Below are 127,002 nucleotides of genomic sequence, written 5' to 3' on the forward strand. Positions count from 1 at the left end.
CGTCAAACCGCCGCCCCTGTGCGCGGGAGGATGCAGAACTGAGCCGAAGTGTCTGTTATCGGGGGCAGCTCCGGAGGTTAAACGCATTTCAGCTCGTCTTTCCCTCCTGGTTTTCTATCTGATGGGATTTCTGTGGGTGGTGGTGATGGGGTGCAGCCAATAGGGCAGCAGGTAGCGACCCCGTGACCTTTCCCTGGTGATTATGCTGCTCGGGCCCGGTGGGTGCTTCCACAGTGTACACTATTGTGCCTGTGACAGAGGTGCGTGAACAGAAGCAACGTGTTATATATGACCAAACTGCACACACATGCACAGACATGCACACGCACACACATACACACAACACATACACACACTCTCACATGCACACACTCATAAATGTGCATGTGTTCATGCATCAGGAGCCGGTGGAGGGCAGCTTCTCCATCTCCTTCCCTGTAGGCCCGCTCCCTTGTTCCCACCAGACCCTGGTACAGTGGTAATTGAACCAACACTCTTCATGAGCTCTGCACCACTCGTTGAATGCTGATCTGAGGTCAGTAGGGAGGGATCAGAGGGACTGTGTAATGGGGCAGCCCATGACAGACCGAACCACTGCTCCCTGTCTGTGGCTTTCCCCTGCGCTTCCCTGGATGGCGGTTGGGCGTTCATTCCGTAACATAACTCCCCCATTCCCCCTTCGCAGTGACCGCAGTCGCCTTGCTGTGGGGCACCGTGCCCGTTTACCGGTGCCCGGGCGCGGTGCCTCCGAGCTGGGGCGTGTGCGGGTGTGGAGGCGGCGGAGGCTGTGCGGGAGGTCATTAAACTGGAGCGTGGGCGAGCGTGCCGCGTTCGCCGCTGGGCTCTCTCTCACGGATAACGCCTCTGAGATCTGGCGACCGGGCGGAAGAAAGGCGGGCCCCATACGTCTTATTAATGCGGAATTCAAATTTGCGGCCGTAGTCCTCGACAACCCACCGCAGGAGCTCGCCTAACTTTCCAAAGCTTTAAATCCACCTTGATCAATATGTTTTCTGTGACCCGCCCCTTCATAAAATATCACCCGTCGGGTTTATGTAGGGAAATGTAGTCATTTTTTTAACACCCTCCAAAATGGCAGCGTGCGCTGTACCTTAACCAGCGCGGGATTGGGTTGTGTTCATACGCTCCTCAGACAGCCGGCGGCTCCTTTCAGCTCTGCGCATCGGCGTGCCGCGCGGACGGCGTGCGAGCGCGATTAAGCGTTCTGCTCTGCTCCCTCGTGCTTTCACGCGCATCTGTTCGCTCTAATGAGAAGCCCCTGCTGGCGCCGCGCTGAAGCTGGCTCGTGTCTTCGGCAGGGAGGAGGAGGAAGGGCCGGGCTCTTAGCTTCGAGGACGCTGTTCATGATAGCTTCTGCGCGAGCGGTTCGCGTGCGTCGCGAAGCTAGCGGGGCTCCAGTGTTGGACGGGAGATTTTTTGTCGATGAAGGGAGGAGGGAGGGGAGGGAGGGAGGGAGGGTTACGGCGAGCCCGGTTCGAGACGACGGGGAACGTACCCGGCGCGGCCCAGCAGTGACCGGGGGTAGAGCTGGTGAGGGAGAAGGGCACTGGAGGACAGGCTCCTATTGGGTTTCGGCTAATCCGGAGAGAGCGCGGAGGTCAGTGCCGTGGCTGAGAGTGGAGTATTCCAGGAATCCTTTGAAGAGTAGGTTTCGTGGAATGCTTATTCAGAATTCTAAGTCGGTGTTCTAGAACTCCTTTCAATTACAGGTGCCAATTGTGACATCAGCAGTGGAATGTTCAGTCAAGAACGTTCTAATCGCGTAATTTTGCGGACTTACTTTAGAAGGATAAAGGATGGCGTTTTCCTCTCTCTCATGGAGAGCAGCGAGGGTGGAGCACGTGCGCCGTCTCACACTGAGATTTCCTTTGTACCGAGCCGACAAAGGGGCGCATTGGAGAACAGAAGAGTCTCAGGACCGGGCCGGCTTCAGTTCCTCGGCTCGGTGCCTTTCTCCACATTTCGACAGTCGTTCCCGGGGGGTTGGGGGGGGTAAGAGTAGCCGCGTGATTATGTCGTCAACGTATCGGAAAACGGCGCGAACCGTTGAGCGCGCCGGGCGGTGGAGCGGTGGACGGTGGAGCCCCTGACGCGTCATCTCCGCGCGGATTAATTAGGGCGCCGCGCCGCGTCGCGTTCCGCCCCGCGCGCCGACGTCCGCCGATGAGTAACTGCCCAAATTAAAAATGCATCCCGCACTCATTCCCGCGCCTTTCAGTGCGGCTGTTCATCATCCCCGACCTCGGATAAATATGCTGAGGGGTTTAGCATGAAATAAATGGCGCTTTAAAAAGAGTTAGCGGGTGCTTTGCACCCAGAGTGGAATGCTCTAATTAGTTATAATTTAAACCAAAGGTCAGGACGCAATCTTCTTCTTCCAGGCACTTTTAAATTGTTGTGGGGAGATGTGAAGGAAGGGGGGGGGGGGGGGAGTAGCCTTATTCGGAGGGATATTTTTAGATGTTATTGCCAGCTGCCTTAATTTCCTTGAAGAAATAAATAAATTGAGAGCAGGGCTATCAGGGCTGTTAACGATTCCTTAAGGGCGGCCAGGCCTTCTGACAGGCCCAGGGAGGCAACGTGGCTGAGAGCAGTCGGGTATCTCAGCTATTCTTCACTGTTTTTGGTACATGCGAAAGAACTACTTGTCCAACATAACATAGGCGTGTGCATGTAGTGTGAGAAGAGGGCATTCTGTGGTCCAAATAAGTGGAACACCCCCACCGCCCACACACACACACACACACACACACACAGAAACACACAGACACAAACACTCAGGCACACTCCCAGTGATTAATTAATTTTTGTACCTTAATATCATATTGTATAATATACAAATCTATAATTTAGAATATGTACATTAGTGTATTATGTTGGAAGAAAAAGTCATTCCAAATATCAGTCTTGTCTACGGTCAGGGACACAAATCAAATGAAGCTTCACCCAACACTTATGCAAAATCAGAAATCTAAACTCCATAATAATGCACTTCTTTCAAACGTGCCTGATCCATTTCTTTAGTCTATATGTCTCTGAAGAGATAAGCATGCTAATAGATAAGGATAGTCTAAAAATACCCTCAGGCCTTATGGGGGTAAGAACATTGATACATCTTAGGGTTTTTGATGTTGTGAGGGTTCTGCATACGCAGTTACTGTATACAGTCGGGTGTTGGTCTTCGTCCTCAGTATGTTTGCCTGGTTTTAATCCCTAAAAGCTGTGTGGATTAGGTTGCTCTCTCTAATGGCCCTCCTCTTGCAGCAGCAGAGATACGGCTGCCCGTGTGGAAGCTGTGCCCTTGGTGTTAATCACCACAGAGAGAAATAAACCGGCCACTTAGTGGGGGCTCCTGGCCCGACGTGGAAATGCTGTCTCTGCTCTGGAAGAAGCCATTTATCCGTCCTGAGGTCTGTAATGTGCCAGTAATGACAGGCCATAGGTTAGACTCTATCTCTGTGGGTTTGTGTGTGTGTGTGTGTATGTTTGTGTAGGTGTGTGTATGGATGTGGGTGTGTGTGTGTATGGATGTGTGTGTATGTGTGTGTGTGTGTGTGTGTGTATGTTTGTGCATGTGTGTGTGTGTTTGCGTGCGCGTGTGCGTGTGCATGTATGTTTGTGTGTGTGTGTGTGTGTGTGTGTGTATGTTTGTGTGTGTATGTTTGTGTGTGTGTGTGCATGTATGTTTGTGTCGGTGTGTGTATGTTTGTGCATGTTTGTGTGTGTGTGTGTATATGTGTGTGTGTGTGTGTGTATGGATGTGGGTGTGTGTGTGTATGTATGTGTGTGTGTATGTTTGTGGTGTTGTGTATGGATGTGTGTGTATGTGTGTATGTGTGTTTGTGTGCGTGTATGTTTGTGCGTGTGTGTATGTTTGTGTGCGCGTGCGCGTGTGTGTGTGTGTGTGTGTGTGTATGTTTGTGCATGTGTGTGTGTGTGTGTATGTTTGTGCATGTGTGTGTGTGTGTGTATGTTTGTGCATGTGTGTGTGTGTGTTTGCGTGCGCGTGTGCGTGTTGAGAGAATGATGTGTGAATGTGTCTGTACATTAACCTGCTGAAACCGTGCTGAGTGCAGCTCGTGTTCTTGCGCGGCGCCGCGGGGTGTCGGCCTAGCAGGCAGTTAGCGCTGACGCACGGTCGCGACGCCCGCGAGGGCTCTGTTTGGAAAGGATGATTTAGCGTTTAAGCGCCATTTTCTCTGTTTGGCGGATTAGCGGCGGCGGCGGCGGGGCAACCCCGCGTGTGGGTGGGCGGCGGGCTCTCGGTGCGCGTGTTACAGCGCGTCCCTGTACGCCCGGCCGTGCGGGGGAGAGAGAGCGCCACGCAGCGAATGCACATCCTCATGCCACCGCAGCGCTTCTCTGGTTGGGTGAGCTGTGGACGGCCAGAGCAAGGGTGACGCGAGCCTGATCTCAGATCAGTGCAGTTTGTGGAGATACTGTGAACACAAGCTAAGACACTGAGAAAGGCTGATCCCTGATCAGTGAAGTGTGTGTGACTTACTGAAGCCCAGATAAGGCACTGAGATCCCAGATCAGTTAAGCTCTTAAGATGGCGAAGGCCTACTTGTGTTCTAAAGTGAGTTAATCGGGTCAGTGAGCTGATTTCAGATCAGTGGAGTGTTAGAAGAGACGGTGAAGCCAAACTAATGAACTCATCCAGCTTCCTCGTGTGTGGTGAACCTGAGGGATCGCCCTGGACCGCGAGCTCGTTATGTCTTCAGCGCGGAGAAAATTAAAAAGCCGCGAAGTGCTGCCGCCTCAGTCTCCAGCCGCACGGGCTGTGACAGGAGGCTTTGATTTCCCACCCCGCTGCACCGCGCAGGTGATCACGCAGATGAATGGTTACTGCCAGAGTAGTAACGGGAAAAATGATCAAATTTGATAATGCCACGGTAGAGTAATGAGAGGCCCAGGCCCGCGTTTACGGACGCCATTAGGGCTCAATTCATTCCCCTTAATGACCTGCCCGGGAGCAGGAAAGATGCGCGCTGGCTGCCGCGGCTCGGAGGCGTCATCGTAAAAAGGTGGCGTGTTTAAGGAGCGCGTGGGAGCCGCAAACGTCCAGGTGCAGCCCGAGCGCGCCGTCCGGGGCTCTGATTGGCCCCGTAAACCTGTCAAACGAGCGGCGGGGCCCGCCTCACCGCTAACCGCGCTCAGCGCCCAGGGCTCGCCGTAAAAGCCCTGAAGGGAACGTCCTCGACGGGCGCGGGGAAGCACGCGAGCGGCTTCCCACGATGCCGTGCGGATATCCCCGACTCCCCGCGCGATGAAGGCTCATTACCGCGCCATGAAAGACCAACCAACATTTTTTAATAGGGGGCGACCGAGTTTGAATGACAGCCAAAATTACCGGGGGGAAAAGAGCGTGTCAGACTACACCAGCTAGCCAATGAGAGCGTGTGGGGGGAGGGGCCAGAGGCAGGGCAGAGCAGACCGACGGCATTGTGGCATTCTGAGAGCCCTGGTGTTGCGCTCTGGAGCTCTGTAACTGGGCTAGACAGTGAAATGGGAGTTGATGGATCCTCGCTGCCAGTCAGATTGTGTTGCCAGGCGTGCTCGCTCCCTAGGGAAGCCGCGGGCTGCTGGGAAACAGACAGCCTGTAGTGCCTTTGAGGGAGGGAGCTGGGAAGGGAGAGAGGGAGGAAGAACCATTTTGTGCTACGACTTCAGCAAAGTTTATCTGGCTTTCTCTTCCTCTTTTAATTTTGCTTTTCAATTTCTTTTGTTCCTCCCTGTAATATGTATTAATCGGCTGTGTCGCTTCATGACCTGTACAGATCCGTCACATGTAATGTGATCCATCCACCAGAAGCCTTCTCATCCGATCTCATCTCATCTAATCTCTGTCATCAGATAGCGCCAGGATTTATGAGCAGGAGTGAAATACAAACCTCGGTTGGTGTTGGTCTCTGGGAAGAGCAAATCAATTTAAGCAATGCCTTGTTTCTCATTTGCATAGTTCTGAATGCTTCATTAAGCATGTGCATCTGGTTTGCCCCCAGAACCTTACGCACCTGGGCATCTCACAGTGCTGCCACCCTCTGTGCCCGCTGCCCACGCCCGCCGTGTGGTTTTACCCGTCGCTGCAGGGCTTATGCTACAGCAGTCGCTGCGCGTTATGCTAATGCCAACCTCGCTGACTCAGTCTGGCTGGAGTGCACTTTGAGTTCGAGAGGCAAATTAGCCTAAAGTGTGTTGCATTTTATTTATTTTTTTCCCAAAACGTTTGAGTCCATTGCAGCAATCAGTCAAAGCTGATAATGGGTCTGCGTTGCGCCGTCGAGCACCGGCTGAACCCGCAGCGACGCCCGAGGCGCCTTGCGTTGCGTAGAACGCACTGCAGGGGACGCGCTCTCCTGTTTTTCATTGAGCCGAGCGGTGTTTCTAATGTAATCCAGAATGAAAATAACTGCGCGTTGCTGCCTTTCTGTGATGCGTGCTTCTTTTTCGTTTGTTTGCAAATGGAATTGGTTTCCAAAAATAATATTTTCAGATAAGCCACAGAGGGTCAATTTAAGAGAGAGAAAAAAAGAAAAACCGCTCTTGGACAGGGCCGGTCTCAGCCAGAGAGAAAAATCCTGTAGGAGGCAGGGCCATCAATCAGAAAAAGGTCCAGTAACTGAGAAAATATGAGGTGCCAATTTCAGCAATTATATCTGTGACATTGATCCTCATGTAGGCACTGCCCTCGTTTTCACCAGTATGTGTGTGAGATGTATCTGTGGACAGAGAGCACTAATAAGACATTTGAAGAGAAAATGGTGGAATCGTACAGTCTCAAATATGGGATGGTGGTCTGTTAGCAGGCACTATCCGTGAAATGCATCTGAGCATGTGATCTACCCTCCCCCTGACCCTGAAAAAACACCGTAATCACCATCACAATGTATCACCTGCGCTGTACTTTAAGCTGTACTTATCTGTATCTTATATGTAATTATCCACATTATGGAACCATCTACGTGGAGATTGTCGTCATCGAAACAGTCCACAGGGCGCCTTCTTCGCAACCTTTGTGTGAAAGCCGCCAAGCCTCACCTTTGCAGTTGCACTTTCTGGCGGGTGGAATCTGAGATGCTAGCATAGCTCTCTTCAGGAAGCCATCTTCTGAAATAGATTTATTGGTTAAAGATTGTAAACGTTGTGTGTCTGCGTCTGTTTGCAATTAAATAAGGTAAAGGAAAACAGTCTGTTTACCCCACGGTTGTTAGCCGGAAGACAGGGCCTCAGGAGCGGTCCACCAGCAGTCCTCAGTCTGAGGGAGTGAGAAGGGATGGAGAACGACAGGGACGGCGAGCACCGCTCTGGATGGCATTCAAGATTAAATACATCAATGCATAATGAGACATTTTCCATCTGTTTTTCAATTAGCTCTTCTAATTGGATTTTTTTTTTTCTTCTCCACCTCCCTGCCCGTTTTCTCCTTCCTGGAAGCTACATTTACCTCAGCTCCCCCCCCCCCACCCCCCCACCCCCCCCACCCCCCCCCTCTCAGGCTGGGCTCGCTAATCGCCCCCTTTTCATCGCGTTCGCTTCGGCTCCGCGCGAACGTCGGCGGTGTGGCCCCTGCTGACCCCCCCCCCCGGGGGCCTGGACCGGTCTCGGTCTCAGCCGTGCGGTCTCAGCTCACGTGTGGACTGGAGATAGGCGGGCTGGAGATAGGCCAGGCCCTGGCATTTCCCTGTGATCCGTTCCCCCCGATCAGTCCACAGGTTTCCTGCGACCGAGGCAGTCATGGAAGATGTCCAGGCCCCACTGGTGGCTCGGGGGGAGGTAGGGGGGGTTGGTAGCAGGATGCGGGCCCCTGATGGCGGTAATGGCGAGGTTGCGCTGCAGCTGTGCGCCCCTTTTCCTCCTCCGCCGGTCGCTGGCTTCCACAGTGGAATCTGTCGCATGCCGGTCACATGACGCTGCGCGCCGTCTCGCGGCTGCTTTCTGGCAGGGTTCGGACTGAGAGATGTTGACAGTCTGTGTTTGGTCACCCGTCAAGTGAGAAAAGGTAGAAAATACAAACCCATCCAATGGACACACGCTCAAGGCTGCAGGAAGTGGGAGTGCTGCAGCACCCATTAGCAAGCAGAAGAACTGCTTTGAGAGTGAACCTGTATGCACTGCCAGTTACAATTCGCTGTCTCGTTCCCTCTTCACTTCAAAAGGTTTAACCGCAAACTCTCACATAAACAAACTCACATGAACAGCGGTAAAGAATATGCAGCCTTATGCAGCGGCGTTAAAAACATCCTGTTTAAATGCTGCCACCTTTTCTGTTCTCTGCTGTCCAGAAAGTATTTTTTATTTCCTAAAAGAAAGGAAGATCACCAGGGAGATTTTCAGACAAAAGATGGACCGGGGCGGTCAGGCTAATGGCCCTGGGCCGTAACCCAAAAAAATGAAAACAGGAAGTCAATGGCTCATGATTCTGCGGGCCTGCGATTGATTCGTCGCGCGGCGCCATCATCTCGGTGTGCAGGCCCGTCGGGGTGTGAAGCCCGAGCGGGGCGGATCTCAACCCCCGCAAGAGAAATCCAATACGGGGCGGGGCTATCGACCAGATAATGGAGCTCAGCGACTGTGAAAATATGAGGTGCAGATACCAGTAATTACTCCTCTGGAAATAATTCTGATATAGACACAGTTATCTTTGTTAGACGTTTGAGTGGCCTGGAAAGAAGTATTAAGACATTTGAAAAGGAGGAAACTCTTTTGTAAGATGAAAAATGTATGGGGCCTTGTACAGGGTATGGATGTGGATACAAAGTAGGTGTGGATGTAAAATATGTGATTTTCTTGCACCAGCCTGAAATGTCCACCCTCGCCATTTGGGGTGAGGCAGACAGGCCACAGGAGGGCGCTGTGCTTCGGTCCGCTAGCTCGGGGGCGGAGGGATTGGGTCAGTCCTGGAGGAGCGCACAGGATCTGCAGTCTGTGCCTCCGGGATGCTGAAACGGCACCCACACGACTTGCCGCGGGCCTACGGATGCTCCCAACACTGCTGTAGCTATCCAGAGGAAGCAGCGACATCACTTCCTCTCCCCGCCTCCCCTCCTTTGCTCTCGTTGCTTGGGCGGGTCAGGTGTACTCTCTACGATCTTGGTCGACGGAGGCAACCAGTGGCGCTCGGGGGGGAAATCTCTTTCCGAAATTTCCGCCGTAGCGTGGGAGTACCCCCGAGGCCGCTGCCTGTGACCTCGCGCGCCCTCCCAGAGGCGAGGCGTCGTCCTCAGCCGTCCCTCGCGCGTACGGGGCGGAGCGCCGCGGAGACCCGCGCAGCCAGGCCAGGGGCCGCGAGTACACACAGGGTGACTCAGCGGGGACAGCCTCTCGGGCCCCTCGCACGCCCTCCGTCTCGGACTCCGCCTCGTATTTGCGCGCGTCGGGTCCGTTCGTCTCGTCACCTGGAGAAAATCTGAGGTGGAGAAAGTTTGCCGCAGGCGAGGAATTTGTCGCCGTCGAGCAAAATCCGGAGGGAGGCGGCCGGCGGGACGTTAAAGGCGCGCCGTAGAGGCACGTGAGCGGACGGTGACGGGGGAAGGCCTGTTTTTGTTTGGCCGCCGGTGTTTCTCGAGGCCTTGAATATTAACGAGGAGACGGGGAGGCGCGGCTCGTTAGCATTTTGAGCGCGCGGCTCGCGCGGGCGGCTCCGTGTCTGGAGTGGAGGATTAACATGCGAGCGCGTCTCAGGGACCGACGCGGGGTTAATGAGTTCACCCAGCGGGACGCCGCGGCACCGAGCACCTTGTTTTGTCGCTATGGGGACGGTAAAAAAAAAGCAATGCGGCGACCGGCTCTGATCCGTGCCGCTTGGTTCCAGTGCCCTGTGATCCACGCTTTCCCTGCAGCACGGGGTACGCACACATCATTATTCTCCCCTGGTGTTTCAGAGAGCATCAAGAGTGTTTATATCGAGGGGGGGAGGGTGAAATAGGCCTGTGTTAGTTCCAAAGCAAGACTGCCTACCCATATTCGTTTCATTTCCCTGGTTTCGTTTTCAGTCATCTTGTCAATAATTCCTCTGAGCATTGAACTGTGTTCCGGTCTGCGCGCGCGTGTGGAGAAAAATAAGAGTTGACCTGGACCTCAGAGACGCCGCTGTTTTCATAAAAACACGCGGATTATTTCAGGCGGTCCGTGCTGCGCCCGAGGGACTGGAGGAGGCAGGCGGAATCTGAAGGATGGTTTGGCCCGCGGGCCCGCGTCCTGGCGCGTCTTTGTCTGCGCGCGTCGCCGGAGCTGGCAGCGCTCGTGTTCGTGTCCGCTTTATCGCAGAAAGAACCGGAGAAAACACCGCGCGAGTCAGCAGGGCACCGAGCTCCACATCGTCCATCTCGGAACTGCACGGAACTTAAAGTTATCAAAAAGAAAATAGCCAAGACCGTTAATCTTCTCTATGGAGTGAAGAAAAGAAAAGGAAAGAGAAATGAAAAGGAAAGGAAAGGAGGTAGCGGAGTCTCTTATGAAGCGGTGGGTGGCTGAGAGGGAAGGAGACATCTTGCGGACCGCTGACAGGAAGACGATGGCAGCGACGGACTGCTCGTTCCCGTAGCAGCCTGGCAGGTTCGGTGCTGCCGACGGGAAGCGCGTCTCTCCAGACATAACAAACACTCCGCTTCCTTCGTTGGGCTCTCTGATTGGCTGCCCAGTGCACAGCTTCCCGCAGGAGGCCGGTGCAATGACCTGTTGGCTGTTTGCTGCCCTTTGGTATGCCTGGCTCAGGCCCCAAGGTTACGTCTGATGCCCCGCCCCCTTTCTTCCGCATTCTCTGACGAGCCTATCGGAAGCCGGCTCTTTTGTTGGAGGCAATTTTTTTATCCAAGATTTTCCTTTACCTCCCAGTAGAGAATGCTCCCAGTTTTTATCTGTAAGCCGGTTTCTTGCTCGCCACGTCGATTCACTTCAGTCGATTCGGGAGAGTGAAGAGAAGCACCCGCTGTCCTCTGAGACGTGAAACTTCTTTTCACTTCCCAGTCCTCCAGGTGTGACGGAGGGTTGCACTTCACCCTCCACAAGCAACCAGAAGGGGGTCACTGGTGGACGAGATGCAGCAAACTCTGAATTCCTGAATTCCTCCGTCCTTGGGCAACACCTCGGCCAGGCATGCGCCAGCCACAGCTGGCACTGGGGCGGTCAGGATTTATTACCAGCCTGGGAAGGGCATCCGTGCACTGGAGCGGTGCGTCGCCAGGATGATCCATCCAGCGGCCTGGAAGCCGGCCCTTTGATAACTTCACCGGTGCGGGCCAATCGGATTCATTCCGCTCACATCCCGCAGAAAGTGGACCGCGGTCTCGCCCGTCACGCCCGCGCCTCCTGCACGGGTCTGGCCCTCCCGCCGCGGCGCAGGGCTCCCGTGGCTAAAGCGGCGAAACGCGACGGTGAGCCGCGCACAATCTCGATAGGACAGAGGGGACGTGCGGGCGCTGGGCCGCGCTCCGCCGGGAGAAGCCGCGCGAAGGCGGCGTCCAGCAGGTTCGGTCGCGGTTTACCGGCTTTACCGGATCTCTGAAACCACGCCCCCCCCGTGACCCGCTTCCCTCAGGCAGCCGCAGAACGTGGCCCGAGGAGAGATGGTGGGCAGCGCTCACCTGGGAGTCTTTGACTTCCCTCCGAATTGCCTGAGGAACCTTACGGTGATGCGACAGGCTGTCGAACACGACTACAGTGTTCCAGTACAGAAACTCCTTCGGCGCGAAGCTGCAGTTGTGAATTACATAAGCCCCGAGGAAGCCGGGCCTTGCAGCGCTGGTGCCTGACTCTGGCTGACAGCAGCAGGCTGCTCTGCACAACTTTGCGCTGGTGCTCTCTTAACGACCTCCTCCGGTGCCTGAGTTTCTGCCTTCGCTCTGAATTAACCTGACCTGTTTACGACGCGGCTTCCGGGAAGTCGTCCTGACCATGTTTTTCAGAGGGTGTGAGTCACATGCTTTTCTTCCCCCTCTTTCTCTCGGGTATGCATATGATCCCCGAGCTGGAATGCCATCTTAGAAATCCCATTAAATTATTACGCAGCCGCATGCAGTGACAGAGATGAGGCTTGTGTGAGAGAGAAGACAGTCCTACTAACAAACAAAGTGGAGGTGTACACACACACACACACACACACACACACACACACATAAACAAAACATACCAGCACATACCCGCATGTGCGCAAACATGCAAATATCAATATGCATGCATTCACATTGACGCATGAACTTGCACAAACCAATGAGCAATGAGCACACAGTCATGCATCTTGCACAAACATGCCAGCACATACACACAAGCCAACAAATTTACAGGCCTATGGTGTGGTCTGAAAATCTACAGAAAAGTGGAGTCTGGGATTTATATTCTCAGGGATTGTATGTTTGTGTATATGTGAGTGTATTCATTTGTGCAGGAATGTGCACATATGCATGCATGCTTTTGTTTTTGTGTGCGTGTGCATTTGTGTGTTTGTGTGTGCGTGTGTGTGTGCCAGTGAAACAGCATTGGAGCCTTTGGTCTCTCCCCAAATCCTTTCCCGAGTTTCCAATTACCTGATACCAACAGCTGTCGTCTCCTGAATAAGGTTTTGATGAGTTTGGCTTGGACGCGTGACAGATGTATTAACTGTGCTTGGCTAGATGCTTCAGAAACGGGAAGGGGTGCGGCCCGTGACTGGGAAAAGTTCCTAGCGCAGATCGCCACGTCTCCTGACAGCCCGGCCAATGACGTCATGTCCACGACAGGAGTGAAGCCGTCATTGGGCAGCTGTTGCGTTGAACGGAGAGAGAGAGAGCGAGGCTCAAAGAAAGTAAAGGCCTCCCTCGGCTCAGACAGACTTAATTATCTTGTGGGGAGGGGGGCGAATGGACGGTTGAGCCTCCGAACCTTTGGACCGGTGCCGCGGGGCCGCCGATACCCAGGCACGAACATCATTAATCACTGGGAATGAGCTCTCCACTCTGGACCCGGCCAACCGCCCAGGGCAAGCAGGAGCCCCTCTCCTCCCTCGTTAGCCCGCTAGCGCTCGCAGTGAGAGCGGGTGCTGCCGTCGAGCGCACGCTCAGTCAGACCCCCTCTCCTCCCTCGTTAGCACGCTAGCGCTCGCAGGTAGCGCGGGTGCTGCCGTCGAGCGCACGCTCAGTCAGAGCCCGTCTCCTTCGTAGCACCAGGCCGCAGTGAACGGGTGCTGCGCACGCACGAGTGAGAGACCGTTCTCTGTGTCGCTGGTCGAGGTAGGCTTGCGCGGAGGCAGCAGTCAGAGCCCCCTCCTTTCGTAGCACTAGCGTCGGAGGTGTGCGCGGCCCTCGTCAGACCTACTCCTCTTTCTAGGTGGCTGGAGTGGTGTGCGCCAGCCACGCTCTGTCAGAGCCCCTCTTCCTTTCGTGTAGCACCTAGCCTCCAGGTAGCGTGGTGCTGCCGCCGAGCGCACGCTCAGTCAGAGCCCCTCTCCTCCTTCGTTAGATCGTTAGCGCTCGCAGTGAGAGCGGGTGCTGCCGTCGAGCGCACGCTCAGTCAGAGCCCCTCTCCTCCTTTCGTTAGCACGCTAGCGCTCGCAGTGAGAGCGGGTGCTGCCGTCGAGCGCACGCTCAGTCAGAGCCCTCTCCTCCTTTCGTTAGCACGCTAGCGCTCGCAGTGAGAGCGGGTGCTGCCGTCGAGCGCACGCTCAGTCAGAGCTCTTACGGAGAACGGTGCGAGAGAAACAGGTTGGATGGATGAAGAGATGGATGGAACGTGTCTGGGTCCGCTGGGGAAGGTTAGAGTTTGCGGAGGTGTGGTCAAGGCCCCACTCCTTACGTGATTGGTCTGCCGCCCCTGATACTCTGTTCATAGGGGTTGGAGTGTGGCAGCCAGTGTTCTCTCCTGCTGCTTTTTTGTCTGCACCAAAACCGTATTTTATTCGATGTTTAGCACTGCATCACAGGGTAAGATGTGTGAATGTAGATGCGTACAGTTGTACTTGACCTTTTGTGAGAGTCAGGATAATTTCCCATATTATTGTCACTTAGTCTTGAAGCCGTTATGCTTTTGTTTTGGAGAGTATTGTGCTACTGAATTTTATTGGTGTGGCTTGAGACTCTGCATGGTCAGATTTATCTTTGTTTGTTTGTCTGTATGTGTGTGTGTGTGTGCGAGTATGTGGGTCTGTGTGTGTTTGTGTGCGTGCGTGCGTGCGTGCGTGCCTGTGTGCGTGCGTGTGTGCGTGCATGCGTGTTCCAACTCTGAATCTTCAGTGAAAATACATTGGAATTTCTGGCAGTGAATTGCACGCTCTGGTTAATGGCTGTAGTGATGTAATGGATATTAATAGCAGGGAGGACCAGACCAATTGTTATTAGCCCTCCCTGTGGGCCACAGCTGAGAAGGTTTAAATGGAGGGAGCTGCAGAACTAAGGCTCTCCTAAATGAAGTCCTAAAAATACCTGGGAGTGCATGTGCTATCACCACAGAAATGAGAATCGATGTTTTCATCAGTGTAAGACAGCACTACTGAAGTAGTGGCTCCTGGGATAGCATGTGTGGGAAGCAGTGGCTCCTGGGAAAACGTGTCATAACGGCAATGGAACTCAACTGAAACATTTCCAAGTAGGAAACTGTCTGTAGCCTAGCTGTGCCAGCAGCCTATTAATGACAGTCCTGCTGCGTAATGGCTGCCTGACTCTTCTTATGCTTTATACACGTGTTACTGTATTCTTATGCGCTATACAGTACGCATGTTACTGTGTTCATATGCACTATAAACGTGTTACTGTATTCTTATGCGCTATACAGTACGCATGTTACTGTGTTCATATGCACTATAAACGTGTTACTGTATTCTTATGCGCTATACAGTACGCATGTTACGTGTTCATAGCACTTAGTTTACTGTATCTATCGTATACATACCATGTTACTGTGTCAATGTCCCATAAGTGTCATTCTTTAGTATCGTCTTGGTCAAGTGCTGATAAACGTTATGTATTCTTAGCGCTATCATTTGCATATTGTTACTGTGTTTCTTGCATTACGTTCACTTATTCTTGCACTCTACAGTTACTGATTTTATCTTCGTATTACTATGGTGTTCCATATCATTTGACTGTGTGTGCTTCTACCTTAGCAGTGCTGTCTGTTGCTACTCATGATACCCGTTTACCAAACTGTCGTGTCAAGTTCCAATTATTTTAAGTCGTCTGTGCAAAACAGTGTCCCTGATAATAGATATTACATCTGTAATAGCCGGTGCTTGTACCATACAGTACTTACGGTTCTGTATACATAACTCCTGTACCAGCTCAAACTAGGATGTCGCACCCCTAAGCTGTCCTAGCAGTGCGTGCAGTCAACGGACTCCTCTGCCGTCAAACAAGCTGCCGGACGAGCTGCCCCGCACCAGCGTGGTCATCGTCTTCCACAACGAGGCCTGGACCACCCTGCTGCGCACCGTCCGCAGCGTCATCAACCGCTCGCCGCGCCACCTGCTGGAGGAGGTGGTGCTGGTGGACGACGCCAGCGAGAGGGGTGAGAGAGAGACGGGACGAGAGAACGAGAGCAAAAGACACTTACAGGGAGAGAGAGGAAGAGAGGCGAAGAGATGTGGAAAGAGCGAGGAGGAGGGGAGAGAGACATTGAGAAGATGAAAGGAAAGAGAGAAGTACAGGGAGAGGAAAAGAGCAAAAGAGACTTACAGGGAGAGAGGGGAAGAGATGCAGAAAGAGGAATGAGGGAGGGAAAATGAGAGAGACATTGAGAAGATGAAGGAAAAGAGAGAAGTACAGGGAGAGGAGAAGCAGAAGAAGTCCTGAGTCTGTAATTGACATCTACTTCAGAGGACAGCTTTCATCCTAGCCATTCCACAAACAAAGACCACCACTCTTTCAGTCCCCATATAATCACCTCATTTCCCTACACCGATGTACCCACTAGATTGTCTGGCTTAATCTCTCAATGGCTCTTAGACAGAATAAGAGCACGGTCAAAGCATCCTAGAATGGAGGCAGTTGTGTAGATACCGCCTTTCGAGGACTTTTAATTTTCATAATCCACTGGTACCGAAAACCAGGAAATTGAATCACAGCCCATGCACGAATGTTCTCATGGCCAGGAAAGGGTGACATCATACCGTGTCTACAGCATGTCATTATGGTAATTACGTTGATTGGATTCGGGCCCACTGAATAACACTGTTTACTGTAAACAGTTCTGGCAAACAGCTCGGTTGCCATTTCCAAAATGGCGCTGTATCCAAACTACATGTGAGGGAAAGAAAATGGCCTTTAAAGCATGACCTTTGCAGGGTGCGTACTGCTGCGGGACTGTCAGCAGTATGCCCAAGCGTTTTTGTTTGTTTGTCGTTTGTTTGTTTTCGGGATGTGTTTTTGACGCAGCGGAAGCCCGGCGCGCAGGTTCGCGTTGAGGCGGCGCGGGCTCCGCCAGCTCTCTCTGATCTCATTACGGAAAATGAAGCTTCGGCGTCGGCCTAACGCTCCAGCCAGTCCCCGCACGGGGCGCCGCTCCAAACAGAACAGAGTGCCTTAGTTATGCATTCAGCGCTCGCCGCTTGAAGCGCTGTTTGTTTTATTAATAAATGAAGAAGGTGGGGTTTATTTTTCATGTTGTTTTCGTTCTTAGCTCCGGCCCTTTGGCTGTTTGGCGCACAGCGATTCACCTGCTCTCATTATTAACATTGCTCATTTTTATGTACACACTTTGCCGGAAGCAGCAACAGACAACCTCCTCATAACAACATGCCGATTCTGTGAAAGCATGTAGACCAGGCCAGAGTCTCAGTGTGCACTTAGAGAGTGGGGCCCAGAACAGAGTCTCAGTGTGCACATAGAGAGTGGGGCCCAGAGCGGAGTCTCAGTGTGCACATAGAGAGTGGGGCCCAGAGCAGAGTCTCAGTGTGATCATAGAGAGTGGGGCCCAGAGCTGAGTCTCAGTGTGCACTTAGAGAGTGGGGCCCAGAGCGGAGTCTCAGTGTGCACTTAGAGAGTGGGGCCCAGAGCGGAGTCTCAGTGTGCACTTAGAGAGTGGGGCCCAGAGCGGAGTCTCAGTGTGCACTTAGAGAGTGGGACCCAGAGCAGAGTCTCAGTGTGCACTTAGAGAGTGGGACCCAGAGCGGAGTCTCAGTGTGCACTTAGAGAGTGGGACCCAGAGCGGAGTCTCGGTGTGTACTTAGAGAGTGGGGCCCAGAGCGGAGTCTCAGTGTGCACTTAGAGAGTGGGACCCAGAGCGGAGTCTCGGTGTGTACTTAGAGAGTGGGACCCAGAGCGGAGTCTCGGTGTGTACTTAGAGAGTGGGACCCAGAGCGGAGTCTCAGTGTGCACTTAGAGAGTGGGACCCAGAGCGGAGTCTCGGTGTGTACTTAGAGAGTGGGACCCAGAGCGGAGTCTCGGTGTGTACTTAGAGAGTGGGGCCCAGAGCGGAGTCTCAGTGTGCACTTAGAGAGTGGGGCCCACAGCGGAGTCTCAGTATAGTGGTGAGAACATGGGTGTTCGGCTGTTGTGAGAGTTCGGGCCCAGGACGGAGCCTGCTTACAGTGTGGGAACCGAGCTGCGCCATTAAGGCCCTCCTACAGCGCGTGGTGACAGTAATAGATACTCCCAGCTGGAGCTGTCACTCAACAGCCTACAGCAATGTTAATATATGCACCTGAGTGATTAGGGGCTTTAAAGAGCCCCATCAGGCCGATTGCACCCTGTAATTATGCTGTCTGGTGGTGGTCTTCCCTCCCCCGTGAGCCAGGCCCAGGGGGCTGTTAAGAGAGGAAATTGGAACCCTCCAGAGCTTTCTAAAATGGTCATTATGTGCCCTTCAATTCACGTAATCACTGTCCTTCTGTGTAGCTACCATTAAATATAAAATGAGTGAAAAGAGAAAGATGGAAAACAGTGCATGCTCGTCGACACATGACTAGATTAAATTGTAGGGCGCTATTTTGCTGCTTGTCAGCATTCGGGGTCAGTCCGTTTGAAGATCATCGACCCTGGGGTTGGTATCATGGTTAGGTTTCAAGGTGCCCTCTGCTCTGAGTGAGGATGCCTGAGGCGAAAAGTAGGGGGCGCTGCAGAGTCCATTTATTGATTATGACTCTCTTTCCCCAGCTGGTGAGCTTTTAATCCTGTCCTCAGGACACCGTGTCTGTCACACGCTGTACCATCAACCCCCAAGAGTGTGACCAACTTTTTTTTAAACCCCACCCCCAGAACACCCCCCCCCCCCCTTTCAATTTGCTGGCCTTGCCGTGGCCTGCCTCTGTGTACGTGCCCACTGACTGGTGGACTCCCCCGGGGGTGTGAGGGCGAGAGCAGTCAGGGTGTCACCCTTCGTCTCACACCAGCTGGGGGACAGCAGGGTGTGGGCGGGTGGTGGGGTGGCGGGGGGGGGGGCATGACGTCCTCCAGCCAGCGGCGCCTGACCCACCCTCACCCCCACCCCCCCTCCTGGGGAAGGGGATTATGGGAGTGCACAGTGGGCCGGCTCTGCGGCCTGCCGGTGTTCTCATTCCTCCTGACCTTGGGTTCTCTCGCAGTGCAGGAGGTGGGAGACGGCCAGAAAGTGCTGAATTTTAATGACTTAGAACTCTCTCCTTTTATTTCTTCCTCTCGCTCTCATGTTTGGCATTGTACGGCGTGAGTCATGCACTGTAGACACCTACCAGGGCTATGAGCCTGTTCTTTTTTTTTTCTTCTTTTTTTAGAGGGCGGTGGTCATAACTGTGAAAGGGCTGATTCAAGATCTGACTAACCCAGCAAGGTCGTTTGAATAATTATTCATATCGCTTCATTTAATAGGAGTTGGCTGCTGGGACTTGGGTCATATTGGCCTGGCTTTTGTAATTTAGCCAGTCATCCATCAGGTTGTTTTCAGGTTCCTTTACTCAGGGTTTGACATACTCGCTGGAATCCTCATGCACTCCTGGCTGTAGCGCGAAGTGGTGGATGTTATTTGGCATCTAGATTTTTCTTTATGGTGCGCACAAGGTACAGTCTGCTTGAAATGAAGTGTCAACGTTGGGTTTCAGAACTAAAATCGACCAAAATAACACTCCCACTCACGCCAGAAATGAATTTCTCATTTTGAGTCATGTTTTCTTCAGTCTGGCTGTACATGGCAGCCTGTAAATTGTTTAGTCATCTCGCTGGCTGGTTAACCGTTGGCTACCAGCTAACTAAATGTTACTAAACAATACAGACATGATATGAGAGGCGCTAAATGAAAAACCTGCTAATGTATTAAATACATCTGTGTTACTCGGCTAAATCGTGGACACACAGCCATCTGCAAACGCAGGGCTACATTGTGTCTTCCCCAAATGTAAATATTGATTCGGATTTGTCTGCTGCTTTCTGTTTTCAGCAAATCAGATGGAGCAGAAGGATGAATACCTCTCATTCCACTGCATATCTTAATGTCGTAAAAATGTTCAAATGTCAAATGGAAATGTAAACATAATGAAACGGTACTGAGAAAAAACAGGTACTGTACGTTGAAGGAAAAAAACAGGACGGAAACAAACAGATCATCCTTTTCCAGATGAAGCAAGTATTTTACTCCTGAAAGTAGGTAGGTAGAACAAAAAAAATGAAATTTTGAATAACAGCCCAGGCCACAGGGCAATGCAGCTGGCCTGGCTCAAGGACTCTCCGTGTATGGTGGCCCATAAAGGTCAGTTGACAGCCACTGGACATTATTTCTGGTTCACCCTGTTTCTCGACCGCGTCATGCTCAGCAATCCCGCAGCGCAGAGGACGGTTAATTGGCTGTGAAGTAAAACCGCCCATTATCTGAATGGCTCTTGCCCTTTCACTCACTCACAGAACCGACAGGACCCAAGTGGAACTTACTTAGGAGTGATGTCACAAGAGATGGGTCAAGATTATCCAGTCTCAAGACCTCGAACAATCACTGCAGTCACAATTTTCAAGTGTTCTTTTAGCCAGAAGAAAAGTACTTACCTTTTCCAAATGTATAAACAGGACGATAATATATATGTCATTTTTATGGAAACCTAAGTATCTCTGAACTGGAAAGTTAGGGACTGGGGGTAGTTGTTCCTTTTTTAATGTATATTCACAAGTTCACTTTTAATAGACAGCCCACTAAACGAGCTTACATTAGCATTTAGCTAGCTTGCAGTACATGGAGAACTGTATGGAAAAAAATGCCCACTCACAGTCAGTAACAGAAACGCAACCGAATCGGGGGTCGGTTGGGACCAATTCAGTTTTACATATACGAGTCAGTAGTACTCTATCCCGGTGATATGGGCATCACTTCCATTGCCTACGGAGTGGGCTCTGAAGTTGTCGATTGGGTCAGTCAGACGGGTGATTAACTTGCGCTGTCTGGGGAGCTGGCTCTCTAGGTAAGCAAGCTATTCACATCTGGCTCAGTTTAACAAATGTCAAAAATCTCATTTGAAGTTTAACTGACAAGCAGGCACATTAACATTTTTGTATAATGAGCCGGTTTACCATCACCACTGACTGGTGGAAAAAAAACGTTTTATGTAAAATCGCTTGACATTAATGATATCAGTAACAAGGTCTTCAGTGACTAATATCTAAACTTCCAGCAGTGAGCTTTCAGTGCTTTCTCGGCACAAAAACTCAAAGTGAGAATCTCAAAGGAGCTCTTTTCTTTTAGGTGTATGTGCTGAAAAGAAAACCCTGAGAGACCCTTGCGCAGACTGAAAATGAACCTGCCACCGCGGGTTCTGCTTTTGACTGACACAAAGAACCTTCCAGGGACAGCTGAAATGCTCTCTATTGTCACCTGAGTTGATAGGTCTTGGCTTAGACCAGGCCCATTAAAATGGGTCTGGGATTCCAGGCCTTCACAATGGCCATGGCTGTACTCAGGATGGAGAGATCGCCCAGAAATGCATCCCTGTTATGTCCTTTGTACACCCACGGCATCCAGAGACGCTTAGATCCGTCTTCCCTGAGCAAGCCGGCACGGTCACATGATAGCGCAGCACGGAGAGGCTGGGCGCCTCGTTCGGCCCAACGCGAAAAGGCTTCCACGGAGGGAGTGGCAGGGGTGGAGCTCTCGTCCAATCCCGTTTGAAGGAGTGAAGGCCCCCCCGTGCCACCTGGCCAATTGACACGGAGGGGACTCCGTATCGCCCGCCCGCCCGCCCCTGTCTTATCTCAATTTCTGCGCGCCAGGGGAAGGTAAATATTGAAAGTGCAACACTACCCACTTCGTGCCTCGTTAGAAGGGCTGTCAGGAAAGATTAAAAGAGGAGAGGCCGCTTTTCCAGGCCCGGGCCTCGCTGCAGATCGGCTGTGTTTGTTTTCAGAGGGGCCGGCCGGCGGCACGGAGCACCAGTAGGGGTTCTGTACACACGACCCATGAGCCGTGGGTTCAAGGCCCGGGAGGAAAAGTATATTCCAGTACTTTTTTTATAGGAGGAAGAGTTTCACACCAGCGGAAGATTTTATGGAGGGCTGTCTGCTTCACAACAGCAACGGTGATTGGACGACCACCACCACGGAAGGGCCTGTCTGATGCTGGGAATGGCTGGCAATGGCGACCACCAGGGTGGTCAGTGCACGCATGGTGGTCCACACCACGCGTTCAAGATGGCTGCCGACACGCCCGGCTCCGCCCTGAAGTTCTTGGCTAACCGAGTGAGCGGTGGAGTACCCTTGTAAGGAGTTGTAGTGCGTGTATCCCATTACATCGCAGAGGCTCTAAATGTTATGGCACCACTGGGTGTCTCTTTGCTTCCAACTTAATGAGATAAGACAATATGATTGGCTGTGACATTCAGAGGCTGTGTTTCTATTAAAGCGCTGGAGCGTGTAATCAGAGGGGCTGTAAATCACTCGCTCTCATTATGTACAACAACACGGCAACATGGCCGCCTGTGTCGAGGCCTGGGAGCGGTGGGCTCTGCTTTCACTGTCGTTGACTCGCTCCCTTTCGACGGGAGGGGTTCTGCTTTTGCTTCGTGGTCCGACGTTCCTGTTTTTTATTTTATATTTCTTCCAGTTTTTATTCTCTCCTCATCTGGAATGTGCAGTCATATCTGTAAACCCGTTCCACCATCGCAGCATCGATGATGAGTGAATTCAGAGGAGCGCAGGCACGCGTGCATCTCCCCCCTCAGCGCATTCGGCCTGCCGCCATTTTGTTTCTTTCTCGCAGTCTATGGACCGCCGTGGCGTCCAAGGAGCAGTGTACTGAAGACTGCAGACCCCCCCGAGGAGTCGCTCACGGCAACTGGAATCTTCCCTCACTGGGCAGTGCTAAGCGTCTACCATCCACTGCCGTCACCCGGTCGCCGTAGAATTCCAGACCATGGGGCATATTGCTGCGCTGAAACAGTGTTTGAGCGGGATGAGCTTCCTGACAACCCCAGAACTGAGCTACTTCAGGGTCGCAGGAATCCACCAGCGGAGCGTATCTGTCGATCTGCGTTCACAGCAGACATTAGAAAAGATAAACACGGGGACAGTCGCTCGGGCGTTTGGCTGAGCTTCGCTGAGCACTGAGCGGACGGAGTCCCCATGCGGGAGTAAACGCGGTACTTTCCCACCCGCACGGTCTCGTACACTCCCTCCCTCGTCTCCCCCCTTGCCTCCTGTTTGGAATTTCTAATTTAATTGTAAACCGTTTTTCAAGGGGTGCCTGTGAATTCCTTCTAGACTGCTGAGCGCTTGGAACCGTGTGAGAAACAGGTGCTATAAATGCAGCTCTTTTTTGGGCGGTTATTCATGCCTACACAAGCGTGCGCACGTGTCTTTAGAGCCCCCTGGAGCACATGCACCCAGGCGCGCGGAGCTCCAGCCGAAGAGCGCGCTCCCCTCGCTCCCCTCGCTCCCCTCGCGCCCCGCGGTCCGCTGGAGGAGCTAGCGCCCGCCGCAGTGAACAAGCGTCGCTCAGCCGGAAACCTGCGGGCGCCTGGCCGGTCGCTAGGGGAAGCTTAGCGACGCGGCAGCAATCAGAGCGAGTCTGCGGCGGATCTGAGCCCGCCCGCCGCGGCGGGAGGGGGCGGGCCGCGCCCCCGCTAACGCGGGCTCCCGGTCGTCGCGGCGCAGCCTGCGCTTGAACCCGAGGCGTCTGAGCTCTCGGGCTCGGCCCGTGCTGTGGCCCTGTTCTGCGCCGGGAGAATGAAAGGGGAGGGGCTTCCGAGGGCGGGCGGTCCGAGCCCATTTGCGAGATAAGAATGCGTGTCAATCATCCAGAGTGGCTGAAGAGTTCCCCCTGGCTCTGAAGTGGGCCCGCCTTGTCCTTTTCGACAGGGGGGACAGCCGGACAATCCGGCTCCCTTATCTGCGCTCCGCAAGCGCAGGGGGCATGTGGGGGTGGGGGCGGGGGCGGAACAGAGAGACGCACGTCCAAAACCCCCCCCCGCCCCACCTTTGTGAGCACACAGAAAGAAAGGAAGCGGCGCGGGGTTGGATTGAGCGCTCCAGACGCCCCCACTCCTTTCTGCATCTGAATTATTTATTTCCCCTTCATCAGGGAAGACAATGGCCGCCACTGTCCCGCTGCACATTGTGAATGATTTTGTTTTTGTTTGCCGTTTGATGCCGGTACTCTCTCATCTCCTGTGAAGCATCTCATTAGCAAGAAGCTATGCTGCTCCAGCCTTTTACCACCAATCGCTCTGTGTGCTTCAAAGCCCATTTAAACACGAGGACGCAGCCAGCGTGCAGGTCCGTATCACTGGACTTCTCTGCTTGAGAGAGAGAGAGAGAGAGAGAGAGAGAGAGAGAGAATGAATGAATGAATGTGCATAACTGTATATTTGTTGCTTGTGTGCCTGCATATGAGTGTATTTTTTGCGTGTGTGTTGGTTGAGTTCCTCTGACTCCCCTGGGTTCAGACGGAGTGTGAGACTGTGCCTGTGTGTAGGCCGCAGGGCGGGGGGTCCCAGGGAAAGAGAACAGAACAAGAACAGAACATTCCACTGACACGTCTGTCCCTTTATCTGCATCCCATTTGGGCACGCGCAGCCTGGCGCTACAGGGCATCGTCCATGGCATGACAGCCAAGGTGCTGTAAGCTTTGGGTCTCCAGCCATTTGTGGACAGTACACGTTTTTTTACTTTAAAGTGTCAGCTTTTTAGACAGACGCACAGGGGTCTAGTCCAGGCTGGTGTCGTCCATGTCATAGCGTTCTCATTTAGTCATGGTTTCTGGTCTGGGACTGTGCTGGTGAGAAGGCGTATGAAGCCTTTGTTTGCTCGAGCCAGTGGAATCATGGGAAATGTGCATGTGGGGCCAGCGGGGACAGTGATGGAGTCATCGAGTTTGTTTTCCTGCCCCAGCTGTTTCTTAAAGAGCAGAGGGTGTTCTCTTCCTCCTCGCTGTTCCTGACAATGAGGCCCTGTCCCCACACCCCCTTATCCATGTTCCACGGGCCATCCTGCCATTTCGGCTCCAGAAACGAGCGACCGGTTGTGCAGTTTCTCGTTTTCTGAGGCCCCCCGCCTGCTCTGGGCGCGCATGCACGCCGCATAATTGAGCAGCATGGGAAACGCACTCTGCATCGTGCTGTCCGTGTCACAGCCTGGCAAGAGCTGGCCCTGAGAGCTCGGGATCCCTGGGATGATGCCATCAGCCTTCACTTTGGCTTGCCTCCATATTTACCTGTATGTACTTTTTTACCCAGCGGACCTGACTGCTGGGTCGGTACACGCCGCCGCTGCCGGCGCGCTTAGGGACGGAGGCGGTCCGCCGCGTGCCAGTTCCCCACTTTGCGGTTCCGTTGCCTCCGCTCGCCGCTTAGCTGTGCGAGACGCACTCCTCTATAATCACGTTTCCACATAAAGGAAGTGGCCGCTAAAACTGTGGAGCACCCCGCCAAGTTCTCTGCTATTATCACCTTTCACGCAAGCTTACTTTATACAGTATGTGCGCAAAAAAAAAACCCTCAGCACGAAACCCAGGTCTGAAAATCGCCTTTAACGTAGAAATCGCCCACGACTGTACCGTGTGGCGGAAGCTGAAAGCGAGCGTTCCGCGGACGCGTTTGGGCGGGGCGCTCGTGAAACGGGGGCTCTGCGGCTGGGGGCGGGGAGCAGATCGGGCTGCCGAGCGCCCCTCTCCCCGCGGTGTGAAGGTGAGCTTCCTGACCTGTGAAAAGCAGTGCCGGCAGGGACGCTGAGCAGATCTACAGCCGCGCTCTTAATTAGGCGTAATGAACCCGATAAATCTTTCTGGCGTGCCATTTTGTCATAACTATGACGAGTTGGAGGAGAGTAAGTGCAATGCGCCCAGTATTTGAGTTAGTACACATCCCTTTACGTGTATGAATATGTTTATATGTGCATAGGGGTCATTGACATGATGTGTATATTATGAATGTTGTTACATTTAAATGAATACGCACAAGTATTAAGTGTTATGTACGTAATTGTACTCCTTGATTGGAGCACAAAAGTGCGTATGGTGGCTCTTGGATAGATTGAGGGACTTTTTGGCATTTTAAAGTGCAAAAATGTCATTCAGTGTCACTGTCTGAATGGTGTTAATAAAATGCTAAATACGACAGCGAAGCTATGAAATAATTGCCGCTGTGGATTCTGATGGCTTCATTCTGCCTGGAATGTGGAGAGCCTGCCCCCTGCCTGAGGAAGACCTGGCCGCAATTTGGAGACCATTCATCCTGGTGATTACTTATTATCTGCATTAGCAATGAGATTTTAACATGATTTTTTTATTTGGTTTTTTTTAATGGGAATATGTCACCAAAAATCTGATTAGTAAACAGGGGGAAAACAGCGGGATCTCGTGTAAATGAAAAGACAGCGATGGCACGAATATAGAAACTTCCCTCGTTGCCGTAAGGATTAATGGTGTGTGTGCTGGACTAGTGAGCGTAGGCGTAATTCCAAAGCCTGTTGTTTTTGGGGATCCCTTCTGTTAGTGACCCAAAAAAAATAACAGAGATTTGATTTTCTGTTTAACAGACCCAAGGCAGGAGTGTTGGGAAGGAGCATTTACTGTAATGGAGCCTCTTGAGCAGCCCAGATTCAGTTCGTTGTGGGTCATTTTTTGTTTATCAAGTCAATGAAATTTTTGTGTGGTTTGAAGATACAGCATAAGAGATGCTATTGAGCGTGTGAAGAAAGTTTTCCTCTCACTGCTCACACTCCATTTTCAGGCTTACAGTTTTGCTGGAGGTTGTTTTGCCGTATGCTAGAATGTGAAGTGAATTTTCGAAACCTCTTCTTGTTTTGTTTTCCTGAGTGCACTGGACTACCTGCAAGGTGGAACCCTCCCCTCAGGGGGAAATCATCATTCTTATATGATCTTATGCAAGCTTTTCATTTTATTTTAGTTTTACTCACAAGCATTTAAGTGCACTATTTACACATTTAGGTTTGCACTGTGTGCACACAAACACACGTAGATACATACTATGTACTTTACATAGATGCCACATATTTTATAATGGGATTAAAGATTATCTCTAACGAAGCAATTAATTTCTCTTTTTTCTGTGTTAAATGGGATTTGCGCAGCTATTCGCGGTGCAGTAGATTAGGGAAGGGGGGAGAACGGAGTGGCGCTGGACGGAGTGGCGCTGGGTGTAATCTGGACGGAGTGGCGCTGGGTGTAATCTGGACGGAGTGGCGCTGGGTGTAATCTGGACGGAGTGGCGCTGGGTGTAATCTGGACGGAGTGGCGCTGGGTGTAATCTGGCATGTGAGGATTTCTCAGATCGCGGAGGATGAGCGTCGGGTGATTGACAGCTGGCCCGTGGCCCAGGGGGCCCGGGAGAGCCGGGGCTAGCGGAGGGCTCGGGGTGGGGGGTGGGAGGGGAGGCGCTAAGCCCCGGGCCTTTGTGATGAAACGCTGGGCTCCGTGGGAACCAAAACCGCCGTCCTGGTCCGGACCGCGCTGTCTCGGGACCGCTCTCCCTCGACCTCGAGGCCCGGCACCGCTAACATCCTCTTTGCCAGAGCAGGCGATAGCCGGAGCCTTAGAAGCGTGCGCCATCGGGAGTCTGAGGAGTTCGGCCTCGGAGTTTAGAGTTGATCGGACGGTTTGAAAGTGATTTCTGGGGTCTTTTTGTTTCCAGCACTGACGGTTTTTGTGTGAGGTCCTGACTTCACTGGAGGGATAGTTTAGTGGAGGGGGGGGGTGGTCGGGGGTTTCTCGATAACTGTTCCTTCCGTCGCTCTCGTGAAGTGATTTCAGGCACCGTTGCTGCCGCAAATAGGAAACCTTCGTCTTTCTGTTGTGCAAAGCGTTCCATTACCGTCAAACTACAGAGGCTCTCCGTGGAGCTCGCTCCACCGTCCCTCTCCCCGCGCGCGGAGAGAGGCGTCGGCCGCCGTTTGAAGCCGCGCGGAGACGGGCCGGTTGCTGGCGCGGCTCCTCGCTCAATTTAACATTCTCTCCAAACGAGGCTGTTTCTGGGCTTCAGATGGAGCGCGGAGAGGGGAGCCGCTCGCTGGTCGATGAATATTAATGTGGTTTAATTTAAAAAATACACTGCTTTAATTCAGCACGGTAATTAGATGGAGATAGCTGTGACAGTGAGCGTGTGCGTGTACGCGGTCGCTTAGAATCCTCGGTCGCCATCGCAGACAGGAAGCTTGCTTCGGTTTGCTTCTCTGACCGAAGCTCCTGTGAAAGGTGCCAGTGGAGACTGTCGCACACCCAGCCAGACTGGAACCTCAGTGTGCGTCTCCATTGGCTCTCAGCACTGCCTCAGTCCCAGCTTGGCTCCGGTGCATGGGCACTGCACAGGCTCTCATCTTAATTCTGTTTGAGGGCAGCGCGTTGGGGAGAGCAGCGTCACCGCAGAGGACCGGCCGCCCGTACCCTCCCTTCATCCTTTTGGTTTTCCTTGATGTGTCGTCATTCGTGTTTCTCAGCCACGCCCCCCCCCCTCGATTCGTTAGCACGATGGCTTCTTCTTCAAGGCCTTGCGCGACCCCCCCCCCCCCCTCCCCTCGTCAGTCTCCATAGAGACATCACAGGTGGTTCAGCTGCGTGGCAGATTAAAGGGCGCCACGCTGATGGAGTATCTCTCGCTTCAGCGGCCGACCCCGTGGCAACAGGAACGGGGGGGGGGGCGGCGCCTGACATTTGGGCTGCCGTGCAACGGTGCGCCGGGGGTGGAGGAATGGGGGGGAGGGATCGCTTTCTTCTTCTGGAAAGCGACCTTTTCGCCGGTCCTCGGTCGCTGTGAGGAGCGTTGGGCCTCAACGTTTCGTCTCTCGCCCCGTGTGCTCGTGAGGAGGAAGGCACCTTCCCCAAACGGCGGAGAAGACCTGACCTCTGATGAGCTCTGCGTTTCACTGGCCGTGCGAGCAGGGCTGGAACAGGAGAGAGAGAGAGAGAGAGCGCCGGTAAGATGGCCGCTCCTCCCGCCCACGCCCGTTTCTCTGTGCGGGGGAAGCGTTCTCTGCGGCGGGGAGAGGGTGGGTTTTTAAATAACCCTCTTTACGCTCCCCCTGCCTGCGACGGCCTGTCTATCTCGCCGTTAAAGCAGAGCGCTTTCTGACACCGCCGCTTTTGACGGATTCCCGTCTCCGTCCCGCCCCGCTCTCCCCCGCGAGCCTTCGCCCGTATCTCCGTCGCCGTTAACCGCGTGTGCGCCGCCGGCTCCTGCGTCCGAGCGTCCAGAGCCGCGCCCCGGGGAGCTCTCCCGTCTCGGGCTGGGCCCCCGTTAAAACAGCGGCGGCGCGGGTCGGTCCGCTCGCCCCTCACGCTCGCCCCTCACGCTCGCCCCTCACGCTCGCCCGTCACGCGGCGGCCTCTGCGTCTCAGCTCCTGCCCGGAAACGGCCGCCCTTCTGTTCCAGACCGAGCCGTTCTTGGACGCTGTTCCCGGCGTGTTACTGAAAAATGTGTCACAACGTGGGCCTGACAGAAAAAGGCCTGGCCAAGCGTCAAGGTTATTCACCAGGAGGCTCGAGCCAGGAAATGCAGAGTTCGTCCATGTAAATATGCTCTGTGCCATTTATCATTCATAATTATTCCCCAATTCAAATCCATTCAATTAAATTTTATCTGCATGGCACTTTTTACTTTAATTCACTGAGTTCCTGTCCTCGTAACAGTAACATTTTAGAAAGTGCAATTGCATTAAGTGCCCTTCAAATTCCACTTTTGCAGTACTGGCAGTTACCACACAGGGAGATTACCTAGAGATTGCATGTTATTTTGGAGTTCTTTGACAACCTCAGGCAAGAATTCAGACGGGTATCGGTGGGGAACAGAATATTCTGTTCCCCCAACCTTCCAGTGTCCACATTTCTACATGCCGTGGGCACCCCTATCTCTGACCAATCCTTAATTCAGTCTCAGCAAGCCCAGGTTCAGAGCGTAAGGTGTAGTCCCTCAAAGTGAGCAAACCCTCTCAAACTCCTATTGAACCCTGAGTAGCCTTCCCGTTCATTCGGTTTTGATTGGTTTAGTCCAGATATGTGCACTCCTTTGTACGTCCATACCCTTGCGTAAGTAACTCACTGAAGACATGAAAGTACATTCCTTCAAAATTTCTCGAGAATAAAAACACAAAAAATCAAGACTTCTTTCTGTTGTGGTGCTCATCCATGCAAGACAGACATAACAATGCCATAAGCCAGACATGCATGCAGTATTTGATTAATAATCAGTTTTTACACGTGTATTCCAAGCTAAATGCTAAATGGCTCTCGTTTGGAAAAGTGTACGGTAAGCAGGCTATTGGCCGACAGCCCAAACGAAACCTGTTTTTACACACATAACACTTAATGCTTGTTTGTTGTTCATAATGAGTTTCTTCCCTTTTCTATTGTAAACCTAACCCAATGCTTGTTTGTAAAAATAACAAGCAGGCTAACGGGCCTCTCTTCCCCCGTGTGGCAGACTTCCTGAAGAGGCCGCTGGAGCAGTACGTGCGCAAGCTGGAGGTGCCGGTGCGGGTGGTGCGGATGGAGCAGCGGTCGGGGCTGATCCGGGCGCGGCTCAAAGGCGCCTCGCTCTCCACGGGCCAGGTCATCACCTTCCTGGACGCCCACTGCGAGTGCACCGTGGGCTGGCTGGAGCCCCTGCTGGCCCGGATCAAGCTGGACAGGTACGCCGCTCCCTCGAGCGTTAGCCACACCGCCCCGCGCACGGCGCACGCTCTGCTTTCACCTCGCGCGGGAAATGATGCGTCATAGATGGTTCTCAAGCATGAGTGTTGCACCTTGTCGAACCTGTGTTTTGTGGTTGTTCCAGTGACCTCGATATGCACTTTCGTACGTCGCTTTGGATAAAAGCATCTTTAAATAAATGTAATGCAATGTAATGTATTTGAAGTTAGGTCCCAGTAGTGCTTGTCCTGGAGCGACCCAGCCCAGCACCGACCTCAGACCCGGGAGTAAGAGTCAGCGGTTCCTTTTTGGCAGTGTTCAGCCTCGTCAGCCATTTTGGTTCTTGCGTGCTGCTGTAAAAGGAGGCACTGCTGTTAAATGCGGACTTCCAGTGGGTGACCAGCTCTGCCACACTGAATGAGCGGTTTGCTCTCTTTCCTCATTCGATTACTAAAGGCTGTGAGGAAGATGTAAGTGGTGTGGGTGGAGGTTGGCGTTAAGTAATACAGAGGGAGCTTGTTATCTCTACCCCTGTTGTTCTCCTTTCTTTTCTTTCTGTTGTCATACAGTGTTTCATCATCTCTCTCTCTCTCTCTCTCTGCTTTTCCGTCTGTACTTTACTCTCCCTCTCACTCACTGGAATTTCCCCCATTTTTGTCCTATTACTGTCATTTCTGTACTTAATTTTGATTGAATTCATCTCCCTTTCTCACCACTTTACCTCTGTCCCCCCTCCCCTCGTCTCTCGGGTGCTTTTGTGTAAGAATTACCCTTGCACCATAAGTCACTCTGCTCTCTTTATTCTCCCTTTCTCTCTCAGTCCTCCACCCTTTTCTCTATCTCTTCTCCGTTCTGTCCTGTCCTTATTTCAGTTACTTTTCTTATTTCTTTTTTTATTTTCAGTCTCTTTCAATTATTTCAAACCCACTGTCTCTTTCTCCATCTCTCAAATCATCTCATTCTCTCTCTCCCCCGCTCTCCTGCTCTCTCTCTCCCCCTCTGTCCTGCTTTCCTTCACTCTCTCTCTCACATGCTCTCTCTCTCTCTCTCCCCCCCTCTCTCTCTCCTGCTCTCTCTCTCTCCCCCCTCTCTCTCCTGCTTTCTCTCCCTCTCCCCCTTTCTCTCCTGCTCCTCTCTCTCTCCCCCTCTCTCACTCTCTCTCTCTCCCCTCTCTCTCCTCTCTCTCCTCTCTCTCTCTCTCCTCTCCCTCTCTCTCTCTCCCTCCCCACCCCCCACGCCCCCCCATGCTGAGAGTGATGGGAGCCCATGGGAAATCCTGCAGTGTGTCAGCGGAGCGTTGTGTCCAAACCCTGGTATCCTGTTTCAGGCCGAGCCCACCAATCCGCCGGCTCCTCTTTCTCTGTTTTCCTATCCTATCAGGAGCGGGTCGCGCGGGAATGCCTTGACCCCGCCATCATTAGTCTCCCCTAACCAAAACACGCCCCACACCGCAGCTGTCAACGGCCCGCGCCGTGGGGCGGGGGGAAGGGTGGGGTGGGGGTTTGGGGGGCGGTTGTGCTGTCCGCAGGGTCAGTCCGTGAGAAATGACTGCAATCTGCACTGACATTTCCTTTTTTTTCCTCTCCCATAAACCTCTGTAAAAGGCTTTCTCAGGCCTCGGGCTCGGCTTCAGACTCCGCTGCCCACAATGCACTGCATAATTCTCTCCACCCACCGGTATTGAGTAGCTTCCCTCATGGGCTGAATTACTGACATTCTGAGAGAGAGAGAGAGAGAGGGAGAGGGGAAGGGAGCGAGGGAGAGAAAGGGAGAGATTGCTTTTGTCATTAAATTACCCTGATATAGACACCGAGGCCTTACCTGTACATTTTGAATGCTAAATCCTGGGCTACTGAAATGCACCATGGGAAGCCAATGCCCTGGCCAGAATACGTTTCGGCACAGTGCAGTAATTTACTATATATACTATACTATATACATTACTATATATATATATATATATGCATATATGTATGTACATAGTTTTTTATATGTGATTTTGTCCTTTGTACCTTTTCAGCTATTTTTTTTTTACAGGAAAAGGGGATCAGAACACATGTTAATTCGTTAGCTTGCCTTCATGGTGACAACAATCAGCGATTTGCTCTCAATTCACACGCCATTTTGATTTAATTTCCGCTATTTGACAGTGCTGACTTTACCTCTTAACAAGTCCACCGTTTGCACACTACAACAAAAGGGCGCAGCGTGTCACAGCTCCGCAGTAGTGTTGACGTCGTTGACAGCGTAGGCAGATTTACAGACGTTGTTTTATTTGGAACGAAAGCCTTCAGTGGAAAACGTTGTGCTCTAAGGTGCGCGGGAGGACTGGAAGGTGATTTACGCTCGAGCGAACTGCGTCGCCTGACGCTGACTGAAACGTGGCTACGGGCGAGCGTGCTCACGGACACCCAGGCTGCCGGTCGCCACGGTTTCCAGGGCAGATGGTCCTTATCAAACGCTGAGGGAGGCTTCAAACGCTTCGCCGGGGGGGGGGGGGGGGGGGGGGTGGAGCTTGGGCAGGTTGAATATCTGATCCACCTTCACGCCCTGCTGGAAAAAGAGCTATTGACACAGACTAATGAAATAATGAGAAGTGCCTTTGAACTCAAAGCAGCTCTAAAGGCATCAGCAGGCTAAATGGAGAAGTTGAGACGGCGAGGACAATGCGGTCATCACCGTCTGTTTGTTTCACTGTGAATTTACCGGAAATTTCGCACCGGATGATTTTAAGTTATAAAAAAAAAAAAATCTTGTGATTTCAGGGACCACACGCTTGTTTTTTCTCTCATTTATCCTAATAGATGTTACCTCTGTAGACCAATATGTTATCTGGAGTTGTAATCCTCTGTAATATATTCTGCACACGATCATGCCTAAGATGTCCGGTTCTCTACAGAGCGTTTGCCACCAGGTCCGTCAGCGGGACCGTCAGCAGCCGCAAGGTCGCTGAGCGAATCGCTCATACGTGTCCGCGGAGATTCAGCGCCTTTCGTCTTCTGTACGTATCATCACGCCATCGCGTGGGGCGAGCCCAGCCCTGGCCGCGCCTCGTAAAACACGCGGACGTCACAGCGCGCCTCTTCGCCAGCGCGAGGTGATCGGAAAGAGCGATTAATATTTGCGGCAGCGAGGGCCCCTCTTTAATTAGTTTCCAGCACGGAGCGCACCTCAGAAATTGCCATAGGAAGGTCGCTGTGAGTCACGTCCCCTCCCACGGATTCGGCGCCTGTTTGGAGCTTATCGAGCGGTGATTCTCTTACATGCGGTGTTTCTTATTACAGTAGCGTGTTGAGTCAGTCGTGGTTATTCTGCTGTGAGAGTTAAGAAACCTCGGTGTTTGGACAGAGGAAAAAATAGACACGGGGAAATGAGTTGGAAATGAGTTATCTGCAGACATTAGGACAAGTCTGTGTGTGTGTGTGTGTGTGTGTGTGTGTGTGTGTGTGAATACTGACTGTACGGCTGCACTTTTGGCATCTTTTTAATTCTCAATCAATGTAAAAACAGAGATGGAGAAGCATCTGGTTATTGGAGGGATGCACTTGACGTGCGCTAGAAATCAGACCAATCAGAAGCCAACTGGCAACTCCTGGGTTTAATTGACATGAGCTATGGAACGTGCCTCCTGATTCAGCATAGGCCTTAGCAACGCTCAGTAAAACACCAATGATTACTCTGCTGTCAGAGCACTGCCAGGGTAGTGCTGGAGCTGTAGATGAGATGCATCAAATTTCTGAAGTGAAGGATGGCCTCTGTATTTTTCACCAGTCGTTTTTTTCTTTCTTTTTTTAAGAACATTTGGTGCTGAACACAGGGCTGAGTGTATTCAATTCCCACCCCAATTTTAGTATGGCCAATCACATGCAGCCACATACATTTCGTGAACCCCACTGCCAATTTGGGAGAGCGTAGACATCCACGGTTCTCCTTGGAAGCGCATGGTGTCGCCAGGGGCTGCTTTTCCCACCTCAGCCCTTACCTGAGCGTCGAAAGACCTCGCGCTGAGAGCAGAGTCAGAGAGACACTCACCTGACCCACCACAGTCACTGCTAGACACTCCTGCTGATCGGATTCGATCGAAGGCCATGACGCTCATCCTCAGTGTGGTGCCTTAACTGGATGAGCCATCCAGCAAACCCCTCTTAGTCATTTTAATACTTCAGTCAATAACAGTAAATATTGTTGGAAATAATTTGTTTCAATTTATCTGTGTATTCAGTTAATGTGGTACGGGTGTATTTACTCCCATGATCCATCTTAGAAGTATACTTCTACTGAGGGGGAGAGCAGACAAAGAAATGGCCAGTGTTCATCATAATATCTATTTCATCACAAGTCATATCACAGTTGCAATATCTAGCAAAATGATATCTAGCAATATGTATTGTTCATGCCGTGTTGAAGCCATATTACCAAACTGTATACAAACTGTACCAAAAGCGTGTTTTTCTGAAAACTTTGCAGTTAAAAAGATGAGGAGAGATGGTTTTTGGGTTAGAGTCCATTTCCTCCTCTGGTTGCGTTTCATCAGCAGCGGGCACAGTAGGTGGGCGGGAGGAGGGCATTGGCAGCCCTAATCCTGTTTGGCTGCCAGCCTCCGAAACGCCATCAACGTCTGTGAGTCTCCCAGCCCAGGAGCCCAGGAATCAATAGCACTTTGTTTGGCCTCCAGGGTGGTTGTTCCTCCCCTCCTATTTATTTATTTTTATTGTTAATTACATTTTCGGCCATTTTGTCCTTCAGGCCCGTAGCGTGGAAGGCTGTCGTTAATTCGGTGCTTGTGGTGGACAGTGCACTTCCGCCCGGCCGGCTGGCTGTGTGCGGAATCCAAATGAAACCCCGCTGGTTTCTGTCTTTTTCGCTCCTGGGCGGGAGGTCTCAGTGCCGGCCAGGAGCTGAAAAGGGGGCCGTTTGCATTCATTTACTCTGCGGATGAGCATTCAGGTCTGGGCGCACACGTTCTTTCCTTCTTTCTTTTTCCTTCTTTACTTTTTTGTTTTTGAAGGGCATGGAGTAATGGGTTTGGGAAGGCTGACTGCGGCATTTTAAGGTCGTGCGAAAGGACGCCTTTGCTTCGGTGGCAGCGGGAGCCGCTCCTCGTTTCGTGGGAGAGAGAGAGCGCCCGTGCCGCGACGCCTGGGCTCCGGCGCTCCTCGTCCGTCGCCGCGGCCCCCAGGCCGAGCCGGAGAGTTTTCCGGAAGCAGCCGCGGTGATCGATGGTATTAGAGGACGCCCCGGGCTGCTGTGTGGAAGGAAATCAGCGGTTCACCTCGCGGTTATCATTTAACATGCACGGCTTAGCGCGCCGGCTAATTATTTTTCGCGAGTCTTCTGAGGTGAGGAGCGAGAGTCTACGGAGGCGATTGGAATTTCAGAATGGAGCCTTGAGGGAAGGTTGTCATGGACACCTGCCACCCATCCCCACCAAAACAGGCCTTTTATTCCAACAATGAGTTAAAATGTCTGTATTATGCATTAGGCTCTATTTCTCAGGAGACCTTGCCGTGTGGTCTGTTAACGAATACTGACCACGCCAGTGCTGACTGACCAGCGGCCCCTCACATGATTGGCCAGAGCGTCCCTCGGCAACGGTGTGTTGTCCCCGGCTGGTTGTACACCAGCAGCCCCTCTGGTGCTGCAGTGGGGCTACAGCAGCTGTGCGTGGAGCTTGTGTGCTGTGAAGTGAACAGAGTGTGTGGCTGGCTACAGGAACCCCAGAGAAGGCGTGTGCTTTCCACCTTCTCCAAGCCCAAGTTCCAGTCGGTGAGGGGTTTGAAATGAGCCGTGTGAGTCCAGGCATACAGGGCTGATAGCCCACCCTCAGCCTGTTTTTATCCACTCCTCCCCCCCTCCCTCCCTCCCTCACAGAACACTCTCTTTCTCTCCTGCCGTCTCCCCTTTCTCGCTTTCTCCCTCCCTCTCTCGCTCTCTTGCTCCCTTTCCCTCTCTCACTCTCATGCTCCCTTTCCCTCTTACCATCCTCTGTCTCTCTGTCTCCTCCTTCTCTCTGTCTCCTTCCCTCTATTGCTCTCTCTCTCTCTGGCTACCTTTCCCGCTTACTGCCCCCCCCTCCCTTTCTCCCCCTTCTCTCTTTCTCCCTCTCTCTCTCTCACTCACGCTCTCAATTCAAGTTAATGCATGTTTTACTGGCATGATATTCCCAAGCCTTAAAACATTGAACATATTAAAGCACAAAAGAGCACTAAAGATATCAGACATGGTATCTGTCTCGCTCTCGCTGTCCCTCGAGCCATCTTTCTCTCTCTGTCTCTCTCTCTCTATTGCCTCTCATTTTCTCTCACTCGCTGCCTCTCTCTCTCTCTATCTCGTCTCATTGCCTCTCTCTCGCTCGCTCTGAGGGCTGACTCTAGCTGATGTCGATCTCCGTGGCGTCCGTCGCACCTGCGCGCAGCCGATGACTCAGCGCCGCCGTTCCTAGAAAGCTCGAGGTCAGCTGTGGAGAGCGGGTCTGTGCCGCGGATACCTGGGAACAAACGGCGTCCTGGCCGTTCGGCGCTGAGGTCGCCGCAGCGCCCGAGTCAATGCCCGTGAGCGCTCGACGCAGGCGGGCCTCTCTCTTCAAATCGCCCGATCGCTTAGGTGGATTTCAAACGAAGGAGCGCCGCGTCTGTTGGGTCACCGCGGCAGGGCCGGGCTTCCAGCGCGGCTAGCTGAGCTGAATTCCACCCTGCTGGCTCTGACTCGTTCGAACCGTCCGCCTCTTTCCCACACAGCCCCTGTAAATACACACAGCTACGATGCTCACAGTGTTTGACCCAGGATTCATTTAGAGGGGGCCAAGGGCACGGCCTAGGTCAAACACTGCTTTCCTGTAGATTTATTAATGCTATTACCTGCTAATTACTGCTGGTACCTGTCTGTTGCTGCTATAGGAATGCTCTCTGTGTGTGCAAACGATGTTGGGGACTACAGAAGTCCCAGTGTACAGCAGTTTGAGCAATCTTTGATGAACTAAAAGTGGATTTAGCTCAAGCGTGGACACGCTGCTCTCCTTTAGGGCGTGTAGTTTCCAGAAGGATGAAGACATTCGGGTGTACATGTAGACGTTAGCGCCAGATGCCTGGCTGGACAGGAACCTCAGAGAAGGAGATTGATTATGTGGGCTGGGCTTCTCATCTCCTGTCTCCTGTGCATGTTCTTCCCCCGCAGGCGGACGGTGGTGTGCCCCATCATCGACGTGATCAGCGACGACACCTTCGAGTACATGGCCGGCTCCGACATGACCTACGGGGGGTTCAACTGGAAGCTGAACTTCCGCTGGTACCCCGTCCCGCAGAGGGAGATGGACCGGAGGAAAGGCGACCGCACGCTTCCTGTCAGGTGAGCCGGCGAGCCCCGCCCAGTCGGAGCTGCAGCTGTTTGGACCCCTGCTGAGGAGGACCCCTCATATCACAGTCCCTCTGCAGGGGAGATCTACTGTTTATTATTTCTGTGGGAACAGTTGATGCACAGCATCCTGTACACATGAAAAAGTGTTGGAAGGAGCCAAAACTATGCATACAATACAATGTAAGATGGGCAGTAGTGATGTAAATACAACGCACTGTGGACGAAATGTCTTACTGATATGAGATAAGATGCTGTATATGATGAATGCTAAAGGGTTCATTTCCCCCAGCCATTTAAGAGATACAGTGAGGGGGTAGGGCAAAAGATTATAGACAGGCAGAGAGGAATGATGGAAGGAAGGAGGGAAAGCGAAAGGGAAGAGAGATGGGGGTGGGAGCTGAGGGACGAAAGCAAAGGGCGCTCTGTTTCTGTCCCGCAGCTTCGCAGTCTCGTTTCGTTATGTGTGTTCCGCACCCCCGTTAAGTCAGCCTTCGGGGCGGAAAGCCAGCCGTCCCGCAGAAGCCGCGAGCCGTCTGTTTCAGCCTCGGCCCACGTCCGCGCTAGCCCTGCGTCCTGCCTTCCGCCAGCGCGCGAATGTCTGGCATAACCCCGCCCACTCGCGCAGTCTGGTATTTCCTGGTGTTTCGCAGCGTCTGTGCGGCTGGTCCCGAGCCCGCGCGCCCGGCCCGTTTGAGTCTGAGGCCTCTGAGGGCCTCTTTATCGCGCTGCTTTCACTCTGAAGCCCTTCCCGTGTAGCTCTCTCTCTCTCTCAGCTCTCAGCTCTCTCTCTCTCTCTCTCTCTCTCTCTCTCTCTCTCAGCTCTCAGCTCTCTCTCTCTCTCAGCTCTCTCTCTGTCGCAGGGCTCCCTGTGGTACGCTGCTCTTGCAAGCGATCTTGCTTCAGTCGGTTTTACATCCATCCCCAAATCTTGAGCTGTGGAGAAAAAAAGAAGTACTGGCATTCCGCGGAGAGAAAGAACAGTCCCCTCTGCGTAGTTTGATCCTTGGCAGAGGATTTGGGAAGCAGTTTTACTAAATTGCGTTACATTTGTTTAGCTGACACAACATCCACAGCACTTCATTTATCCAGAGCGACTTGCAATACACAATACTAATGACTAATATTAATTACTGATAATCGCCAATGCTAATTACACAAATCAACGCTAAATGAAAGAGGACACGGAGAACTCGGTAATATGACTCGGGTTCATTTGCTTTTTCGCTTTTTAGATTCAAATCTGAAACTGACCTGTATTTGCTAGAATAATAAACAGAAGTTAGCTTTTTTCCCACTACAAGCAGTTGGGTGCAGCCATTTTGGAACAAGCTCGGTTTGTCTTGGCTGCTCAATCTAGTCCTATTACTGTACTAGAGCGCTGACTTTCAGTGAGCTCAACGATGAATCATAAGAAAAAACAAAAAAGCTGGCTGACTGCTCAGAAATGGCAGTCCACCTGTGGTCCGAAGGACAAATCCTGTTCATCGATGACCCGCTCCTCCACGTGGTCTGTCTTTGTAATAAAGTGGTCCCTGTAGTCCCATCGCCACTGTCCCACAGGTGGACTCTGCCATTTCAGAGCACACAGCCAGTTGCAGACTTCTGGCAGTTTCTGAATATAAATTTTTTGTTTGTTTGTTTGTTTTGTTCAGTAATACTCATTTGAACATCCTTGGGCAAAAAAGGACCCTCCTTGGGTTCTTCATTTTGTTTTTTCTCATGATTCATTGCTGAGCTCATTGAAAGTCAGTGCTGTAGTACAGTAATAGGAAAAGCTTGAGCAGCCAAGACAAACCAACCTAGTCATGTCACAACCGAGCCTGTTCCAATATAGCTGCGCCTCTTAGTAGGGGCAAAAAAAGCAAACTTCAGTTTATTTTTCTAGCAAATATGGGTTATTTTTCCAATTGAACGCAGGGTTATATCTTATCAAAGGAGAGAAGCAAATGAACCAGAGTCATATTGCTAAGTGCTTGTCTCATTTCAGTTTTAAATGAATGGGTCTCTGTGTGCCTTTAAAACATGGCTACCTATCATTAGGCAACACTTTCACCGTCATACATCAGAGCTCATGATTAAAGGGGACATAGTGCAGCTCTGTGAAAAAAGTACAACCCAGGAAAGATGCATGGTTGAATGTACAGTACCAAGCATTTTTAATTCAGCCCGGTGCTGTGAAGGCAGTCCCAGATTCACTAGACTCACCAAATACTGAGCTCTTTGTTCTTAACATTAGATGGTCTGTCTCCCTTAAAAATTACTTGCCAATTTGACACCTCTTATGAATATCAATGAAGGGGCGTGGTCAAGCACAACGCTGTGGCATTGGGAGGTCTGTTACTGTAATATAGCACCGGATACATCTGTTAGCACCCAGAACCTGCTGTAGTTATGAAGAGAGCATACGAGCAACTTCCTCATCTTCAACTCATAGGAGGGTAGCATGTACAATCAGTGGGGCTGATGACTACAGTGTGTTCAGCTTAACATTTTCCCTTGGATTCATTTCTGAAGGAAAAAGATGAGCACATACTCAGATTCAGCTTGAATGTGTAGCTATAAACTAGAAAAATATGAAATACAAATCTTGCATCAGTACAGCAGCTCTGCTAAGAAATTGTTGTGTTGTTCCAGGAGGTATTGTATTTATTTCATTTAAAATTTGAAATGCAGTCTTAATTAAATATAGATTCCCATTTAATGACAGCTGCATGGCAAAGTACCCTTGATTTGGCTGGAGATATAGTATCTGTGCATCTGGGTTATTTCACAAATATGCCTTAACAATGATTAATCTGTAAGCTGATATAATATCTGATCGGTGCGTTGTTTAGCTATTCAAATGAAATTCTCCCAGTGCTTGAATTGAATGTTTGTTATTTACCGGGGGATGTGATGGGAATAAATGCATAAGCTTTAGTCAGATTCTGTTAGTTTCTGGCAGTGGAGAGGTTTGGGGGGAGGTTTAGGAGGAGGGAGAGTTAGGGAATGGGGAGGAGAAAGTTTTCTTCCAGTGAATGAATTGGCCTGAGTCCTTCCTGGAGAATCTGCACCCCTGGCCGGGGAGCTCAGCGGACACCCCCAGAAGTGTTTGTGCGATTTCATAACTTGCATGCACACTAAACAGCAGCCCCCAGAGGCTGTGAATCCCCCCCCCCCACATTTGAGCTGTCCATCACTTCTCTGCGTCCTGTTTCTTGCCCTGCTCCCTCTCCCTCTCTCTGAATGCAGCGCTTAATCCACGTTTGTAATCCATCTTTAGTGAAGATTAAAACGGCGCGTAGCAAACGGGCGGCAGTTCGCTGCTCGCCCGCCTGGCCCGCATGTGCACACCTCGGGGGCTGGGGAGAGAGCGAGAGAGGCTGAGAAGAGAGAGAGAGAGAGAGAGAGAGAGAGAGCGACAGAGGCCGAGGAGTGACGAGCGAGGCGAGAGAGAGAGAGGGGAGCGAGAGGAGGAGAGGGAGAGAGAGGGAAGAGCGACAGAGGCCGAGAGCAGAGGAGAGAGAGAGAGGAGAGAGGCGACAGAGGCCGAGAGCAGAGGGAGAGAGAGAGGAGAGAGAGCGACAGAGGCCGAGAGAGAGGAGAGAGAGAGAGGAGAGAGCGACAGAGGCCGAGAGCAGAGGAGAGAGAGAGAGGGAGAGCGACAGAGGCCGAGAGCAGAGAGGAGAGAGAGAGAGAGGGCGAGAGAGGGACAGAGGCCGAGAGCAGAGGGGAGAGAGAGAGAGAGGAGAGAGCGACAGAGGCCGAGAGCAGAGAGAGAGGGAGAGAGGGAGAAAGCGACAGAGGCCGAGAGCAGAGGAGAGAGAGAGAGGAGAGAGCGACAGAGGCCGAGAGCAGAGGGAGAGAGAGAGGGAGAGCGACAGAGGCCGAGAGCAGAGAGAGAGGAGAGGGAGAGCGACAGAGGCCGAGAGCAGAGGAGAGAGAGAGAGAGGGAAGCGACAGAGGCCGAGAGCAGAGGAGAGAGAGAGAGGAGAGAGCGACAGAGGCCGAGAGCAGAGAGAGAGGAGAGAGGGAGAAGCGACAGAGGCCGAGAGCAGAGGAGAGAGAGAGAGGGAGAGAGCGACAGAGGCCGAGAGCAGAGGGAGAGAGAGAGAGGGAGAGAGCGACAGAGGCCGAGAGCAGAGGGAGAGAGAGAGAGGGAGAGAGCGACAGAGGCCGAGAGCAGAGGGAGAGAGAGAGAGGGAGAGAGCGACAGAGGCCGAGAGCAGAGGGAGGAGAGAGAGGAGAGGGAGAGGCGACAGAGGCCGAGAGCAGAGGAGAGAGAGAGAGAGGGAGAGAGCGACAGAGGCCGAGAGCAGAGGGAGAGAGAGAGAGGGAGAGAGCGACAGAGGCCGAGAGCAGAGAGAGAGAGAGAGGGAGAGAGCGACAGAGGCCGGAGCAGAGGGAGAGAGGGTTGAAAGGAAATGGAGTCAGGAGGGCGAGAGAGGGAAGACAAGACGAAGAGACAGATGGAGAGGCCGTGAGCGAAAGAGGAAGGAAGGAAGGAGTGGGGAAAGGGTAGATTACAGCTGGAGGACACTCAGCGCAGCTCTGGCTAATCACAGGGAGAGGGGGGAGGGAGATCTGGAAGTGAAGAGTTAGGGGGCGGGGCTACAGCACAGAACCCTCCCCCAGCTCCGCCCTGCTATGGAGTTAGCCCCGAGCCACACTGGAAGGCCTTTCAGTGCGGACCTCCTGAATATGAAATGAGGAGGCTCGCTTTACCTCTTCACGGGCGCTGAGCTGAGAGGCTCTCGTATTTCCACCAAACGGACAGAAAGGGATCCTTTTCCCTCCAAAGCAGCTCGGTTGCGCAAATCAGTATTTCCGGAAATCAATGGAAGATTTCCATTTCCTCAAGTATGTGTGCTGGCAGGTTTTATTTTGGATGCGCTGGATGTTTTGCTAATTGTTTCCATGGCTCTTTTAGTTCTGTCTCAGGGGAACCAGCAGAGTTTTCTGTCCAAGTGTGTGGGATTTAATATGCCCGTTTAGACAGAGTGTAGCTTTATGACTGTCCTTGTTTAAAATCTCTAGAATCTGTCTGTTGTTTTCTTTAAATTTACATTCTTAGTCTGTTACCTCCCCCCCACACACACACATACATGCACACACACACACACACACACACACACACACATTCGCTGAGATCAACCACACACTTGCCCCTTAGTAACAGCCGCATGCTAGGCGTTTGGTAGCATGCGTGACGCTAGCTTGCGCTGAGGCTCTTCCTGAGCGCTCCTGTAAAGGGAGACCCAGCGCGCCCCGCCCTCCTGAAACAGAGTCAGGCCTCGTCGCATTAGTCACCTTTCCTCTGCAGATGGCGCTTCTGGCAGCGTTTCCCGTCGCTCTCTGGTCCTGCTCAGATAGTATTCCTGAGAAAAACAAACATATCAAAAGGTCCCAGTGTTGCACTTTATCAATGCTGTAAAATGAGTAATGTTTTAATCAACCATGCCAGTTAACTTATCAACCCATAGGTCACCTATAGGTTCTGAGGTATATCAATACTGTTATATTGGAGCATGAGTGTGTTTCATTCTCGGTTGTCAGGTAGTTTGCTTCCCCAGTATTTTTGTGGAACCAGATCTGTTAAGAAAAAGGTTTTTGTTCTTTACTACATTGAAAGTAGAGAGTGAACAGCAATACTAATTACAGTAATAATTCATTGTATTTATATAGACCTTTTCTCGCACTCAAAGCACTTTACAATGATGAGAAACTCAACTACCACCAATGTGTAGCACCCACCTGGGTGATGCACGGCAGCCATTTTGTACCAGAATTCTCACCACACATAATCTGTGGTGAAGAGGGAGAGTTTTTAGCCAATTAAGTCAGGGGATGATTTGGGAAGGTTAGGAATTTATACAGGACACCGGGGAACTCCCTACCCTTTGCAAAGGGTGTTCTCTGTGTTCTCAACTTCTTACCCAAAAGAGGGCATCTCGTACAGCAAAGTGTCCCCATCACATCCCTGGGGCATTGGGCATTATTTCATCACAAGGTCGATCACCCCCTACTGGCCCAGTAACTGCACTTCCAGCTGCAACCTAGTTGTTCCAGGAGGTGTCCTATCCAGGTACTAACCAAGCCTTGCGTAGCTTCCACCGTTCGGCAGGAGCAGGGTGCGTGGTGGTATGGCTGCTGGCGCATGGCTCCAAATGCGCACAGATTACACCGGTTGGTCCTTCTCTCCTCACTCAGCCCAGAGGCCTTTGTGCTAACCTCCGTTTCTCCTCAGAGGTCCATTATGCCTGGACAAAGAAAGAGCGCCGTTCTGAAAGTGTGCGTCAAGCACTTTGGCCTCCGCACCGCCGCGCGCTGCTAGCCAGTCGTGTTGCCTAGTTGCGCTGGGTCCGTAATGGATTAAAGCACGGTAATGTAAGGCTGCGTCATCGCCTGTCAGTCAGTCTTGCCGTGACTCCCCCACCCCCCAGCAGAGGCCACATAGGAAGGCACTGTTCTTAGTCATTCAAGGTCACATGACAGTCTCTGGGAAATAACTCCGTACCCCGACACGCTCTTCATCCAGTAAAAGGTTGGGCAGACCACAAAAAATGGCCCCCAAAAAAAACAGCCAGCGAGACTGCCAAACCAAACCCCACAACGTGCCATAAAACTCAAAGATTGACTGTGCAGATAAGAGAGAACTATTTGACAGCAGCGATATTAAATAACATGCTTTCTGACCGTGTCCGCCGGTTCAAGATTAGCTTTTTATGACTTAAGGCCTGCTGGCCTTGGCTTTATGAGTCACTATTAGCCGGCCTTTCTGGTCAGTAATAGAATGTCTCTCGGAAGTCTGTGACATTCTGAGAACAGATCCATAATCCGCCGCGCCGACAGCTGCTTAAGTATTTGTAACTTTGGGATGTTTTTCCTCCGGCGCTGGGCATTGTAGTTCCTGACCCTGTTCTCCATGGCTAACGGCTCAGGCTTATAAATAACGCGGCGTAGAAAAACACAACAGCGGCAGCAGGGCAAATGGGAAAACAAGGCCCGAAATAGGACGCCGAAGAAGGGATAGATGTGAAAAACAGGAAAGTGCGGGAATGGAGGAAAACACGTCCTGTGCTCCAGGGCGGCAGCAGGGGGAAAGGGGACGTGCGCAATATTGTTGCGAGAAAAGAGGGAGAGGTGTCAGCGGCGCAGAAGATAGCATCTCCTGGTCCCTGACAGCAGCAAACACGGCGCCCAGCGCTGTCGCTCTCTTATCTCTCTCACTTTTTTCATCTCGGAGAGGAAGGCCTTTCGCTTGCGTAAGTCGCAACAGTCCTCGCGGGACGCCTTCGCTGTGTCAGAGCGGGCGTGGGGCAGCCCGGCTGACGAGGGGGGCCGGGGTAGGGGAGGGAGCTTTCGGGAGAAAAGACGCCGCTTGTGCAATCGTAGCAAAGGTCTTCTCAGAGTCGCGACACTCTTAGATGTACTTTTTGTTTGTTTGTTGGTTTTGAAGAGTGCTGCCTGGACGGGAGAATGGGGGTTTGCCAGAGCTGTGTGAGTTTAGGATGTTATTGCCCTGGCTGTTCCCCCCCACCCTTATGGGTAGGCCTGGCTTTTTGTACACCGGTGGGGCCTGTGTCCCTGCCACCTCTGCCAGGAACCAGTTCCAGAGAGGAAGCAGTTCTCCAACTGCGTGCGTCTGAGAGGGACGGCAACCGACTGCACATGTGCAGACCCCCTCCCCCCCCCCTCCCTATTCGCTGTGTCAAACGCTTTTGAGCTATTTCAGTATGTGACAGCTCCTCATATCCGCCTCCGGAATAATCCCCGCGCGGGACCTGCGTTGTGGAAACGCTGACGCGGGAGAGTGCGGCGCCGGGGTCAGAGGTCACGGGGAGGGCCTTGCATCGATCCACGCGGGCGCTTGCGTGGCTCGGCTGTGGCTGAGTGCCGGCGATCCATCATTAAAATGGATTCATGTCTTTTTTTTGTACTTTTACTGATGTAATTAATAAAGTCTGAGTTTATGTCCTTGTCAGCTCTTAACTGCCCGCAGATAAATCTGTGCCAGGAGCATCCAGTGATCTGCTAGTCATTAGAACCGCATCCATAAATGATCATAAAAATGCTTGAAGCATTTATGGACACTGCTGAATATGCATAGTGTTATATTAACCGTGTGTGTGTCCCTGCCCCGGAGAACTGTTTGCTTGGCAGGAGAGTGGGGTCAGGCTGATTTAAATCGTACTGTTTGGCTATGGAGAGTAAAGCCCTTTTGAACAGTTTGCACTCGTTCCAGTCGGCTTGAAGTAGTTACACTCATTTTTGGTCCCCCTGAATCCTCTCTCTCTCTCGTGTCGATCCGTCACTTGTCCCTGTTCATACCGCTCTCTCATCAGTCACTGCTCGGTCTCAGTCCAGTCACGTTTGGCAGCTGTCATCTGCAGGGAAAGGTGTAACGCGATCAGAAGATGGAGAAACACGAGCCCAGACGCAGTTTATTAAACTGGGTGGGGCTGTAATGAGAGACGCATTGAAGGAACACAACACGCTCCACCTCCTTCTGCATCACCGTCAGTCTGAGATATCAGTGTGGTGCCAAGCCACACTTTCCCACAGCAAAGCTGGGCAATTTGTTTGGACCTACAGTGTATAAAGGAGCTCAGGGACAGTGGAGGTGGCTTGTTCCCCTCACATATACTGTACACACACACATACACACAAACACACAAACACACGCGCACACACACACACAAACAAGAAAAAGCTCACACACACACATGCTCATTCAATTTAGCCCTCCAGGCACATGATTTTGAAACAGCCATACACTTTCCCCTTAGTAACACCCACATACTTTCCCCTTAGTAACAGCCGCACGCTAGGCGTTTGGTAGCATGCGTGACGCTAGCTGCGCTGCGGCTCTTCCTGAGCCCTCCTGTAAAGGGAGACCCAGCGCGCCCCGCCCTCCTGAAACAGAGTCAGGCCTCGTCGCATTAGTCACCTTTCCTCTGCAGATGGCGCTTCTGGCAGCGTTTCCCGCCACTCTCTGGTCCCGCTCAGATAGCATTCCTGAGAAAAACAAACACGCGCTCTCCAAAATATTCTTGGCGTACGGTTCGCTCCCCTGGGTTCCTCTCTTCCATCCTGCAGCTTCGCATCTTATCCACGAGCAGAAATGAATTGTAATGACAGAATGGGAGGTCCGGCACATGACGAGAACCCCAGACCGTGGTCCCCCCCATCAGCCAATCAGCATCATTCGCATCACAGAGCTGCTCCAGTTAAGACGCGGCAGTTCAGGCCCCCTCGCCTTCTTAATTAAGGAGGACCCAGCTGACTCCATGGCAGCCATTACCGGCCTGGCTTATTAGCAGGGGGATGAGTGTGGCTCCTCTGCAAATTGCTGTGTGAGTCATAGAGCGGCCTGGTAAATTTTGGAGATGTGGGCGTGGTGGGGTTTTGGGTTTTGATTGCTAAGCCTAACTGAAGGAGTTACCCAAGTGTTGGCTGTTGGCTAATGGCCAACTAAACACCTCTGTTTTGCTGGCTAATTTACATCACTGAATTCCTATAAACGGAAGGGGAAAAAGGCTACCTCGGCTATTGACTGAACACTGTGGTGAACATGTTGTTAGTCTGCATAATCCATTCAAGGTGCTTGATTTTTTTTTTCCTTTAACCCATAAGAATGATGTAATCAGAATAATTTGTCTCTCCACTGCCAGCGCCCCTAGCTGGCTACTTTTCTTATCTGGCTGGCCACCCAAACATTTGGGGAACCTCCTGCTGACTGGTTTGTGTCTCCTGTCAGGACTCCCACCATGGCCGGCGGGCTCTTCTCCATCGACCGGGACTACTTCCAGGAGATCGGCACCTACGACGCCGGCATGGACATCTGGGGAGGGGAGAACCTGGAGATCTCCTTCAGGGTATGGCTCAGACTTTTCTCTTCTCTTCTTTCCTCCCCTGTACCATTTTATTCCCATTTGCCTTTTCTTCTTAAACGGTGGAATATAATTCAGTCCAGACTGCAGGCCATTTTTTTCCCCTCCTTCTGGAATACGCCCTGGACAGGTTCATTATCCAGTCGAGCCCTACTGAAGTAATGCAGGGAAAATTAGAGAGATTTACTATGTCTTTCCCTCCTGCCCTTTAAGCTCATGTTTCTACCTACGGTCTCATCCATTGGGGTCAGGGGTCAGGGGTCAGAGTGACGGAAAGCCCTGTCAGTCATCAGCCTCCTTCCAGCTCCGACTCAAAAGCGTCGGCAGAAAGTAACATTGCCTTCCCATTGCGGGGTCCAATTAGATAGCTCCTGAAAAGCCCCGCCCTGAGGAAAAAAAAGCCCCACAGGAGCACAGCCCCACTCTAGACCCTCCTGGGCCACTCGGTGATCTCATCTCCCCATGCCCTCCTGGCCACTCCACTCTCCTGTATGTTAAATGCCAACCCGCCCCCCCACCCTCTCTGCCCCCCCCCTCCCGCCCCCCGCCCGCACACACACAAGCGCTCTGCGGCTCCCCGTGTCAGCGCAGCCGATGAATAAATCATCTCCCACTTACTCGCCGCCCCGCCCCGCCCCGGCGGCTCCTCCACGCGCGCCCTGCGCGAGGTCACCGCGGTCCCTCCCGCGGTCTCTCCAGCGCCCTCTCCACCGCCCCGCCGGCGTTCGGGTGGGAGGAGCGGCGCTCGTGCACTCGAGGAGCCGTTGGGAAATCTCTTAACCGCGTGCCCGGCCGTCTCCCCGGGGCCTCAGCTCCGGCTCCTCCCCTCCGCGCTGAGACGGGCGCGTGGCGGGTTGAGCCGCGCTCCGTATGCACGGGCATGCCTTATGACCCGCGCCGCATGCGAGCGCTGGGGAGGCATGCGCCTGCATCACTTCAGAGCATTGTGGAGGGGGAGGTCATTCGAGACGCGTAGGTCACTGAGATTGACAAAGTGGTGCAGTGACGAAGAGTATGTATGTGCTTCTCATTGTATCTCTTGTCTGGCCCTTTGACTGTTGTTGTGTAGGAGTGTGTTTCGGAAGGCAGGATGCATTTGTGTGTGTGTGTGTGTGTGGGTGTGTACATACATGTTTGTATGTTTTTGTGCGTATGTATGATTGTGTGCCAGCGTGTTTGTATTACAATGTGTGAGAATGTATATGAGTGTGATCCTCCACCCTCTCACTGTTTAGACCTCTCTCTCTCTGTCTCCCTCCCTCCCTCTCTCCTCTCTCTCTGTCTCTCTCTCCCTCCCTCCCTCTCTCCTCTCTCTCTCTCTCTGTCTCCCTCCCTCCCTCTCTCTCTCTCTCTCTCTCTCCCTCTCTCTCCCTCACACCTCCCTGGGTGCAGATCTGGCAGTGCGGAGGGACCCTGGAGATCGTCACCTGCTCCCACGTGGGTCACGTGTTCCGGAAGGCCACGCCCTACACCTTCCCCGGGGGCACGGGCCAGATCATCAACAAGAACAACCGCCGCCTGGCCGAGGTCTGGATGGACGAGTTCAAGAACTTCTTCTACATCATCAGCCCTGGTGAGTCCGCCCCCCGAGAGGGGCGGAGCCTCCTTCACACGGCCTTCTGTCCGCCTTCAGCGGCCAATGGTGGGACACCGCCACGAACGCCACAGAGCCACACAGTCTGTGAAATTAAATGAGCTTACTGCTATTAAGTGTAAAGACAAAACATGTTTACATTCTTCATATTTCATGCTAATTTCTGCACTCAATTAAAAATTTACCTTACAGGCATAACGTGGGGTGCAACACCATCAATAATAATAATAATCATCATCATAATATAGTAATACAATAAATAAATGTAAAAGTTTAAGGATACTTACTGTACTAATTACTGTGATAACAATAATATGAACATATTTTCAGGTCGACATGCTGCTGTAGAACTCTAGCCCATATATTATAAATAAATCTAAATATCTTTTCTTCATAATGTGGTATGCATCAGAAGTTACAGGAAGTGCATAAAATATTCAGATGCAGCGCCACAGCGCGTATTAAAATACCTCAGCTGGGCGGGGGGGGTGTTTTCTTTTCTCTCCCCGCTTCTTTCCCTTCCTCTTTTTAAATGTCAGAGCTGTCCCATCACTCAGCATTACAGCAGGTGCTGTGGACACCCCCGATCTCTCCGTCCTGCCCCTCTCCTGACAGGGGGGGGCCCTTCGTACGTTTAGAACCAGGGCCCGGCGCGTCTTTGGGGCGCTTTTTACGCCCCGCTTTGCCCAGACTGCATTCACGCGCCCCGTCCGTCCGCCATTTTCTATAAATGGGACGCCTCGATTTAGAATTCCAGGAGCTTCTGCCCGCGAGGGAAGTATTGACTCAGAGCGCGGTGCCGAGGATAATGGATATTAATATCTCTGCCAATAGCGCTTAGCGTAACCCTGAGCACAAACAGCCCGCCGCCCGCCAGGGGAATGGCTAATGCGCGGGACCGCTGGAGCCACCGCGTGCCCAGGGCGGTGATTCACCGTCCAGCGCCTGCTCATGACCCCCCCGCCCCCCCCCCTTCCCTCCTCCCAGAACGGTTAAGGGCAGCTGAACTTTATTTATCTCGCACTTTTAAGGTAGTGCTCTCAAAAGTGCTGTGCAGGGCCAATGCAGCACAGAGAATGCCATAAAGACAGGGGAAAAGTAGTAAAAGGAGGAAGAACAAAAACCTTAACAAGCAGGTAATGTTAGATATCACACAGGGGCATTTTATTTTTCTCCCTTCTCACCTGACCTTGTTCAAACTATAAACTAGAAGAGAGTAAATCACCATCTTCTGTGCACTGCGCACAGAGCCCGGCCTGGTGCTTTTAAATCAGCTTGATGAAAACCTACAGATGGAAGTGTTTGGCTTAGGAGGGGTTCCTGACTCTCTTACTGGTTAGATGGGGTGTCCTTAGAAGGCCTGGGACCGAGTTTAGGGCTCATAACAATCCTCCCCCTTCAGCTTACCTCTTAAAAATAGAAAATAAAAGTAACACAAAAAGCAGGCACAGAACAGAGCAAGGCAGTATTGCATAGTCAGTACTATGCCAGCTTTTGTATTTGTGCTTGTATTTGGGTTAATTCACAGGGTGCTTGTTTCATTTTTCTGGCAAGCTCGAGCGCAGACAGTGCCATAATGGGAGGAGGATGTCGTGGGATTTTGTTTCCGTGTCCGGTACGAGCCGTCTATTAGCTCTGTGACAGGCGGATGTTGCCGTGGTGACCTTAGCGAGCGGCGAGGGTCGCCGGGCGACGGCGGCTGCCCGGGCCGGTAGACTGATAGTAATTTCATGGTACAGAGCTTCTATTAACCTTGCCTGCTCGCAGGAGTCACTGCAGAGGCTGGAGCCCAGTGGCGCTCTCAGCATGGGTGGGGGGGGGTTTCACTGCCCCCCTCCCCACTGAATTCTTTATTCCCCTCCACCCCACAGCACCGCTCAGCTTACTGCCTCTGCGCTTGCTTTTACATCATTCTCTTACGTTGTGCTTTATCCACAGTGTAAATCGGAGGTGCAGTTCGTCTGTGCACTTTCTTGATTTTGTATAGTTTTTCCAGGGTTTTTTGGGTTTGTAGTTCACTCTGCCCCCTGCGTCTCTGGGATATTAAAGTGCTGGATTTTGCCCTGTTCCCCCCATGTTTCAGGGGGGGGTGTTAAGCACTTGAGTTGACAGAGCGCGGTTTAATTCACCCAGAGCGGGCGGGAGAGGACAGCAGTCTATGCGGCTGACTCAGCTCTGCTAGCGTGCAGTGCGATGGGGACAGTGGGCTGGCGTCACTCACTGCTAAAGACAAAACAAAATGGCAGGTGCTCCTTTTGGATCCTCGCTAAATTGCCCAGAAATTATTGATAAATATTGATTAATAAAAAAATTTAAAAACAACTATTGGTATAAAATAAAGTTGGAAACTTTATTTGCCTTCTTGGCTTTCTTTTTCAGAAAACCGCTGATTGCTTGTCAGCTCTGTTTCTTTCAGAAACGATATACAACAGCAGCTAGCTGAAACTCAAGCATATGACAGCATTGTGAATGAATCTGTGGCAATGGTACTATGGAAAGGTCATTGCTTTGTTTCACATTAAGTATAAGATCATATTTCTCTACCAAATGTTGGCTACAAGCTGTCAGACTGGTTAGTCAGTTTACATTTTTCTCCTACTACTCAAAGTTATTTTTCTGTAGATGAATTGGTTACTTGTTTACAGCAGTATTCCAGGTAATTTTGCAACTGGAGTGAAGTTATAGGCTATTCAATCTGAATTCAGAAACCTGACTGAACAGAACTGGACGTAATGAACCAATCAGCAGCACAATTGCTGTGATTGGTTCCGATAAGTAAGACTCCACCCCTTCTCAGGTGGAAGAAGCCTCTCTCTCCCAACATTACATCCTAACAGTGTGGCACCATTAGCAAAGGTCTCCTACACGACCCCCTTTATGTCTTTAAGTCATTAAGAGCCTTTTATTATCGGTCCTCACACATTAAACTCGGCGGTGTGTACAGAAGCTCGGTTTAAAACTCGTGACTGATGCGCTGAGTCACGATCCCATGTCTCCATATGCCGCCCCTCTCCCTTCGGATGAGAGCGAGTTAACGTCTCGAATCGCATCCGCAAACCGCTAACTTTTCGGGAGGCCTCTCCTCTCACACTTGTGATTTAAGGAGAGGCGAGGTTTCGCTCCTCGTCAGGATTCATTATCGGGCCCCTCGGGGCGAGAAGCCGCGCGCGCGCGAAAGTATTTACTGAGGCTAAACGCGGCGCCGGCTCGCCAGCCTTCCCAATTAGCTCCCCGAGAGGGCCTGCTGGGTGAGCTACGCCCCTCGCCCGGCGGGGGCTCATCCACGCGTTTTTTCGGGGGATGGGCGGGGGGCCCACGTGCCCGCGTGCGTTCTTGCGTGGGTGTGCGGTGTACGCGCGTCTGTGTGTGTGCGGGCAGGCGTGTGCGTTTGCGCGTATGTGAAAGCGAAATTGGCCGCGGTGAAACATATTTCTGCGTGCAGTGTCGCCGCCGGGCGGTCGAGCGGTCCGGGCCGCGTGCGCAGGGCTGATCTGGCCGCAGATGGGACCTCGCGAAAGGCAGCAGGCCTGAGAGCACACTGGGCACGGGAGGTTCCAGCCGCTGCGTTTTCATTACTGTAGGGCCCAGTCGTGCGTGGAAACCTGTTTGCTTTTTGGGGCCGGTCAAAATTGTCTCCAGAATCGATCGACAACCCACCCGTGTCCAAGCCAAGTGGTGCTGAGGGAATATAATTGGTCTTGTCTATATTTTGTGGTTGAATAATGCAGTCTTTAATACACTAATGCATAAGGGTTTTTTGACAGCTTTATCCTGAGCTGCCCAGAGGTGTCCTCACAGAGGTACTGAACTCTGTTTACTCTAAAATTCGGTCTCTGCCACCAAGCATTTCGTCACTAGCAACTCTAGCAGCTGAAAAGATTAAAAAGTTGTAGAATTGTTCTACAGTTATTCTAGATTCTTCTATTCAGCACCTTTGTCTGAAACCAGAATATCAGCTTGATTGCCAGTTGTGGTGTTGGTTGATTTATTCTTTATTATTTTGATGGGAAATGCAGTCTTATTGGATACTTTTGCCTTCTTTTTTGGTTGTTAATGTAGGCAGGTAATGTAGTCTTTATAGGGTGGTTGGGAAAGGCAGTCTGTCATGCTGCTGAGTAATGTAGTCTTTATTGGGTGGCTGGGTAATGCAGGATTTATTTTGCAGCTGGGCAGTGTAAAGATGCTGTGTAATGCAATTTTTATTGTGCAGCTGTCTAATGTCTTTGTGGGCAGTTAATGTTGTTTGGTACTGTGGTCTTTATTGGGTGGTTGGGAAACGTAGTCTTTTGAGTAGCTGCTAACTGTAGTCCTCATTAGATGGCTTGGTAATGTAGCCTTTATGGTCTAGCTGGGTGTTGTAGTTCGGAAACCTCAAAAGTGGTATGTGGTCCACCACCCTGGGCTGCCAAAGCCTCCCCTGGCCACAGAGGCACAGAGCCTGACAGGGCAGCGGGCGTTAGCCCTGTTGGAATCCCCTTCACAAGAGCCCAGGGAGGGAGGAGTCAGCCAGGCACCCGGAAGCTTGGCACTGGCGGCCAGCCTCTCGTCAGACGTCTGTGTCAGCAGTGGAGGAGGTGTGGGGGCACCCTATAAAAACACCCAAACACCCGTTCAGCCGTTTCACGGGCACACTTCCCCCATCGTCTCCCTCCTAATCCGGCCGTCTTCCCTGCGATGGCAGCCGTAAGATAGCGGCCTCGTCCCGGCCGGAGCGGGTGCCGTCCTGCGGCGGCGGTATCGATCGGCCGCGGTGCCGTGCTGCCGATGCTATCGGCCCCAGACGCGTTTGCTTCGCAGGCTCACCGAGAGGCCGCATCCTATTGGTCATCCTGGAGGATGGGGGGGGGATTTGCACTCCCCCCTCGATGTGCGCCTCACGCGTGGCTGCTGGGTGCAGGGCTGTGCCGCTAGCGCACCCCTGTTTGTTTTCGCTGGTCTTCGCGTGTTGGTTTAGGAAGCGTAGTGAAACAATGAGCGTGAAAGCTCAAAGTGATACCAACCCAGCGACCGCGTGGTCGAGGTGTTCCAGCAGCGCAAGCCAAGGAAAACAACCCAGCGAACGAGCGAAAAGCGCCACCGTGCTTCTGCCTGCTCAGACGTATTCTTCATTATTACCGCCTGTTGCTTCTCTTTACCTCATCTCATGCCCAAGTGCAGCTTTTCAAAAATCTTGCCCGCAGCCCTTTTTGTGATTGCCTCCCTGTGTTCTGTTACCATGGTTTCTGGTTTCTGAAAGGGCTCTCTTGTGTGGCAGGCGTGACCAAGGTGGACTACGGGGACATTGCGACTCGGACCGCCCTGAGACAGAAGCTGCAGTGCAAACCCTTCTCCTGGTACCTGGAGAACGTCTACCCGGACTCCCAGATCCCCCGCCATTACTACTCCCTGGGAGAGGTGAATTATTATTATTATTATTATTATTATTAGTAGTAGTAGTAGTAGTAGTAGTATTGTTGTTCTTATAATTATTATTATTATTAGTAATATTATCGTTGTTCTTATAATTATTATTATTATTAGTAGTAGTATTATTTAGCTTTTTTTCTGTTTCTCTAGTGTTCCATAGTTCCATGGTGACATTCAGAAGTTTGGAAATGACTGCAATTTAAATATTTAGAACGTTGAATACTTGTGTGCGGTTGTCATGGAAACGACATTTCAATCAAGCAGCTGTGACGTCCTGGGAGCGAATACCTCCGAAAACCTCTCGCATTTCCCCGCCCCGTGTCACCCCCCCCCCCCACCCCCCCATCAAAAAGCCCCGGCGATGCGAAGGGCCGCTGAAGAGCACGCGGAACGAGCCGCAGATGGCTCTCCAGATGAGTCATGACACTCGCCGTCCGCCAGATGTTTCTGGAACGACAGGGCGCCCACCTGAATAACGATGTGAAACCCGCCGCTGCTCTTCGCGGAAGCGCTGGCCTTGGCGCCGTGCGGGGAACGGAGAGAACCCCCGCCAGTGAATGCGCCCTTGATTAAACGCAGAGCGTCCAGGAAGCGCTCCAGCGTTCACCGAGCGGAGAAACTCAGAAACGCACCGGCCCGCTTCGCTGGGAACTTGGCACGCGCTTCGCTCCCTCCCTCGTATTTTATCGCCGAAGACGCGGCTTTGGAGCGATAGCGGCGTCGAGCTCGCACGCCACTCTCAGATGGCGGCTCGCACCCACGGCCCGCGCCAGACCGGCTTACGCACGTCACCGACGTGGCGCTAGGATCAGAGAGCGCGCTGTGTGAAATGGCGGCTCGCTCCAGCGGTGCGCGCGAACGCGCCGTCGTCAGGGGGGCGTTTGGGGTCAGAATGCACGGTGCTTCCCTGCTCCCTGTTTAAGTGGTTAAAGCCTGTCTGTTGGAGCAGTGGTCCTCAGTCCGTGCTTTGATATGCTGCCTCTGTGATTTGTCAGCAGTTTGGCTGTAGAGTTGCAGTAATTCTAAGTACTTGGAGCCGGGGCCCGTATTAGTTCTTTGATCTTGGACCAAACGGTCCTTCGCCAATGTGCTGACCGTGGAGCTGCGTTTCTGTGTTCGTTTTTTTGCAGTTCTTTTCCTGTTTTTGGGAGATACGGTTACTGTGGAGATGTGTTCCCTCGGTCGATATTTTTGACCGTGGCCGAGCTCTTTTGACCAGCTCTCCGGTCCATTTCAGCGGTCAGACCTGTGGGTCGGTCCTCCCTCTCTTCCTCTGGCCAGCCCTTCAGCTGGCTCAGACACGCGTCTTCCCTAAACTCATTTCTGTCAGGGACAGCAGTGAAAGCCTCAGGTATATCTGTTGTAATCTGATATATTTCTTTTCCTTCACCTTTTTTTTTGGAAGATCAACCATCTGAGTTGGCTTGAAATGTTTCCCGAGGCATATAAATCAACAAGTTGCGTAGATTGCCCCCCTCCCTCCCCCTCCCCGTTTCTCTCTGGGGCCCTCGCGCATTCTAATTGTATTCAGGCAATTGCAGAGGACGGCACATTGCTCATCCAGGCCTTTAACGGCCAGCATAAAGCATGCTGTGGAGCGCAGGCGGTGCTGCCTCCTCGTCGCTGTGAGATATGATTCCAGATATTGCTCTTTTTTTTAATTGCTGGAGTCAATAGATCAACCCGCTCTGGGCGCAGACGGGAGAAGTGGGGGGGTTTTTTTGTGCTGGAGGATTCGGGCCCGTTTGTTCGGCTTTCTGCTTTCGTTTCCTCCGCCACGGCGAAGGAACGGCGAGCTCACTGACGCGTGCGCTAACCGAACGAAGGACCCTGTCGTGAGACCATGTGACTTTGTTTTTTTGTGTGAGCTGTAGATGCTGGACAATGTTGCGCCAAAGATATTTCCTTTCACATGTTGACATTCTGGTGTTTTGTGGACACCGCCACTAAGAACTAGAACCAAACACAGTTGCCTTAGCCCGTGGTGTGACATTACATGGCATAATTATACGATTAACCAATCACAGCATCACAGTCCATAGGTCATGGCGTAATCACCTGATCACATTCTGCATACTGCATTCTCATACGCTACAGTTATTAAGCAAGTGATGAACATCCAAAATATACAAGCATAACCTTCAGGCTTTACATGTGGTGTAAGGATTAAAATGAACTGTACTTATTTCAAGAATTACATATGTTTACATGCACACACACACACGCACAGACAGACATATTCCTGAAGACATACACAGGTTAAGGTGCACCAAAAATCTTAAATATTTATGAAATGAAGAATCTGGGCAGCTGGTCAGATACCTTGTGGCTAATTTTTAAAAGATCTAATGCGGTAGTGTTTAACGGGTGAAAGGTGTAATGTGATAGCATTTAACGGGCGAAAAAAATCTAATAGGATAGATTTTAACGGGTGCAAAAACTTAAACGATAGCGTTTAACAGGTGAAAAATCCAATACGATAGCGTTTAACGGATTAAAAATCGAATGCGATAGCGTTTAACGGGCGAGAAATCAAATGCGATAGCGTTTAACGGGCGAGAAATCAAATGCGATAGCGTTTAACGGGCGAGAAATCAAATGCGATAGCGTTTAACGGGCGAGAAATCAAATGCGATAGCGTTTAACGGGCGAGAAATCAAATGCGATGGCGTTTAACGGGCGAGAAATCAAATGCGATAGCGTTTAACGGGCGAGAAATCAAACGCGATAGCGTTTAACGGGCGAGAAATCAAACGCGATAGCGTTTAACGGGCGAGAAATCAAATGCGATGGCGTTTAACGGGCGCTCAGTCTGCCGTCCGGGCGTGAGATTAATGGAAGGATGAAAGGCTAATGATGATGAAGTGATAAGAGGTTTAAAACAGGGCTCGGGCTGAATTAGAAATGTGCTAAATGGCGTTTGGCGTGTGCCGCTGACTTAAGTGAAATACAATAAAAAATGTTCTGAGGGTGCTGAGGGAAAAAAATTCAGTTAGTCAAATAATGAAAAGGCCAGAACTCGCCAAATATGCAAAACTCTTTTCACTTGCGAGATGCATTAGTCTTCTTAACGGCTCACTTTGGATACTGCCATCCTTAGTGTGTGCAGTATATACTTAAAGATGGAGCAGGTCTTTTCAACAGTCATTTTCTCATTATCAGTCAAACATCCTGTTTTAAGTTAGACATTACCAACATCAGTCATTCGTTCATAGGAGATTGACTTTGCACAGGACAATTCAATAAGCTGATAACAGGAGTACAGAAACCAAGATACAGTGAAATCTTTTCCACAAGAAGACAGATATGCAACCCATTTGCACAATACACAACTGTTATCTTGCATTGTGCAGCTCAGTGGCCCATTGCTTGAAAGCAGTGCCTATTCAGGAAATTAGGAGAGTAGTGACTGGGAAAATTACAGGCTGAACTAGCAAACAGATGTTTGAGTCTCACCAGACAAAAAAACTCTGGCTGAAAACAGCACTCCATGCCACAGAACAAGCTGTGCTTGATTTGGCCAGCAGGTTCTTTCACGTGCGCACAAACCGCCCGTGATTTCGGGCTGGTTTATATACAGCACTTTCACGTCTGTTCATGAAGATGTAACGAGATTAATATGGTAGCGTTCACCTGGCTGATTCCGCGGTGTGACAGTGAAGTTATACGGTAATTAAGGATTGTACTGTAATTAAAGGAAAACTCTTTTTTTTCTCCTGTTTGATTGGCGTGCGAGTCCTCCTGCAAGTCGATAATCTCGGCATCGTCGAGGCATGGAGCCTAATTAGCGGAGTTTGACGAGGTTACGGGGATGTGGATGTGTATTCACGCTGGGAGCTGTTTTTTCACACCCTGGCAGCCCTGCAGCGGAATCTTAGCCTCGTGAGCGATGTGCCCTGAGAGGCAGCAGTGGGTGGGGGGGGAGGGGGGAGGGGGGGGGTAGTTTTTCGGACGCTCAGCTATGGGTCTGATCAATGGGTTTCCCCTCCGGGGCGTCCGTCACCAGTGGGTGGGAGTAACCGCGGCAGCAAACTGGCGGAATGTTCCGGTTTGAGTGGAATCGCAGGTGGCGCGTGGCGTGGCCGGGGGGGTGGGGTGAGTAAGGGGGGGGGGGGGGGGGGTTTGGTGGCTCCCAGGGAGAGAGGAAATCAACGGGACGGGACAGACGAGCGGGAGCAGGCAGCGCGGTTAATGGTGACAAACCGCTCCCGTTTCACGGTTGTTATGGAAATGGCAGTGGTGGGCCGGTAGCGGGGTGGGGGGGTCCCAGGGGACAGCTCGGCCTCTCCAGAGCAGGTCTCGAGAGCACCGTTAATGTGCACGCATGCGATGGCCTTGACCTCAACCTCACACTCATATACGGAACCAAAATAACGATACAGTACTCACCCCAGTCAATGATGGACACACTAACTAACCAATGGAAACATCACAGATAATGGCATTCTATTGGTTGAAATAAAACCTGGGGAAGTCAGATAGTGAAAAGAGTTGTACGTTTGCGGTCTCTGCTCAGGATGTTAAAGGAGCGTTGTCTGCTGTTCCCTTCAGATCCGCAACGTGGAGACCAACCAGTGTCTGGACAACATGGCCAGGAAAGAGAACGAGAAAGTGGGGATATTCAACTGTCACGGCATGGGGGGAAACCAGGTGAGGACCGCCCTTCTCCGCTGGACTCCCCTCTCTCACATCCTCCTCTTCCTCTCATCCCTGTCCACTGTACTCCCCTCTCTCACACCCTCCTCTTCCTCTCATCCCTGTCCACTGGACTCCCCTCTCACCCTCCTCTTCCTCTCATCCCTGTCCGCTGGACTCCCCTCTCTCACACCCTCCTCTTCCTCTCATCCCTGTCCGCTGGACTCCCCTCTCTCACACCCTCCTCTTCCTCTCATCCCTGTCCGCTGGACTCCCCTCTCTCACACCCTCCTCTTCCTCTCATCCCTGTCCGCTGGACTCCCCTCTCTCACACCCTCCTCTTCCTCTCATCCCTGACGGCAGACCTGGCAGCCCATCATCCCCCCCCCCCCCCCCCCATGGGTTGTTTACATCACGTATTTGCAGACCCCTGCAGGGATAACTCCACTGGCCCGCAGCGTACACGCCCACAGTTCACACTGCTGGAGTTTTACCGGCAGGTTCCGGTCATCTGCTCCGCTGCACCGCAGCAGGGTTTGGGTTTGTAACTTTTGGCTGTGAGCAGGGTTGTTAAGGCGGGTTTGGGGCAGGCTGTCGCGTGGGCACACACTGGCGCTGGAGCGTAAGTGGCCTGCAGAATTTATTTACATGGCTGACTTGCTTTTAGTTTGGCACCGCTGTGTGGGTACATCACAGCCGGTCCGCTTCACCGCGGTTTCTTATCCCTGGTTCCTTACTGTTGAAATTAAATAGTTGTGTGGCCTGCTTCATTCAGCACGAACCTGGAGTAAGTGCCTTGTGGCAGAGCAGGAAATGGGTTCCCTCTCTTTATGAAAATTTTTTTAAATGTTTTTTGAAGGGTGGCACAGGCATATCTTAATTCCCTCACTCACCTTTGTAGCACAGGGTGAGGTGAACATCACTGCTAGCTCTTAGCCACACTTGTGTGTGTGTGGAGCAGCAGTGTGTGTGTGTGTGGAGTAGCGTGTGTGTGTGTGTGGAGCAGCGTGTGTGTAGAGCAGCAGCGTGTGCAGCAGTGTGTATAGTGTGCGTGTAGAGCAGTGTATAGTGTGCGTGTAGAGCAGTGTGTGTAGCGTGTGTGTGTGTGCAGCAGTGTGTATAGTGTGCGTGTAGAGCAGTGTGTGTAGTGTGCGTGTGTAGTGTGCATGTAGAGCAGTGTGTGTAGCGTAGTGTGTGTGTGTGTGTGTGTGTAGCGTGCGTGTAGAGCAGTGTGTGCAGCAGTACAGCAGCGGGCCTCTCAGACCCGGCCGCTCTGAGCCCTGCCGTTACTGCAGATAAATAATGAAGCAGCCGCTGGGCGGGCGGCTCAGCCTGGCGCTCAGACGCGGGCCCCGGGGTCTTTTTGTCTGACTGGCTTCTGAGGTGCTGCAGTCTGGCTTTTTCATCTCAACTCAGCTTATTTAACCGGGAAAAAAGGGGCTTCGATTCTTCTGCTTCAGTTTTTCACACACATTTGACAACTACTGCACTTTAGAACGGTTAAGACCTTAAGTGACTGAAAGAGATGAAGGGCTATTTTTTTTTTGAAGAAGAAGAACTTGTAAGCCTGCTGTTTGTTGAAAATGCCGGTGTTGTGACTTCATTTTGTGCACCTCTCTTTACCCCCCCCCCCACCCCCCTTCCCCGCAGGTGTTCTCCTACACGGCCAATAAGGAGATCCGCACGGATGACCTGTGCCTGGACGTGTCCAAGCTCAGCGGCCCGGTCATGATGCTCAAGTGTCACCACCTGAAGGGGAACCAGTTATGGGAGTACGACCCCATGGTGAGCGGGCGCGCACGCGAAGGCCGGGGCGGGGAACGGGCTCGCTTAGCGGCGCGGACGCAGGGCTCCCTGGGAAAAGCAGGCTCCTGCTGGGAGGGGGGATGGTCATGTGTTCGCTCCTGACATCGCTCCAGTAATCCCGTTTCTGAGCGTCGCTGTCGAGGCGGATTGCTTCGGTCTGAAGTGCGCTCGGTTAGCGGTGAAAGTAGCCCACAGAGGGGAGGGAGCGCTACTGTCGAATCGCAGGCGCTGATGGCGGATCTGGTGAGAGCGGTTCGCGGTGAATAAGGAAACAAGCCAGCTGGATGGAGGTGAGGGAGGAGCACAGGGGCCTTGGCGTCGGCCCTGTGCCACGAGCGGGGAACCCGGAGGGTGGAGCGTTCGCGGCGTTCGGGCTGAAACACGGCGGCGGCGGAGCTTCACCCCCGTTTGGCGCAGTACCCTCCCTCACACGCAGGAGAAAGGCCCTGTCCTGATTGGCCAGGATTGGCTTACTCACATGGCTTCTCTCCACGGATACAGGCTCCGGTTCGCCTCGGATGTCACGCAGCGTTTTATTCCCTCCTCCCCCCACCCCGCCCCCCAGACTGCAGGCCGGCTTTAGCTGACTCAGGGCGCCCTTGGTTCCCTCCACAGGGGCTGCTGGGAGGGGGGAGGGAGGGGGAGGGAGGAGGGGCAAAGGAGGCGGGGCGGGGGGGGGTGGGACACGGAGAGAATGACAGCCTCGAGCATCCAATCCAGTGGCTCGGAGAGCCGGATGCTGGGGTTTGTTGACATTGCCTTTCTGGGCAGCGAAAGGAAAGCAAGAACTCACGTGTCTCTGCTCCCCTTCCCCCCCGATTCATCCTGCTCCCTCTCCCTCACTGTGGTGAAATTCAGCATGTATTCCTTTCGTGAGGGCCTGTGCCCCCACACCCCGCACCCCGTCCCAGCCGTGCCGAGCGCCTCCACACTCTGTCACTGTCAGAGCGCAGCCCTGGCCAAACGCCAGGGTACGAAGCTCCTGCGTCAGAAAGATCGCACGGTCAAACGCGCCTCTGCCCGGTCAACAGGACCGCCGCACACTGCAGCTGCAGGGGCGGCTCTCTCCCCGGGCCGCTCTCATATTATTATTATTTTAGCGTGAGGTGAGCGCATGATTTCAGCTGGCCTGGAGTGTGCCTTCAGAGCACTGCTAAACCCACCGCGGGGTTGCCAGAGTGAGGTTCCGCAGGGTTGCCAGAATGAGATTTTTTTCCTGAATTGTGGGGGATTCAGGAAATGAAATGGGGCTAGGCTACGGAGCGGCGCTTTGGGTTCAGGAGCTCGTGCTGAGTGCAGTGGGGCTCGGTCCAGCCTGGTCCCCATCAGCGTGCGCTGTGTCACACGGGGCATGTTGTCACAGAGTCACCAGGGACGGGTGGGGGGGGGGTTTAGGCCGGAAATCTGCGGTTCCTCCAGCGCAGTCCCTGCAGCAGATCGGCTGGCCAGATCACAGTGTGGGAATGAGGCGGCTGCTGACACAAGTATTTTCAGTGAGTGGATGGGCTTACAGCTCTGATAAAGCATTCGAATGGTGAAGAATGGGGGAGTATCCTTGGGGTAAGAGAAAATGTATGCCAGTCAGTGTTAGATAGAGGGCTGTAAATAGAGGTAACAGTTAAGTCTTGAAAATGTAAACGGGAGTTCATTTAACATTTTTGTGTTTTGATAAATATTTGGGGAGCCAAAGAATCTCATCTGGCAGCACTACGGGGCCGAGGGGCCGGAACTCCCAGTTAATTTCACCAGGGCTCACCTGGCGACCCGGGGATGAAGCCAGCTTTAACGACCTTATATGGGGATCCTGATAAGCGGATGCTGTCAGTTATAACTGCCCGCCCTGCGCAGGAGGAGTCACCGGCGTTCACGCGGGGATGCCAGGTCACAGGCAATCCATCAATCCCTAAATGTCACGTCGCCAGCCGTCGCCAGCACTGCCTGACACGTATCTACTGCCTCTTAGTAGTTTTAATATGAATGTGTGTGTATGTCTGTGTGTGTGCTGTGTGTGTATGTGCGCGCGTGTGTCTGTGTGTGACTGTGCGCGTGTGTGTGTCTGTGTGTGACTGTGCGTGTGCACCTGTGTGTCTGTGTGTGCTTTTGTCTCTGTCTGTGCCCTGTGTCTGTGCATGCTTTTGTCTGTGTGTGTGTGTGTGTGTGACTGTGAGTGTGTGTGTCTGCATGCATTCGTGTGTGTGTGTGTGTGTGTGTGTGTGTGTGTGTGTGTACTCTATGTCTGTGTGTCTGTCTGTCTGTCTGTCTGTGTGTGTGTGTGTGTGTGTGTGTGTGTGTGTGTGTGTGTGTGTGCTGTTTGTGTGCACGTGTGTGTGTGTGTGTGTGTGTGTGTGTGTGTGTGTCTGCGTCTGCCTGTGCGTGCTTTTGACTCTGTGTGTCTGTGTGTGTGTGGATCTGCAGCAGAGGTCCATAAGGGAGGCTAACTTAATGCAAATGCACCCCATTCAAGTCAGTGATTGACAGAACGTTGGAGCTCCCACCCCATTACAAGGTTAATGAAGCCTTTCTTCCCCATCACTGCAAATCCCATAATTCAGTGCAGACAATGAAAAAGTAGGCCCCACGGCGAGGTAAAACATATCAGAGATAATTCAAACGGATTTCCCTGAGGGAGACTTGGCGTGTGGTGCAGTCTCCAGGGCGGCTGGCCCTCAGCCCGTACAGTATACGAATCCCCCTGCTGCTGGGAGTCCCCTCCCCTGATACCCCCCCCCCCCCCTCCGATACTCTGTCTGAATCAAGTGCAACAATAAGGAAGGCAGACTGTCTGCTGCCCTTTAAAAACAGGCCCTTTCCTTCATCTGCATGTGGGAGCGCCAGGATCAGAGATAGCAGGTCTCCAGCCTCAAAAACAGGCAGGCCTGCATTCCGTCTGGAGCGCCGCGTCTGATTACCAGCGCGAGAGCAGCACGCGGCTAACGGCTGCGTTTGAGCATCGAGAGACCCCCGGCAGTGAGTCCAGGCTCATTAGGTGAACATACGTTAATACGATGATGTCACAGCGCAAGCGGAAGTGGTAATCTGAAAGCTAACTGTTCGGCTAATAAATCAAAGCTGTTCACGCGGCTGCAAGGCTCAGTCAGAGCACTGGTGCTAAGCCTGGTCTGTCAGTGTGTTTCTGTGCTGGTAGTACAAGAAAGTACTATGTTCCTTATTAGGTGGCACTAAATCTTATGTTTTTCATTTGAATCAGACCTGGGTCAAATATGTATTTGTTTTGGATTCAAATGCTTTTCTACGCTTTACTGATCTTGTCTGGTGTTTTGAACCCAATGAAATACTCTCAAAAAGTGCAAACCCCGCCTTCTGGTCATATAGGCAGGCTCAATTACACCAGGCCAGAAAAGTATTTGAATCCAAAACAAACACGTATTTGACCCAGATCTGATTTGAATCGACCAAAATCGATCTCCACAGAACATTTTCCATGTACCTCCAGCATTGCTGTTCCGGCATCTTGTCAGTTATGACCTCCGTGCTGAACTTCAGCAGCTCACATTGGTTTTATGTAGCGACGTCTGCTCCGTGTCTCAGTTTAGCTGCTTGCGTTTCAGGCGGCGTTTTCGCTAGCGGCTGCGTTTGCGCACGCGCACGTCGGTTCGCCTCCTGCCCTCGAGTCGGCTCGTTTATTTTCCCTGTCAGATGTCGGCGTTCAGGCCGCGGGATATTTAGGCCGCTCCACTGTCTCCACATAATTTTAGGTTGGGTGAGTCATTCATTATTCAGTTTGTGGCGCTGAGCAGTTTGGAGGGGATGAGGCCGTTGAAGCTGCTTCGTCAGTTTTTGGCCCTTGGTGGTTATTCTCGAGTTCAAAGACTTGTGTGTTGTTCACAAAGACCCAGGGTCTTATTTGACTGGTATGTACACGATACTGTTATTTTAAAAAATGTAATTTCACATTTGGACAGCTGGAGGTTATTTGGCTGTTGCAAATGTTGCTTGAGGGTTTGAAGAGCTGCAGTCGGCCTCAGATTTGAACCTGAGCCCCCTCGTTCCTGGGGGGGGAGCGCTGCTCCACGCTGGCGCTTCATCTCCACAGATGAGGGGTGCCGAGCGAGATGATGACACGCGGGGAAAGGGCAGGCGAGAGGCAGACATTACTAGCCGACCAGGCGTCATTACCCTCTCCGCTCGGAGTGCAGGCGGGAGCCGAGCCAGAGCAGAAAAGCGGCTGCACTCTGATTAAAGAGGAGAAGACGCTACTCAGAAAGCCACCGCGTGTAATTAAAACTCGAAGGACTCCAAAAAAAAAAAAAAAAAAAAAAATGTTTGGAGTGCCGGCGTCTTTTCAGGGTCCCGTTTTTGCAGTTTCTCGCCACGCTCTACAGGACCGTCCATTTTGTTACTGCCATTCAAGGGGTTATCTTCTCCCAACACAACTCCCCTTCCCCCGCACCCTGCAGTTCACGTTCGTTTAGTCAGCAGAATAGCGGTTCGCGCACACGCCGGAGCGTGCGCTCTGATTACTGTCCTCCTAACCGTGATTCTCAGCTTCCCGGTGTGAGAACGTTCCACAGAACCGCGACCGCCGCGCTTTGCCTGAGGCTCTTCGGAGCGTTTGCCTTAGCCGCGGGTGCTGGGCCGCGCTCGGGGGGGTCCTCCGGGGGGGGTCCGGCTCGCCGTTAAGCGCTCTGTCTGAAGATCAGAGCGGGGAGCCGAGGGCCCGCTCACGCCGCTCTAGCGTCGTTAGACGTCGAGCTGCGGAGGGAAAGGAGGAGAAGAAACACCTCGCTCTTCGGCTAACGGGCTACCCGCCGAGGCGCGACTGCTTTCTGCTCCCCCGCTGCTGATGTCATCGCGGGGAGTGTCCGTCAACGCAGCCTCCTTTAATTGGCCTCCACAGCCGCTGTTTATCCTTGTGTGTGCCCCACACCCATCTCCCGGCCCCTCCCAATCTCTGGACAGCACTCTGTTGCAAAACTTCCGGAAGGATCCATTGCCACAGTCAAGCTGGGGTGTGTTACTCGTGAAGGTGTGATTCCACTGAATCCTAAGTGTCCGTGGAAGCGCGTGTTCAGTGGTAAGGTGAATGTAAGCTGGAGCAGTGAGCATTTACAGACACAAGACCCCAGTTCTGCGTTAGGCTCTCATTAGCCAGGCAGCTGCTCGCCAGGTCTGTGCACAAAGAGCAATGCCACACACCACTCTAGATCTTTTACAGCCATCACCTCTGCTCCGTGTTTTATAAGCAACTCATTCGCTCCACTCCAGTGTTCAGGCTTACGCTTACAAATAGAAAACTCCTCACTCTGATCCCTTATAATCTTTAAGCCACAGTCTGACTTTTTAAGACTTTTTGAATGTTTCTGAGTAACAGTGTCTCCACACTGGTGCACCTCCCTCTCTCCATCAACTTTCATTGTACACTGTTACTGATGGTCATTTCCTGTGCAGAAATGTTAGCCTGACCGCGTGTTAAGGGAAGCGAGCCACAGGCGTTCAGTGCTGCGGTGACACACGCTTGCATGCTGGGCTGGCGGAGTGCTGTGCCTAAGGGCCTGTGTTCAGGAGTGCTGTGCCCATGGGCCTGTGTTCAGGAGTGCTGTGTCTGTGGGCCTGTGTTCAGGAGTGCTGTGCCCATGGGCCTGTGTTCAGGAGTGCTGTGTCTGTGGGCCTGTGTTCAGGAGTGCTGTGTCTGTGGGCCTGTGTTCAGGAGTACTGTGCCTGTGGGCCTGTGTTCAGGAGTGCTGTGCCTGTGGGCCTGTGTTCAGGAGTGCTGTGCCTGTGGGCCTGTGGGTTAGGGTTAGGATGGAGGGGTGCAAGTGAAGGGCTACGGATGGAAGGATGAGGGTGAAGGGATGAGGATGGAGAGATGAGGGTAGAGGGATGCAGGTGGAGAGATGAGGTTGGAGAGATGAGGGTAGAGGGATGCAGGTGGAGAGATGTGGTTGGAGAGATGAGGGTAGAGGGATGCAGGTGGAGAGATGAGGTTGGAGACAGGTGGAGGGATGCAGGTGGAGAGATGAGGTTGGAGAGATGAGGTGGAGGGATGCAGGTGGAGAGATGAGGTTGGAGAGATGAGGGTAGAGGGATGCAGGTGGAGAGATGAGGTTGGAGAGATGAGGGTAGAGGGATGCAGGTGGAGAGATGAGGTTGGAGAGATGAGGTGGAGGGATGCAGGTGGTGGGGCTGTGCTGGCTGAGTGGGCAGGAGCGGTGCAGAGGGGGGTGCAGAGAGAGATCTAGAAGTGGGGCTCATTGGATTAAGTGCATGTGAGGGCCGCGCCTAGCAGAACACAGCAGCTCCTCTCCAGAGACCTGCCAGGAAGGCCGCTGTCAGGCCTCTGTGGCACAGGTCTGCAGACGGGGCCGGCGTGGGAAGCTGGCCTTCTGTGATGCCTTTAAGGCACTAATGCTCCGCACGCACTGAGGTGCACACTACAGAGTTAGAGAAGCGTTAGCGCTGCGCGTGAGCGTCAGCGCGGATTAGACAGGTACGCAACCGGCATTAACACGCCATTAACCCCGCCCCGCCCGGCTCAGCGGAGGGCTGAGGCGGACTGACCCGAGGGCGCTCACGGTTTAAGGGGCACCTGCAGCTGGCCCGTCAGTGTCGCCCCTCTCTGAGTGCCGAATAAAGCCCCTTAAACAGCCCCTCCCCCCGACCTGCACGTCTCGGACCCTCCGCGCCGAGGCCCGTCCTCTCCTGAAGCCCGTTTTCCTCCTGCTGTCCTGATGCCGGCGGTGCCAGCTGGTGCCCGTGCTGTCTGCAGTCTGCCAGAGCGTCTGGGCTCCCCGGTGTTTGGGGGGAACGTTTAAGCAGTCGCTCTGCTAGCTGCCCATGAAGGGGGTCTTCAAAGCTCAGCGCCTAGCCCTGGACCATTAAAACTTAGTCAACAGGAGAGGCGCAGCTCGCAGGCGAGACCAGCTCGCTGAGAGAAGGCTTGCGTGTGCGGGGCGGTGACAATCCTCCGCCATCTTGTTTATATTGAGTACTGTTCCCATTGCAAGGGTAAGAATAGGAATGACTGCAGTTAGCAACAACTATGTTTTTTATGTGTTCTTATGCAGTTAATGTCTCCATCACAACAGAGTGTTAAAAAAAAAAGTTGAGGACTTTGCTGTTGGATTGATTGGACCCTTGATTCTGTGTTTCCTCTGTTCCTGCAGAAACTGACGCTAGTGCACGTCAACAGCAACCAGTGTCTGGACAAGGCCACGGAGGAGGACAGCCAGGTGCCCAGCGTCAGAGACTGCAACGGCAGCCGGTCCCAACAGTGGCTCCTGAGGAACGTCACGTTGCCCGAAATCTTCTGAACACGCGTCCGCGGAGAGAGAGACGGAGGGCAAGCGAGAGAGAAAGAGACACAGGCTCCCAATACAAACATTCGAAGAAGAGAATGAAAGAGAGAGAGAGAGCGAGTGGGAAAAATTTTTTCGGCTGGGCTACCTCGGCATGCTTCTCTGCCCTCACGGTGGCTGCAAGAGAGAAATAAATAACTCCCCATTACTCTGTGAGAGCCGGAGAGAGAGAGAGAGAGAGAAAAGACTTGGGCGCTCGAGGGAAAAAAAAAAAACTTGATTCATGTGCACTTGCCTTTCCTAGGAGGCAGTCGTCCCAGTACCGCTTGCATATCGGTTTGTTTACGTGACTGCCTCAGTTTGTTATTTTTGTTTGTGTGTGTGTGCGTGTGTGCGTGCGTGTGTCTGAGCGTGTGTGTGTCTGAGCGTGTGTGTGTGTGTGTGTGTGTGTGTGTTTTCCCTCCAAAAGGGGCGTTGCTTCATTTTTGTTTTATTTAAGTTTTTTTTATATGGAAGTACAAAAAATCAGTGGACGTGTGATTGAAGGGCACACCTGTGATTCAGACAGAATATGAGACTACAGGGTGTCCCCTGGGGATAAGGCCTACTAATACTGGTGTGTGTGTGTGTGTGTGTGTGTGTGTGTGGGTCATCAGTGAGGCCACGGCTTCGGATGAAAAGGATAAGCCACACACTACACGGCCAGACCGAGCGAGTGAAGCTCTTTGTCCACAGATACTTTAGGCCAGTCGAGTCAGAGGACAATGTACTGTGGGGAAGCTCAACAGAGAGAGGAGCCGGTAACAAACTCCAATTGAGAAGAGAACACAATGAAGCAATCATAAAAAAAACAGGGTTGACTTTAAATTCCTATAGGATCAAAAGACAAAATAATCAGTTTTGTGATATCTTCGATTTTTATGTAGGATTTTTTTATATGAATCGTAAACATGATTTTTTTTTTGTTTGTTTTTACAGTTTTTGTGAGTGCCACAAAAAAAAGAAGTGATTTGAGTTTTATTTTTAAAATTTAAATTGGACCCCTTTTTTGTTTGTTTGTCTGTCTGTCTTAAATAAGATGTTAATATAGAGCTAACATGTACACACCTAGGTCTCTGTATATCCCAGAACTGTTGCCTTCTTGGTCATTTTGTGACTGACCTCGATGATCTAATCTTGCTGTTTTGCTCCGTAATGGTGGTCTTTCCATTTCAGTCTGAAGGAGAGAGTTGTGCTTCCACGCTTATCTACTGTGGTGTGTCACCCTGAGACAGTTCCCCACGTGACCCTCCTCGGGCCCTTTCCCTTTCTCGTGTGATGAGCGCACGTCTTCACGTCATCGCTACGTTTCATTGCGGCCATCGCGCACCTTTGCTTGGTCCCACAGGGGGGCGCACTTTGGAAATGCTCGGCGTGGACTTCGCTTCAGGAGCTCTGTATCGCCGGGTGACGCGGAGATCGGTCTCCCCCTTGCGGTCACGCCCGCTTGCACTCTTCAAACCAGCTGAATGCCCCCCTCGCTCCCTACTTCCTCCAATGGCGGGGAAGGGTGAACAGTGGACACGCCCACACATCAGCTGCATTTCATCTTTTTATTTTCTGTAGATACAAAGAAACATGAAAAGACTGCACTCTCATATCTTTTCTGGATTAACAGACCAAAAGAAACCTTTACAGACTGAAGATTATTAACTGTGGAGCAAATGAACAGGTGTGATGTGGAATCCCCCCATAAGGGTTTTCGATGATAACACAGATGCATCATTGACTGATATTATGGAGTCCTCTTGTCTGAAGGCGCACACGGGCCATCGTATCAACAACCAGAAGCCTCATTCTGGATATCATTTTTTTATCATTATATTGCTTTTATCATCATGATTAATTCACGTTTAATATGGATGTTAATGACCAACACCATCTTCTTCCTTCATGTGCTTTATCCGAAGTTTTTGGTAAAGTTCATACATTTCAGTTTCCTTTCTAAGCAGGAAAAAGGGTGTTTACACACATTCTTAAAAATAAATGTCAGTTCATTTGTACTTTTTATTTCATGTTTCTGAGACTGAACCTTGAAGGGTCTGGTGATTTGTATGGCTGTATTTTCAGGGCTCCCGCAGGAGCTGGTCTACAAGGGGGAAATAAAGAGTGAGAAAGTGTTTACAGTACTTACATTACCTTAGTGTGTGTGTGTGCGTGTGTGCGCCTGTGTGTGTGTGTGAGTGTGCCTGTGTGTGTGTGTGGTGGGGGTTGTGTGTGTGTTTTATGTTGTGGTGGGGGGGTTGTGTGGGTTGTGTGGTGTGCGTGTGTGTGTCGCCTGTGTTGTGGTGGGTGTGTGGGTTTGTGTGTGCGTGTGTGTGTGGGTGTGTGTGGTTTGTGTGTGTGGCGTGTTGTGTGGTGGGTTGGTGTGTGTTGTGCGTGTGTGGTTGTGTGTGTGTGGTTGTGTTGCATGTGTGGTGTGTGTGTCTGGTGTGGGTTTGTGTGTGGGGGGGTGTGTTGTGACAGAGCACAACCATTCAGATGTAGACTGAAGTCAGCTCACTGCAACTCACAGCAAAACATTTTCACCAATAAATCGCAAAGAGTCCATGTTATTTTACTTCATGAAACAAACTAGATTGGAAATGCACAGTGTATAAATATGAAAAGGTTGGTAGCTGAGGTTTCTTCAGGATCCTAGGTGAGCGTGCTCCCGGCGTGGGTTTGGGTGGCTGTGATTAAAATGGAGCCGTCAGTCTGGTCACGGACAGCGTGATGACGGGGGGGGGGGGGGAGGGGTTTCTCTCAGCGCACGGCTCTAAGCCTCTCTGTCTCTGCCGCATCTGCATAACAGACACATTAGTGTCAGCCGCCAACGCTGCGCTCCAATTGATGTTTTCATTTCGGCTCTCCGCAGAACGACGGAGACCGCCGCGCGGAGAGGGGCGTAGCGGCTGCGAGGCTAGCCCGTCAGAGCGCTGTCCCATCGATGCGGCGGCAAGCTAATGCATTTTTATTTTCTTTTCTTTTCTTTTTTTTACTGCCATGGCAGAGTATCCTCTGTGAACGTGCAGATGACTTTTGTGATTATTATTCCTAAATCCCCCCTTTTGACCCGTATGCGATTTTTCTGTTTAAATCAGTGTTTCTCCCCTATTCTCATTTGTTTGATTAATAAATGATGCGACTATAGTGGGGAGTAAATCTCAAGGCCAACGTACCTTATTTGTGACACTGAAGGAATGTACAGTGTGTCATTTCGTGTGGTTTCCAAAGGTCTGATGCAGGTAGTTGAGGAGAGATGGGGCAATCAAGATTTCATGCCTGTGTCCTATGCACTTCAAAGCATCTTTTAAAATGCGAACCCAGGCTCTATCACTGTCACTGTACATTTCCTGATTCACTGCATAATCACTTTAAATACCGATGCAGCATTACATATATACATTAACTGTAATATTAACTGCAGACCTGTGCACCTGTAGAGCACAGCTTGCTGTGGCTAACAGGACTGAGTGTTGGTAAGAGGAGGAACCTGGGAGGATTGCTGTGAGGTGGCTTGGGGGGCTTTATTTCTCTGTGCTGCTGGCAGGCAATGCTTTTGTGAACGAATGCTTCCACCCTGATCTTTTAATGAGCACCTCTAGTTTGCCCCCTGCTGGTCAGCATGTGTAAAACAATAGACTGGTTTATGGTTTACAGTCTGGTTTGCTGTGTTAGTCTTCTGCATTCTTTGTTGTGTACCATACTCCTCATTCCTACTGGTGTGTGTGTGTGTGTGGGGGAGGGAGAGAGAGAGAGAGAGTGCTTATAAACCATGTCCATTGTACAGACACTCCCCATACCTTTTCATATGGCAGGAGAAGCCCATTCCACTCCAGGTCCGTAACTAACCACACATGACTGAAAAGGTTTTTTTTGGGGTGTTGGAGTGTAAATGGAACAAACAGTACCACTTATTTTCAGGCCCTGAATACCTCCCCTGTTAAGCAAACCTGTACTTTCTGACCCTACTGCATTTCTCTTTACTAGGGGGTGTTTAACTTTGTTTATAGAATATCAATTTGCATAGTTAAACACTAGTGAGTGTTGAACACCCACCTTTCCTTCAACATAACGTATACTATATATGTGCTTCATGTGCAGGAGGCTAACAGCCATGCCCCTGTACCAACTCCTAGTCATAATGGGAACCACTATCAGCAGTATCACCATTCCTGCTAGTAAGATAGGCATTGTGCACAGTTATGGCAAAAAATCCCTTACAAGCCCTGTCAGTGAAAAATGTCATTACAATATTATTGAACTGTTAAGCCCGTGTGAAGCTTAATGTGCACTGATCTGCGTAGGCAGTGAAAGGAAATCCCAGGATGCCAGAGAAGCTACTTTGGCGAGGCTTCTGAAAGGATGCAAGATGGCAGCAGCCAGCCTAGTACAGATCCCGACCTCGGGGAATTTGTGTGTGCGTGCGTCTGCGAGGAGTCCTGGAGGCGCTAAAGATGTGTGCGTCTCCCGAGCACGCGGTAGCGCGGGGCTCCAGAGGACGGCGCGTCAGTCTTACCTTATCTTTCTCCCAGGAATGTCTCAGACAGTCCTCCCTTTGATGTGATTTTAAAATGCAAACAAACTCTCGGAGCTGTGGAAGAGGAAGTGCTCGCAGATAAGCGGGCACACAAACACACGCATGGCAACGGCGGCGAGATGGGAAACAGGAAGAGCCCCTAAGACCAACAGGAAAAAGCAGACGATGCGACTCAAAAGCTGTTTACCCTCTGCCTTTCCTCTTTTCACCTCGCGGCGGTACGTTTCCGAGAAAACCTGATCACTTCTGACACTGTTTATTCAACCGACCTCACAGACGGACGCAGTCTTTATTCCTATATTCGCGCTTGAGCGTATATATAGTAACCTCCTGAATTATTGGCGCCCTTTGATAAAGATGAGATAAAATTCTGTACGGAAGAGACGCCTGCTGCAGCCCGGTGGGTGACCTGCTCTCCGGCCGTATTTCAGTTCCCGGCACAGGTGGGGGTCCGTCCGATCCCCCGCCTTGACACTTTCTCAGCTGCGGTCCTTTCTCTATCCGTTAACCTGTCCGCTTTTTAAAAAACCTGCGTAATATTTGCGTCAGCATTACAATAGAAGTTGTTAATTGGAACCACGTTCAAGGAATTGTTCTAGAATGGCCTGACCAGATGTGTTGGAACACTGCATCGTCATGCTGACAGAGCAATCATTCCCGGCTGATGGATGACACTGGAAGCTCAGGTGACAGTCGCATGCTGCTAATGAAAGTCCTTCCAGGATTTCAGAAGGCCAAGCAACGGGCATAGATCTAGACGTAGATAGATCACGCATAAAATTGAATTGAATAGAAGTGTACACTGCATACAGCTAAATGCAGTCGTTTGATAAAAACTGTGTTGGTCCCTCTCTCAAAAACTTTAATTGCCGCCATTATCAGCAGCATTTCCTAAAAAGTGTACTCAGTGCAGATTTTTTCCAAGGCAGAATTTGTAAGGATTACTATTAATTGAACAGGGGTTTAAAACTAATCTTGTTTGCGTAAAAGACACCCATTATCCAGCCATTGCTATGCATTTGATCTCTCCTATTAACCTGTTTAAAAATTGAAGTCACTGCTGAATAATTAGGTGAATTCATTTATTTCCTTGCAAACATTCCAGACTGGTGCCAATCCTTTTACTCTTATAAGTCTGGATTCAAGTTTTAAAAATGATAATAAAAAACCATTTTAATTTCACATGCTGAAAGTTCATTTTCTTGAAACTTCCCTAGAAAAAAATTCAACCGAGTTGGACCACTCTTCTAATCAGCAGAACAGCTGTCCGCTGTCTCCTGGCAGCCTTGACCTCTGACCTCTTCCTTCCCTGAATACCTTTGATGCAGTTTGAGTCCAGGGTACCTCAGAATGCACAAACCAACATAATGTTTTCACACGCTCCTGCTCTCTCTCTCTCAGCAGTAAACTCGGCCCTGAAGGAGTCCTTTTACTCTGAGTACAATTCATCCTTCTTGGACTTAAACTGTGCTGAAGTTGAGATATCATTTTACTTCATAGATCAGCATGGAAGTCAGAGACGTTTTGCTCTAACATAAAGCTACATTTTCAAACAGGGAAGGCCCAGTGCCAGGGAGTGGAGCACAGATGCAGATGTAAACAGCACTTCCTGTCCTTTGTGCACGGCTCCAGGGCCCCGAGCAATCAGAGCGCTTTACAGGCAGGCGTCGCCCGAGTCCTCGGCCAGGTTAATGAAGAGAAAGCCTTAATGAAGTAATCAGGCTCCGGAGCGCCGCGACGAGCGCCTCTGAGCTGCTGGTCCGCACGGCGCCCCCCGCCTGTCATAAGCACACCGGGCGGGAGTCAATACAGGATAATTGAGACCGCGAATGGATATCGATTTCAATCCCCCCCCCCCATCGCCGTCACGGGAGGGTGGGAGGACGGGGTGGTGGGGGGTGGCTCGTCCAAACGGCACGCTCGCACGGAGGAAGAGGGAGCAACCCCCCCCCATCCCCCCACCCCTCCATTTGTACCACGCAACCGAGGTCCAGGGAGGCCCCCGGCATGATCCAGAAATATACCGGCAGAGCAGGAAATCATAGCGTGACCTTGGGATGCCTTTCAAGTTCAAATTTTATATTCATTACAGCAACTGTTCCCAGAGCACTGCAGAGCAGAGATAACACACAGATGATTGCCAAGTGAGATTGTTTGCATCGACTCTTTTCGTCATGAAGAGGTGCTCAAGAAAGTTGCCAGGACGATTTCTTCAAAGAAATTTAGAAATGAATGCATTTAAATGTACGATTAAGCATTTAGCACTAATCCAAAGCAATTTTAAAAGAACATACAAAGGTTTTGGCAACAAGTCAAGTCACCTTTGTCACAATCAATAGTAGCATATTAACCCACAACACATTAAGCACCAGAGTAGGTGCAGGAGAGATTGATAATTGAAATAGCAAAATGGGTTTGAAGATGCAGTGATAAATGCTCAAGATGCATATTAAGCAGGTGCATTCTCAGTCTGCAGTGGAAAATAACAGTGATTCTTGTCCTGACGGTAATGGGGAGCTCATTTTACCACTGCGGGGCCAGACCAGAGAACAGACATGTCAGAAAGGTGGAGGAACCCTTTTCAGAGCGAATAGCGATGCAAGCAGAGGATGTGGAGGACGTGTATGGTTTCATAATGGATCAAAGGTAAGAGGGTGTGCAGTTCTTGCTGCAAACCTCACTCTGGATTCCAGTCCATCACCTAAAACGCAACCTGGCTAAAGCTGAAATGCTTTTCGTTCCCTCACCACTGCAAAACCCACAGGAGAGCTCACACTCAGAGCACGTCTTCCATAAGAAGCCTAGGGGTAAACCTAGATAATCGGTTCTCTCAACTTCCTGCGGAAATATAAGCTTTTAAAATGACTTCAAATCCCTCTCAGGAAAATGTAAATTCAGCCTGACAACCTCGATTACAGCCTCTAAATTTAGGAATTCTTTACCCGAAGAAAAAAGGAGTTGCAGTGGTTATTCTTTCAAACATCACCTCAAAACCTGGTAAGAACAAATCAGTGGTGCTGCCATAATGTCAAAAAATTAGGCCATGCTATTCACTAAACACCCTATTGCATATTATTTACCCTAACTTTGATTCAGCTCGACTCTTTGTCAGGATGATTTGTTAGCGGCTACAGATGAAAGTGAGCGGTTTAGCGTACTCTGGCACGCCATGCTTCGATGCAGCAGCTGACATATAGACTGTATGTGTAACATATGCGGGCCTACTGCATTTAAAATTAGCCTGCACTTGCAACTTCAAATAGCAAAGACCGTAGTGACATCAATATCATCTTGAGACATTGTACATAAACACTTATCTGGTGACTTGTGTTCATTTCAGTACTGGAAAGAAACAATGCAAGAACCCGGAGTGTATTCCAAAGTTTTATTGTATTAATGTTTTCAGTAGAAAATACATTACTTGTTTCGTGTGATAACAGTCAATATTAGTACACCAAGCCATTTAATACTGAATGCTGCCTCAAACAAGGAAAGCGCTCTCATTTTTTCCAATCATGAGACTGTCAAAGTTTAACCACACAATAGTGTCAATTCACATTACACATGTTCACAAAGAGGAACAAACATTCTCTATGTGGAGTGAAGTTGAGAGTTCCCAGTGAGGCATATTTCAAAGTGCTGTGACAGAGGTATTACTGAAACTTAAATGAAACATACGGATTATCTTAAAATGCTACTTGACTCAAGTTGCTGATCAACATTGTATCAACAGAACGTTCACTTTGTCGCATCAATGTTCTCTTATCGAATGCACAAATCATTTTGGCTAACCCGTCCATTTTTCAAAAATATCAAGCTACAGTTTTAATGTAAGGAAACTTAATGATCGAGTTAAAAGTTATCCTTGAATGGTGTTTTATTCCTTAGAAAAAAGATAAATATCCAGACACCTGGTTAGCGCTCAAACACACCACTTTGCATAACTTGAATTCAAATCTGTGGGCAGGGCTGTTAAGGCCCTTCAAATACAGCAGACATTCTTTTCTGGAGCTTCACTGCAGCTTGCATCAAGGTGTACCCAGGTGTTATGAGCTGCAGGTGATGACCTCATTTCCTGTTTAATTCTTATGATCCTCTATCTCATTCTGTACACCTGTGCGAGAAGGTGATGGCAGCGTAAAGGTATTAAGCATATACATGTATCAAAAACACTAAAGTACTAGCTTTTCCAAGAGGATGACACTTCGAAAGTTCATAAAAACCTGCTGTACATTTGCTCTAACACGACGTGAAATCTAATCTGATTCTGAATGATCCCTATTTCAAAGCCGATAATTACACAGATCCTGTTCCGCATTCTAGGTGAAAGTAGCAAGGCCAGGCCACGACTACACAAATCATTTTAACTGTAAACGTACAACGCCGTCCGAGTGCGAGGGGAACACACAACCGGTCCACACGGGCACAGGTAGAACGAACAAGCGATTGAGTTTTTTAAACGGTTTCCTTGAGCGAAAGTTTTAATACCGCTTCCCGTCAACTGTGGGCAAGCACACGCTGAAGTCAAGGCCTGTCAGGTACACCAGAGTGAAAAGGCTGTCTCAGCACCCCAGAAAAAATGTGTTGCTGATAAAAATAAGCAGCCGTGACCACAAAAGAAATTTTGTGATTATCGTTCTGTACGCTTCGAAGGAACGGCCAGCGATGATAAAAAATAAAAAAAAACCAGGAAGTGGCTAACACAGCAGGTTGAGTTCGCAAGGAGAGGCCGAGCCGGCCCTTAATCCTTCCGTCTCACCAGAGAGTACCGTGGACTCACGAAGGCTATCGCTATTTCAATATGGCTTAGGTTTAAAACACATTCATTTGTCAACAACGTTGGCGATGATAAAAATTGCAGAGAAAGCATGACGCCACGTCTCTAGCCCTGTGAGACCCTTTGCTTTCCAGGCATTCCAGAGGCACCATTTACCCATTCGGTTTAGAACAACATTTCCCAGTTCCCAAGGCCCTATGCTATATTTTAGCGTCATATTTGGAATGAGACATTTTCTACTGTTACTCAGAATGCCTTGAGTACACACAACATGGGCCTGAAACTATGACGATGTCTGGGTCTCAGAGGGCTAGCATTCAACACCCTGAGGTCGACTGGACCCGAGAGCAGTGTGACCCCCGTCCCCTTCTGGAGGGCAGTGGGATTCTCTGCCCGATATCGATCATCTCCAGGCTAAAGCTTTCAGAGCCTTCCGTTTCCTCGTAACACCACCAAGTTAGTCGTTTCCTCTAAAAACTGGGGAGAAAAAAAGTTTTAGGACAAGGACGCGACCGCTCTGTCTCTGGGACGAACGAGCGCCGTAAATCTCCGGGCCGATTTGCCTGCTCAGCCCTGGCCCCGCCCCTCTCACCGACTGTGCCCTAAAACTGTAATAAAATCGCGGGCAGACAGAGACATGTTTGACAGTGCTGGAGGTGGCTGCAGTTTGTGGTTTCTACACTTGGGATGTGATATTGTGCGCACTGTCTAGCTGAGTCAGCCCAGACAAGGCAAGTGGTTATTAAACAGAAAAATGGCAGCGAGATGCCCACACAGCAGATTCAATGGCCTCAAAGGGGAGCAGAGAAGAGTGGTTTCTTATCTGGTAGTAGTTTATCAGTAGTAAACAATGCGCATGTGCATTAAGCACAGGAGGAAGCAAGCTTTTGTACCTTGAGTTCTGTTGTTCCCACTCCTTGTTGTTCCTGTCCATAGAGTACAGCAGGCTTGCAGCCTTCCAGGGAGACAGTGACATTTAAATGTAAACTCTTGAGCAATGAACACACATTTTGTGTCCTCTTCTAAAAACAGCGGTGCAAGTACATCTTCCAAATCCAACATAAGCGCGTCCGGCCTCGAGAACTGAGGTAAACCTTTAAACTGAAGGCTTGTAGCCACTGATATCATTAGTACACATTAGTAGCTGTGCAAACGTAATCAAACTAAGAATTATCACCGTATATCCCAGTGCAGTGCCAAAAAAGACAAACTTTCAGGTGACCGTGTCAAGGTGAGCCACAAAGTTAGCGAAACTTTAAAATAACATTACGTGAAAACACAGATAAAGAGAACAGCCATACAAAAAACATTTGAGTGATAGGAAACTATATACAGTAGACAGAGAAAGGAGGACAGAGCCTCCCTGGGGAATGCGAAGCCAATATTTCCACTTGTGAGCCGTGCTCCCGTTCCTTTAAGAAGTGCGTCCGTCTCCGCCCACGCTGTCAAACAGCTCACGAACGGCCACACGAGGAGCACCAACTCCGTCACATCACGGAAAATATTGTTAAATATATGTTATAAAGTGCTGATCTCAGAGAATTACTTAACGTGCACACCATTGGTTGTTAGCAATAATCGTAATACCAATAACATGGAAGGCTATGCCCGATCTCAATTAAACCAGCTGAAAGTAAAATCTAAATATTTTTGTTAAGTACGGTGAATCAGAATGGGTTTCTGTTTAAAGCAGGGCTCCGTAAACCCTGGTCCTGGAGGGCTGAAAATTCACTTAAAGCGGCTGGTCACACAGTTAGCTCCTCTCACCAGGTTCCTTCAGTCTGAACTGGTTGGTAATTACGGGCTGAAAGTGAAACCCAGCTCTCCCGGACCAGGGTGGGGCGGCCCTGGTTTAAAGTGTAAAAGGACCCTGTGTAGCCTCACGGTGTGGGAGTGACACCCCCATTCTGCCACCGGTCTTTTTGGTACGTAGCTACGGAGACTGTGCTCCAGCCCGCTAGCTGAGGCCATGACTGCTGCTTTTCTCTCCCAGAGCAGACACGGACTCTGGATGCACTCAGGTTTCAGCTGGTGGTGCCGGCAGCTCCGGGGGTTTCTGTAGGGAGGTTCTAGTGGCTGGTGGCCCGGCGACGCCACGCCACGGGAGGTAGCCGGGGGCTCCGACCCCTTCTCCGAGCTTCCGCCGTGCAGCGAGGGATTCTCATTGGCCGTGGAGGAGGGTGCGGGCAGTAAAGAAACGGAAAGAACGCTACAAGCAGAGGAGACCGCTGGCTCCAGTCGCTTCGAAGGGGCGGAGGCCGGGAGAGAGACAGCCAATCGGGACGCCGACGCCGCCCTCACTCCGTCTCCCTCTTTGGCAGGGTGGGCGTGTCCAAGAACGACCTGAAAGGGAGGAGGAAGGGTGACCTCATTGGCGTGCTCGCCGGCGCGACAGGCTGTGGCCGCGTTTGGTACGCCCCGCCTGAGAGAAGCCGGTCTCCTGGCAGGTGACAGACAACGATCTCCGAACGACCGAATAAACCCCAGAAACTAAAATGAAAGGGGCCTGCAGCTGAGCAGTTAAGAGGGGGTTTGAAACGGCGGAGGCTAAATTCCCGCCCGCTGTGAGTCATGCGGAGTGAGTTTGTTCCGAGCCGCTGCCATTAGCGCATGCTATTAATACACCGATATAATAAGCAGCCGTACTGGTGCCCTTATTAAATCTGTCATTTCCACAGATCCACCTGTGAAACGCGGGCCTCCACTGAGATGTCCCAGAATTAAAGAGGAAGTCTGAGCAACGTCAGCGCAACTAATTGGGGGGTTTGGTTGACTTAGGCTACCGGGGGGGGGTGGGGGGGGAGGAATTCACACAGATAGCACTATCCTTTCAGTATCCTAAGTGTAAAAAGGTAAGGTTTGGTACAGCTACTCCTTCAGTCGAATCCTTCCAGGTGAACAAATAATTTATCCGCCGATTTAGCCTCCAGTTGGCCATTACTATTTAACTGCGCACACTCAAACGGCTTCAGGCTCTGAGTAATGTGCTGAATAATGTGTGCGTATGAGTGACTGCAGATTTGGGAGGGACGTAAAAACGGTGAAATGGGCTGTAAACACTAAGTGGCACTGTAATTATAAACATTAACTGCCATTTTTAAGGGCGAGGTTAAGCGCGCTGCGTTCGTCTGCGCGGCAGCGGCAGCGCATCTGCATACATCTCAAGCAGAATATCAGCCTCAGTCGTGCGATTACATTCAATATGTCTCCATTCAATTAACATCTCACGGCGCAAAAGTGTGGTTACCTCAGTTTGTGCTATGATTGGTGGAATAAACTGCCACTCACCAGGGTACTCTGTGTAGGTGGAGAAGCAAAAAGTAGGGGAGGGACTTCTGGATTTCTTGATATCGTTTCAGGTCTTATTGGTACTGGCAGTTTTGTGTGAGGTATTTTAGATACGTTTATATTGACCTGCTAGCTATAAACACTATTAAATTTGTATGCTCATATGTATAGTCTCTGGAAACATAAGCCTGCTGCAGTAAAAGCTGCTTTGTAAAAGTTATTTTAAGAGTATTTTCTTGCTTTAGACCACAAACCCCCAAATGCCTCTTCACCAAACATTGTAAAGCCAACTGGTTCTCAGACAGTTCTGTAAGAGTCTAAAATATCCTTCATTGCACATAAACCTGTCCGGGCCAATTGAAAATCAACACTAAACCTGGAGTATTATCAAAAAAGCCAGAAAGTGAATCCCTTTAACTCTTTAACTACAAGAGTGGGAGTGGTTTCAGCTCCACAGAGGGGAGCTTAAAGCACACAGGGGGCGGGGCCTGATGTGACGAATGGGCCAATGGGGCTGGCTGACCTGGAGATGTGGGCGGGCCAGGTGGAGGTGACGGGCGTGGGCTGGGCGCTGCTGGGGCTCATCAGCATGGCGCTGTAGATGTTGGAGGCCACCACCAGGATGCAGAGCAGGATGGGCCCGATGATCGCCCCCTCCAGGCCCAGGTAGTAGGCGCCTCCGGCCACCGCCAGGCCCGTCAGGTAAGGGTGGCCGCCCCTGAGTGGGACACAGGCCGGGGTCACACACACCGTCCGCAACTACTGAGGCTGAACACCAACAAGAGTCGCTCAACACCACCCGAAAAGCCCTAACAGCAACACAGACTGCGCCACTAACACGGGTGTAGCACAAGTCATTCAGACAAGTCCAGCTGTCTTATGGACAGACAAGTGATGTCATGGGTGGAGGCACTGGACTTTTAATTAGAGGGTTGCGAGTTTGAGTCCCAGGTGGGGACTGGTGCTGCTGTACGCTGTAAGGCAGGATTTTACCTCACTTCCTCTGGCGATAACCCAAATGTTTGGTCATTGCAAAGTAAACTGTTTTTGCGCTGTAATACTTGCCCAGCCAAGTAAGTAATGTTTTACAAGGCAATTTGTACAACAGCCAAGTCAGACATCTTTATAAAAACGCACAAAGGTACACATTACCCATTTTCAATGTGACAGGGCTTAGTGGTGTGCATTTAGTAGTACGGTGTCGTCTGTTTAATTCAAAATGCCATTCAGCCATTTTGCTTGGGGGTCCTCAAGGTCTCCATTCTAACGATATCCGGTGTTTAATTTTTAATCAACTTAAATGTTACAACTAAATAACCTTTTATACCTCAGAACAGGCAACACAATCTGAATAATGTTCAGTAAATTCTCCAGTAAAAACCTTCACAGCAGTCTGTCTGGTTGCGTTTTTCCCCAGAGCTGAGAACACAAGCCTACTCTTTAGAAGCTCAGGCAGCTTGTGTGCAGTCTACAGCCTATTAATATAAAAACAGACCTCTTTTCCACCCTTTTAGCCATTACTCTTCTTCCCCTTTTTCGTAGCGTGCCCTCATTTTCACACAGACATCACTAGATTCAACTCATTTATCCTTTCCTTTTCCTCTTCCCTCGCTCTCTTAATGGTTCTTGTGAACCGCAGCTGGCCTTGCTAATAATAACATCTCTGTCTCTGATATCTCAGGCGCTCCGTCATCCCCCGTTCCTCCCCTGATGAAGCTTATCTCCTCATCTCAGAAGTTAAAAGGGGGCTGGGGGTGAGGGTCCCCCTGGACTGGGGTGTTGGGGAGATGGAGGTAAAGAGGCAAAAATGGTGAAGATATGAAATCTGATCTACACCTCAGATTTGTCTGTTTATTTCTCTGTATTTTATTTGTTTCAATTGCCCTAGAATTGGGGGAGAGACACCTTACTGTACGTCAGATACTCTATCCCTCTAAAATCACACAAAGTTGAAACATACAGAAATATGAAACGAGCACATGCACACATACATGTGCACAATACACGCACGTAAACACACATACACACACACACGTACTTGTGCGCACACACACGTAAACGCACATACACACGTATACACACACACACACACACGCACACACACATACACACACACACGTAAACACACATACACACATATGCACATACGTACACACGCACACACACACACACGTAAACACACATACACACGTACACACACACACACACACACACACAAACACGCACACACACATGCACACCCATAAGAGCCTCTGACCCTGAAATGTCCGAGTAGATGGCCGTGTCCACGAAGTAGGTGGGCAGGAGGTGGAAGACGAGCAGCAGCACGGCCTTGACGCTCTCGCCCTGCGCCAGCCACAGGTCCAGCACCGCCGGCAGCGCCGCCCAGTACGTGCCCAGGAAGGGCACCGCGCCCAGGATGGCCGCCATGGCTGCGGAGGGAGAGGGGGAAGCGTGAGAGGCCGCAGACGGGCGGCGGGGGGACGGGTCCAGCGCGCCAGAGTAAACGGGAGCGGCTCAGAGACCAGCAGACAGGCGGCCCCACAGCACACAGAGTCAACGCTAGCAGCCTGCTCTACATATAAACCCACCGCAACGTTCCGGGCTTTTCCGCAGCACTCCCTTTCATGCCGCAGAGCTTTACAAACGACTCACCGTTGCTTCGGGCGCCCAAAGTTGCGCTCCCGCTGTTTTTAAGAGCTGCAGGAGAGCGGGGGAAGGTTTCGGGGCCGTGCGCACACTGGCCGCCTCCCCGAGGTCAGGACCTCCTCCGCCCGGTGGCGTGTGGAGCAGACGCTGCCCCCTGCTGGAACTCGCCCCCGCCAGTCGCCACACGAGACCTCTCTGACCACCTCCTGCCCCCCCCGCTGGCCGCCAACCCCGGAGCAGATGGCCGCCTCCCCTGAGAGAGAGGGGGAGGAGCCCCAGAGCGGTCGCCGTGGGCGCGAGCAGATGGCAGAGCGGTAACCGGAGCGAGGCCCACAGACCCAGGGCTACAGGGGGTCTGAGGGAGTCTGAGCAGCGCTACCTGCTACACAGGGCTACGGAACATAGCACCCGAGCCACAGGTGTAGATTTCGCCGGGGACGCAGGGGATACGTCCCCTTCATATTTAGAACGCGTGCATCTGTCCCCCCGCCAATAAAAACATGAAAGAAGCATTTCCACCATAAACTGATGCAGAAAAGGCACAAATAGGTGCATAAAAATTCACCAGAACGCAGGAAATGAAGTGTTTGACGCTCAAAGTTTCCTGGGGGAGGACCACCCAGACCCCCCCTCCCCCCACTTAATGCGTCCCCACCAATGTTCAAATGAAACCTACGCCACTGATCCAAGCCTCAGCCCGATGACCCCCTAACACTAAAGTTCCTCTCCGAAAAGAACAGACTGAAACAGCCTCCTCAGGGAAGCCCAGGCTACACTGCCCCGCTCGGGCCTGGGGAGGCACGCCGCCCCCCCGCTGACGCGCCATCTGAGCGCGGACGCCCCTGTGCGCCCCGGGCGACCCACACAGCCCGCCCCCGTCTGGGAGATGGAGCAAGGCCCGGGACGCAGGTTCCGGTAGGTCCGCTAGCGCCTGCACCTCGACAACGGCCATGGTAACGGCCATTTTAAATCAAAACACAGCACCGATACACTGTCTGCAAAAGGGCTGCACTACTGGGACACAAGTAAGGCGAAAACTACACGGGGCCAATAGGGGAAAGGCAGTAGAAGGCGGATAACCATCGACTGAGTCCGAGTCCGAATCTCCCCTGAATACTGCAGGCTGATAATAAAGCGAGTATTTAAGAGCAGGATATGCAGTATTGACATGCGCTTGACTCTTAAGAGGAGAGGGAACCTAAACACTGTATACGATGCCTTGAGTGCAGTATCTCTTTCCCAGCAGTGTCACTGCAATGTTTCTGTATTATTATTTACGTACCAGACTCTCTGAAAATGCCTCAGTGCCAGTGTAGGCGGCATATTAGCCTGTCACAGAACCCGAGTGATAAACGGGTTTGGTTTCCTCACTCACCGAGCAGACGGTGAGCGCTGAACAGAGTCTTGGATCAGAGCCACGCCCCGGGCTAGTACTGTGAAAGGGGGTTATGGTTTGGGGGGCGTGGGGTGGGGTAGGCACAACTGGGGTTCCCCTGGAGCTCTGGCACAGGCAGTGGATCTGTTCCCAGCCTCAGGGTAATGGGGGAGAGGGAGGGGGAGGGAGGGGGACGGGGAGGGTGGGGTGGGGGGGGGTATTGCTCCAGGTCCAGCCAGGCTGTTTCGGTGGAGGACAGCACAAGAGAGCCGGAGGGCTGGACGGAGCCCTCGCTGTGATTCATTAAGAGGGAGGGAGGCTGCCAGGGCTGCGCAGACTAAACTCCTGCTTCCCTGCGCAGCCTGCCACTCCATACCCCCCCCCTCCCCATTTTTGGATCAGGCAACGTTGCTGGGATACAACAGAACGCAAGCACGCCCACTCCACAGGTGCTCTTTATTAAACATCCCTCCCCTCCCCTCACCGCACCCTCCGATATATCTCAGCTCAAGAACCTGCCTTCCAGAAGCTTCACAAGGTCAAAACGACCCGGGTTCCGTGTGTGACCGAAATGATAAAGGCCCATTCATGTTGCACGCCCTCCACACCGAATGTATTTCACATCTGCGGTCGGCCAAGAAACCAAACCACATATTGACACAGTTTTAACTTACGGGTACATACTGAGCCATTTTAAATTCATGTTCTACATCCCACCGACGTAATTAAATAAATCTGCTCAAACTGCGGAAACTGAATGGGAGCCAACAGCCTGAGTGATATAGTAAGATCCCCCATTTCAAGGTCCAAAGAACAGCCTCTTCCTCCTTTTCCCTGCCCGAGGACAAGTATTTAGTGCTCTCTGTGAAGCTGCCAATAATAGCCCTCTGTCTGAGGACCACATGTCCCAAACTGCACTGCCCTGCTTAAAATGGAAGAGAGGGACCCAGCCTCTTTAAGATTCTCTCTTCTGCCTCCTGGTGTTTATCTTTCACAAACACCTCAAACCACCTCCTTCCCTTTCTTACTTTTTCTGTTTCAGATTTCATTCTGCTCTCCAATTTTCACCGCTGTATTATCTAGCTTCGTTCACACTCAGCTAAGAAAAGGCTCACTCATAAAAATAAAAAAAAGATTTCCTAGATATTTTCACAAGTTCTCCATTCCCCAAGAAGACCATACTCTACAAGAGGGCCTGGCACTGCTTTCATATGGTACAGTAATGATAGAACCATTTCTTTAAGAGTTGGCAACAAGTTATCTGACGAGAGATGGCCTAATTATGATTCATTAAGAGCTGATTCCATATGCTGTGGTTGAGGGCTAATGCCCCTGGCATAGTAACAACAGGGAAATAAACCCATCCTAAGAGTTATGTTTTCAGGGCACTGTTTATACTTATTTATAGTTACAGAGTATATTCTGGATATTTGCAGATTATAGATGACACAGTAATTAATATATATCCACTGCCCATTTGAGCTGTGTTACATCACACCTGTATTTCCACAAAAATGTTCTGAAAAGACATTTCTGAGGTCCTCTGGTATAACTTTTGTTGGACTTTAGTTGTAGCTCTAACTGATGTTATTTGAGCAGAACCTTTGACCTTTGGCAGACAAACGCTGACAGGTGAAGTGAGGAGTGGACGCAGGTGCGTGAACAGCAGAACCACATCCAGGGGCTCACCTGAGGGGATGAAGACGACGTTGATGCCGAAAATGGTGTGCGTCAGCCAGGTGTAGAGACCGTAGAACCCCGCCATCTTCAGAGAGGCGTCGAACACACCTCTGTGGGGAGGAGCACACGCATGTACAACACGCACACACAAGCGTGCAGAAATACACACAAACACCAGGTGCGTGCGCGGATGTACGCATACGCACACCCATACAATATGTGAGCAGTAAGCAAACAGACAGGTTTCAGATGAAGAGTAGTGGTCCTACCTAGTCACATGTAAAGCACCTCTTATCCAGCAGACTGGACTCTTTTTCCCCTTTTACATTATCATAGACTAGTTTACCCCCAAGTCACAACAGATGGGCTAGCTTTGACAGAGGCCATATTTGTGATGTGCAGGACCGAAGATTCAGGCTGAGGGGTGAAAATAACACGGATAACAGGGCCTTTTCATTCACGATTTGTTTGGTTTCAGACACAGAACAGACACACAGAAGTGTCACCAGCGCGTCTTTCTAAACACAGCCCAGTGCTCTGCCAAATGCTCCACGAGCACTGCCAAGCAGACCTGCCTACAGTTCAGACAGAAGGCTGGAAGGGAAACGTATGGAGAGATGGAGAGGGGGAGGAAGAGAGATAAATGAATAAGACAGTGAGAAATCAAAAAGAGGAGCATATAAGAAAGAGCGAAATACTGGGAGAAAGAAAGAGGGGAGAGGGAAGGAGAGTGAGAGAGAGAGCAGAGATAGAGAGAGAGAGAGAGAGAGAGAGGGAAGACAGAACTGAGGAATGAGCTTGGTGCCTCTGTGCTACCTGCTTGTGAAGTGAGCACTAAAACACACCAGCTTCATTCCATTAAACACACGACAGACTGCCTGATAAAATGTGTTTAAAAATCTTTGCAATATAACAACCAGCACAGCACGCGCCTGAATGTTTACTTTGACCGTTTTCTTTTTTTTGCCAAAGACTCATTTCAGGTAGATGAATAGAAAAAATCCTGGGAGGCTCTCCTCTCCTCTCCGTCTCTCATTTCATTTCCTTCCTTTCCCCCACCCGCCCGCTCTTCCTCTCCTTGGCGATGGCTGCGGCTCATCTTTAATAAAAGGTGGTAAATTCGGCTGCAGCTGCGTCCCGTTGGCACTCAAATGAATTGTGGAGAGGCCGAGCGGCGGGCGCGCTCGGGAGGAGAGGGGAGAGGCTCCCCCGCGCGCTTTTCAATTACAGGGCGCGGCGTGAGCCGCCGTCCGCCCGGGCGGGGCCGGTTAGCGCGGCTCCGTCTGCCGAAGCGCCGCGGGGCTGCCGCGTGACCCTCGAAACCGGGGAAGCAGACGCTCGACTCGGCGCCGCGCCGTTTCTATATTAAACACCTCCCCCCGAATCTCAGCGAGAGCGCAGCCCGTACGGGGAGAGCACGGGGCCGAGGGGAACGCCGTCACCACGCGCGGGGAGAACACGGGGCTGAGGGGAACGCCGTCACTACGCGCGGGGAGTTACACCTCCGAACCGCCGTCCCCGCGTCCTGCTCGCCGTCTCTTCGTGCCACAAAAAATCTGTTTTTAAAATTCGCTATTTCCGTGAAGACAGAAAGTCCCGCAGCAGACAGTTTTTTAAAAGCTGTCTGTGTGGGAAATGAAAAGACTGTGATCACCCAGTTGGTGATGTTCAGCGTGCTTATCTGAAATAATTATAATTATAATTATAAAAATTGCTGTTACAGCATTAACTTAAAGTAGGGAGATCAGAATCTCTGATGTAGTACCAGTATGTCCATTTCACTAACAATGGCCATGCATGTACAGGCAAATTTGTCTCATCTCAATGAACTACACACATCCTCCATACAAATGATCAAACCTCCCTGAAAACAATTACCTTTCAATAAATCTTAATAAAAGGCTAGAGGAAAGTGTTTACATCACCGAGTCTGTCACTGATAATCAATGCATCACAAATTAGAGCTAATTAGCACCTGCCCTAGATAAAACTGTTCAGGTGACTGAGCCCAAACCATTGGGGAATGTGTCGCTATAGCATCAGTTACGCTACAGTGACACTTGCCACACTGATGACACCAACAATGGTTACAACACCTTGCTTTGCATGCTGGGAAGCAGAACATGGCCGTGTGGCTGAACCAGGATTAATAATCTATCCAATGTAACAAGATACCCTTGTCAGGACTAACTTGCCTCGAATCTTTATTATCTTTGGTTTAACACTGCCCATATGAGACCGACTCCTCTGCCAAATTCTTTCTGCTGAGGTGATTTATTTAAAGCAAGCGTGGGGTTAGCACTGGTGCAAGGGGACTGACTCCTTCGCCTTTCGCGACACTACGGCTGTCCGTCTCCCCCGGCAACGTCTGGCAAAAGCCGATTGTGAAATGCTCCAATTAAACCTTTGCTTGGCTGAGCCAGCCTTGCTTAAAAGCTTCAGCCAATTAAAAAATATACATTCTTGCGAAAGGGATCTGTAAAATCAAACTCACTCCTCAAGAGAATGTCAACAGCGCCCTCTACAGGTCAGAAAAAAGGACTGCAAGGCCCTACGTTTTAATATCATTCGTGGTTTTAACTCATAGTTGACTGAACGTTACAGTACGTTAGAGAAAAAATAGTATTGGGTCACACTTTCTTTTGATTAGGATCGTCAAAGTTAAGCCACTTATCTCAGGAAAACAATCTCTTGCTTAGAAGTTTAGGTGTTGTTCGATGAATAATGCTTATTTTCTGCAGGTGGGTAGAAGCGTTAGTTTGTGCGTCACAATTTACCCTTTGTTTTTTTATTTTTTTTGGTGGTACACAAAGGTGTTAAATAATTTGCATACATTCGCTTAGGTCAGAGAGCTGACAGATGGTGGACAGCAGGGGTGAAGGGTTTTTTTGCCGCAGAATGTACAGTATGTACATGAGGAACTACTGTCGATAGAGGGAGATGATATAACGGGGGCGGTATAGCACTATAGGCCTGCACTGTTACATTGTGCAAAACTGTGCATATTTATCCTTAAAAAACATTAGTTCCCATACTTGGTATTGGCCAAGGAGAAATGTTACTACTGTACCTCCAAATATAACCGTATCCCTTGATTTCTATTCCTCTTGATCCACAGCTACAATTTTTGCATATTTGCACAAAAGCTCCCAGCCTCAATATCACCTTCAGTAACCCTACCCACTCTCTAACATGGGACTTCGTACTTTTCAATACAAATAATGTATTCCTCCAAGTAGCTGGTATTTGGATACCCTTTGAAAGAGCGATTTGTGTGGTTAAAATATGCATGTCTTCTAAAATCGCTTTGAAACCCATTTGCACAGCAGGATTTAAGAAACATTTCTCATTGCCTTATCGGGAAAACAGAACCGCATTCCCATCAGTACTGAGAGCGAGCGAGAATGAAGGCGCCTGCGTGAGCGTGTGCGAGCGTGCAGCCGTCACACTGACCTTATGGCCTCTTCCACGGACTGGCCCACGATGTTGGAGGAGGGCCCGGACTGGGACAGGGGTGTCAGGCTGATCACCCACTTGACAGGCTTGTAGTACTCACCACTGGAGCTCAGCAGGTAGAAGAGGGTGGTGAGAAAGATCACCTGTAACAGGAGACAGAAAGAGTCAGAACCAAAGGCTGACTGCTCCTCCCACTGTCCCTGTTTAGACCTATGGAGACGTCAGAAATGTGGAGCTTCCTATTTGGATCCACACGAGGGAGACAAACCCCATACAGAAAAGCAAAGGGCCTGCCCAATTAATCTACATAAGACGACACACAGGCATACTTGTGAGACATGTGAGTGGCTACCTACCATGGCAAATGGTACACAAACAGAAGGAGCTAGAGAAGAAGATTGTAAAAACTGGCATTTATTCATAAGGGAAGTTTGGTTTGATATTTTCTTGTTCGAGCATGTTTAGGCAACACAAGATCCAGTCCTGCTCACAAGGCTGAGTTGAACTCATGAATCATTTTACACAGAGAAAGAGAGAGAAAGCGGCACGGGAAAGTGAAAAGTAAATTAAAGGGAAGGAATGGTAAAGATTCATAAATCAACAGGCCCAGGACAGACTGGCACACAGAGTGCTGAAGTACACAGAGACACACCCAGGACAGCGAGTAGCACACAGAGTGAAAGAGGATTACAGACACACCCAGGACAGCGAGTGGCACACAGAGTGCTGAAGTACACAGAGACACACCCAGGACAGCAAGTAGCACACAGAGTGAAAGAGGATTACAGACACACCCAGGACAGCGAGTGGCACACAGAGTGATGAAGTACACAGAGACACACCCAGGACAGCAAGTAGCACACAGAGTGAAAGAGGATTACAGACACACCCAGGACAGCGACTGGCACACAGAGTGATGAAGTACACAGAGACACACCCAGGACAGCGAGTAGCACAGAGTGAAAGAGGATTATATACACTCCCAGGATAGTGAGTGGCACACAGAGTGAAAGAGGATTACACACGGAACCTGGACAGTGCGCAACCCGCAGAGCGGGAGAGAGATCTCACCAGGGACAGGGCGAAGTTGAGCAGCGCCGTGCCGCTGTGGAACAGCACAGTGAGCAGTGTGGTGGTGGTGGAGATCAGCAGGCCCATGTTACGGCTCATCACCACCCACAGGGACTCCAGGATCTGCAGGCCACACCGCAGCACATCACCACACAGTGTACATTAGCACACCATGTTAATATCACTACCAATACATTACCATACAGCTGCCAAACACTAAATACTATCACCCCCCAGCAATACATTACCATACTGCTACCAAGCCCCAACACCACCCCACATTATAACCCCCCAGCATACATTACCATACTGCTACCAAGCCCCAACACCACCCCACATTATCACCCCCCAGCAATACATTACCATACTGCTACCAAGCCCCAACACCACCCCACATTATCATCACCCAGCAATACATTACCATACTGCTACCAAGCCCAAACACCACACCACATTATCATCACCCAGCAATAAACACCCCTAACCATTTGCAATGAATCACGACACTACACAAAGGCATCTGTGCATGTTACTATACTCAAAATGCCACTCAAAATGCAGAAGCATTATATTATGCATTCATACATCATCGTACATAACATGCTACCCCACCACATACATTATCGCGTATAAAATGTTAGCACACACAACACATTAATGCTTTAGCATACACAGGTGTAATTTACCAGCTTGGAGATCAGTATTGAGAAGAAAGCACTTGCACATAGCCTAGATTATAGCCTTGATTATAGACCACGACTGCAGACTTCCTCTGTTATAATCTGAGGATTTTTCTCTGAGTGGGTTCACCAATGCTGGTAAATAATGTATTCATTTTCATATCCGTTTTAATCGTATACAAGTAAAGCAAGATCTCAGTGTGTTGAGATCACATTATTCTTACGGGTTTTTATTTTATTTTCATCACCATGATAAATTGTTGTTCTCATTTGTTCTCAAGTAAATTATCATAAAAACTCACTTTCACTGTGGCAACAATTATTAGGTTAGGATACTGCCTGCTCTGGGAGCAGGCTAAACAACAAGAAAAGAGTCCCTGCTCCTGGGTACCAATGAAACTGCAGCAATCACAGAATTTGGCACTCACTGACAAAAAAATGAAATGCTAGTATATATTACAGCTCACAAACAGTGCCACACAAAACACTGTAATACATGAGCACACATAACGCACTGAATCGCAGTTTTCCTGCTGGTTTCACATAAGCTTTGGAGGTTAGTCCAGGTTTCTAAATGGTGGTGTACAACGTGACATAAAATCCCACAATTCCTTTGTAAACGTGTAGCATGTTACAACCGCTTTCAGGTCCCAAATCGGCAAGCTTGGTTAAGCCTCTCCGACCCTAAAGCCTAAATTCTCTCCAATATGGCATCAGTAATTTGGCGAGAAGGATCCCTCCCCAATGACAAAACAGGACAGAGAAAATCATAATCCGAATAAATAAATTTAAAAAACAATAATAGCAGCCCTACTTCTATTATTAATTAGCAAGGTACATTTCATATTCCATTCCTTTTGCTCCATTTTGCGTTTCCACTTAATTTAGGTTTTCCAGTGATATTTTAAGTTTGCAGAAAAGCAACTTAAATGCTAATTATTTCACCTTGTGTATCGAACATCATGAGAACCTGGATGAAATATGCGACACGTTCGCAGTTCCATCCAGACAGTAGTTTTGCAGAAGCGGGGCTCACCGAGATCAGCGTCTCGATGTTCTCCTGCACGAAGGACGCGATGTCCTGCCAGTCCAGAATGTCGCCCAGCCAGCTGTTCTGCCGCTGGTGGTGTAACCGGTGTATGCGGTTCCGGCCAGTGTGGGTCACGTTCTGCAAAATGAAACGTGAGAGACAACGCTACATTAATATTCATGAATGCTACAGCATGTCCTTCCCACAGCATCAAGCCATTTTGATCTATGTACTGTAATGGCCATAGCACTTCCAATGAAATTCAATACTCAAACTATGTGAGCGTAAGCTCCTCCCTCAGATTATAGGCTTACAATGCTTCCCAAATCCATCTCCCAAAGGGGAGGGGTAGCTCAGAAAGGGGGTCAGGGGGGACCTCTTACCCCCACATTTTTATTGTCAAACTTGACTAAGTTGGGCCAGTTTCTGATTCAGTCTCAAAACCTGACCACGTTCTCTCCCCTCACTTGCAGGATGTGGTCTAGAGAGAAGATAAAATCAGTGCTGCACTGACATTGTCTGAACTAGTAATCTGCACCATGCACCCAATCTCTATTATCTGAAAACAGGAAGTGTAGCTCACTGCTACATCCTTCAACTAACTAAATTATGATATGTCTACTGTACAGACAATACCAGTTTGAAGTTAAGGCTGCATTTGTTTCTCCAAAAAAAAAATGCTTCAGGTGCCCCACAGAAAACCATTACCATCAGTAAGGCAATACAGACCAGTGCTAGCTCTACTGTAGTATTGTGTGGTCTGTAGCATGCAAATTATTCACTAGCTCATGGCTGCAGATCATCTGCACTGTTCCTTGCAAGAGGCACAACCAGCAGGTCCAAATGGGCTATAAAAATGAGGGGGGCAGGGAAGGCCAACGTTCAGCAGTTGTCGTGCTGCTGGTACCTACCTTGACAAACCAGGAGTGGTACAGCCGGTCCCAGAGCTCCAGGACCTGCTTCTCGATGACGGCCGTGTGGTTAACTTTATCGCCCAGCATCTTGTGCAGCTGCGGCAGACAGGGGGAAAGTCAGTCACAGTGCGCAGACAGCCAACCTCATGTATCTCAGTTTCACGTCATAGAGCAGGCCTTCCCCTCTGGTCCAGTGCTAGTATGTCACGTGGCTTTAGGGCAACAGTGAAGACATGAGACACAGAATGTACAGAATAATGACACTCCCTCAGTCCCTAATCTCATCTCGACTGCACAATGCTGTCTGGTTTTAATATTTAAAAAAATATATAGAGGTATTTGTCAATTTGTCATTCCTGGTTTTCAGGAATTTTCATCAAGAAGTGCCTTGCATTCCTAGTCCCATTTTCGCAAGTACATCTTAAACCCATGTTTACTGTTACTACTAAAATGTATGTATTAATTTGTGATGAATGAACAAGGCTGAACTGTACAATTGGTGGTTATTACGTTTAACAGCAACAGAGCGAAAGGTCTTTATTCTACTTAATGCAATTCAGTGATTGATAGCATATTGCAGTTAAAACCATTAATACAACAATTCACAACGCCTTGCTTTCCTAATCACTCATATTTTTCTCGTTATTCACAAAATGTGTTTTTTTTTTTTTACTGAAAATGTTGTGCTAGAACAAATCCAACAAATATGCACAAGCTTTTATACCTGTACCTAACATGGTAATTAATATAAGTGGATTTTCCCTACTTATGGACATCATTAGAAAGTGCTCCTTTCTGAATGAGGACGGTCTTGGCGCAACCAAACCTGAAGGCAAGTGAACACAGCACAGTAGGTGGGGTGTAGGCCCCCATACCTTGTGAGTTATCCACTCTCTCCCGTGCTGATAGACGTTAGTGGCAGCAGAGTTCAGGGCATTCTGGACCACGCGGGCCTCTGGAAGCCAGCTGTGGGAGGGGAACAGACGGGAACAGCGCAGTTTATGGGAGTCAGAAGAGTGGGCAGGAAGCAAACACACAAACAAACCTCATCTCAGAAATTTACAGCGCTGGTTCTCTAGCCCAGCCTTGGTACTGCTTCTCGTTCTGGACATCATCATGAATTATGAGGTGCACTGCGTATAATCAAGTCTTGATTATACACTTAATGCCTAATGAGGGATGACTTCCCCTCTTGATGTCTGAACACTTAATGTCAGAAACAGCATGCAACAAAGAATGAATATCCATTCCAGGCCTTTTAATCAGTTAGCTCAGTTCTCAGATAAGCAATGATTTCATTATTTCATTTTTATCATATGCTTTTATCTTTATGGAAGATTCCTTTAATTAAGTTTTACAAAATTAACTAATAAACTCACGTGTTCAGACACAAAATAAATGACAATTGCAATCAGCATGACCAGCATTTTAATGACCAGTTTATAGACAATGTTATTGGAAAAACAGGTTTTATAATTTTCAAGAGACTGGCTGAAACTAAGAAACTGCATACTCAGGGAGACCCAGGACTGAGCTTGGAGAACCTCTCTGTCCTTGAAGGGGACGTGGATGCGTGTGACAGAATGTATGTATGTAATGTAATGTATGTCTATGTATCATTAACAGCGTTCAGCTTGTGAGTTCATTTCAGGAAGTCCCCCAGTCAAAACCTCCATGTTCCAGTTCCTTCACCCTTTGGTGTCACGCTGAGCCCAAGCCACTGTACTGTAAGCGAATACACAACACGCCCCTAAGCCTTTCACTGGCCAATAGAATTAAAGAGCATAGCAATTCGCTGCATTCTGAAGATGTCTAGGCCAGACGGCCAGGTGATTTGGTTACTGCAGTTGCCACATTGTCTGACATTAAAGGGGCGGGTCCGGCTGTCTGGATCTGATAGCGCGTGCCACGTGTAGGGCACGGCATTTGGAGACTCCGAACGGCTTTAAATGCCACGACCTCGCCCGTCTGACTATTGGACACCCGGGTTCTGCTATTAATACTCTATGAAACACTCTGTCATCGCTCAGTTAGGAACTGCCAAAACCACCCTGTAAAGTGGAACTGTCTCACACTGCCAGAAAATGAGCTCTAAGGCCTAAATGTCACGCAGCAGATGGGGTTTTACGGCTCAACCGCGGGGACCTTGGCAGAGCCCGGGAAAGGCGCCTAAAGTTGATCGGAGACCACATCAAACCGGGGAAAATGGCTGGTTGAACGTAGCAAACATTTTATAACTTGTAAATTGTTGAGGGCCATTTACTTTGCGTTCCTGCGCTGCATACTAAGCACAAGCACTCCTCCTGAGTTCCACTTTCACACCTTATTGACTCTTTCCTCCCAGACGTTTCACAGTAACGGCAAGCTTCAATTAAAAACACATAATTGGGTTTAACCAACAACACTTAAAGGAATAGTCATAGGTTTAGTCACTTAAAGGAATAGTCACTAGTAAATAGTCCACTACTAGGGACCAAGAAGCCAGTGATCACGTTGAATATGATCTGATACAGTCGCTGCAGGTAAGACCTTCTCCTAGGACGGGAGAAAGTGCAGGAGGAGGAGGAGCCTGTGTCTTACTTGGCCCACTCTGGGTGGTTTGAGACGGTCTCGTTGATCAGGTTACTGGTGACTTCAATGATGTGGACGCTTTCATGGTGAACCTGCAAAGCCAGACGAGGGAGCAGAGAGCATCTGTTCAATAACACGCCAAGCACAAATTTCAGACAGCAAATTGGATTTCACCGGCACATCAGGAGCTAAAGCCTGGACTCAATCTAACTACAAAGAGCATCACCCCCATCTGTAAACAAGTGTTGAGTCTTTCTGTATAATCAATAGTGCTCAATATTTTCCGTGGTTACAAATCCCATCATATTATCTATTTAAATTTAACTTTATAATGGGTAAGAAACTGGTCTTGTAATCTGAAGGTCATAGGTTCAATTCCTGGGTAGGACACTGCCATTGTACCCTTGAGCAAGGTACTAAACCTGCATTGCTTCAGAATATACCCAACTGTATAAATGGATGCAATGTAAATGCTATGTAGAACGTTGTGTAAGTCGCTCTGGATAAGAGCGTCTGCTAAATGCCTGTAATATAATGTAATGTTTAAGTTGGATCCAGCAGGTTATTAAATAACATATCCACCTGTGTGGATATGCACCAGTTTGTTGTGCTTTATGCTCTTCTGTTAGCTTATGATTCTGCAAGATACATGTTCCCTGCAGGGAGCATAAAATCTTCATTGCATGACTTGGTGTTGCATGAAAAACACATGACTTGCTTTAGCAAGCATATCAAACCACAAAGGACCACACATTCTAACCGCAGGTTAAGAAAAAAGCCCTTTGTGGTTACGTATTTCTTGTACGTTTCATCTACAGTAAACCACTGTAATGAAAATGCATACAGGAAGAGGGAGACCTCACCGTCTATTTGAATGTGCAAATGGCCATGGAAATGCTGTCACAGACATCAATAGGGACACTGAATATTCTAATAACAGTTCCTGTGCAATCAGACGCTGGAACAAAAGTATTTTCCTAAAAGCAAACTTCAAATGTACAGCACAGCACTATACTATACTCTGCCCAAAAAAATGGTACAATTCATTCCATATAAAAAATTCACCAGAAGTTTTTCCAAGGGATCTATGGGTTTGGGTCAGTAGTTTATGGTGCATGTGGTTGCCTTCATGGAAATTATCAGTGCTATAGTGTGCTTTGCTGTGCTGTGCGATTCTATGGTATGCTATCCTGTGCTGTGCTGTGCTTTGTGATTCTATGCTAAGCTGTGCTGTGCGTTTCTATGCTATGCTATCCTGTGCTATGCTGTGCTATGCTGTGCTATGCTGTGCTGTGCTGTGCTGTGCTGTGCTGTGTGTGGCACTGGCTATACTGGCTGGCTATACACAGTACCATAGCAGTCAGGAGCAGAGCCATCAGCAAGGTGCCTGTCACAAGGAGGAAGATGATGAAGATGCTGATGAGTTTGTCAAGCGAACGCTCCAACCAAACAATCATCTGTGGGGAGAGAGAGAGAGAGAGAGAGAGAGAGAGAGAGAGAGAGAGAGAGAGAGAGAGATGGAGAGGGAGAGGGAGAAAAATAGACAGAGGAGAATTGCAAGGTGGAAAGAGAAAGGAGAAAAAAAGAAGAGAAAAAAGTAGCAATAAAAGGGGAGAGGCATAGAGGGAGAAAAAAGGAAAGAAAAGGAAAACAGATCGAAGAGAGACAGAGATGTCAGTCCTCAGTAAACCGGAATGATGCATTCAGACTCACAAGTGTAGCTGGACTCATACAGAAGCCTGTGATCCACTTCTCCCCTCATGCCTGGGAAACAGCAGTCTATCACAAGACCACCTGCAAGCCAGCCATCTGGCTCTATCTAGCACTGAGACTATGCTATCTGCATGTATGTGCTGTCTGTGGTACAGCTAGCCAAATTAGCCCTCTGACTCTCTCTTTCACCAAACGTGAATTTAATTTCACGTTTCTCATCAAATTGAGTTTTTTTTCCACACTGCATTTGTGTAATAATACAAAATGACCTTATAAATAGGATAGAATTCCAAATCAATGGATGAAAAAATGATGAATGAAATTGTATGATCTTTTGTGATAGACTGCCTCTTCAACCCAAGTTTCTCTATGACTGCCAGCATCACAGACTCTTTTGAAGTCCCACTTGCATGCCCACTTCTGGTTATGGTACCAATGGACAGTTTTTTTGACCATGTAAGTGGATTACCAGTTGTTACCATGGGTGGGGATGTCACAGGTAGTATTAGTAGCAGCAGCCCCCCTGTTGTTTTCCTGTATGTGCCTGTTAAAGAATGAACAGTGTGAAATGTTGCGTGAAAGCGTTCCCGTTCTGTAACAGAGCCCCAAAATCTGAGCAATATCCATGCAGACCGTCTGAATCTTTCATTCGAGTGCTTGTAATACCGATTCCAACATAAAGGTTCTTAAAAGGGTATTTAAAAAATCATAGATGCGCCAGACCGATAATTCATTTGTTTCCTGCATTGAAGGGCCTTCTCTCAGTAATGCTGTGTACATAAAACTCATGGCTATTTATTGTGGGGTGATTCACACTGGACCTACTATACCATTATCAATTTAAAGTCACTATAAAGCTACTTATGGAGACAACCAAAGGGGATATTGACTCAATTCACATATATTGCACTATCAAGCAATGTTAACAATTCCAAACCAGTCAAAAACACAGCTCATAAACAGCAAAAGCTCACACGGTGTTATCTGCACTGCCATTGATATTAAGAGTCAGGAATAAATCGGTGTAACAGTAAGTGAAAACAAACGTGCCCTTTCCTCCGGCCATGCTTTGGACTAAAGATGGATTCCTGTGTGAGCTTTGCCCCTGTTTGTACCTTAAAGGCAGCAGGTCACGGACGGAGGCCCGCTACCCTTCATCATCGAGCGGCCTCCTCCAATCAGAGCTCGATACAGGAAAACAGCAAACCACAATGCTCGTCACCCAGGGGCCCCCCGTCTTAGCCACTCCCCCCCACCCCACCAACTCTATCAACAATGGTCTAAAAAGGCATCCAATCAGCTGTCTACATGCATTTCAGCTGCGCAAAGCCAAACAGCTTTCATACAGAGGGCAGGAAGCTATGGAAGGTTCAAGAAAGAGTGGGAAAAAATTGGCTTAAAACAGGGAGCATGAGGAGCAGGCATTGCTGGATGTGCACCCAGAGGGCGAAGGTCACACATGCGTGGTGAGCAGGGTGTTCAAAACAATGTGACGCAGGGAGGGGATGCTGGGGGTCAAAGTACGGTAAAGGGGCGGGCCGTCTCGTGAGGGGTCAGTTTCGAGAGGCTGGAAAGAACCTCACAGCAAGGTTTGAAAACAAAAAGGCACCAACAAGCAATGTGCTCCACGACCTCACTACTGCTCTGAACAGCCATGCTCTAAGAAAGGAAGATGAGGACACTGAACAGCCAGTCAAATCTTGTCTTTTTTATTTTTTAGAAAGTCCTCCACTATTTTCTCGCAACTGCGAAAGAGGGACTATATATAATCACTTGATTTTTCAAAAAAAAAAAAAATCTTTTTTTGTTGCTTGTAACATTATGGTTTGCAGGAGGGTAGAGATGCTGTCGATATAGTGGTCTGATTAAAAGACAGGAAAACCTTCGATAGCTTGCAGTGCTAATGCTGGCAGAACGTAAGGAAGCGGGGGGGGAGCCCAGGATTTTAGCAGCAGTTCTGAAGGGGGGGGGTGTGAGAATAAGATGACAGTGGATGGACACAGCCTCAGTCAAAGCCTCTAGTGGGTGCGCAAACTGTCACTCGTTCCACTCTCTCGCTCTCTCTCTCCGCTACTGCAGACTACAACCACCTGGTCATTACCTGCTTGTTAAGCCAATGCCACAGCTTTTGGGAGGGAGACAAGAAGACATTCAAGGGCATTATTGGAGAGAACAAACATGAGTGCAAGTAAGAAGCAGAACATCACATGTTTTCAGGTAGAAGAGGGCAGCCTGCTTGTATGGGTGTGGGGTGGGGGGGGCATAGAGAGTGTTAAAGAATGTGGAAAAGACTAAGATATACATGTGAGCTGGAAAACCTCAAGAGAAGTTTGAAACAAGAAATGCTTCTTCTTTTTGCTAAAAATGTAATGGTGGAAGAGAAAGGGGGGAAAGAAGGGAGACAACAATGTCACATATTTAAGGCTGGTCAACTTTTCTTAAAATGACAGGAACACGTCAAGGGAAAAACCTAGAGATTCTGCCAGCAAGTGTAACTCTGACTGCTTCATGGTGTGGGTCCATAAAGAGGTAGAAGAGAGGGGTCAAGCTAAATGAATCAGAATGCAGAGATGTGTGAGTGGGCAATAATCGCTGTTCAAAGGCAACAGCGCTCAGTCTACACATCAAAAGGCAGAAACAAGCACAACAGTACTTTGACTCAGATTCAGAGTCCATCTCAACAGAAAACATCAAAATCAAGAGCATACAACCGACTGAAACAGAGATCCTTTACAGTCGTGCCAGCAGCAGGCAGATTCCCATCAAAGTGCCACATTCACTGTGCAGCCTCCCTAGATTATTTACCGACCCATCAATATACCAGTTCGGCCATTTTTGATGCAGTTTAAAATGCTATAATATTGTACCGCCTCATATTCCTCTGTACTGCACTATTCAGATAGGCTGTCCGGGGGGGAGGGGGAGCACATGCTCACAAGGACTGTGCCAGGCTGAGGGATATGACACAGGAACCCGTGCATGCACCAACATCTCAACGGTTCTCCGGATTCACATCCGAGAGCTCAAGAAAAATTCCACACATTTAACAGTAGGAAATTCTAGCATCCCAGTGACGGCTACAGGGGGCAACAGTGAGGCAACCATGGGAGAAGAGAGGGGCAACCGTGGGGCAACAGTGAGGCTACCGTGAGCCTGGGGTTTCAATCAGAACCGTGGACCAACCAAAAATCACAATCACAGATCCGGCATTTGTGACAATAGGCTCAAAGAATGTGGTACCAGTGTTACTATAATCTGCGATTAGGGACAGGATCCTGGATTTGAATGTCTGTGAGGAGGCGTTACCTGTTACCAGGGCGAAGCAGCGAAGGTGGGCCTTCCAGCCAATGGCCAGAGCCCAAGCGGCTACAGCGAGCTGTGGCTGTTACTGGGGGCAGGAGTCAGGCTGCAGAGCGGGCGGCGCCATCATTGTCAGCGGCGTTCAGACAGGGTTAAGACACACTGTGGCAGGTCCACTTATCGGTTCCAGATCAGAAGAGGGTAATCCCGTTTCAATAGATGCTTAGTTTACGGTTCGGAAACCAAAAGTGGACCCGTGTCACATTCTGTCTTAACCAGATTTTAAATATCCCTGGACAGAGGGGACTGGGGTTGAGTTGACGGCATCTACGGTCAGAGAGGGAAAGCAGGCGATTACCTTGGTGTCCACTCTGAGTAGGAACTGGGCCAGGCCTTTGATAGGCCCAGGCAGCAGGGCTTCCTGCCGTTCCCTGAAGAGCTGGCCAATCACGGCCCACCACGATGTCAGGGTCCTCTTGGCGAAGCCCTTGAACCCGAATCGCACCAGCAGCTTCTTCAGCACCCAGACTGTGAACAGCAAACAGAGTCGTTTAGAAGAACAGGAATGTGATTTGCCAGGGGCACCCTTGTGTTATTCAAAGTGAGGCAAGTAGATGGCATAGCAACCCATGTAGGCAACAGCCAGTCTGCAGGCAACAGCCAATCAATGTACACTTTCCATATAAGCTTTCTATGGTCTACAGAAATACATCACAGGATGTGAACATATCCATAAATTTAAATAAAAGAAAACCATTTTTTTTTAACTGAGCAAACCTCTTCAAAAGAACAAGCGTGTGAGTGCCTGTGTGTGTGCGTGTTCATATGCATTAATGTGCACGTGTTAGTGAGGGAGTAGATATTCGTGTGGGTTTGGGGTGTGCGCGGTACATGAACATTACCAGCCACAGGAATGGGGAGGAGCTTCAGGATCCACAGGTTGAGCCAGATCTGCACCAGGACGATGGCCCACACCAGCAGCACAAAGTATATGTCGCTCGCCTTCTCCTTGTGCAGCATCGCGCGAAACTCCGGGCGGGGTCTCTGACTGGGGGCGTCGACATCGTCTGCGGCAGAGGGGACACGCGCCACTCAAAGCCTGACCATCACAGGTTTTAAGTCATAAGCGATACGCAGTCACAATCGCAGATTTACTTTTTACAATTTCAATTTACTGACGCACTTCCAATCAGGTTCAACGGAACAGCACCCCCACGCTAACAAAGGTTAAATACGTGTACTTAAAATGCACTTCATCAAACCAAGTACAGCCGGATTGTCTCCCTGTTCTGAATTCAAGACAAACACTGGTTTCGTTATCCTTAATAAATAGTGTGCTTTCGTATCCAAAAACGAGGCTTTTCACCACCCATTCCTATCAGCGTTATTGCCTTTTGTGGCCATGTTTTTCCACATGATGTCATTTTGTAGTTCTGCTGACTCACCATTAGATGTTGCTGTGGAGCTCTGCTGCTCCGGTCCCAGTCTGAGGTTACTGCAGGAGATGGCCATGTAGATGGTGTTGGCAGCGAAGGAGAGGACCTGCCCTGACAGCTCCCCTACGGTGTGGAGAGAGGAACTGTTTTTCTTACGCCTGACATAACAATTTCCTGCATCTAAAGAGCTGCTAAATGAGCTGAGGTGGGCAGAGAGGGGTATATCACATACGCCCAAAGGGTTTATTTATTTGTTGGTTTGTTTATTGGTGGATTAATGGGCAGGCAGTGTGGATTTGTGGTTACTGAAACATAACATCTGCCTATGTGAAATGAAGGGCAAAAAAAAAGCACTGTGCCATACCATTCTGCTAATTAAATAAGACATAAACCAAGGAAGCATGTAAATACATGTTCTGAAACACACCAACAGGATTTTTAGGAACAAAAACCAAAATATATAATGTCCTCCTGGAGTGGTACATCACCTTTTCCATACAATGTAGAGAGGCAATTCCCAGTAACTTTGTCTCGTACTTAAAGTGTTCACTAAGTCATTAGGGCAAAACGCACACTTACTTTTTCCAAATGTATAAACAGGAACATATTCCACAAAGTAGTGGGCACTTGCTTTCAGGATTTTAAAACTCATTTAAAATCTCAACAGAATAAAATATCAGAGCATATATCAGACATATATATCAGCATTTTCTGGAGTTTTTATGTACATTATATATTTTGACCGCACTGGCCTCTAGGACACAAATGCCCACGCTTAAAGCAGACAGTGATTGGACGACAGCAGAGGGCAGCTGTGCTGCTGTTGCGCTCACCCTGGCTCGACGCCTGAGGTTTCTCCTGCAGGGAGCCAATGATGAGGAGGCTGGCCACCACCACAAAGACTGGCACCCTCCAGGACCCAGTCAAAGATACTGGGCAGGGAGAGGGGGAGTGGCACAGGGAACAGCAGAGGGAAAGAGGGAGGGAGGAGAGGGAGAGCGGCACAGGGAGGGAGGGAGAGAAAGGGAGAGTGGTAGAGGGAAGGAGGGAGAGAGGGGGATGAAGGGGAAGGAGCAGTAAAGGAAATACAATGATATCAGATGTAGGACGCCTGTTAGAGATTTCTAAATTCCCATATATCTTAGAAAGCTATGTTTTTTAATGTCCTACTAACAGAATGCACATAAAGCTCAGCTCAACGTAATCTGGATGATAGGAGCAACCTAAAAGCCTGTCATGTACTAAATGACAGCAATATGACATGTATTTCAAAAGACATTCTGAATAATTTCAGACTCTGGTTGCATCAATACAAAGCACAGATTGTGCACACTAACAGCTCACAACATCACACAATAATCAGGAGACGCCTGAAAAGCCCTCCACATTCTAGCATTTCAACCATCAGGGTTTAACATTTACTAGCCAACATTCAGGGGCAGGGGCAGTGTACTTTCTACGTATATCTATTCTACTTCACATTATGTTCTGGAGACCTTTAGCCAGCGCTATTAGCCAAATGCTCCTACTCCATAAAGCTCTCTTTCCTCATGTGGGGGCCAATGACCTCCCAGCATCACAGAGCACACAGTGCACGAGGCCCCATAGGGCAGCTCTGATAGTGGAAGTGATATCAGTTAAACACAAGCACAAGATAACAGGAAAACGTGAGACGCTGGCCTTGGGAACATTTCAAAAGACAACCTAAATATGGCCATTTCATGTGTAAAAGATTGTGTATTTATTGTTACTATCAGTTGTGACCCTATTGCATCAGCATAGTGCATTGCCTTAACCTGTCTACACACACTCTGGATAAGAGTGTCTGCTAAATGCCTACATGTAAATGTAAAATGTAAACGAGTGGTTGCTATGAGCGTAGTCAGTCAGTGTTCATGGCCACTATGACTGTGATCAGTCAGTGTGTGATCATCACGACCATGCTAAGTCCAAGTGTGATCGTGAACCAAAAACCGTCAGTAAGAGGCGGAGACTGGTAATCCGCCCCGGCCCCCTCGCTCACCCATGTAGAACAACAGCGCAATCCACACAGGCACTGACAAAGCCCGCAGGTAGACCTCCATGCCGGGGGTCCACTTGAAAGCCACCGCCAGCACGTAGCCCAGTACAAGAGTGCCAACCTAGGAGACAGAGCGTACACTCACGCACAATGCGGGGACATCAAAGGCCGGCACTGGTGCCAGGTGAGAGGTGACTAATGAATGGAGAGATATCCCACAAGCACTTCCATGCTCCCACGTGGACTTCAGTGGCTGCACGGCACAGGCATGTTTCAAACAAGTACGTCTTCATTAGGTGTCCTGCCACATCAAATTGTTGCCTTGCTTGTGCAGTTAATAATTCCACAGCGTGAGGGATATTTATCCTTCTAGAAAGCACACACCCACAGCACTTGACTCCTGACTTACAGCCAGTTGACACCAAAGTCAAAACTGAAATTGTTTCACAGTTCAGTTCTCTCTCTAAATAAATAAGTTTTAATTGCCATTCACACAATGCCCTTTCAAAAACAATTAAACTGCTTAAATAAAGCCATCAAAGATGACAAGCAGATCTCTGATCATAGCACCATTTAAAATTTCTGAAAGCAAATTATAGCTATTTATATTCTGAGGACGGCATAGTAGCCCTTAAAAGGAAAGCCTAACAAAGCCTTCTAATTATGAAGTACAAACCATTTAAACATCTCCATTCCGTGCGAGAAAGTGTACTTTCAAGGTGTAATGTAGTTAAGTAGAATGATGGTTGGACACTACTTTAATTTACAACATCCACTTTATCCAGGTGGCCTCCTTCACAAGCAGTATTTTATTCATATGACAGCTGTTTAAGCTAACATGGAAAACCTTCAAACTAATTATTGCAAAATCTCTGAGAGGGTTATGTAATGGATTTGGTTAGGAAAGATTATTAACTGTAAAAGTGATATTAAAATGTTCACAAATTTAGGAACTGTAATTCTGCATTGAATGAAAGTATTACTTGCATTAATGTAGGGCTATTTTAAGTTTTAAATATTAAATAATAAAACCGGGTAATCAACATATCACTAGAACATTTATTTCTACAACCAGTTTAGTAAGGGCGTCCCAATCACCTCTCACATTTTTCCCCCTAGAAGTTACATTTTCTTCTGGGCCTTCGTCAAATACATAAAATGTAGACCTTGCACTGAGCATTGCCCACTCGTCTACCCTCGCTACTATTGAGATTTAAATACATGGAGGTGTGTCTAATTTCGGCGTAATGCTTGCAGTTTTTCCATCAGTGGTGAAACCAGGCTCGATATATTGATCAGGTATAATTTTGTCGCAACATCCATGCTCACAGTCACACCACTTCGGTCAGTTTGTGACACTGAGGTGGGTACCCCTCTATTTAAGATGTGAGATCATAAATATGCTATTAGAATTTTCTTAACTAAACATTCTAATGCTGATATAACAATCACTACTAGTCATTGAAAACAACTGAGCTATAACACTAAATTTTCATAAAAGCATTCCAAAGAAATAACTCTTCAAAGGGTAAATATTCTACTTTGTGCGTTGGGTTCAGGTCTTTGTCATGACTCATGCCATTGTTAACCGGCTGCCATGTAGTAATATTCATGGCTAGCGAGTAAACGATGGCATTTACAGTAGCAGTTGAGAGGGATCGTCGATTTCTATTTTTGGTCAACTGCACTGCGCAGATCGAACAACTGAAATAAGCCCTTCCTTCTCTGACCAGCTTGACGCTTAGCCAGTTCCGTTTAACGTGGCGTTCACTTCAGTAACAATACTTTCTCACAACTTCCATTTAAAGTCACAATGCGCTGCAAGTGTTTACATTTAGAGAAATCTGAATGCGCCACAAAGGTTTACATTTGGAGAAATGTGAAGTATTAGGCTACAGAAAGGTGTCATTGAGCACGACATGAACTTTGAGTATTTTAACATTATAGATGTTAAAAACCACTTAATAATGTTTGTAATACATATCTAACGTCAATATCGTGATTGTAATTAATTAAGTCCACCCTATGTTATTTCTATGTTCTTTTCCTAAAAAGAGACTATTGTTTTGCTGAAAAGGGGGCGTGTCAATTGGGTACTCACCCACATAGCATTGAAGTAATCCAGCGTGCAACTAATGATAGCACAGGCGTGGCCGATTATCACCTGCATACCAATAACGCTCCAGAAGTAGTACAGAAAACAGAGGAGTGGAACCCCTGCCCCGATCGCCAGCAGCACCTTGAGACGTTCCATGACTAAAGCCCCCAGCGTCTCCACACCATAATTCACGAACCACACGGGAAGCAGCAAGGTGCCCAACAGTATCGGCGTCCCAGTGTCCTGCAGTCCACTGAGCCAAGAACGACCGATTCGAGCTAGAGAGTATTTAAAAGGGTGTAAAAAAGTGCCACAGAGAACGGCCCAAAGAAGCGGTCGTAGAAAGGCCTCCAAGATAAAATAAACCAATACAGCAGCTCCACAGCATATAGCTACGAAGATCATAGCCCCGGTGTTGTAGAAGGCCTGTTTAATGTTTTTGTCAAATTTGAGTGCCAGCGGTGGCTGACTGAACAGCTGGCTGACCATGCCTGACACCGCCGGGTGCACTGTCTCGTTGAAAGTCACGAAGGGTTGGCGCTCATTTTGCGGGCTATCTGGAGATGAGGCTGGATCTACGGCACTCCCCTGCCCGGTGTCCTCTTCGTCTGCCATTTTCACAGGCTGGTCTGCAGCTGTGCCTACAACAACCACACTGAGGTTGTGAATCGAGTGCTGACGCAAAGAGTTGTGGGAGATGTAGTTCTTATTCCAAAAGTACAATGGCCAGCCCCAGTAGAGAAAGTATTGCCCAGAAGGGAAAGTATTTTTTGTTGTGCTAAACGTAAAATACACGTGTGACTGTAATTTGAACTGAGGAGTTCTATTTTGAGTTCATATAGTTCTTTAGCTTGTTTCGAGCATTTTGTTTGCAATTTTGTTTTTGGGAATCTCAACGAATGCTATTTTAACCAACAATAGTCAGCGAATACATTCGTGCGTTGCGACATTCAAAGTAACATTCAAAACAATCACATTGACTGTATTCCCATGTTTCCTCTGTTTTTACAGATACTCTGATACTATACTATTGCCTGTGCATGAAAATGACTGGATGGACATATTTCACGTTGGCGGATCTCTGCTAACATCTAGAGGACAAATAAGGTATAGGCTAGGTCCTAGATCTCGTTCTGTAGGTCATGTCCTAGCTACTGTTTTATTATTATTAATAAAATTTGAAAAGTAAGCATGACTCCTATCTATATGCCATTGCCTACTTTAGTCTTTCCATTCATTGTTTGTTGTGAAAATAAGCATAAGTTAATAAACCGTGAATAGACCTCTCATTAGCATGACAAAGTAATGTCACCCAATGGTCAGTTGTTCAGATGTGCGGCTGCATACATCACAGGAGATAGATACTTACTACTTAACCCTTTAAGGTGTAAGATGACAAAATGTGATTAGAATGTTCTTGACTGAACATTCCAATGCTCATGTAACAATCATCACTGGTAATTGAAAGCGTTGGAGTTATAGAACACGATTTTGAAAAATAAATTCCAAAAAACATACTGTTCAAAGGCTTAAAGTGGTGATTTTGACTTAGCTACATAACACATAACGGTTTTGTAATACTAAACTATAAAGTATAAGGCTTCCCACTAATCCATTTTAATGTCACTGCACAGTGGTGTGGGAGACCAAGGGTCTATCCCCATGTCTGCCATACTCTTGTTCTCAAGTCAAGTCATACTCTTGGCCTACTTGAGAACCCCCGGCCTCCATAATATAAATCTGCTGAGATAAAGTATTATATAACCACGCATGGGTCTATTTAGCAGAGAGGACAAGACAATAAAATCTTTAATTTTCTTAATAACATCTTTATTAAGAACACATATAGTAAAGATACATAAGATTGTTTGAGGGGGTGTTCCAGAAGGAGCAGGTACGTACAGGAATAAACTTGGGTTGTGATCACTTTCTCTGAACTGTCCCTTTACATTAGCACAGCTACAGTCTGGATTAAAGACAAACAAATTCATTTAGAGGGCTCTTGGGTGTTTTATTATTTTAAAACTGTTGTGCGTCCGTGTGAATGATTCATAAGAAAATCCAAAACTTTTCAATGAAAAGTTTAAAACAAAAGGAAGCCTTTTTTGTCAAAATATTTTACCCCTCTGCCTTTCTGTCATTAGAAACGGCTTTCTCCTTCACACCTATATAAGTGTTATTGCATATTGCCTGATTCCTATTCATGCTGTAGTCGAACATCCCCTCATCAGTACAGTACTTTTTATGCAACCCCTAGACACTCTCTCTTTGTGCAGGTTTTCACATATATCTGTGCATTTGTCTGTGGTCTAGAAAACTGCTGTGCGCTTTTAATAAAATAAAAAAGTAATCAGAATAATTGTGTGCCAAAATATCATTAGTCATTCTCAAACTTTGGGGGAATAACTTTCCTCCCCATTTCCAAATGCTGAGGACTGTGTTATTTTGAATACAGTAGATAAAAAACAGCTTTAAAAGCTGTTTTTGTCTCTGTGGTTTGAATAAGGTCACCTGCTCAATGCAGTCTAGAGGGGAATGTATTATACAAGCAGTAGATTGTCCATATTCATGTTTTCACTTCAATTGACACTTTTACCTCAAACCGCAGCGCTGCTGATGGAGACAAACAAACAGAACAAGAGTTAACGTTACCATTACGCCATACCTGTAATAATGTCATCATGCACATAATAGTGTAATTTATTAAAATTCCTATAGCCAGTGTTCTTAAATTAAAATCCAAATGGAATTAGAATTTGTACCAGTGTTTGTCTGGTATTGAGCAATACCAATGCTATTGCTGTCCTGTTTTACATGATGGCACAAATGCAAGCTGCAGCTAAATTTCCACATTCACTGAAGAGGTAGGTGAGCACAGAAATCAACATACTGTATGAATGGAAAATGTAACAAATTTTAGCTGTATACCAAAATGTTTCAACTTGCTTACTTCATTATTAAGCAGCGAATATGATTAATGAGTTACCGTGTCTCTATATAGCTTTGCTTATGGGTTTGGCTGGTGAACATGATAAACTACAAATATTAATAAAGGTGTTTATAATCAGGTTAGTTTTTGAGCTTTTCATTTTCACTTAATTTACAGTATCAGCAACATATAAAATGTGTCACCTTGCTGCTGCATGTATGTTGCTTCATCATATTGGCCATGATCTTAGCATTGGGTCAACACATTTGTTTTAAGATGTTCTGTGGTGACCTCGATACGACTGCAATATTATCATGCAACCCTACTTGTATTGCATTGGTTCCATAGGATTTATAAACAGAGTTGATTTTGTAATCAGAGAGACTCAGATCAAAGCTGGATGGAATGTTTAAATTTTAAGCTGCATTTTGTCTTCAAATTTGTACCCATCCTCCTAAAATTAACTCATTTACTCATTTATTTTGCAGTTCTATACACTTAAAATATATTTTTTACTAGTGATACAGTAATAACATGTTTAATTTTTGTCTATGCAGAAAAAAGGCATAAAAAACATGGCTTAAGAACTGAAAATAGACCTTTCTGCATGAAACTGAATATTTCCTTTCCTTCAGACCTGAATCTACTGAATGGCATCCAGTGTGGTTCTGTTGGGAAAGATAACCCAAGGACAGTGCTTGGTTCAACTTGCCAAGCATTGGTAACTCAGCTATGGGCCACTGATCAGCTGTAACTGTGGTATATCTAAACTAAATTCTTCCGCAATGTTTCACTTTTTAATACCTATTGGTTCATTTTCATGTTCAGATTAGAGACAATTAAGAGGTGATTATCAATTAAATGTAAAGTAACTTTTTTTCGGTAAATAGCCCTTGTTTGCAAGATGCTAGAACATTGCTCAAAACCACAGGAAGGAAGCAATGATACGAGACAACGTGTATATTGTCAAAATGTATCTGCCATGCTGAACCATACCCACTTCAGCAGCTCTAGGAAAGGTACAAGCTGACTGACAGCACAGAATTGTTAGACTCAAATTGTTAGCGCTGTGCTTAACACTGAAATTTCTGTCTCCCAGATGTTGAAGAACAAAATTGTAATTTGGTGGAACTTTTGAAAATTTGTAGAATTTGGCATTGTGACCAAGTTCAGTTCTATGGCAATGGATTTTCTGCACTGTAATATACCACTGAAAACTCTCAATACTAATTAGAACCTTCTTTCGTAAAGGCATGGAGAACAGAAGAAACGTAGGAGCTGCGTATCTGGTGAATCTACACTCGCTCTTCACAGCACCAGCAAGCTCCAGCAAGCTCCAGCGGGAAGCTATGGCACACCACTTTCCTGTGCAGTTTGGCTTCACAGTCCAGTGTTCTTCACATTGTGTAGGCCCCAAGTCTGTCCATTGGCACTGGGAGGCTAAAATGGCACATGCAGATCTGGCAGCTAATTACTAATGCTCATAATCATAAAAGATAATAAATACTCCATAAATTAAATAACACTAATAGTGGCTCTAATATTGAGAAACACCTGTTTCTGAATCACCATAAGATATAAGGCTAACGGACGTTTTCTTTGCGTGGATTATGGTGAAACACTACAATCATTTGCTTAATGATCTGCAGGCTCCATCTTGAGTTCTAGATTTATATGTCTACGGTATATCTATGCATGACACACCCTTGTCGTGTGTTCTCTTTGACAGTGATGCACTGGTGTTTCCCAGTCTCTTTGATTATTGCTGGTCCCCTCATTTCGACAGCACTCTCTCTCCGCCTCGAGGGGCTATGGGGTTCCCATGAGAAGGTAAAAGGTGAGCGCTACAATGAGCAGCAGGCAGAAGGGGGAGGAGAAAGTCTGGTAGGCCGTGGAGGGCATGAAGATGTCCTCATACTTATAGATGCTGATCATGTGATCGGAGACAGGGGGCGAGTCGATGTCATGCCGGGTGATGGATCCTGTTTGAAGCAGCAGGAGAGAAGCATTGATTGGTCAGTACCTTCATCAACAAAATATTTTGTCAATGAATGGAACTTTTTAAAAGCATTTGCAGAAGAATAACTTGTATTACCAACTGAACAGAGGCAAGAATGCACACAATGAAAACTGCAGCTCTCACAGTCTGGTGCACTCTTTCTATTTCAACTTAGGTCTCTGCCACTTTTCTTGTATTGCTATTTGGACAGGAGGTGAACAGGCAGTTTCTTTCTTTCTTAAAACTGCCTGTGCACAGAAAATAAGGCTGACTGTTGCAGATCTGTATGTTTCTCATTCCTGTTTACCGAGTCACTATTGGTCAAAGTGTTGACCAGTCTCTGGTTAAAAGGCAGCTCTAAATCTATCTGGACTGTGGATCTCGAGAACTGGATATCAGAGAGGCTAACTATGTCCCCCAAGAGAGTGTGCAGGGGAGGGCCACAGCTGGCTTTATAAAAACAGGATAGTACCATTTCTCTGTATAATCGCCTCAGTTACTTAACAGGACCATACAGGTTACCAGCTACCCAAATGGGAGATGCACTTCTCCCCTTCTTGTTACTTTTCCCCCATGTAGTACTATGTGTAGGAAAATAGTCACTTTATTGTAGGTGCGTGTATTGGAGGAATGGGTGTGCTTCAACTGCATTGCTTCCTGCTCATGTACAGGGAGAATGTGAGTGATGTGAAAGCATAGTTCAGCAGTACAACTGCAAAATGGGAGGAAGAGGGCCACACTCTGACCCATAGGAGCCCTCCAACCCATGCTATTGTGGACTCTCACCTTGGATGGCGGGGCCCCATGCGAACAAGTAGTACCAGCTTAAGTGGAGGTCCACCAGCGTTTCTTCGCGGGGCACATAGAGCGGCCGCTTGAAGCGGCAGGTCACCCGGTTGTTTTCGAAGATGCCCTCCTCATCGCGTGCCGGGTTCCTCTTGATCTCCTTGGCCCACTGGCCCACGTTGTAGAAGTGGTGTATCCGTACTCGCCCGTTGTCGTCATGGACGCAGCCCATGACATCATCCCCTCCCTGGATGGGGGACCAGAGAGACACTGAAAATTCCAGGCCAAGTGGAGTTTTAGGACTTGGACCAATTCTGTGCCAAAATCTAGCAATGGCTTGGTTCTGGCTTCTCATTTTTACCTTCACTAATGTTAAAGGAATGGTCAGGCTTTTGGGAAATTTGCATTTTGGCTATCTTGCCCATAGTTAGATGATATATATATACAGACGATTGGTCCAAAATCTCCCATAGTTGTTCAATTGGGTTGAGATCTGGTGTGAAGGCCACAGAATATGATTCACATCATTTTCATACTCAACCATTCAGTGATCCCTCGTGCCCTGTGGATGGGGGCATTGCCATCCTGGAAGAGACCACTTCCATCAGGATAGAAATGTTTCATCATAGGAAAAAGGTGATCACTCAGAATAACTTTGCGTTTATTTGCAGTGACCCTTCCCTCTAAGGGGACAAGTGGACCCAAACCATGCCAGGAAAATGGCCCCCGCAGCATAACAGAGCCATCGGACCTCCTCACAGCAGGGGTCAAGCATTCAGGGCTGTACTTCTTAGTGTATGCCACACGTGAACTCGCCCAGCTGTTGAGAATACGGTGAAGGAGGACTTATCTGACCATATCACTTTTTTCATATGTATGTAGACAAGTGCCTATGGTTTTTCACCACTGTACTCTCAAATGTGCATTTGTCTTTGTAATGAGGGGTTTATGCAGTGCAACCCTACTATGGTATCCCTCTCTATGTAGTTGTCGATGCACTGTTCTTGCTGTCGCAGTCTGATCACATCCTGCATTGAAATTCTGAGTCACAGAGTTGCTCTTCTGTTTTTCCTTACATATCGCACTAATGCACGGAGCTTCACGGTCATCGAATGTGCACTTTCGACCACAATTTCCGATCCTATTTACTGATGTCTTTCCCATAGATCTAAATGCAGATGTCACTTTACTCACTGTTCCTATTGAAACACTAGCCAGTTGAGCAGTCTCTGTGACTGGAGCTCCTGCCATTCATGCCCAAATAATGAACCTCTTTCAAAGTTACTTTGATCTTTTCCTCTTGCTATCTTGACCCAAAATCGTGGTCAGCTGGGCCTTTTTTAGCATTTTTATACATGTCACAGAGCATGAAAAGATGTTAATTGCTTAATTGTATCATGCAGTACTCCTGCATGGAAGCATCTGCATTTGTTATGTTTCTCCACTCAATTATTCAGGTTTATATATCTTTGTATAATGAGTACATTTTCATTTGTGAAAAGGTGAAAATGGGCTGCAGTGTCTTTAAAATACCAAAACCTTTTTCATCACACCAGTTTTGATCTATGCCAGTGCTTGCCCTAACTTTTGCAGACTACCTTTGCAGCTCCATAATGTGCATACCGTTTTCGTCCACCCAAAGGCAGTTCAATCGTGATTCAGTTCGCCTGTAAAAGACTCTGCGTCTCCTGCTTTGATCTGCTCTCGTTTTCTCCCTCCGAGCCCACCTGAGTCTGTCCCCACAGCCCTACTCTGCTTGAACATGAAAGTAAATCATAAATCTGGAAGCAATTTGGACTTGCGAAGTAATATGCTGCCACATTTCTTGTATTTGTCTTAAGAGTGCCAATAACACAAAAAAGTGATTATGACTCAACTTGAATTTGTCTGACATTCAATTTTGACACCAAGCTCAACTTGGACGTGACCAAACTCATTTTAGGCACTCTGGTTGTCAAAAAATGATAATCACTGAAATGTTGTATGGACAAATTGACATGTATCCATGCCCCATAGCCCCCTCACCATCTTCTTATCGGAGGAGAACCCCACGGCCACCCAGCCGTCGGTGTCCGCGCTCATTTCGTACTCCACATCAGCACCAATCCTGCGATAGCTGAGGAAGTAGTCGCAGGTCTCTGCATCGCAGCCTGGTTTCCCGTACCTGGGAAAGGGAGGCACATGCGTCATGTTGAGCCTCTGTTCTCCAGAATCCCCCCAGTGCCCTAGTCCCCACCCCACCCAGCACCCCAGCATGTCAACAGGCAGATTGTCAGACACCTCTATGCAAACAAGGCCTGAAATAATTTCCCAATAAATCTTATATGGCTGTTGCCCCATATGGATATTATACCAGGAATATGCACAGGTATTGGTCCTGTATTTTGTTTTGTTTTTTCAATTTATTCTTATTTAGGAAAATTATAAAGACACAGAAAATTATGAGCAACAGAAACAGACACAAAACAATTGGCCAAACAAAATAAGTGTACAGTTAAAAAAAGGTTTTCTGTGTTACAATCACATACTATGCATGTATTATATATTGTCATATTACACAGTGAAATGTCCAGTGTTAATACATCTCCAACAGTCTTAATTCAACCCTTAACAGATAACATTTGGTATCACATTCCACTGTGGTACTAAATGTTATCTGTTAAGAGTTTAATTAACACTGTACATTTTACTATGTACAAAGAAATGATCTTATGAATAACTAAGGGCCATTCTGTATTTTATCATAGTATTTGAGGGCTGAAGCCGCTCGCTCCATTGATAATTCATTAAGTCATTGAAATCCCTAAGCCAAATTTCATAAATACAGCGATTTGTACTATGCTCTCTATGATTATGTGCATCTACTCCTTGTTATTCACCCTGAAAAAGCACATTTACAAATTGTTATTATAATGATAGGATTTTTTTCTGAATTAAAGCAGGAAGTGGTGTTGTTTCGGGTTAAGTATAATTGCTTTATCATTGATTTTCTCAACAGATCTAACTACCTGTTCGGTCCTTTAAATGTGTTTTATATCCTCTGTTATAGTTAGTGTACTGTCAGTCACGTAATAGGCTTGTGCTCTGGGATTGCAGCCAGTAAAACAAGACTTGCCTTGATTTACAATACAGTAAATTATGACTTGCTGTCACGCTACAAAGCCCATCTGTCTCTAAGTCGCGTCTGTCAGCAGCTAACTCGTGAGACAGTATTCTCCAGTCTGACTTAGAGAGCTATCATTTTTACACACTGACCATTTAAACAGCTTTATATTTACAAGTGAAACCTATGTTAAGAATGGACCTTGCTCACTCAGGGGTACCCCACTAAGAAATTGTCAGAGAATTTGGCACACATATGCACTTTTTAACCCACAGTAACATTAGAGTGATGTGAAGTACACAGTAGATACTTAATGTGAACGCAAATGCCTGGTGACAGCACGATGCAGTACAGGGGGCTTATGAGGGCTCAATGGGCGTTGTTAAACGCTCCAAACACAAGGTGCAGTACCACGTGTGGCAGCAGTGAAAAACTACTGTGATGAGTCTGCTAGTTACACATGACTGAGCCGCACAGTTCTTCTGTTCTGTTCGCATCAGTGGCGATGCAGGAAAGACCCCTGCAGCAAATGTGAAGCCAGCTGTGCTAGCACATCTGTGACAATGTGACTCAAGTTGACCGTCTTAGAAGCAAACCAGGATCTCCGTGGGTAGATCCTGGATTTAGAGCAAGTGCTTAGAAAAGTCAACCCTAACATTGTTCACTTGGTGGCATCAGAGCTTGCCAATACTGCAATGTGAACCATCTTCTAAGACAGTCAAAATTGAGAGCACCATGAAGAACAATATATATTCATGTCCAAATTAAGGGAAACACTTATTTTCAGAGCAATATTATTAGATTTTGGAAGTGAGATTAAGTTATGGCTACTGATTGAAATAATTGTATTTAGTTCTAAATAAACTTAATTGAAGTTTGACAGTTTTTCTGAAAATTTTCAGTTTAACTATCTGAAAATTAACAACAGGGAAATTAATTATTTAGAGACACACCCAGTACCACATTATATCTGTGATCCTTACAGGAGGGCACCTTAGATCTTACCTGACGCAACCCTTGGTTATTCCACAGTCACTCACTTTGATTTTAGCGAATGGATCTACAGGTGGGGCAGTGGGGAAGGGATAACCTGAAAATGAAAAAAAACAAGATCCATCAGCAGAGCACAACCCCATGGAAACGATATCCAGGTGGATCATTTTTAGGTACAGAAGACAGGACTAGATGAAGGGGAGTAGGTTATCATGCCATACAGGATCTATGACAACTCTGTCACGATTATCACAATCAGTGTAAATTATGTCGGATAACTAGTTCTTAGATTACCACCTTTGAGAAACAGACAATATAATTTGATACGGCAAACTTGCCCTGTTTGACCATAGGAATGAATCTGTTTTCACTCTTCCCACTGTCATCCTTGGGTGAGTAGGGCCCCCTGGGATATCTTCTAACTGGGAGGTCTTAGAGAGTTTTCTCTCCTTTGAAACTTTATGACTTCATTGCCTTCTGGAGGAAACTCAAACACGCAGAGCCTGGCTATATGCTGCACAAAGAGAATGTTCCTTTTGAAGTTTAAATGCAATCTCTGATACTGAAATCACTTAATGTCTATAGTGGTTGTTGAGGCATGATATGTTGAAATCTACATTTTTATGGAAGCGGTTCCAGTTTCAAGCAGAAACCAACGTTTGGTTTTATTACATGGAAGATATGTTACCTGAAGGTGGAGATCGCAACTGGTGAGATTTAACAATTACCTGCCTACAAAAATCCACCTCTTGTTGTCAGGAGCAGTAGTAAACTTCCATGTTTCTTTCTTTGATAGCTGAGCTAAATCACCTCCCAACATAGCTATGCTTGATCTTTTTATAAAGGGATTAACACCAGGATTCTTTTGATAATAATGTCATAGTGCTTAGCCCTGCTTTCAGCAACATACGGCAACGTTAATACACACATTTGTCACAGTTTTCATATAAGATAGTCCCAGTCTGCAACCACACCCCCACACCTCACACTTCACCAAATCAGTGCAGCCAGGTTGCCCCCTCTCTCCCTCAACCATGCCCCCTCCCTCATAGAACCACAGAAAATGAAATGCAAGCTGTTCTTTAGCTAGTCAATCAGAGTCAGGAGGAAGAAAGTAGTTCTTGTGGGGCCTTAACCTCAGTCAGTAACATCTGCTGCTGTGGACATTCTTGGGTGGGTATCTGCTGTTCCCATCTGAGGAATCGGAACCTTGCAGCGAGGCCTGGTGTTGTGTGGTGTTTGGTGTATGCAGGATCTGAGGTTTTAGTCATTCAGCTCATCTAGCATTTTTACATTTTCATCCCTGGCTTTTTGGAATATTTGGCTGTCTTTTGGTTTTTGTACTTTGATCTTGGTTTCCCGGGGTCTGTTTGGGAGAAACAGGCTGTGGTTTGGTATTTTCTTTGTTTGTTGTGTAATTGTAACCTGTCCATCTCTGGTGATTTTTAAGGTAGTTGACCCTCGTCTTTAGATTAAATGTGAATATTTGTTCTATTTCATAATTTTAATCTGGTTGTGAGTTTGATAAAGGTTGATCCCACAGGCTTCTCTATCAACAAATGTGATGATTGAATTAATAATTGATATTTTTGATAACAATGAACTAATTAAATCAACTAAATGTATTTTTCATGTTGGATAAGTGAGGGGTTTTAAATAACTGTTGATGCACTGTTCCGTATTCAGAGTGTCTGAAGTTAAACGAGGGCGTTTACTGGTTTAAAATGCTGAATTCAGAAAATTAAACATATTTCACTTAATCCTCACTTCGCCGACAGAGGTGTACTGTTTTTATGGTTTGTTTTTTTCTTTTTTTTAAGTCTCCCAAGTTGGGAACAGCACGTTCCTCAACCACAGGCTAAAGTCTCAATTTGGGGTTCCTGCTAGGGGTAGAATTGCTTAAGCTGGCCAGGGTTCATTAGTGAGCGATAAGAGTCTCTCTTCTGGTGACCCGCAGCTTTCTTTTTGTATGCTATTCGGCTTGCAGTGTAAAAACTACAAGCTAGTGTTTTGAAGGTGACCACAAACGTCACCTCCTTCTGTGGGTGGAGGTGGTATAGCAGTTACCCAAGAGCCGCAATGTGCTATTCAACATTTTGTCTTTCCACAACCACAGTCACAGTCACAAATTGGAATAAAAACACAGTTTTTGTCTTTAACGCACAGTCAGTGCGTCAGTTAGTCAGTGCATCGTGCGCGTAGTGAACCCAGAAGGTATGCAACATCCTCGAGGAAACGTTTTGAAGGTCCCTACAAATAAGGTTAAATTGGTTTTTATCATATTGTGCACAATTCTTAGGACACGTAATAGGTCTGTGCAAATAAAATGTTTGCAATTAAAATGTTAGCATTTTGATTTTCGTTCACGTATTAAAACGTTGCGCAGCAGAACTCTGAAAGCTATGTGACGATGGACACTGTACTGCGTAGGAGTGATTGCTGAATAGGGATGTCAGAAGCAGCGGGTTGCTGGCCAGGGTGCTGACAAAAGGCTGCGCAAAACGTTACTAATGTCATTCTGAATACACAAAAATTACACAAACAAATGAGGTAATCGTAGTGAAAAAACGATAGTAATTAATAGGTAAAAATCTACCAAAAGTCGTGTGCCCAACGCTAAACGTAATTCTAGGAGAACTGTCTTGTAATTTTCTAACCGTCTTATTGAACTGTACCCAGAATCACAGACATATAGCCTACCGGCATCAACATAAAACCAATATAAGCGAATTAACGTAAATTGGGTATTTAAATACATTGCCAGGGTAAATAAAAGGAGGACAATATACGTAGTCTTTCTTTACAGCCAAACCTCATTAAGCCATAAGATCAAATAGAATATTGTTCAGATTAATCAGGCTTACCCTCATCTGTTAGATATCTTGACTCTAGGAATTCCGAGGCAAATGTACTGTATGAATCCTGGTGGGTCTCTTTATGACCCGGCTCTCCGTGGTCTCCATGGCCGCCCCGCGCTGCGTTGTCATCGGTGGGACTAGCAACAACTCCTCGCCAGTAGCCCGGGTTTAACAGGAGAAGCAGCTGCAGTAGCTTCGACAATGAGAACATGGCAAACAAGCCAGGTTGTGTGTGTGACGAGAAAATTCTCTATAAATTTTGAGAAAGGTTGAACAATCGCGTTAATGTCTGCATTTGATTATTTCTGCAAGGCATCACTTCATTGGTAGGATATATTCGGCATAAAGTGCCCGATAAATGTAATGCTAATTTAGCATTAGTGAGCTTATTCACACCAAAATGCGATATGGGGGCTGCGCGAGGGTCAGCGACACCGAATCCATTCAGACGAACGCGGTTAAACCAATATGGAATTAGAGGGATTTGTGGCAAGACCTGTTTGTTTTCGGGCAGCTCTTAAGCTTCGTGGGAAACTAGTGGCGTGCGCTTTATTTAATTGTGTCTTCTGTAGGCCTATTGCATGATCTTATTTGTTGCCGTGCCATTTCTTTTGTTACTAAATACGTATGCCAAACATTGGTTTCGTCCTTTCCTTCTTCCTGGCTGTGGCGTAGCATAGCGGTACTTGTATCAATACGGGATGGTAACGTTCCAATAGGACATTTGTCAACCAATGAACATTTTCAGAATTCCTTCTGACTCGTAGATTTTTTTTTCTTCAGTGCAGACCACGATGATAATAATTGCCTAATTATAGAAAACGATATGTATAGCTAGATATTAAACCTGGAGCTGTGAGGCAAAACATACAATGGTATAGAGCTCGAAATTGGACACATAGGGCAATTTTGCTGGGTGCTGCTAAAACCATGCATGCATGTAGCCTAGCCTTAAAATCTAATTAATAGGTTACCATGCGACAAGAGATAATTCCTCCTGGTTTCCCTTTCTGTACAGTATTATGTTAGTCTATTATTCAGAATGACATTTCTGACTGAGGGCTACAGCTCTCGTGGATGAGATTCAAATTGCCCTCCTCCCACAATCTTGTATTTGCAACAGTGGACAGCAAATTTCTGGGAGTCAAACATCTGGAATTAGACAATAATGTGTGAAAGAGTTCGATTTCTGGAGTTCATTGTTCATGTGGTCCAGGTTCATCTTTTGCGGTGCATTATTTTGGGAGGAGGATAGCATTATTGAATCCAGGCCAATGACTAAAGTCGAGGGAATGATAGGCAGGGATGAATGTGCACACAGGAATATTCAAAATTAAAATAAAAGGAAAGAAATGAAAAAGATAACATGACAAAAAAAGTTTTTTAACAAGATGCCAAGATGCCAAGCTGATGAAATCAGTTTGCTAAAGGCTATTTTAAAGGACAGATTTATTTATTAATTTATTTTTTTAAATTAAATAATCATTCATTAGGAGAATTCATGAGAGAATCATTCATAAATGATTATCCCATTAACAGCTTCTGGGACATTTTGTACTATACTTATTTATATTGAATCTTTAACCTTTTTTGTCAAGGAAGTGGACAATTTTCAAATGCACATTTCTTCTCCATCACAAGATGTAAGCCTAACTATTCCAACAAAGACTGCTGCCTCTCTGGAGTCTTAATTCAATCTCTATTGATACGCTCACTGACATTATTACAAAAATGAAGTCTTCCTCATGTACCCTTGACATATTGTCGGCCAGATTTCTTAAGGAGGTATATAGATCTGTCCATCTACACATCTTCACTATTATCAATGCATTGCTAATGACTGGTACTGTCCCAGCCTCATATAAACATGTTATTATAAACATTATTAATCCACTTCTGAAGGTTTCAGAAAAACTTGTTGTTGAGCAATTGCTTTTTTAAACTGATAAGATATTTTTGAAAAATTTCAGTCTGTTTTTGGGGCTAACCATAGCACAGACTGCTCTTTTTAAAACGATGACTGATCTGCTTATAGCTGCTTAGATCTTTTAGATCTTAGTGTTACTTTAGATTGTGTTGACGTAGTCAAAGGGTGGACATATCCGGTTCTGTTTTAAATTAGTTTTATTCTTACCTTTACAACAGGTCTTTCAGTGTAGCTATCATATGACTCAGGGTCATCTTGTGTTAAAATGATTTGTGGGGTGCTGCAGGGGTCTTTTCTAGGACCATTTCTCTTCTGCATTTACCTGCTGCCCCTGGGGCATGTCATCTGTAGACATAACGTCACATTCCATTCTTATCAGTCTAGATACCACCAGTGCTAATGGTGGTATCTAGGCCGATGCTAACTTAATGTTACCCAGTTCTGCAAAAACTTGGTGTTTACTTTGATAACCATCTAAGCTTGGATAAGCAGGTTAAGGCAGTTGTAAATCATGTTTGCTTCACCACAGGCGAATATCTAAGCAAAATTAGTTCATTTTTATCTCAAAGAAAACTCAAGACTGTAATCCATCTCTTTGCAATTGGAATACTGTACTGTAGTTCCCTCTACACCTGCCTGTGTCAGCAATCTTCACAGATTACAATTTGCAGCTGCAGCTGCCAGACTCCTTGCAAAATCTAAAAAGAGAGAACGTATCACCCCAATACAAGCTTCAAAACATTGGCTCTCAGTTCATTTTAGGATTTATTTTTAAATTCTACTTTTAACTTTTAAGGTATGTTATGGATTAGAACCAAGTTATCTTAATGATCTTGTAACCCTGTAAATACTGTAGCATATATACAGGCTTGCTATTTGTAATGTGAAGTAAGATTTTGAAACTCTTGTTTTGATTATGTAATTATTTTTCATCTTCCTGTTTTCATTCATTTTATTATTATTTCTTTATTTTTGTTTTCATCTTCTTTTCTGTTGTGCGTTGTTATTTTTATACTGTCTTGTGAAGCAATTATTAAATGTGTTTTTAAAGGTGCTATATGAATAAAGATTTTTAAAAATATAATAATAATAATTATTATTATTATTATAGATGTCACTAATTAACAGAAACTTTAGGGTAGCTAGCCTTCCCTTGACTTCTTTTTGTTTCAGCTTGAAGCCTATTGGCTCTGCATCATGTTCTATAAGTAGTACATCTAAAATATTAGATCTAAATTGTAACACGGTGTAAAATTTAGTTGCACAAAAAGGAAAAATTGTTTGTTCTATTTTTTTGCTTTTTGCGTTAATAAATTCATTATAGTGTCACTAGCTTTCTATATTATTTTGTTGATGGCCTGCGGTCTGTGCTAGTGCATGAACTGCAGATTTGACAAGTTGCTGTACTGAACACCACTGAACTATTTAAACAATAGCATTAAACTGCATTATACAAACAACAGCAAAGACCACATTCACGGAGAACAGAAAAATAAGAAAAGCCTAATCAGGTGATAAGGCTAAGTAAAAGAGAGGGTCAGGGTGGAGGGGCCTATGTGCAGTCTGTATACGTGGGTCTTCTCTGCTTTTTTGATTGCCGTGGGAAGCTCATTCTGCCACTGAGGGGCCAGAACAGACAATAGACATGACTGGCAAATGTAGGCTCAGAGAGGGGAAGGAGTCCTCATGGTAACCCAGAAGTGCCCAATCCCAAACAGAGCTCTCTGGGCTCGCAGATTTCAGTGGTGTATTTCTGGGGACATGAGGGCCCATGAGTGGACAAGGCCTTGAGGGACATACAAAGGATTAAATTATACAAGACTTCTGACATCACCCAATGTGTGACACCTTGCTGAAAGACAGAGACTCAACCTTACTCAGATTTATATGGTGAGAAAAGGAGAGGCGAATCATCCACAACATGAACCAGGCACATAGGAACTGTAAATTTCCTGGGGGTGGGCTGTCTAATAAGTTTTTAAAGAACAGCTTTAAAATAAGTTAATTCTAATGACTTTTGAAAGGAAAATGACATGAGAGGGGGGCGAGTGAAAAGAAAGGAAATATGTCGTTTTTTATTGCGGGTTCATGCAATGTCATAGAATTACAGCATGAATAAGGCTGGGCGTATTTGTCATGGAAAACATTGGCTAACGGAGCAGTTACAGAAAGGGTTGTTGAAATAAGGTTGTTGAGTCCACAAGTCCACAAGTCTAGAGAATGGGATACAGCCGTGTAGAGTAGTAAGGATATACACTTGATTCAAGTGGCTCGCCAGCAGAGGGCAGTGAGGAGGGGGTTTCATGGCAGTGTTTTTAGGATTTTTGAATAACTAATAAACGTGTAGCCATGAACAAACTCCAGAAAACATGTAATAACACACCACATTCAAAAGTTTTCTGATTGTGGGGACTTGCCACTCACTTGTCCTATTAAGGCACTGTTCTAGTGCCTGGAACCCCACAGTCCAGGACTGAATCACAGTCGTGCCAGCGCCAATATGTAGGGTTATAACAGTGAAGATAATTCTGTTTCAGCCACTGATGTGCTGTGCTGACTGTTTCTTGGTGATGTGGAAGTCCTCACTGCAAATAATCCATTGTAAACCACCGAAACAAGTTCTAAAACAGATAACCAATATGAAAAAGAAGGGAAACAAGTCAACGGGAGTGGAGGGTAACGGGGAGGTATTGGTGTGTGGTGGATTAGAGCAATCAAAACGAGTTATGGCAGCAACCTAATCGATTGTAAAGAAGCCTATATGTCCCCTTACACTTAAGTTCCTTGGCAATTATCGTTGGAAAAGTATGCTCCATCATTAACTCCTTCACTGAAATCAACCTTCCACTAATTCTGGTTGATAAACCTTGAACAGTAGTGCAGGCTGCGTTGAAAGCAGGGAGTATATGTATGAGGTGTAGTTGGTGGATTAGGAGGCAGATTGAAAATCGGTCACGAGGAGGCAAACCCTTTACAAATCTAATGCAAAGACATGGCTTCATCATTTACCCACAACACTTAATACACTCAGTGGAAAATCCTTGGAATCTAGGCAAAGTTAGTTCATTCAATGAGTATGCCAGATCTATAACAACCTACACGACTGGAAATTGGTCCCAGTACATCCTTTGTGGCGGTACTAGAGTTGGCTTGGAGAAACCAATGAACGTTAAAAGTGAGGGGCTGTTTGAAAATTATGTAATATGCTAGTGTAAGAGAGGTAGTAACATGAAAGAATAACAGTTGAATTTTGGCACCCTTTGTGGTTTGTGGTTGGATATGTTCAGCTTGTCACCAAATGTAATGTTACGCATGTTCACATTTAATATTTGTATTTCTTATATTTAAACACATTATTACAATATATGTTCATGAAAATTAACATAATAACTATTGTGAATAATAATACCATACATGCAGTGGTAATATGGCATATATTACCACTACATATATGAAATTGACCACACCATATATCAACAGCTGATATGGGATTGATAAATAATATTAAAACAATATTATCATAACAAGGGTACAAATATTAGCGTAGGCTATTACCACATTTATCAAGTCTTATATAAAATATGACCAGCTGTACATTACTCAAAGTGAGTAATTTTTATTTCTCCCACTAGATGGCAGTATTGATTTGCATATTCTACCAGATTCACATGATTTAACCCCAAGGGAGAATAAGAATTGGATAATTTGAGCAAACAGCTGTAGGCTAGCTCTCCACGAACAATGGCTTACATTAAGCTTGGTGGATGTCTTCCTTACGGAACTCAAATGCAGGAACATGAAAAGGCTGCAGGATGCAACACATGAATTGATCAGGTATGTCAAACAAAACAAAAAAAAAATACATTTAGGATTCCCAAATGTTTACCCTTCACAATATACATTACAGCTGCCTGCTGAACTGAAAATGCAGGCTAAATTAGGATCTTCCATGATCCTTGATTGTTTATAATCCATGACACAGCCAAGTTACACATTATAAAAAGAGGGTGCGACAAGATTTGTTACTTAGCTCCAAATAATGTCTAATATTATTCTGATTGTCTTCCAAGGCGCCCAATAATCTGCTTTGTCATAATTGAAATATAGCCAGTATGTCATGTGACATATTTCTGAGTAATATGATGTGTCTAATTTAAATCTTGACTTTGGTAAGTCCAGTTTAAAGACCCATTCCATTTATTCAGTTTAATTTAATGCCATATTTTATGCAACAATGTAACAGTATAATTTTATTTTCCATACCAAAAGGATTTATAGTATGGTAGTTGTCTTTATAATTATGAGGGATTTTAAAGAAGTAAATAAAAGCATATTGAACCTTATTATTGCACATCATATGCATTAATTGAAATTAGAAATTAATATAATTTTATCTATTTATAACATTTTCTTTAAAAATCCTCCTGAAAGCCTGTGGGATATTTTGTTTGAAATTGTTGTTGTTTAACCTTTTAAAAAGGGGTTATATCTGATGACTACTTATATGGATGAGTGGACACAAAAGACTTGAAGCACATTGAGCAATGCTCATTATTTTAAACATATAGTGACTTTCAAATGAGTCTGAATTGCCAGAAATACTGTAAGCATCTGTCCCACAAAACAAGGATAATTTCTATTTCAAATGCAACAGTGACACATATGATCTGTTTGTTTTTCAGTATAGTTAACCCTTTGGAGTAGCAAATTCAATTGTCGTGCAGGTGGAGCATTTGGAAAACGCACATTTTGAAGATATGATCTGCCGTCCCGTGGGGTGGGGGGGGGGGGGGGGGGGGGGTCCCCAGTTAAACACGGTTACAGGTGACCTTTACTCCATTCCACCCAGTTTCCTCCCTCTGAGGCCACTAATCAACGCGATCAATTCCCGACACTTGTTCCAGTTCCCGGCAATTAGCTCACATTTATCAGGGCTATTATTCGCTCCTTAGCTCCGGCCCGTCTAATGGCCTCTCCCAATTACTCCGAGCAGGCCTGCTGTGCGGCTGCCGTCTCCGTAATTACACCTCTGCGTAATGAAGAACCTTGGGCATACCTGCCTCATCTTAATAGCCACAAAGGGGACCATTAATTACCAGGGAGGTCACATTGTGGCCAGACTGTCCTGAAACCTGCTAAATGTCACCCGGGTCTCTCCTGGGGTCCGCGAGGCCGTGAGTGACGCGGGGACGGCGGTCCGTTCAGAAACCGTGCGCGTGTATTCACGCGAGCGCGTGTGCATGCGGGCCCTCTTAGTTTTCACACTGCTGTCACAACTATTTCAAGACCACCTATCTATCTGCCATTCAGACACTTGTGGGTGTGTGTGTGTGTGTGTGGAGGGGGGGGCAGCTCTTACTTTCCTCAGTATTGTTCAATTGTTTTTGCGGACACCTGTTTCCCCGTTCAAAATTAAGTCTTTATTTCAGCTGGCCAAATGTCCTCATAGTAACTAGAGTTGGAATTGCATCATTTGAGCACTGTCCAGCTCAGGCTAAAACACTGAGCTGGCGCAGCCAAGCTGGACATGCTTCAGTGGAGCAGTAGGAGGCACATAGATGCTAAAGCCAGAGGTAGCTATCTACAAAACAATACCTTTAAAGTAGACACATGATTTCCTTCCTGTAATAGGCCACAGAGAAAGGCGTGAAAACATTTGCGCTCATCTTCTCTGTACTTTTCCGACAGCCCTTTGAATGGGCATATTCTGACCACCTGCTTATGTGAGCTCTACAAAGCCAGCATCGAAAAGCGCTGAAGGTCTGTGGCAGAGCGGCGGACCGCGCTGCCAAGGGGAAGGCACAATGATGCCCGGCGCATTGTCGGATCTCACATTATCTAGAGCCTGTGGAG

The 127,002-nt window shown here is 48.5% G+C and overlaps 3 protein-coding genes and 2 long non-coding RNA genes across 6 annotated transcripts; 2 read left to right on the forward strand and 3 right to left on the reverse strand.

Annotated features, from left to right (window-relative positions):
• Positions 1–15,353: 15,353 nt before the first annotated feature.
• On the forward strand, positions 15,354–70,094 carry LOC135257147 (polypeptide N-acetylgalactosaminyltransferase 1). Its single transcript, XM_064339606.1, has 9 exons — positions 15,354–15,495; positions 29,805–30,012; positions 37,187–37,357; positions 47,106–47,223; positions 48,631–48,811; positions 54,087–54,226; positions 58,790–58,888; positions 60,524–60,658; positions 67,804–70,094. The coding sequence occupies exons 2-9, from the start codon at positions 29,870–29,872 to the stop codon at positions 67,948–67,950; spliced, it is 1,134 nt and encodes a 377-aa protein (XP_064195676.1). The 5' UTR covers positions 15,354–15,495; positions 29,805–29,869; the 3' UTR covers positions 67,951–70,094.
• Positions 70,095–71,135: 1,041 nt separating this feature from the next.
• On the reverse strand, positions 71,136–72,708 carry LOC135257170 (uncharacterized). Its single transcript, XR_010330612.1, has 2 exons — positions 72,476–72,708; positions 71,136–71,263 (listed from the first exon to the last, which is right to left on the reverse strand). It is a non-coding gene; the product is annotated as an uncharacterized LOC135257170 (long non-coding RNA).
• Positions 72,709–75,867: 3,159 nt separating this feature from the next.
• tmem245 (transmembrane protein 245) lies at positions 75,868–107,220 on the reverse strand. 2 transcript variants are annotated; one of them, XM_064339651.1, is made up of 18 exons: positions 106,558–107,220; positions 104,460–104,577; positions 103,270–103,368; positions 102,446–102,559; positions 101,903–102,067; positions 101,359–101,528; positions 99,802–99,825; positions 97,340–97,444; positions 95,997–96,079; positions 94,292–94,382; positions 93,414–93,512; positions 92,509–92,640; positions 90,793–90,915; positions 89,719–89,864; positions 86,275–86,375; positions 82,819–82,993; positions 81,085–81,279; positions 75,868–79,616 (listed from the first exon to the last, which is right to left on the reverse strand). In XM_064339651.1, exons 1-18 carry the CDS (start codon positions 107,167–107,169, stop codon positions 79,571–79,573), a joined length of 2,598 nt encoding a protein of 865 aa, XP_064195721.1. In that variant the 5' UTR covers positions 107,170–107,220; the 3' UTR covers positions 75,868–79,570. The 2 variants fall into 2 exon arrangements, with proteins under 2 accessions (XP_064195721.1, XP_064195731.1); XM_064339661.1 differs by lacking the exon at positions 99,802–99,825.
• Positions 107,105–107,749, forward strand: LOC135257184 (uncharacterized). Its single transcript, XR_010330613.1, has 2 exons — positions 107,105–107,214; positions 107,566–107,749. It is a non-coding gene; the product is annotated as an uncharacterized LOC135257184 (long non-coding RNA).
• Positions 107,750–108,362: 613 nt separating this feature from the next.
• Positions 108,363–119,781, reverse strand: LOC135257190 (DOMON domain-containing protein FRRS1L). The gene is made up of 5 exons (XM_064339682.1): positions 119,229–119,781; positions 116,377–116,461; positions 114,294–114,432; positions 112,269–112,515; positions 108,363–111,465 (listed from the first exon to the last, which is right to left on the reverse strand). Exons 1-5 carry the CDS (start codon positions 119,431–119,433, stop codon positions 111,293–111,295), a joined length of 849 nt encoding a protein of 282 aa, XP_064195752.1. The 5' UTR covers positions 119,434–119,781; the 3' UTR covers positions 108,363–111,292.
• Positions 119,782–127,002: the final 7,221 nt, after the last annotated feature.

The sequence above is a fragment of the Anguilla rostrata genome, chromosome 1 (genome assembly GCF_018555375.3).
Source record: "Anguilla rostrata isolate EN2019 chromosome 1, ASM1855537v3, whole genome shotgun sequence".
NCBI lineage: Eukaryota > Metazoa > Chordata > Actinopteri > Anguilliformes > Anguillidae > Anguilla > Anguilla rostrata.

Bases quoted from the DNA above. Each gene is read 5' to 3' on its own strand.
- LOC135257147 (XM_064339606.1), top strand. From the start codon at position 29,870: ATGGAGCAGCGGTCGGGGCTGATCCGGGCGCGGCTCAAAGGCGCCTCG. The intron at 54,227-58,789 runs GTGAATTATTAT...TGTTCCCTTCAG, and splicing joins ATTACTACTCCCTGGGAGAG to ATCCGCAACGTGGAGACCAA. The intron at 58,889-60,523 runs GTGAGGACCGCC...CCTTCCCCGCAG, and splicing joins ACGGCATGGGGGGAAACCAG to GTGTTCTCCTACACGGCCAA.
- tmem245 (XM_064339651.1), bottom strand. From the start codon at position 107,169: ATGGCAGACGAAGAGGACACCGGGCAGGGGAGTGCCGTAGATCCAGCC. The intron at 96,080-97,339 runs GTACTGTGTATA...CTGGCTTTGCAG, and splicing joins CTCTGCTCCTGACTGCTATG to GTTCACCATGAAAGCGTCCA. The intron at 82,994-86,274 runs GTGAGCCCCTGG...CTCCCTCCGCAG, and splicing joins CGTCGTCTTCATCCCCTCAG to CCATGGCGGCCATCCTGGGC.
- LOC135257190 (XM_064339682.1), bottom strand. From the start codon at position 119,433: ATGTTCTCATTGTCGAAGCTACTGCAGCTGCTTCTCCTGTTAAACCCG. The intron at 112,516-114,293 runs GTGAGGGGGCTA...TCCCCCATCCAG, and splicing joins TCTCCTCCGATAAGAAGATG to GGAGGGGATGATGTCATGGG. The intron at 111,466-112,268 runs GTGAGAGTCCAC...TGCTTCAAACAG, and splicing joins ATGGGGCCCCGCCATCCAAG to GATCCATCACCCGGCATGAC.